The sequence below is a fragment of the Primulina tabacum genome, chromosome 6 (assembly GCF_025594145.1).
Source record: "Primulina tabacum isolate GXHZ01 chromosome 6, ASM2559414v2, whole genome shotgun sequence".
In the NCBI taxonomy this organism is placed as follows: domain Eukaryota; kingdom Viridiplantae; phylum Streptophyta; class Magnoliopsida; order Lamiales; family Gesneriaceae; genus Primulina; species Primulina tabacum.
This window is the reverse complement of record NC_134555.1, coordinates 43,208,114-43,348,935: the sequence shown is the minus strand read 5'-3', so window position 1 is coordinate 43,348,935 and position 140,822 is coordinate 43,208,114. Positions and strand designations below refer to the sequence as shown.

At 35.1% G+C, this 140,822-nt stretch overlaps 16 protein-coding genes, 1 long non-coding RNA gene and 1 pseudogene across 48 annotated transcripts; 10 read left to right on the top strand and 8 right to left on the bottom strand.

Moving 5' to 3' along the window:
* Positions 1–11,266: 11,266 nt before the first annotated feature.
* LOC142549792 (transcription factor MYB16-like) lies at positions 11,267–13,374 on the top strand. Of its 2 annotated transcripts, XM_075658948.1 has the most exons (5): positions 11,267–11,550; positions 11,627–11,756; positions 12,179–12,452; positions 12,688–12,769; positions 12,845–13,374. In XM_075658948.1, the coding sequence occupies exons 1-5, from the start codon at positions 11,418–11,420 to the stop codon at positions 13,276–13,278; spliced, it is 1,053 nt and encodes a 350-aa protein (XP_075515063.1). In that variant the 5' UTR covers positions 11,267–11,417; the 3' UTR covers positions 13,279–13,374. The 2 variants fall into 2 exon arrangements, with proteins under 2 accessions (XP_075515063.1, XP_075515062.1); XM_075658947.1 differs by having other exon boundaries at positions 11,270–11,550; positions 12,688–13,374.
* A 7,578-nt stretch (positions 13,375–20,952) lies between these two features.
* Positions 20,953–25,517, top strand: LOC142549791 (cystathionine gamma-synthase 1, chloroplastic-like). The gene is made up of 11 exons (XM_075658946.1): positions 20,953–21,494; positions 21,838–21,941; positions 22,619–22,692; positions 22,795–22,963; positions 23,319–23,378; positions 23,470–23,673; positions 23,778–23,864; positions 24,112–24,219; positions 24,678–24,773; positions 24,878–24,996; positions 25,193–25,517. Exons 1-11 carry the CDS (start codon positions 21,035–21,037, stop codon positions 25,314–25,316), a joined length of 1,605 nt encoding a protein of 534 aa, XP_075515061.1. The 5' UTR covers positions 20,953–21,034; the 3' UTR covers positions 25,317–25,517.
* Positions 25,518–26,605: 1,088 nt separating this feature from the next.
* LOC142549790 (SPX domain-containing protein 4-like) lies at positions 26,606–29,224 on the top strand (annotated as a pseudogene).
* Positions 29,225–30,114: 890 nt separating this feature from the next.
* LOC142549789 (phosphate transporter PHO1 homolog 3-like) lies at positions 30,115–33,974 on the bottom strand. The gene is given in 14 exon segments (XM_075658945.1): positions 30,115–30,211; positions 30,305–30,444; positions 30,521–30,799; positions 30,883–31,032; positions 31,112–31,156; positions 31,261–31,365; positions 31,472–31,730; positions 31,805–31,925; positions 32,022–32,151; positions 32,231–32,302; positions 32,386–32,434; positions 32,520–32,823; positions 33,084–33,585; positions 33,587–33,974. Coding segments are annotated over 14 exon segments (2,331 nt in total). The 5' UTR covers positions 33,668–33,974; the 3' UTR covers positions 30,115–30,117.
* A 2,482-nt stretch (positions 33,975–36,456) lies between these two features.
* Positions 36,457–36,662, top strand: LOC142549788 (uncharacterized). Its single transcript, XR_012821253.1, has 2 exons — positions 36,457–36,490; positions 36,533–36,662. It is a non-coding gene; the product is annotated as an uncharacterized LOC142549788 (long non-coding RNA).
* LOC142549787 (phosphate transporter PHO1 homolog 7-like) lies at positions 36,544–41,219 on the bottom strand. The gene is made up of 13 exons (XM_075658944.1): positions 40,327–41,219; positions 38,989–39,292; positions 38,854–38,902; positions 38,695–38,766; positions 38,479–38,608; positions 38,253–38,373; positions 37,926–38,184; positions 37,711–37,815; positions 37,570–37,614; positions 37,328–37,477; positions 36,966–37,244; positions 36,751–36,890; positions 36,544–36,659 (listed from the first exon to the last, which is right to left on the bottom strand). The coding sequence occupies exons 1-13, from the start codon at positions 41,027–41,029 to the stop codon at positions 36,566–36,568; spliced, it is 2,451 nt and encodes an 816-aa protein (XP_075515059.1). The 5' UTR covers positions 41,030–41,219; the 3' UTR covers positions 36,544–36,565.
* An 11,364-nt stretch (positions 41,220–52,583) lies between these two features.
* On the bottom strand, positions 52,584–53,892 carry LOC142549786 (uncharacterized). Of its 4 annotated transcripts, none has more exons than XM_075658940.1 (3): positions 53,067–53,892; positions 52,833–52,866; positions 52,584–52,802 (listed from the first exon to the last, which is right to left on the bottom strand). In XM_075658940.1, exons 1-3 carry the CDS (start codon positions 53,811–53,813, stop codon positions 52,765–52,767), a joined length of 819 nt encoding a protein of 272 aa, XP_075515055.1. In that variant the 5' UTR covers positions 53,814–53,892; the 3' UTR covers positions 52,584–52,764. The 4 variants fall into 4 exon arrangements, with proteins under 4 accessions (XP_075515055.1, XP_075515057.1, XP_075515058.1 ...); XM_075658942.1 differs by having other exon boundaries at positions 52,584–52,817; positions 52,851–52,866; XM_075658943.1 differs by having other exon boundaries at positions 52,584–52,798; positions 52,853–52,866.
* A 1,923-nt stretch (positions 53,893–55,815) lies between these two features.
* On the top strand, positions 55,816–58,748 carry LOC142549784 (pectinesterase 31). Its single transcript, XM_075658937.1, has 5 exons — positions 55,816–56,342; positions 56,857–56,934; positions 57,498–57,685; positions 57,762–57,935; positions 58,330–58,748. The coding sequence occupies exons 1-5, from the start codon at positions 55,995–55,997 to the stop codon at positions 58,490–58,492; spliced, it is 951 nt and encodes a 316-aa protein (XP_075515052.1). The 5' UTR covers positions 55,816–55,994; the 3' UTR covers positions 58,493–58,748.
* A 139-nt stretch (positions 58,749–58,887) lies between these two features.
* Positions 58,888–60,975, bottom strand: LOC142549785 (vesicle transport v-SNARE 11-like). Its single transcript, XM_075658938.1, has 5 exons — positions 60,714–60,975; positions 60,322–60,380; positions 60,053–60,241; positions 59,507–59,677; positions 58,888–59,209 (listed from the first exon to the last, which is right to left on the bottom strand). The coding sequence occupies exons 1-5, from the start codon at positions 60,805–60,807 to the stop codon at positions 59,057–59,059; spliced, it is 666 nt and encodes a 221-aa protein (XP_075515053.1). The 5' UTR covers positions 60,808–60,975; the 3' UTR covers positions 58,888–59,056.
* Positions 60,976–61,748: 773 nt separating this feature from the next.
* On the bottom strand, positions 61,749–67,610 carry LOC142549783 (ARF guanine-nucleotide exchange factor GNOM-like). 2 transcript variants are annotated; one of them, XM_075658936.1, is made up of 3 exons: positions 67,459–67,610; positions 66,156–67,119; positions 61,749–65,612 (listed from the first exon to the last, which is right to left on the bottom strand). In XM_075658936.1, exons 2-3 carry the CDS (start codon positions 66,879–66,881, stop codon positions 61,971–61,973), a joined length of 4,368 nt encoding a protein of 1,455 aa, XP_075515051.1. In that variant the 5' UTR covers positions 66,882–67,119; positions 67,459–67,610; the 3' UTR covers positions 61,749–61,970. The 2 variants fall into 2 exon arrangements, with proteins under 2 accessions (XP_075515051.1, XP_075515050.1); XM_075658935.1 differs by having other exon boundaries at positions 66,156–66,968.
* A 3,696-nt stretch (positions 67,611–71,306) lies between these two features.
* Positions 71,307–79,175, top strand: LOC142549782 (hyperosmolality-gated Ca2+ permeable channel 2.3-like). 8 transcript variants are annotated; one of them, XM_075658934.1, is made up of 12 exons: positions 71,307–71,421; positions 71,831–71,930; positions 72,023–72,389; positions 72,897–73,049; positions 74,180–74,243; positions 74,399–74,608; positions 74,889–75,074; positions 76,328–76,626; positions 76,865–77,141; positions 77,814–78,092; positions 78,220–78,453; positions 78,861–79,175. In XM_075658934.1, the coding sequence occupies exons 3-12, from the start codon at positions 72,109–72,111 to the stop codon at positions 79,011–79,013; spliced, it is 2,136 nt and encodes a 711-aa protein (XP_075515049.1). In that variant the 5' UTR covers positions 71,307–71,421; positions 71,831–71,930; positions 72,023–72,108; the 3' UTR covers positions 79,014–79,175. The 8 variants fall into 8 exon arrangements, with proteins under 8 accessions (XP_075515049.1, XP_075515043.1, XP_075515042.1 ...); XM_075658928.1 differs by having other exon boundaries at positions 71,308–71,421; positions 72,041–72,389; XM_075658927.1 differs by having other exon boundaries at positions 71,345–71,476; positions 72,041–72,389.
* Positions 79,176–81,784: 2,609 nt separating this feature from the next.
* On the top strand, positions 81,785–83,197 carry LOC142548286 (uncharacterized). The gene has a single exon (XM_075656600.1). The coding sequence runs from the start codon at positions 81,918–81,920 to the stop codon at positions 83,070–83,072; it is 1,155 nt and encodes a 384-aa protein (XP_075512715.1). The 5' UTR covers positions 81,785–81,917; the 3' UTR covers positions 83,073–83,197.
* Positions 83,198–83,395: 198 nt separating this feature from the next.
* On the bottom strand, positions 83,396–87,895 carry LOC142549781 (SNF1-related protein kinase catalytic subunit alpha KIN10-like). 5 transcript variants are annotated; one of them, XM_075658921.1, is made up of 11 exons: positions 87,706–87,895; positions 86,870–87,060; positions 86,479–86,663; positions 86,204–86,386; positions 85,941–86,072; positions 85,613–85,798; positions 85,208–85,297; positions 85,058–85,141; positions 84,687–84,824; positions 84,079–84,321; positions 83,396–83,850 (listed from the first exon to the last, which is right to left on the bottom strand). In XM_075658921.1, exons 2-11 carry the CDS (start codon positions 87,054–87,056, stop codon positions 83,737–83,739), a joined length of 1,542 nt encoding a protein of 513 aa, XP_075515036.1. In that variant the 5' UTR covers positions 87,057–87,060; positions 87,706–87,895; the 3' UTR covers positions 83,396–83,736. The 5 variants fall into 5 exon arrangements, 4 of the variants coding, with proteins under 4 accessions (XP_075515036.1, XP_075515040.1, XP_075515039.1 ...); XM_075658925.1 differs by lacking the exon at positions 87,706–87,895 and adding an exon at positions 87,452–87,590; XM_075658924.1 differs by lacking the exon at positions 87,706–87,895 and adding an exon at positions 87,438–87,456.
* Positions 87,896–90,534: 2,639 nt separating this feature from the next.
* Positions 90,535–94,992, bottom strand: LOC142549780 (uncharacterized). Its single transcript, XM_075658920.1, has 7 exons — positions 94,642–94,992; positions 93,466–93,560; positions 92,621–92,732; positions 92,397–92,515; positions 91,440–91,626; positions 91,226–91,360; positions 90,535–91,089 (listed from the first exon to the last, which is right to left on the bottom strand). The coding sequence occupies exons 1-7, from the start codon at positions 94,969–94,971 to the stop codon at positions 90,799–90,801; spliced, it is 1,269 nt and encodes a 422-aa protein (XP_075515035.1). The 5' UTR covers positions 94,972–94,992; the 3' UTR covers positions 90,535–90,798.
* A 1,620-nt stretch (positions 94,993–96,612) lies between these two features.
* LOC142549779 (uncharacterized) lies at positions 96,613–112,981 on the top strand. 7 transcript variants are annotated; one of them, XM_075658914.1, is made up of 17 exons: positions 96,613–96,856; positions 96,951–96,996; positions 98,166–98,370; positions 98,462–98,669; positions 99,076–99,155; positions 100,080–100,118; positions 101,875–101,893; positions 103,391–103,444; positions 105,493–105,620; positions 105,706–105,774; positions 107,062–107,147; positions 108,158–108,267; positions 108,554–108,604; positions 110,089–110,147; positions 111,466–111,510; positions 111,596–111,670; positions 112,377–112,981. In XM_075658914.1, the coding sequence occupies exons 3-17, from the start codon at positions 98,212–98,214 to the stop codon at positions 112,494–112,496; spliced, it is 1,302 nt and encodes a 433-aa protein (XP_075515029.1). In that variant the 5' UTR covers positions 96,613–96,856; positions 96,951–96,996; positions 98,166–98,211; the 3' UTR covers positions 112,497–112,981. The 7 variants fall into 7 exon arrangements, with proteins under 7 accessions (XP_075515029.1, XP_075515031.1, XP_075515030.1 ...); XM_075658916.1 differs by having other exon boundaries at positions 96,945–96,996; XM_075658915.1 differs by having other exon boundaries at positions 96,613–96,882; positions 96,931–96,996.
* A 2,475-nt stretch (positions 112,982–115,456) lies between these two features.
* LOC142549778 (chorismate mutase 1, chloroplastic-like) lies at positions 115,457–119,203 on the bottom strand. 4 transcript variants are annotated; one of them, XM_075658909.1, is made up of 6 exons: positions 118,757–119,199; positions 117,956–118,249; positions 117,799–117,885; positions 117,506–117,649; positions 116,974–117,066; positions 115,457–116,893 (listed from the first exon to the last, which is right to left on the bottom strand). In XM_075658909.1, the coding sequence occupies exons 1-6, from the start codon at positions 118,844–118,846 to the stop codon at positions 116,657–116,659; spliced, it is 945 nt and encodes a 314-aa protein (XP_075515024.1). In that variant the 5' UTR covers positions 118,847–119,199; the 3' UTR covers positions 115,457–116,656. The 4 variants fall into 4 exon arrangements, with proteins under 4 accessions (XP_075515024.1, XP_075515023.1, XP_075515025.1 ...); XM_075658908.1 differs by having other exon boundaries at positions 117,956–118,223; XM_075658910.1 differs by having other exon boundaries at positions 117,956–118,175; positions 118,757–119,195.
* A 4,872-nt stretch (positions 119,204–124,075) lies between these two features.
* On the top strand, positions 124,076–128,208 carry LOC142549776 (uncharacterized). 7 transcript variants are annotated; one of them, XM_075658902.1, is made up of 5 exons: positions 124,088–124,211; positions 124,418–124,608; positions 125,018–125,247; positions 125,353–125,941; positions 126,316–128,208. In XM_075658902.1, exons 2-5 carry the CDS (start codon positions 124,584–124,586, stop codon positions 128,025–128,027), a joined length of 2,556 nt encoding a protein of 851 aa, XP_075515017.1. In that variant the 5' UTR covers positions 124,088–124,211; positions 124,418–124,583; the 3' UTR covers positions 128,028–128,208. The 7 variants fall into 7 exon arrangements, with proteins under 7 accessions (XP_075515022.1, XP_075515017.1, XP_075515021.1 ...); XM_075658907.1 differs by lacking the exon at positions 124,418–124,608 and having other exon boundaries at positions 124,076–124,211; XM_075658906.1 differs by lacking the exon at positions 124,088–124,211 and having other exon boundaries at positions 124,218–124,425.
* Positions 128,209–128,767: 559 nt separating this feature from the next.
* On the top strand, positions 128,768–132,340 carry LOC142549775 (putative mitochondrial saccharopine dehydrogenase-like oxidoreductase At5g39410). Its single transcript, XM_075658900.1, is given in 3 exon segments — positions 128,768–129,294; positions 129,296–129,670; positions 131,510–132,340. Coding segments are annotated over 3 exon segments (1,356 nt in total). The 5' UTR covers positions 128,768–129,006; the 3' UTR covers positions 132,203–132,340.
* The last annotated feature ends 8,482 nt before the right edge of the window (positions 132,341–140,822 follow it).

The following is a 140,822-nucleotide window of genomic DNA, read 5'->3' as shown; positions in this document are numbered from 1 at the left end:
AATTTGGGATTATTGCAATACCTTCAGAACGGGTAGCGGGATGGACGGTTCGAGAAATTTCTAACTCGGCTTGTCTATTTTATGTTAGGTGGCCTGACGTATCGAGTCAATTTTGATAACTCTGTTAGATCAGGTGAGTATAAAAATTATCAACTCAACTCAGATATTTCATGTGTTGGGACTCACCTAAGATTTCTTACCCGCTTTAATATAAACTAATTAATATATAAGTGATAAATATATTGTTTACAGATTGAGTAAATTCTTGAATTGGCCAATAACAATAATCATGGTTTGTGTTTCCCAATGAAGTCCAAACATCTCCAATTAAGGTCATGTGCCAAATTTCTTTGTTGGGAAAATTAATTATTTTGGTTACCATGGAATGTAGGAAAGGAATAATCAAAGAAATTGGATTGCGTATGACTAATCCATTAATTAACAAATTAGTGATCTCATCTTGGAATATTAACACGAGAGTTGTACAAGGCATACTTTAAAAATTCGTGCGTCATCAAGAATGGAAAATTTGGACGAATTTGAGTAATGTGATGATTTTGTTTAGAGGCGACGTGTTATGGTGATCTAATTTTAGACGTAGTCAATTATTTTTAAAATTCTAAATTTTTTACACGAAAATTACTTGTGATCGAAATATATTATAAACAAAAAAAAAACCTTGTCCACGCAACATTGCAATGAGAACTGATAACAGGCCGGGTATTCATCTTGAGATTTAGTAAACTCACGCGCCATAATATATATTGTTAAGATTGGAACTTGAATCTAACTCAACCCCAACAGCTAGCTCAAGGGGGGAGGATTGTCCAAGACCATACATACAACTCCCAGGTATTTTATTCAACTGATGTGAAATAACTAACACATCCTCTCACGCCCAGGAATGAACATCTGGAGCGTGAAGTTTACAAATGAGCCAATTATGGACTAGAACGAGTGACCCAACTATGGGCAGTTCAACACATAACGGTAGAACCTGAGCTCTGATACCATGTTAAGATTGGAACTTAGACCTAACCCAATCCCAAAAGCTAGCTCAAGGGGGAGAGGATTGTCGAAGACTATATATACAACTCCCAGATATTTTATCCAACCGACAGTGGGAGCAACTAACATATACAACACCCTGAAATTTAATTAATGATTTAAGGAGTTCACTGAAGTAATTGGATCATTGTATGAATGTTAGATACTACCACATGGAAATTTTAAAATACAAATATAGTTTTATCAAATGAGTGCCAATATAATTGGAAAACACGAAACTTTGGTTGATGTCATGTTGTTCATTTTGTTCATCCGATAGATGAATGTATCTGGTCGACTTATTTGTTATTTGTTGACCAATTGATGATTTATCTGATACGACTTAATGATGTATTGATTAAAGATTTGGAAAGAGTTGTTTGACGTGGACGTGTTTTTAGTCTTGTTTATTGATTGGAAATATTTCTGATTATATATAGATCAACTTGATGAAAAAAGTTCAGAGGGGCGAAGAAATCTTGAAACTAGGGAAGATGGTTACGAATTTCTGATTCCAATAGTAACAATTTTTTGACGTTATTATATATTAAAATCCCACATCATAGTTTTTTCCCCATTGGATGCTTTTTAATGTGTAACAGAAACAAGGAGTCATGGGCATATAAAAAGTTGATGGCAAAAAGTTGTGTGAGACGGTTTCACGGGTTGTATTTTGTTAGATGGATCTCTTATTTGGGTCATCCATGAAAAAATATTATTTTTTATGATAATAGTATTATTTTTTATTGTGAATATCGGTAGGATTGGCCCGTTTCACAAATAAAGATTCGTGAGATCGTCTCGTAAGAGACATACTCAAGGTTGAGAAGGATTATTCAAATTTATAATAATTTTTTTTTATTTTTTTATTTTATGAAGTTTAGGAATTGGAGTTACCGGGTCTGGGCTGAAATACACGGTCATCTTCAATATAAGAATGATAATGGGCCAAACCCATTTTTTAAAATAATTGTTTTGTAGTGTTGTTGCATAATTCAAACTAGTTACTCTGCACACGCGATGCGTGTGTGTACAATCTTTTTTATCATTATCGATGAACTAAAGTGAAATTTGACAAATTATGGAGGGACTAAATTGATATTTGAATTGTTGAAATAAAATAAAAATAAAAATAAAAGTGTGTGTTGAAATTGAAAAAAAAATCAAAAAACAAAAGTGTAATATTAATATCATATAAGGGTAAAATTGAAAGAAAAAGTTGGTGTCCTCTCTAGGTAGTTATTATCATGTCCTCACACTTAATAATATAGTATAGATGTACTAGTGAGCTCGTGACGTACGTCGACGTATCGTTCGTATATGTTTTTAAAAAACAAATATATAAAATAACATTAATTTTTGAAAATTGATATGACAATAGAACAAATATGATAAAAAGAGAGATTAAGTATAGTAATAGATATGTCAAAACGGACTGACGAGGCAGGTCAACCCGTCGCCCACCGCAACCCGCCATTAGCCGGGGCGGGCGGGGCGGGGCGGGCCTCTAAATGACCAACCCAGTACAACCCACTTTGGGCTGCGGGTTAGAGGGGCCGACCTGCTTATTTTTTTTAAAGAAAATGCTAATAAATTTGTATATCATTACATTTAAATATATAAAAGAAGTATCTTTTATGAGAAGAAATACGTAAGTTCTGTTGAAATATCCAGAACATCTTAATAAATTATTTTTTAAATCTAAATTAATAATTATTATTATTATTATAACAAATTAAATTATATTTCATGAAACAACTTATTTATGTTTTAAAAAATTAATGTGCAATCGCAATTTGCAAAAAATTACTTGCAAAAATATATCATATTGATTTAGTTATTATTATTATAGAAAAATAAATCGTGTGTAAAGATGAACAGATACACATGAAACTAATAAATTAAGCAGTATTTATATGATTGATTATAAACATATTTAAATAAATTAATTCTTAAAAAAATATGGAATAGAGTACCGATGCATGTGTATTATAAAGGGAACATGACTGGTACTTAACTAGCATATAAATAATTTATAGACTGATTTAAATTCTTATAGAAAAACATTAAAAAAACTAGCATATAAATAGCGGAATTTTAAACTTAAAACTTAAAAATATAAAATTCTACCCTAATTTGACGGGTCAGCCCGCCCCATTTAGACCCGACCCGTCTTGGTCCGCAACCCAAACGGGCTCAGCCCATTTGGCCCGTCTCCAAACAGATTGCTATTTTATCAACTCAACCCGCTCATTTTTTATAGCGTGGCGGGCGGCCCGACGGGCTTGACCCAATTTGACAAGTCTAATTACGTACACTTTTTATAAATATATGAAGTTAAGTGTTTAAGGGTAATTTTGGATTATAAAAAAGATTAACCAACATATCAAACATTGATCGGGTTTAACTTTAATTAATAGTATAAATAGATAATAAATTTCGTTTCAACTTAAAAGAATGATAAAATTATTAAAAATGAAATGTATCTGAGATGAAACACTTATGTTTTAGAGTAGATCTCTTGTAAGACGGTCTCACGAATCTTTATCTGTGAGACGGGTCAACCATTTAGCTCGAGCCGTCCTAGTGTCTTGTGTGTGTGTGTGTGTATATATATATTTATGAATTTAAATGAGACGGCCTTACTAGTCGATTTTGTGAGACAAATATTCTATTTAAGTCACCAATAAAAAAATATTATTTTTATATTAAAAATATTACATTTTATTGTAAATATGAGCATGATTGACGCGTATCACAATTAGGGATGTCAATGGGTCCGGGTTTTATCCAGACCTGCAATGGACCGCGCCCGTATGGGGCAGGTTTGGGCATACTAAATGGGTCATGGAACAGGTCTCGGGTCTGATTTCTCAGATCCGTCCGGGTATGGAGCGGGTCATTGATATGCTCGTGAAGATGGTTATGAGGTGAGATGAAAGAAAAATAAATCACAATTTTATTTTGTTATTGTACTTTTATTTTAATTTTGTTACCGTACTTTTTCTATTTAAATTACATTTTTTTATATTTTTAAATTACAATTTTATTTTTTTCAATGTACTTTCTCTTTTTAATTTTTTAATTAATTCTTTAAATAGTTTACCAACTTGTCCCATCATTCTTAATGAATAGGAAGATGATCCCACAGATTGTATCTGAAATATTTCCTACTCACTGATTTTATATTGAAATGTTTAAGTTATGTTATGACTTATTTTTGAGGATGTCAAGATTTTTTTTGGAGAGCTAGTAACTCTTTTTATTATGTAATTCATTATGTCGTGAAAATAATTTGTTTGATATTATTAAGTGTGACGAAGACATGAATTAATTTTTTATTGTGTCATATTTAGATGCTTATCTGTTTCATAACTCAGTCATGTGAAAAGAAAGATGACTGTTTTTATCTTAAAAAAATTCAGGTCTCAAGGATCTCACGGGTCTACCCGACCCCGTTTCGTATTCTGGGTGAGGTGGGTCCGAAAAATATTTAACCTGAGTGGGGCGGATAATAAGTCAAAGTTTTCTTCATGAGACAGGTATGATTAAACATACCCGTCTCATTGACATCTCTCCTCACAATATATCTACTCATACACATATATCTATACGCTTGACTCCCAACAATATACTTCAAAATCTTATGAGAATCTCTGTATTTTAATTTTTTCACTACTTTTAATATTATGTTACTTACAATCTCGATTGGATTTTTATCAAATACAACAAATTTCATATGATTTTTAAAATATATATTTTAAACATGATTTACCCTTTAATATTTATAAAAGTGATTTTATGATATTTTAAAGGACTGGCTGAGACAATGATGAGATATGTAATAAAAAAAAATTGTATTGTGATTTGTGCATCAAACTCCAACAGGGAATAGTTTTCACGTGGTGTCAGTAATTTATTGAGTTTAAGTTGGACCATACGAATGAGTGTAAGCTGGCATCATAGCCAGGCAATTTATTAATGAGGGCCCATTTGTCGGATACTGTTAACCAATTTGGGCTTGAAGCCCAACTTTTCAGCCCCTCGATTTATTTAATTTTATTTACTTGTGGGCCTATTTTGTCTCATGTAACAACAAATCAATCATGGCGCGTATAAGTTAGGAGGCCCACAAAAAGAAATGGTCCTTTTGCCAGGACGAACTTCCGAAAATGCCCTCCGCTCAGGCATAGTCGTACCAAAACGAATGTGTAGCCAACTTTTAACTCAGTCCCAGTTGGTTCGGACTAATCTAAATTTACAATTTCTCAATTATTATTGTAAGAAATTATTTGAGGGTGAAAAAGGTAAAACTATGAAAAATAAAATAGAATAAGGTTTCTTTTAAGGTGAAAGTTCTCTATCTACTCAATCACAAAATTTTAGGAACATTCTAAAATGTCCTTTTTAGGAGAAGGAGACAGTCTCACGAATCTTTATCTGTGAGACGGTTCAATCCGACCGATATTCACAATAAAAAATAATACTCTTAGCATAAAAAGTAATACATTTTCATGGATGACCCAAATAAGATATCTGTCTCACAAAATATGACTCGTGAGACCGTCTCACACAAGTTTTTGCCTTCTAGGACAATATCAAAGATCCCATATAAAAAATTTTAAAAAAACAAATAACATTCAATTTTTAAATCATATTTTATTTTGACAATTAATTACTGATCCGTGAATGAAATTAACAATTCAGTAACTCACACCAACTCCGCAGCAAGATTAAAAGTGTATAAATACTTTACGCTCCGTACGAAAAAAAAATGAAGTAAATCATAATTATTCTTAATTGCTCGAACTATTTTCCATCAATACGACGTCGTCAAATAAAATATGGGTGCTTCATAATTCGGCGTTGGATTCCCCGGATAGTATAACACAGTGGGACCGTTAATCGAACCGGTCAAACCTTAAAAAATGGTTCAACAGGTTCAACCGGTTCAACCGAACGGTCGAACCGGATCAATAAAATTAATATTTTATTTATTTTATATAATAAATAAAATAGTAAAATATTGATTATTTATGTTTTTATGGTTTTTACTTAATTTTTAAGATGAAAATTACAACAAATATCCAAATAAACATCACTTTTCAAATTCAAAAATCCAAATTACACCTAACATGTAACCAAATAGTGATGACCAAGTTTAAGTGCCCAAGAAAACATCAAGTTTAATTATACAAAAAAGTAGCAAACATCAAGTTTCTTATACAAAAAAGTATCAAACATCCAGTTTCAACTTTCAAGTTGCATCCTTTGATGCCCACACCGCATCCAATTCTTGAAGTGTTCTTTCGTAGTCATTATCATCTTCATCCCCTACCATCCAATTTTTTTTTTATAATTTCACAGACCCGTGCGGTTCCTAAAGACCGGCCGGTTTCCGGTTTTTTCCGGTTTAACCGGGTTTTAACCGGTTTTTTCCGGTTAAACCTGTTTTCCGGGTTTTTACTTATCTTCGGACCGGTCTGGAGGCCGGTTCGCGGTTGAACCGGTCCGGTCCGGTTTGGAGAACATTGGTATAACATGATATATAAAAGCTTTTCCCTTTATAAAAAGAGATATGGTTCTGTGAATTTATTGTCTATTAGGGCTGAACTAAAATATAGTACGCATAAATCATTGATGGCGCTGTTGTTGCCCAACGTATCTCATTTCTACATAGATATGGTCATAACATCATTATAATCCAAAAATGAGAGAGGAAATGAACAAGTTGAGCCATCATTTAGCCGGAATTTCCTACTACGTCACGTAAAATAAGTGAATATGAAAGATTATATGGATGTAAACAATCCAAACCAAGTCAAACAGTATCATGTTTGAGTTTGGTTCGTTTAAATTTGATAGAGGAGCTCGAGCTCGATTAATTCGAGCTTTTATCACCAAGCTCGATCTCGGCTCGTTAAAAGATCGTTTATCATGTTAATCAAGTCGGGCTCGAGCTTGGTTCATTAATAGCTCGTTTATCTGTTAAACAAACCTGGCTTGAGCTCGGCTCATTTTCGATCACATAAAGAATACAATTATACATGTCAAAACGGGCTGGCTCGCCCGCCATTTTGGCAGGCCTCTAAATGGCCAACCCAGCACAACCTACCTTGGGCCGTGAGTTAAGCTGGCCGACCCGCTTGTTTTTTTAAGAAAAAAATACTAAACAGTAAACATAAAAGAAAAATATATTTGTCAAATAGTTTCATAAAAGCTTAAAAATAAAAACATTAAAATAAGAAATTAAAGAATCATACAACATAATCCATAAAAGTAAAGTGATTAAACAAAATATGAAGAAATTAAACAAATACTACAAAGTCCATTGTCATTCAATCTTCATCTTCTACAGCAGCTTCGTCCACTGTTTCTTCATCAAAAATTTCAAAGACATTGGAAGCTTCTCGAGATGAATTTGTTTTGATATTTGCACCATCCTCATCGTCTGCATCTAAAAGACACGAAGTAAGCCAACATCTAAATTTAAGAAAAGTTATATATATATATATATAACCACACAACCACTTATGTGTGCAAATAAGAGCTTGCACTTTTTCGGAAAGGATACGACTTCTATACTTTGTTAGCACATGAGCTCCAATAGAAAAAGTTGACTATGATACAACCGTAGTTATAGAGATAGACAAAACATCACATGCCATCAATAATGTGAAGGGTATCAATGCTTATGATTCTTCCAATGCTCCAAAACATCTAAATTTTGATAATATACAAATTCAAGCTTTGGCTCCTCCAAATAAATATCTAATTTAGATTTTCCTGCACTTATGATGGTTTGACTCTCATATGCCATTATTTTCTACATCAGTTAACTTATGTTAAAGCAATATATATATTTATAAACAAACCAAAGATTGAATATAAGAAACAAAAAAGAAATAAATCATTTTAATACTTATATCATAGATTCTTTTGCCTTTATTTTTAATTTATTCTCCACTTTGATTATGTGACATTGTAACAGAAGACGATCTTGGTTGTGAAAAACTTTTTTAAAAACTTGTTTGATTGGTGTAGAATAATGTTCAAAAAGCTTATATAACTTTGCCTTCACAATCAATATCTTGTCTTAGCGTTTGATAGGATCATCATCAAACTTCGAATAAAAAACTCTAACACATAAAGCTTTATTCGTAGGTCAAGAGTAGCTCCAAATGCAAGCACCACGCTATATTGATTCCAATACTTATCAAACTTCTCTTTCATCTTTTTATATATATCATCTATCACCTCATCTTCATTTGACAAGTCATTTAACAAAACCTCGATCTTCCAAACTTGCATAAAGTACAAATTTGATGTAGCATAAGAAAAACTTGGAGATCAAATTAGTAGTATCATAAATGGCTCAAGAAATTCACGTATTTTTTCTCCTATTTTCCACTCTTCAATTGTAGGACAATATTATAATTATTATCATTCAATTGAAGAGAAGAAAGTGCCTTTTTATATTTAATAGCACTATCCAACATCAAATATGTTAAATTCCAACGAGTAAACACATCCAATCTCAAGCCAATACCATTGTTATTTTACCAACTGCTCTCACACATTCTTCAAATTTTCTCATCCTACCCTCTAAGCCTTTTACATACTTGACAGATTCTTTAATTTTATTCAAAGCTACACTAGCTATTTTGAGACTTTCTTGGACAATGAGATTCAATATATGAGCATAACAACGAACATGAAAAAAATTCACCATCACACAAAAAGCTATCATGCAAAGAAAGTCGTTCTTTCAAAATTTCTTGCATATTATCATTACTTGATCATTATCCAATTTCAAAGAAAAAACTTTTTTCTCAATCCGCCATTCCTTAAAAAATCCAAACAATTTTGATGCCAATTCGACTTCTGAGTGTGGAGGAGGCATATGAGCAAAGCTAAGTATTTTACTATTCAATTTTCAATCATTATCAACAAAATGGACACTCAAGCAAATGTAGCCATCACTAGTGCATGCATGTCCAAACATATGAAGTTAAACAAATTCTATTTTTTATGTTAACAAAGTTTGCCTAAGTTTCTATTTCTCTCTCATGTAGATTATTGAAATGTCGCAAACAATAGTGTTTCTAGAAATACAATGCACATCAGGATTTATATATTTAACCCAAGCTCTAATACCATCATACTTGATAAAGAAAATGACAAATCATGCTTAATAACGGCATCGGTTAATAACTCACGTGAAAGTTTTTGATCTATTTTTTGACCTCATGTTCCCATCATTATCAATAATCATTTGTCTAACTTCATGAAATTTTACCATTTTGCAATTTTGAAGATGACGCCTTAATGTAGAAGTCCCGTATTATTTTCCCCCCACATTATAGTCTTTTTTGCATGCATTACTCTTTCCTGCAATAATGTAGAAGTCTCGTATTGTTTTCCCCCACATGTATACTCTTTCCTGTATGTATAACATTCGGCTCTTTGTATATCATCTTGACCAATCTCTTTTTTCGTAAAATAATTCAAGAATCAGAAAATTCTTTAGGCTTTTTTAATGTAGCTTCCTCTTTACCATGCTTGTTGTTTCCATTTCCTCATTATCATCTATGTTAGCACTTTGGTTTATGGTAGAATACATAATCTGCAAATACAATAGTGAAAAATATTAATAACTTCAATCATTTCAATCACAAAATTTTCCAAACTATCTGATCATTCACACCTTTTAAATTAGAAAAATATTTTCAGATACAATGGAAAAATATAAATAGTACAAAATCTTCAATCTCAAATACATTTCCATAATAATAATACAACATATGTGCTTTTTTGCTATTGAACTTGGCTGATTATTACGCACAGAAAAAGGAGGAGAGCATGGCATCTTCCAAAAAAAAAAGCACATAGTTTTTACCAGAGTGATGGAGGTGCGGGAGAAAAAATAAGGAAGAAATAAGATATGAGAGTGATGGAAGCGTTGGAAAATTATTTCAATTTCTATATAAAACTTAAAACTTAAAAATATAAAACTCACCCTAAGTTGGCGGGCCAGCCTGCCCCGTTTATGACACCCCGTCTTGGCCAGCATTCCAAACGGGCTCAGCCCTTCTGGCCCTTCTCCAAACGGGCTGCTATTTTATCATCCCAACCCGCTCGATTTTTATGGCGGGACGGCCCGCCCAAATTTGAGAAGTCTACATACAATTGAGCTCAAGTTTGAGCTTAATTTGAGTTTGTTATAAATTAAATATATCTATGAACTAATTTTAAATCAGACATAAAAGTTTAAATTCATTCATAAATAATCAGAACGATAAACATAACAACTAAAAATACATAAACGAGCCAATCTAGAGCTCGAGCCACCTAAACAAGCCAAGCTCGAGCTTGCGAGCATGTTAATAAATATTTTTTCGAGCTCACGAGTCGAATATCCATAGGACTTGAGCTTGGTCGATTAAATCTCGAGCTCGAGCTTGGTCTGATATTATTAACAAATGAAATCAAACGAGCTTCTTATCGAGGCGAATTTCGAATAGCTCGCGAACAGTTTGATTCGTTTATATCCCTATGAAAGAATGACGAACAAAGTGAAAACATTTCAATTTGAAACCAAGATTTAAGATAATCTCTTCACACTTTCACAACATAATAGTTTGTTTACATAGTTTGACTAATCATGTACACTTTCACAACATAATAGTTAGTTTACATAGTTTGAGTAATCATGTAGATAAAATATTTTTAAAAAACGTGTTCTATTAGATATTTTAATAAACGTGGAGTATAACCCAAAAAAAAATACAAACTCGACATCTCCCAAATAATAAACCCTAATTCAAATATAAAGATGACTTTCATGAGTATGAATATGTAAGAAAATGAGAAAACTAGCCGAACTACCACAAAGATGGAAAATTGTAATAAAAATAGTAGTAGCTAGGTCGAAGGGTATTTCGTGTATCCATTATTAACACATAAAGTACGCAAAATTAATAATTTAAAGAGGACCACCATAACATATACATAAATTGAGGCATTAAACCCTTAAAAAAAATCAGTATATTAAAAGTATGCATGTTCCATGAATGAAGTCGAAACTGGTTAAATTATTACACTATATGGCCGGTGCGTGTAAAACCCCTTCTTAAATTTTTCCTTAAAACTAAATTTAATTTTTTTCCCACAATATTTTTTATAATATGTTGTCATCATCAAACCATTAAATACCTTCATCCCATCTTTGTCGCTGACCCAACCTCATCTTCCTCCCTTATTACTCATCTTATGTATCCACTTCGCTTCAAGTATCATCAATTATAACTTTCAAAGATCAAGAAATTGCGCTACTGTTTCTTGATCGATTTTTTGTGCAGACTCCGGTAATGGGTCGTTCCCCGTGCTGTGATAAAATAGGGTTGAAGAAAGGGCCGTGGACTTCTGAAGAAGATCAGAAGCTCTTGGCTTATATCGAGCAACATGGCCATGGAAGCTGGCGGGCGTTGCCCACAAAAGCTGGTACAGTGTACTGCCTTTAATGTCATGTTTTTAAGCTGAATTTTCGGGTGCAGGAAATCAGGGTTTCTGTTAACAGGGTTGCAGAGATGCGGGAAGAGTTGCAGATTGAGGTGGACGAATTATTTAAGGCCGGATATTAAAAGAGGCAAGTTCAGTTTACAGGAAGAGCAAAGCATCATTCAGCTCCATGCCCTTTTAGGAAACAGGTAGAATTCAGTCTAGTTTCTACAGTTTCCAGGTTCAATTTTTTGAAAATGTTCTAGCTCCTGCGCTGTCAGTCAATTCATTAACCTTTCCAGAAGTTGAGATGTGGAATAAATTCGTGGTGTGAGGAATGTTTCCAAATTTATGGCAGTAAAAAAATTCACAACTTCGAATTTCTGACGAATTTTTGCCGGTTGTGATGGGTTTTATGTGCGCAGCATTTACTCTATTATGCCCATGCAAGAATGGGTTGCTGGACAGTGAATTTTCTAAATAAATCTATGTAGTTAATAGCTCAATTAACATGTTTGATATTTAGGTGAATTCGACATTTACAACGAAATTTTTCTATCATGTTCTGAGACTGATGATTGATTTCCCTGTGTCATTTTTGTGTCCCCTTTGATTGTCTTCTTCTGATCAGGTGGTCCGCCATAGCCACTCATTTGCCAAAGAGAACAGATAATGAGATTAAGAATTACTGGAACACTCATCTGAAGAAAAGATTGGTTAAAATGGGTATCGACCCGGTGACCCACAAGACCAAGAACGACGCTTGGTTATGCAGCGATGGACAGTCCAAGAATGCGGCCAATCTCAGCCACATGGCCCAGTGGGAGAGCGCCCGCCTCGAAGCCGAAACAAGATTGGCCCGGCAGTCCAAACTCCGATCAGGCACAGGCATTATTTCATTTCAGGTGCTGTTTTATGCTCACTAATTTTCACAAGCGTGGATAAAATAGTCAAATTCGTCCTATAAGCTGCTTATTTTAGGTTTTGATCCTCAAATAGTTACATTTCGTCTGAGTGATGATATGATGTTGATATCGCTGACATGTGCAATGATATGTTGGTTGGTTTTCAGAGGAAGTAGAAATTGAATATTTTCCAATGACTTGCAGCATGCTAATGGTTTTGATCCACTGAAAACAGGCCAGGAACTCGGAATTTGCCTCTACTACAAGCCAGAACCATAATCCGGTCGGCACGCTCGAATGTCTCGACGTGTTGAAAGCATGGAAAGGCGACTTTTGGGGTAAAGCAAGTGAAGTAAGAGGAGCCAGTGGCGGCGCTTCCACGACAGGGATAGGGAGAGACCTGGAATCCCCAACTTCAACGCTCAGCTCCTCCGCCGGGACTGGGCAGCACTCCACCGCCTTCATCGAGTCTCTACAAAACTGCTCGGAGTCGTATTACGCCGGAATCATGAAAGAAGAAACCGGAGAAGAGTGGAAACTTCTCACGGACCACACCAACGCAGCATCCGAGAACCCGGCTCAGTTCCCATCCGAGTTGCATGATCCGCCATTCCCAGGGACGGATAACTCCGCAGAGCAAGTTCCTCGTGTGAGTTTCATGGATAATTTCACGAAACTTTTGCTCGGTAATTCAGCTTCCGACAGACAATTCCCCGACGAAGGCGGAGAGTCCGGCGACGTTGATTACCATGAGGAGAATAAGAATTACTGGAACAGCATTCTCCATTTGGTGAATTCTTCGCCTTCTCTTCCGCCCATGTTTTGAGCTCTTACAGTAACTAATGAGTGGAACAAGTACTACGTACACATATTGCATTTCCTTCTTCTCCATCAATGTTCATTCAATTGCGCAATTTCTAAATGTTATTTTTTTTAATCGATGATAAAAATGATTAAATATACATAAAATATGAAATTTTTTAATCTCAAAGTAAATATAAGTGATGATGGACCATACCCATTAATGAGCTTCGTCTCTGTTCCAATTTAGTTATAAATAAATATCATCATCTTATTATATATACTGTCATATATCAGCCTAATTAACTCACATGTGCTGTCATATTATAATTGTATTCAAAATAATTTAGTTTATATGATGAATAATTTGTGATGTGCTAATATTATATTTTTATAATATATATATATATATATATGTTCAATGCATTTTTCAAATAATCCAAATTATTGTTGTTTACGCTTTATTTTATGTATAATAATGATTTTAAGTGTGCATTTGACGTAAATCTGGAGTTTAAATAATATTATTCGTACTATATAGCATCTTTAAAACAACCACTTACTAGAAAGATGAAGTTCTGATTAGAGTTCTCGGGGGACTTATTAGACGATTTTGTAAAGGTTGAAGTGATGTGGGTTGATGTTTCTCAAGGTAATATGATCGATTTTCGTGTGAATCATTTTACTTACTAAAATATTGTGAGGGGTATGTTTTAGAGATCGATGTTTGTTGTCCACCTTTTCGAGTCCCTATCTACTCGTGTACATCTCTCAACTTATTATTTCGTATGATTAAAAGGACATCTTACTCATATAAGAAGGTTACCACCATATCTAAACCTTGTATAGAGATAAATTTCAGATTAGAACTTTGAATACGCATAGGTGACATCGTGTATTATCTATACTATTCTATTAAGTGTGAGACCTTTAGAGTAACTACTTTAGAAAACACCAAAATATTTAATTCCATAATTACACTTCTTATCTTACTAAAAACTTTCTCAAGTCACTTCATAGTTAACATAGAAAAAAGTCTAAACAAAACTTCCCTTTTAAATCAAACAACTATTCTAAATTGAAAATAATCTCATGTTAATTTTATTTGATCAAATTAAAAATAATATAACATATGCAATGCTCGTACATCTTTTACTAATATATATAATGTCCCAACTCCTAAAATATCTTCATGTTTAATTATCCATATACATATCACGCACGAGTGTCGTTTTATTGATTCGTGATTAATATACAAAGTTTTGGCCACTACAAATAAATAAAATGTCACATCATGTCCATATTTGTCATTCATCCAGTTACCCTTTGGACGTCTTGATCGATTGATTAAGTTGGAATCAAATATTAATTGAATATCTTATTAAAATTATCTAAGAAGAATCTCTTGTAACACCTAATTACATGTGATTTATAGGAATTATATATATAAAACTAGCACCTAATTATATGTGGTTTATAGGAAGTATATATATACAAAAAACGACAAAATATAATCAAAATTTGCTCCTACGGAAATGGCATGCATAACGACAATACGTGAAGAGATTAATGTGAAGATGTGAGTTCGATTCCTACTAACATTTTGACATAATTATTGTTCGAGAGACATAATTATTATTCGAATTAAAGATCTAATAAAAAAGAAATCAATCCATCCCAATTCAAAAATAATTGGATTCAATTAAACAAAAAAATAAAATGTATTTATGCTAAAATATATTAATTCTCAATAAAGTGAGTATTTAGTACATGCATGTGTGATTGAATCACCCAAAAAAGTGAGATAACCCAAAAAACAAAAATCACCATTCTTTCTATATATATGTGTATAAACCGAACAAAACCATCTTATATATCAAGTATATTTAGCGATCATCAGGGTGCACAAGAGCTGACTCAACTATTCAAACTCAATTCGATTTAAATTTTGTAAGCTCGAGCTCCACTCGAATTCGATCGAGTATTCAGTTTCAAGCTCGAGTTCGACTTGTGGAAGTATCGAATTTCTCCACTCGAAAATTTTTGTAGCGTGATTTTAAGATTTAAATTATTTACTTACATTATATATATATATATATATATATATATATATATATATTCGAACAACTCGCGAACTAATCAACTAGAAATAATTAAAACTCGCCTCAAATTTCGTCAAATCGAGTTCTAGTCTCCATTGCACTTTTGATGCGCACATATATATACTAAATTTTAATATTTAAGTATAATTAATTTTTTGTAGAAATATTTTTATAAAATGTTTAATTATGATGCATTGAATTTCCTTGCCAATCTAAATGTGCTTGGAATAATTAAATCATGTTATCTTTTTTCTTATAAATTTAAGGTACTATCATATATGATATATCATATTGTATCGGAAATTATGATATTAAAAATATTCATGCTGATATCATTTCGAGAAATGCATAATTAGCTCCTTGATTCATGAGGGAAATTAAATAGAAGGATGATTATTCATATTATTTGAGTGTATAAAATATTTAACTGTCGATGAATATCAATCTACGTTATTTCAAGACTTATCAACTAGTTTATATCCGTGAAATCAATGACTACAATCTTTATATTTAAATAAATTGATTTTTTAGAGTGAAAGTTTAAAATGTGATAATTCATTGCACATGCCATCTTTTTCCCCTCACAAATTGCATTTAATATATATGCGACACTTTATTTTGTTTTAATAATTACATATTGAATTCTTATCATATGATTAGGTTGGTGCCTTTGAGGATTAAATGTCTTCAAACATAACACCATATTTTATTTAATTTCTTTGGTATACCTTTCTTTTGGTTTTGGTTGTTTCGGGATTTATGATGCCAGGCTGTGTGGAAAGTTAAGTAGAAATAACCGCACCACGTTTTTTTTCCACCAAAAACAGATGGCATGTTTGCAAAATGGTTAAAACATTGGAATTCTTTTAATTTTTATATTCACACACACACACACACATCTATAATATTGATAAATGATGTGTTTTTCAACTGTATTAAACGAACATGTTGGGTGTATAATTGTCTATGCTTGGTAGAGCGATCGAACCGTGGTGCTTGAGCTGCTGTGCGTTTTAAAAAGATTTGAGTTGCACCATTACCACTAGCTATAGCTTTGGTAAAGCGACAAGCACTCGATCCTACAATTATAGCTTTTGATAAAGCGGCAAGCGATCGGTCCTACAATTGGTATTAGAGCCAAGATCAAGGGTTCGATTCTCATTGATTGCAAGGAGTGCAATTATTGGGAGGGAGATTGTTGGGTGCAATAATTGTCCCTGCTTGGTAGAGCGATCGAACCGTGGTGCTTGAGCTGCTGTGCATTTTAAAAAGATTTGAGCTGCACCATTACCACTAGCTATAGCTTTTGGTAAAGCACTAAGCACTCGATCCTACAGAACAACAATAATTGTCTCTAGTTGCGCCCAAAAATCGAGATATTATACTTGAGTTGAGTTCGTATGTAATTTAAAATATTTAAGTTACATGTTAATTATTTTTTGTTTAAGTGATAATAGCTCGGTACTTTTAATTGATATCAGATTAAGTTTGTCGATATAAATAATTAATGAGATTTAGATTTTTATCGATTTTTTATAATATATTATATTATTTATCTAAATGCGTGTAAAATCATAATTAAACGTCAGTCACAAGTGAGGAGACCCGAAGATGAAGTAAAGGGCATTCACTTTGGTGGTAAATTGGGGCACATGGCTTTTTTAATTTTTCCCACTGAGCTTCTCATTTTTAAACTTCACCTGTTCCTATCCATTTAATATGTTTTCGTTAAAACATATTAACTATACATGAAAAACCTCAACTACATGATTATTAACATTCGTATATAACTAAAACGCATTTTAAATTACTTTATTAATTATAGTTTATAACGACAATAAAAATTTGTTAGTTGTATAGATTGACTTGTAGACAAGGTCTTTATCGACAGATTCTATGCTATACCGAGAGTTTTATTCTTGAGATAACGTTCATCGCTGGATCGAATGGACCCCGGGCTCATGTATTTTGAAGACATCCAACAGCTATCACCACACCCAATGGAGCATATGCATACAGTCCGAAGCGATGAATTTTTATGCTATTCTGGCGACATATATCAACTTCACGTTTCATTCGTTAAATTCATACATGCGATTCTAAAAATACACCGACTACCGAATATTTTGGAACTGTCATTGTAGCCACTCTTTTCCCGTTTTTCTTATATAGGGCTGTTTTTTGTTCTGCAAACATTTATTGTTATCAATAAAGTACGGTGAATTCTATGTAGTACTTGGTAAAGGTCAAAATCTGTGTGAGACGGTCTCACGTGTCGTATTTTGTGAGACGAATATTTTATTTGGCTCATCCATGAAAAAGTATTATTTTTTAAGTTAGAGTATTGCTTTTGAATATTGGTAGGGTTGACTCATCTCACAGATAAAGATTCGTGAGACCTACTCTTGAGTAAATTTCATCGGCTGCACGTGAGCTCTGACTTTTCCCATAAAATACGTCTTTTTTTAGGGGGCAAATAACAAATTTTGATCTGCCTTACAAATAAAAACTTGGATGCATATTGGAAAAAGAACTTGGGAGAAAAATTAGGAATATGGATAATTTTCTTCTACTTCATACATGTAAGATTTACGGGAAAAAAAATATTTTTATTAGATACACACTTGAGCTACATCGAAAATACTATGTTAATTACATGTCACTATTATTGCAGCAGGCAAACCCGTTGCCAGAAAAACGAGTTGATTATGCTTCTCACATATATAGGTACCTTGCAAATAGTACTGTTAATTCGAGTTGAGTTGTCCGGTTGGTCCAACCCAATATCCAAATTTAACGGGTTAGGTTTGGAAATCCCAACCTGTTAAAAGTCGGGTCGGTTGGTAACAGGCCGTGGGCCTATATGCAGGCTAACCCGTGGGGGGTCGGGTTAGCCCACGGGTTAGGCATTTTTATTTTATTATAAATATATATATATATATATATAAAGATTTTTTGTAGTGAAATTTTTCTGATAATTATTTGGTGTGTGAAATCAATAATTTAGAAGTTTATTGATTTTTTTTAATAAATTTAATTGTATATATATATTTAAAAAATTATAGTCGGCCCACAGGAGTACCCGTCTAACCCACAGCTTACCTTAAATTGGACTGGGTTGAAAAATTATGGACGAGTTTCGGACAGCTCGGACCGGCCCGAGTTGGAGCGACATGTTTGACAGCTCTAAAGACCCTTCACATGTCAATTTACAACTGGCAAGTGATGCTCTTTATTATTATTATTATTATCAATTTTTTCCTCCCAAATTGAATAAGAGATGGATATTTAAAAAATGTGAATTTTTTTGTGAAACATTTTCTTATTTGAATAACTCATGAAAAATCATTATTTTTTATATTAAAATATTATTTATTATTATAAATATAAAATCATCTCAAATACCTAATAAAAAATAACAAAAACTTGTGTGAGACGGTTTCAGAGTCGTATTTTGTGAGATAGATATCTTATTTAGATCATTCATGAAAATATTATTTTTATGCTAAGAGTATTACTTTTTATTGTAAATATCAGTATGGTTAACTAATTTCATAGATAAAAATTCGTGAGATCGTCTTAAAAAAAACTACTCTGGAAACAAAAAAAAGGACGAGTCACATGATCCTCTACTAATTTACGGGGGAGACGACAATATAATATGTGCAACGACACAGATTACCACGTGAAACTTTGTCTTATCAAGTTTGTTTGACAGAAATTTTGTCATTATTTTAATTACGCCTCAAGGAAATAAAATACTATTTCTTCATTTACAATAAATATCGTCGTCATAGTTACAAATTCAACATTGATAAATGACACTAGCTACAGAACAATAATTACTTTCATTATCATAAATATAATATGTATATATAAATAAATTACTCTACAAAACAATAATCACTTTCATTATCAATATATATATTTACTATTATTAAAAATATGAATAATAGAAACAGTTTTAGTGTCTTGGTAAGAGTTTTTTTTTTTTTTTTTTTTTTTTCCGGTTTATCATTTCAAATTACAGTAAGATCACTTATTTTACAATTATGATATTATCTTTATTTGAATATATCAAAAATTAATTTAAAAAATTATATAAACACACAATGCGTACACAATACAGTATATATAAATAATAATAATAATAATATTTTTATGAAATTTCTTGAACTTTATTCTTGCAATTTGATTTGCTTCATGTGGTCTACTTGTCAGCATTCGTAGAAATGGCTAGATTTTTGTAAGTGTTTAACAAGAGAATTGTTTTTTTTAGAACATGAGAAAAATATTTAAAAAAATAAGGTTAGTGTGGAAAATGATATAAAAAAAAGATACTTTTTTATGCCTGAAACTATTTTAGTATCTCTTATTTATTTATGTAAAACTAAAAATATATATTGAATTATACGTTTTAGAAGCTTTTGTAACGTTAAATCTGCATTTTATTTTAAAAAAGATAATGTGTGTACCAACATTATTCCAAAGTTAGGTTCTTCTTTAACATGATAGTTATATGTTTGGATTCTAACCCGTTTTGATACCTAGTATTTATTATCCCCCAAAATTATTTTGGTCTATTTTCAGTTACTTTTTAATGATGGATTATCGCTGGGAACATAAAAATTCAAAATTCAAAAATTAAATGACTTTTGACACAACAAATAAAATAAACTTGAATCAGTTTTTTTCATAAATAAGAAAAATGAAATTAACCATATTATGGATGTTCAAGTCTTAATCTTTGCAATTTTTTAATACATTATATTGAGTTTAGTATATACAATTTTTAAGATGTGTCCGAGTTAGTGGTGTACTACACAAAATTTGAGCCCACAGTCAAGATTTTGATTTCTCCTATCAACCACATTATCTGACGAGCTTGTCACACAAAATTTGTCTAGTATAAAGATTTACATAAGACACGTCATAAAAAAACGAGTTTAACATATACATGTAATAATCGTGGGCCATTAGGCTAATACACGTGCACTAATTAATTTTTTTATTTTTAAAATACCAGAATAACCTCACAGATTTCATTATATCTCAAATATATCAACTGAAAATTTAATGACATAACCCATCGTTTTCATATTGGCAAAAACTTGTGTGAGATGGTCTCACGGATCATATTTTGTGAGACGGATATCTTATTTGGGTCATCCATGAAAAATTATTACTTTTTATACTAAGAGTATTGTTTTTTATTTCTCTAATAAACATAATCGATTGTTAATTTATATCTCAACTCTTACTTTATGACAAAACCAAAGATTTGAAAAATATAACAGATCCAACTAAAAAATATATATATATAACAAATTATGATTAATTAAAATTTAGTTAAAAACTAGTAAAACAAATGTCATAATAATTTTTTGATTTATATACACGATGGCAGCAGCCCAAGGAAACCCAGTAATGGCAAAGGTATTTGTGATATCATTTAACGGATTTTTATTAGTAAGATATGTCAAATTTTTTTATATTTATAATAAAAAATAATTTTTTTTATAAAATTCTTGGATATTTATTTTCTCATACTTAAATATTAATATTTTATACAACTTGTGTTGCTGGTCGCTTGATATATATACATATAAAGAGGAGAGGCAAGATTCGCGACTCCTGTTCGATATTCAATAATCGGCTAAGCTTCCATTACGAGCCCTAATGGCCGTTTCCAGCTGCGCCATGGCGTTTCCGGCCTTCGAGTGCCGCTCTGATCCCGATTACCATCGGAATGATGCACCGTCCGCCAGGAAAATCAAGCCTCCGATGCTCCACGGCGCGGTGTCGGCCTACGAACTTTCCTCGATGATTTTGAAATTCCCACCAAATTTCGTCAGGCAGCTGAGCAACAAGGCGCGAAGGAACTGTAGCAACATTGGTGTGGCGCAGGTCGTGGCGGCTTCGTGGTCGAACGACCAAGGCGACTTGGGTTTCAAGCCGGCAGCTAAGGCTGTCGATGCTGGGGCTCTGGCCGCCTCCGCGACGGTTGAAACCGGCGTTGATGAGGTGGTTGTGGCTGAAAGTAATACTTTTGATCGGGAAAATGTACAGTTTGAGGTCTCGCCTCCTTTCAAATACGCTTCCTTTTTGAATTCGGATGGTAGCGTCGCGATTCATGCCGGTATGATTTTAATTAATTCAAAATATTCTTTGATTTCGCTATTTTCTTTACTCGATGTATCCGTTATGAAATCTCATTTATGTGTTTCTTCTAGCATTTTTTTATTTTCTTGATTATTGTGATACGTTTTTGTAAGAAAAACAGTTTTTTCGATGCCTAATAATTTACAAGAAATTCTCGGTATATCGATTATTCAGAAAAAAAGTGTACGTGGCATTGTAAGAAGTCTCTTGCATTATTTGTTTAACGTCCAAATCCATAATCCATGATGGATTTGGTAGAATCGATTTTGTTTATCGACGTGGATTGTACTTTCTTTTTATGTTTACATTAATTTGTCCAGGTGAAAGATTGGGTCGTGGTATTGTTACTGATGCAATTACTACCCCAGTAGTTAATACATCTGCCTATTTCTTCAAGAAAACAGCTGATCTCATCGATTTTAAGGTATGTTAAATTATTTTCTGGAGATTGGCCTAAGTTCCTAATTTCTCAGCTCTTTGAAAGGAATTGCTTGGAAAATTATTGACCCACCTAAGGTTAATTATTAAGCTAATAGTGATTAGTCAGACAACTGAACTAATATTATTCTCGAAGTCTAAAGTGTATTGAATTAGTTTGGAAGGAAAATGAATGGACCAGGTCTGCCAGGAGTTAGAATAAAATGAGATCGGCTTGCTCTAAATGTCTTTGTCTAATTTAGTTTGTTGAACATGATTAAAATAATTTACCTGTCTTTTATATGTGTTTATATACCTAAGGCAAGTACTGTTAGGTTACTAATCATTAGGATGTGTTTGGATTGATGCAATTGAAATGATGGGTTTCAAATCTATGGTTTCAAATTATTTGATTTGTTTGGATTGACAAAATTCAAGTGAATTCCAAATCTACATGTTTTAATAGTAATTTTGGTGGATGAGTGTTTTTGAGATACATCGTCAGATCTTTACCTAAATAAAAATTCTCCCTTCAAATAAAATCAATCATTTCAAGGGCAACCTTAGTTCATGCTCCTTTACAGAAACATCACCAAAAAATCTCTAGCGTACGGTGTACCAAATTTTGACCATAGAGATTGAGATGAATTTGACAAAATTAGGCTGTCTTTGTTCGGTTTGCAGGAAAAAAGACGTGCGAGTTTTGAATATGGACGATATGGAAATTACACTACTATTGTGGCTGAGGAGAAGATAAGGTGAACTTGATTCTCCTGTTTAATTCTCGTCTAGCATTCAGTTGGAAACAATGGTCTGGTGGATCACATCATCTGCATTCTTTCTATCAAAAATTGTAACAGTGCACTGGAAGGGGCTGAATCAACCCTTCTGATGGCATCTGGAATGTGTGCTAGCACTGTCCTGTTGATGACATTGGTTCCTGCTGGTGGACATCTGGTGACTACCACCGACTGCTACAGGAAGACTCGGATATTCATCGAGGCTATTCTTCCCAAAATGGGAATCACTGTATGTCTACTTAGCTCAATCATTTGATTATTTTTAATGGGAAAAAATGTGGGCAACTTTGAGTTTTAACTTTCCCTTGGCTTAAAAAAGTTGGAGCAAGGCATTCTTGCTTAATAATATTCGCGAACAAAAGTTGTAAAATTGTGATTATTATATGCTTGCATTAGCAATTAAACCAATTTTCGATTATTTTGAGATTAAAAAATAAAGAAAGGAAAAGGAAAAAAGAGAGGAAACATGAGGTTAATTATGTCAGTATCTTGATTATATTATTTTTTGAGTGCAGGGCAAGACTAATATTTTGGCTCTATTGGGACCTAAGAGATCTGACATTTTTTATGCTAATGAAATGCAGGCCACAGTGATTGATCCTGCAGATATTGGAGGTCTGAAATCTGCTTTAGAGAAGAACAATGTTAGTATCAGTAGATATTGTCTTCTACTTTTATGCGTATGTTTTCTTCTTAGAAAGGGTATTGAAAAGAGGCTATATTACCTTCTTGCAGGTGTCTCTCTTTTTCACAGAGTCTCCGACCAATCCATTTTTGAGATGCGTTGATATTGAACTGGTTTCAAAGCTTTGCCACGAGAGAGGAGCCTTGGTGTGCATAGATGGGACGTTTGCTACACCCCTTAACCAGAAGGCACTGGCTCTTGGTGCTGATATTGTTTTACACTCTGCAACCAAATTTATCGGGGGTCATAATGATGTATGTTGACTCTGGTATCTTGGCACTTTTATACTTATTGGTATCATTAACATTTTTAGAGTTACAGGCATGATGTTAAATTAAACTGGAATATTTGCGTATAGGTTCTTGCTGGATCCATCAGTGGTTCTGAGAAGTTGATTTCAGCTGTTCGCAACTTGCATCATATTCTTGGGGGTGTTCTCAATCCTGTGAGTTATCGAGATTAAACAAATTTGTTGGATCAATAATTTCGTCTTAGTCACTGTAATTTTCTTGCATTTTCTGTTTTCTGTGCTGATAAATCTTGATGCATTGAGCATGGTTACTGTTAGGTCGAGTACATTTGGCCTTTTTCAAAGTCATCTTTTGTCTTTCTGGCTCTGAGAAATGGTTATGGTTGTGGATCAGGCTTTTTTTTTATAATTAAGCGAACTCTATTGTGCCCCTTTTCATCAGAATGCTGCATATCTAATCATCAGAGGCATGAAGACGCTGCATCTTCGTGTACAGCAACAAAACTCAACAGCACAGAAGATGGCCGAGATTTTAGAGGCTCATCCTAAGGTAATGATGCATAATAAATGAGTTTGACTCCTGAAGAAGCTTATATAAACTTTTTGGTCACTTGGAGTAGGATCCCGCGGTTCTTTTTATTTGTGTTTTCTTTTATTCAGATTTCCTTTTACAGCAGAAGTCATATTCACTACAAGCGCTCTGTAGTATTAGTTTATGACCACAACTAGGCGATTATTTTTTCCTGTTTTCTTGTGTCTATTGCTGTAGGTTGTTAAGAATCTTTGATATCTTGTTAATGATCTAGTTGATTATTTACGTACTTAGATTTATCGAACTATTATCATCAATGATTCATACTTTGGAATGATTAGATTTTGAGCTGGATTCTCATATAAACTAACTGGTGGGGCATATTTCCGAGGAGATATTCATTGTCTTCATTGCATTGTCCACTGCTGTTTTGTGTGCACCTGCGCAGAACGAGTGATAAAAAAAATGAATTGCAGGTTAGGTGCGTCTATTATCCCGGCTTGGTTAGTCATCCAGAACATCAGATTGCTAAGAAACAAATGACTGGTTTCGGTGGCGTCGTTAGTTTTGAGGTGAGTAATTTTACAAACCCCAGCAAGCTGTTGCTCTTTAGAAGTCAATATATGTTTATGGATGAACAGTTCCTGTGATGATTCATCGTTGTGCTATTGGCTAGGTTGATGGAGACCTGCACAGCACTGAAAAATTTGTTGACACACTGCAAATCCCATACATAGCCCCATCCTTTGGAGGCTGTGAAAGCATCGTTGATCAACCTGCTATAATGTCTTACTGGTGCGTTTTTATAGCAATTTTACAACTTAGCTTGAAGAATGATAAATCCTTGGAGTCATTCGCATTTGCAACCGTGACTTCATAGTTTTATAATACAAGATTATTCATCACTGCGTGTATTTGTGATGAAAACTTGTATGCACAATTCAAATTACTAACGAGGCTACGATAATACTCTGAATTCGATGGATACCAGGGATCTTCCACAGTCCGAGAGGGCCAAGTATGGCATCTTGGACAACTTGGTTCGCTTCAGTTTTGGAGTTGAAGACTTTGAAGACTTGAAGGCTGACATTCTTCAGGCCCTGGAGACCATATAAAGGCGCATCTGACCCGCTGTTTAATTGTTTTTTCTTTTCTTTTCTTTTCTTTTCTAGCACGTCAGTATAATAATCTGAATCATTGGTATTTGTTTAATGTTGTCATCATGAAACGTGGTCGAGTTAATGCCTCAAGCAAGATCAGAGGTTTAAGGTGACGTTTAAAATGGTAGTTCAAAATCTGGTAAAACCATCACTTTGGATCCGATTTCATATTTTTCCCCGTTTTATTCCATGCACCCATATCATCTGCTCGTTAAAATTCATGCTCACCCAATCAAAATTTCGTATGGAGAAAAGGTATCGAGTTTAGTTCTGATACATTAATTTTTTAAATCAAATGTTAGTTTTTGGGTCTAACTCGACATCTCCGATGTTTATTACAATTGTTAGCTTTTGAATTATTAATATATATATGTCAATTTTAAAAAAATGAGAGATATTCATTTGATTTAATGATACTAGATCCGATGAGAAATATCCGATTATTTCTATGAAAAAAATTCACAAAGTGAAAAAATAATTCCATACAATATACAAATTTGTTATATATAAAGAATCAAATATATAAAATATTATCAAAAAATTTTCAAACGTGGCACAAATTCTCTTTTCTTTTCCACTCTTTTTAAGAAATTGTTTTGAAATAATATCTTGTAATTAAAGATTTATTCTACCTTATGATTCATGTCCAAATTAGGGGTGTTCATCGGTTGGTTCGGTTATGTTTTCGGTTTTTTATTTCGGTTTTTTCGGTTTTCGGTTTTAGAAATATATAATCCGATATCCAAACCATTTTCCTTCGGTTCGGTTTTCTACCAAAACGGTTCGATTATTTCGGTCGGTTAATTCGGTTTTAATATAATTATTTAAATTAATAATATAAATATATTATAAAATATAATATGTTAACTTTTTACATGTTTTCTTAGTGAAATATTTAAATATAATGTCTAAATTAATTAAACAAACAAAATATTGTCTAAATTAATTAAACAAACAACAATCACCTAAAAATTATTCAAAATAGTTATTCGTTTAGTAAATATCATATCAAAATATATAATATCAATAAAAATATAAAAAAATGTATTAATTTATTGAAATTTCGGTTTTTTCGGTTTTGACATATATAATCCGAAACCGAACCAAATAAACTTCGGTTTTAACATTTATATCCGAATTACTAAATTCGGCTTTCGGTTCGGTTCTATTTTCGGTTTTTTCGGTTTGGGTTTTTCGATTTTTTCGGTTTTATCCGAAGTTTGAACACCCCTAGATTTCAAATATTATACCAAATAATTTAATTTTATGGAATTTATTTTCAACGATTATACATAAAAATATTCGACAGGATTTATCACTGCTGCAACAAAGGAATCGGCGTCAATGTCTGGTTCTGCGTTTAACAATCGAACGTCGGATTTGTCGAAAACCTATGGAATTCGGGAAAGAATTTAGGATTCATTTGGAAGAAACACTACCGGAATGGAGCGACAAGTACCTATGCTACAAGTTGTCGAAGATGCTCCTCAAGAAAATTTCGGAACCCGCCGCCGTGACTCTGCCACTCCCTGGAGCTGATGCCGCCTCCGCCGCTACCGAAGCTTGAGGAGTGGTTTGTTGGGATTCTCAACGAGGAACTCGAAAAGTTCAACGATTTCTACGTCGATAAGGAGGAGGATTTCATCATAAGATTCCAGGTTTTTGTTTTTGATGCAGTTCGGTATTTGATCTTTGTGGTTGCGCTCTTATTTTGAAAATTTTCGATTTTTCACCAATAATTTTTGTGGAGAAAAAAGTTGGGAAGTTTACGTTTGTGGGAAGAATTTTGTGCTGCCCTTTTCCATGAGTGAAGTTTTAGTTCGCATGCTTGAATCTGATCCAGTTTAAGACAATTTAATATGAATTGATCATGACCTGTGAATTTCGTGGGTGGAATCAAAATAGAAAATTTATGTTGGGAAAAAAAAATTCCCGTTTTACATACTCGGACATCGTTTCTCTGATTCTGAAACTCAGATGGCTCTATCTTGCTTATCAACATAGAAATCGTCGAACTTTTCGTACCAAGAGCTTTTAATTCCCAACATAAACTCTATGAGAAATGCTGTCTTAGGTTCATGAATTGGAAAACAAAAAAAAAAAGGCTAATTGACAATGGAGATAAAGATGGGGTGTGATCTATTCAGATTAAATGCAAAAAATCCAGATTTTTCGAGGTTGATGATATTGCTTCGGTGAGTGAGTCGATATTAATATCTATGAAGTTGAATGGTTTAAAAGAATCTATTCGGTATATTCCAATTTCATTGGATTTGTTTAATCTATCTGAGTGGTATGCTTTTGAGAATATATATTATATCAATGGAAAGAGAACTGTTTTCTTGAAATTTGTTTCGCGCCAACTGGGAAGACTTTTATTAACTCTTTGTTAAGCGACTATATGGCGGCTTGAATTAGACCAGAGAGAGACTCGCAGTTAGCTAATTGGTCAGAGAGACTCGCAGTTAGCTAATTGGTCAAGGAACTTTTTGAGTGCATCGGATTAGAAGGCAATGTGTACCATTCTGATAGCATATGAGATTTTGTTGGTACAAAGTTGAAATTGGTAATGACCGTTTCCAATTGTCAGAATCGAATGAAAGCAGCATCATGGTGACGTGCAATTGCTTGAAAGCTGCATGGTGTTTTATACTATAAGCATAAATCTGCTGCTTGTTTGCGGAAATCTATTGGTTTAAACTCTCAGATGGTCTTTTCAAATTTATGGCCTTGTTTAACTTCATTGGGATCACTTGTGTTAAGGCTGAAGCATGGAATTTGCGCAATTTTTCAAAAATTCAAGCTTTGTGGCCCAAATTCTGTTGAGATCCCCCCTGCTTACTCCAGAATGGTACATTGAAGCGTGTGATTGTTGTCTGATGCTGTTATCTCAGGCGCTTGAGGAAATTATTGAACGAGTGAAAGAGAAGGGAACTAGAGATGGAGTCCCTTAGAGACTGAGTTTAGTGAAGAGATGATGGAGATACGCCGGGATTCTGTCGCTATTCATGGAGAAATGGTTCTTCTCAAGAACTTCAGTTCCCTTAATTTTGCAGGTAAGGGAGCCAATTCTTGTTTGGTTTTTTTATTATCGGGTTTCAAGTCCTTTTGTTCCTAGTAACAAAGGTATAGCTACTTCCATGGAAATGTCTTGCACATCAGGTTTAATTAAAATCTTGAAGAAATATGATAAAAGAACTGGGGAGTCGCTGAGTCTCCCCTTCACGCAGATTGCTGTTCATCAGCACTTCTTCACTACAGATCCTTTGACAAGATTAGTATATGAATGTGACGAAAATCTCGAGGTCCTGTTCCCACGGGAGGCGGAGGTTGTCGAATCCACCGATATAGCACAAGAACAGATGCTAGGTGACATTTCGAAACCTCAATTGGAAACAACATTGCCACTTGGGGAAGAAATGGTAGATATATCTCGAAGCATCTCTGCTGCTAGGAGAGCGCTACAGGGGCTTAAGAAGGAGAGCTCTACGCCTCTACCTATAATCCTCTGTCATTGTCATATCTATTCGGACCAGGATCTCGATAGTATGGGTGCCGTAGCGGCAGAAAGCTCGCCTTGTGAATCTTTAGTAACGTTACATGATGGAGAAGACGAAAATAAAGAGTTGGTTCCCCTAAATGAACGTGGACCTTATGAATTTTGTTGCTACTTTGTGTCAATGTAAACTTTACTTTTCTTGCAGCTAAATGACACAATGTAGCCTGGGTAATAATCTGTCAACTGAAGGTAACTCGTTGACTACGCTTGATTGCACTTTTCATTTGTATAGAGTGAGACTACATGTCTTGCACTATTTTCTTCTGCCACGATTGAAATATAAATCTTTGATAAAACTATTGTTGCTATATATATTATATATATATATATATAGTTGTTACATATGGTAAGTTTCGGTAAAAAATTTCATGCCAAAGAAAAGAAATAAATGTGAATTAACGTTATATTTAATAATGCTCCAATTTTCAATATCATTAATGAATTTATTTTTTTAAAAAAATAATATTCCTATTTTTTCTTATACATTTATTTAAATATATTGTTTTTTGAAATTATATTAAACAAAAATATATTATTAATAATTAAAGTAATGAATTATATTAAAATATAAGATTAAAAATATTTATTATTTTATTAAAGGGAAATTTATTTGAGAAATTTTAATCTACAATGACACACGATAATTATGAACTATATAAGTATTTACATTTTTTTTTGTGATTCATTAAATTAAATAATATTATATAAAATTAAAATAATTATTTGAAAAAAAAATCTTAAAATTTGCTACAATATATTTTTGAAAGAAAAAATACTGATATATTTAAGAAAAATTACTCAAGATAGAAATATAATTAAATTGCTTGTAAATAATTAAAATGTTTGTGTTACAATACATTAAAAAATTATAAATCAATAATCTAATTAAATTATTTGTCAACATATTTACAAAAAAATTACTCAAGAAACGGTCTTACACATATATATTTATAAAATGAGTTGACTCTAGTCCGTATCTTGAGTGAAAAATAGTACTTGACATAAAAAATATTTTATATCGAGTCGGGTTGGATAAAGAGATTGGATACAGATATGAAACATTGCAATCTGTTTTTCTATCTATATCTGCACACTGTTTGCTGATTTAGATGCCAAAGAAGTAAGGAATCATCCAGTGTTTTGGATAAATGAATATACAAAAGAAATTCTATATCTGAGGTTCTGTGTTGTCTATTGTCACATAATTTTGTCATCTGCATAGTGAAATGGCAATGGAACATGTTTGAAGGCTCGATACTTTCCGACGTTGTTCAAATGCTCATTCTCCAATCTGCCACGATCATACGACAATTTGACATTTATACTCAGATCAAAACAACATTGAATTAAGGATTGCAGGATGTTAATGTAAGCATCATCAAACCTGAAAAAGTTCCAAATTCCACGACGAAGTATCTCCAAGCAAGCAACAAGAGCAACCATGGCTTTCCTGTGCAGAAATGGAGCTTCTTGGATATCGAGAACTAACTGCATCCACACCAGTCTCAGGAGGATGTTCAAAACCTGCAAGCACTCGTTAAGGTAAGTTTTTTTTACTGACTGTAGAAATATGAAATAATTAACTATTACCGAGACTCACTATCGCAATGAAGTACACAGCCTTGTTTGACACCAAAAGCTTGTCTCTCAACCATGGATTCTTGGAGTTTCTTTGCATTAGACCCCAATCGATGAAAATATCCCAATACGTGTTATATATCGTGGTAAAACCGGAGCTTGAAGCAGCCAAAATTCTCCAAAATGATCCTCGTCTGAGATCATAGATTGTCCTTAAAATGAGGGCAGCGACTGTGGAAAAGTATTTGAGGCTATTGAAGCCCTGTGATATATTTTTTTCCTCAAATAAACGCCGTAGGCACTGAGTTTATTCATGAAACCAGAAGTTAGATTATTGTTATTAAAAAGGGCAAGATTAAACAGAAGATTCGGGTAAAATCTTACCTGAAGAACACGCGACCAGAAAGGAACTATTGCAACACAAATGTAGAAAATCTCAAAGGTTTTGCTCTGAACAAATGTAGTTGATCTTGCAGTGAAGTCTCCCCATATATAATAGCAAATGTAGAATTGAATACACCGAATCGCCTGAATCTGACATACATGAATGCTAGTTTATTCAATAGTGTTTCGTATCAATTGATATTTGGTTATAACCAGGAAAAATTAGAACCTGGCTTGTTAGCTGATCTGCCAAGAAGAAATCGGGCATAGTAACCTGCGAAAGGCGTTCAAGAGGAGACAGTCATCATCATCTTTCATCATAAAGTAATTATGTCTTTTTTTTACATGTACTTTCTGATCTTTTATCTGCATATATACCTTATAGAGTGGAGCAAGCATGCAGTGCCATGCACATCGAATGAGAAAGAAACGACTCGAAAGGTATATGATGTTGAAGGGACAGAAGGTGATAAGAAGCACAACCTATTACATTCATCAAAAGTACGACATCAGAGATTATGGCATTTAATCAATGAAATCATGCTGAAAAATTCGTGTGAAGAAGAAAACAAGGCTATTCTGAACTCACAGCAACAAGGCCTAGTGGAACCAACTCGGTTAGCATCTGGAACCTTGCCGTTCTTTGATCCATTTCCATGTCCAGATTTGCGAGTGTAGCAGCCAATGCCAGTACTGAAAGCCCTGAAGCAACAAGAAAGATTTCTCGAAATCCCAATTCAGTTCCAGGTTTGAATCCAAAGATGAAAGGATAATTAACTGAGAATCGCTTCCAGAAGTACGTATTTGCTCCATACATGAGCATGTGTAGAAAAATGTATCCAAACAAACTGCATCAACAATAATTATTAGCTATTTTGAACTCTTGATATGGATAAGTGAAGAATTTTCTTTCCAAAGGTACCTGTACAGTGGGAATATAGTGTCCATATATTGTCCTCGTCCCGGATGATTTAGAATATTCCGGGCATGTATGGAGACAATTATACCAGCAACAAGTGCTATCGAGCAACCAGTGAATACACCTAATCAAAGTGACTTACATACGCATTCAGAATGAATAATTTGGAATAACGGTACAAATGACAGGCTCCTTAGTCCTTATGAACAAGCTAGCTTACCGAGGAAAAAAGTCGTTCTATGCCTTTCTTTTTTATGTTTAGGCTTCAAAGATTTCATCCCTTTTCTATGATTTCCATTAGTGAAGTGCTTAATGAATGCGGCCTCTAGTCTTTCTATGAGTTTGTTAACCTGAACAACAGAGTGAAATTAAGAATCAAAACGCGACGATATACACCATGAAGCCTAGAGCCACGCAATGGATTATAACCTCTTCGGAGCTGCCTAGATACGACTTATCAACCATCTCCAAGTAAGATTTTGAAGCATTTCTTGAAGTAATCTGCAAGAAAAAACCGAAGATGAGGATCCAGAGCATAAAAAAACATCCTTTGAAATGGGCAGTGGGAACTACAGTGGGTGCACCTTGTCATATTTCTTCATAATCTTGGAAAATGCCAGCATATTCAAGAAACTGTCGTATAACGTAAGACCATGTTAACCATAGTTCTGTTGCAGTAAAGTGCCCGAAAATTTACTGAGTGGAAAAGAATTGTTACCAATAACTTTTCAAGAGTCGAAGCTGCTGATAAAATTCGACAAAAGCCTGTCTTAATTTTTCTTCTACTTTTCTAAGCTCCTCCTCGCTGAATGATAAGTTTGATTTTGAACTCATTATAACATTTCTCAAAGTCGAGACTGGAGTTTCGGGATCAACGTTTATCATCACCTGTCCCAGGACATCTAATGAAGCTGGCCTAAATCGGCTTGCGTTCTTGTTTTGACTCTCGGTCCTTGTCTGTTCGTCTCCTGAAATTCCGCCACTGCTCATCTCAACTTCTTGAATCGCATCCATACCTTGCCCTTCATTTGTGAAACAAATAAATGTAAGGCTAAAGTGGAAAACTTTCCTAAGAACACTCAGGCCAGATGTTCCTTTCCTTAGCAGGGAAAATCAGAAAATGATATCTTTTTCTTTATTTTCCCCAAAAAACAGAAGGATTTGTATCGGAAACAGAAGTTGGCTTGCTGCCCCCATTAAACCATTATAATTTTTTGATTTCCAAATGTTATACCAGCAAACATTAGAATGAACAAAGTAAAAGAAAATCACAGTCCCTTACCTGGCTTCACTCCATTTACGGATGCAACAACTGTTGCGGGCCCTGAATAACCAGAACTGGATCCAGTATTAAGTTCAGAAGCAAATTTCTGCACCACACCGGGCTTATCCACCTTGATCCTCAAAGCAATAAGCACATCCATCTGTTTGCTCAGCTCCTCAGCCTCCCCCTTCACTTCTTGAACCTTCTCCTTGTAAAATTTCAACACTTTATTAAATTCATCATCCAATGCTTTGAAGAACTCGAGCTCGTACTCGCCGCCAGCATCGGACAACTTCAAGAACATTGTCTGGTAATTTTCAGAGCCCTCTTGCTGCACTGAACCGACTAAGATAACTTCTTCTTCATTCTTACGAGGAGAACCACCTTTAAGGTTGTTGTATCTGCTTGTTAGCCCGCTGAATGCTCTAGACATAGTTAGCCTCCTTCTCAGGGAGCCTGTTCGGGCCATAGGGTCCGATAATGAGTTCTGCTGTCTGAATTTCAGGATCTCTTTGAGCAAGTTTCTTGAGATTGTTGTAATCCATGTATGCTCCCTGCCATTCTGGCACCATCTGGGAAGCTAATTCCCTCCCAAATTTCATCTTCACCAATCTGAAAATGAAACAATTTTTTTTTGTTTTGTTTCTTTAAATTTGTATTCGTTTTGGAAATCCCTTTTTGCCAACCGTTTTCTTCCTCTGATTTTGGTGGTGATTATGTGTTTTTCAAACTTGTATATATACTTGGAAAAACAAAATAAAAAAGAACACAATTGCAAGAAGACGACACAACCGTGTTCAGTATACACAGATTAAAGAAGACTTTGAAGAGAGTTTACAAATCTGTACCATTTCTGTACTCGTTTTCCAATCAAAGTTGGCTGCTGCCAGGTCTCAACCAGTTTACAATGGAACATTTATACAGCTACGATTTTCAACCCTTTTAATAATAATAATCAAATATATATATACATATATATATATATATCACTTTTTTTTTAATGGCGGCAGGTGACAATTTCAATCAACTTACTTACTCCACTGCTGCACTCATTGCTTGAAGTTATCAAAGAGGATATTAGTCCAATGCCATGCAATTTTGACTTCTTCCCATTTAAATGTTGGACTAGACTACTTCCACAAGTTCAGCAAATGTTAAGGATATTAGATAATAAAATTCTAAGTATTTTCCACTTTTTTTATTCACATTACATTGAGATGGGGACGGTGGCGCCCCAAACCTCGCCACGTAATCATACAACATGTGACGTCATATGCATAAAATTTTTTCTTTTCGACGACGTAATATTATAATGCATATACGACAAAATAGTGCAATCACACCACTATCTACGTCAGTGTAGCAGAAACAGTATAATAAATACACACATACAACTCAAATAAGACAATAAGCTATACTGTCTCTATCTACTATCAACTACAAGACTGTTTGACTAGACACATCTAGTCCTTCACCACTATCCTGTTTCGTGCATAGTCCTGTAACCTGCCCAACAGAAACAGCCCTCAAAGGGTGAGCATATACAACAATCATCATCGTAATACATAACAGTTATATTAACAACATAAAATATAACTGAAATCATAATAGAAATACCCCCTTTGCCGTTTCTGGACAATCAGCCAACAACAACCTCAACAACATCACAATGCAACAACATCGACGATACGTCGCACCCCAACACCGGCGACAGCAATATCGTCGAACGAACAACAACATCGACGATACGTCGCACCCCAACACCGGCGACAGCAATATCGTCGAACGAATAACAACATTAACGATACGTCGCACCCCAACACCGACGACAGCAATATCGTTGAACGAACAACATCAACGAGACGTCTCCCAACAACGATAACCAACAACATCAACAATAATAAACAACAAATATAATACCAAATCACCCAAATCCAGTGATTTATCGTCGTTCAACACAATAGTATTCATCAATACTAAACAATAACAACATATGCTCGTACGTCAACACGTACCTGATAATCGAGTGTATATACAATCTGACTATTTCTTTGATCCTGAGGCTTGTGATGTATCTAAATAATTCAACAATAATTATCAGATCATTGTCACCGTATCAACACAGTTATAATAGCCTCAATATATAACATCAAATAGTCCAACAACAATTAATTCAACAAAATATAAAACTCGATTATTAATTCGTATTGTTCAACAATTTAATAATCTGGTGTATTTAATTTACAATACTACCATCAAATACACCCTAATTAATTAACTTCAAATAATAGGCTATTTTACAACATTCGTCAAATTACGAAAACTTTATATCAACGTGTAGCCTATACTTCGTAGATTTCGAATATATAATCAGAATTAATAACAACTGACAAACAACTCTCCAATCTCAATCCAACGATTAAAAATTTCTAATTATAATAAATTGAGAATAATTCAAAATAATATCACTATAATCTTCTCTGCTTCGTTAAATCATACACTACTCAACAATCTTCAATTTCAGTATGATTTAACAATTTATCAGATTTAACAATTTCGTAAAATATTTAATTTTTAACAATTTATTGGAAGTTATTTGTGATGCTTGAACATTTTTTGTTGCTATCGATCTCATAGATTTTTATCGTATGATATTTATTTTGTAAAATATTTGAATTTTCAAAATAATTGTTCCCTTTACATAATGGTTAATAGTTTAGACAAACTCTTAAATATTAAATATTTAAATCCGTGAAACATAATTGTCATATTTAGACGATATTTTGTTACTATGTGTTTAAATTAAAATATTTATTACGTGTTTTGATTTTTTTAATTATTTTGTTAAATAATAAAATAATAATGTTTAATAGTAAAAACTCATCTAACTAAAAAATAAAATTTTAAAAATAAATATATTTTCGGTTTGGTCAGGTCGATCGGGTTAGTTCGTATTCAAGTTCATAATTTTCGGATTGGTTTGGACTGGGTTGAAATTTTTTATATAATTCCTTAGTCTTGAACCTACCATCCAAATGGGAAAGGCAATTCCATCAAGCCACGAGGCTTTCTTTCAAGAAATGGATAAATGCCAAACGGGAAAATTTAAAAAAACACAATAATAAAAGAAGTGGACCAAATATGGAATATCGCGAACTGTTTTTATTATAAATATGCAAAACATTGACAACCATCTCTTGTTTGTCAATAAATACAAACATATATATATTCTTATTAAAACAAATCAGAGTTTTTACACGCTATGCTCTGCGTACGAATGTGGTTTCGATCCTTCCGGTGATGCCAGAAGTCGTTTTGATATACGATTTATCTTTTACTCCAGGTGCATCGTAGCCTTTGGATCATACGAGCTCCACAGGAATTTATGTTGAAGGAGATCAAAACTTAGAGTAACGATGCACCAGGTGCAGCATAGTGTGTACCTGTGGAGCTCGTATGATCCAAAGGCTACGATGCACCTGGTTCTGAGTTGTGTTTTGTCACATAATCTTTTCATCTGCATAGTGAAATGGCAGAGGAACATGTTTGAAAGCTCGATACTTCCCGACGTTGTTCAAATGCTCATTCTCCAATCTGCCACAATGGACATTTATTTTAGGATCAAAACAATCCAAAAACATTAAATTAAAGATAATGCAGGATGTTAATGTAAGCATCATCAAACCTGAAAAAGTTCCAAATTCCACGACGAAGTATCTCCAAGCATGCAACAAGCGCAACCATGGCTCTCTTGTGCAGAAATGGCGCATCTTCGATGTCGAGAACTAACTGCATCCACACAAGTCTCAGTAGGATGTTCACAACCTGCAAGTACTCGTTACGGTAAATATCCTCTTACTGACTTAAAAACATGAAAATGCAACTATTACTGAGACTCACTATGGCAACGAAGTACACAGCCTTGTTTGACACCAAAAGCTTATCTCTCAACCATGGATTCTTGGAATTTCTTTGCAAAAGACCCCAGTCGATAACGACATCCCAGTATGTGTTAAATATTGTGGTAACACCTGAGCTTGAAGTAGCCAAGATTCTCCAAAACGGTATGCGTCTGATATCATATATTGATCTGAAAACGAGTGCAACGACTGTGGAAAAGTATTTGAGGCTATTAGCGCCCTGTGATTTATCTTTTTCCTCAAAGAAACGGCGTAAGCACTGAGTTTATTCATGAAACCAAAAGTTAGAATTTTATTATTTAAGAAAGGGAAGACTAAACAGAAGATTCGGATCAATCTTACCTGAAGAACACGCGATAAGTAAGGAATAACTGCAACAATAATGATGAAAATCTCATAGGTACGGTTCTCGAGAAATGTAACTGATCTCTTTGTGAAATCACCCAATGTATAATAGCAAACGTAGAATTGAATGCACCGGATAGCCTGAACCTGAGATAAATGAAAATTATATCTTCATGCTAGTTCTTTATAAGGTCTGTCGTTTTCATTGACATTTGATTATAACGAGGAAAATTACGAACCTCGCTTGTCAGCTGATCCGCCAAGAAGAAATCAGGTAGAGAAACCTGCAAAAGGCATCAAAGAAGAGCTGATCCTCATCATCGGTGACCAAATTGATTATTTCTTTTTCATACATATTTTCTGATCTTTTATCTGCATACCTTATAGAGTGGGGCAAAGAGGCAGTGCCATGAGCATCGAATGAGAAAGTAACGACTTGAGCGGTATATTATGTTGAAGGGACAGAAGGTAATAAGAAGCACAAGCTATCACATTCATCAAAAGTACAGCATCAAAGATTTTGGTAATTTATCAATCAATGAAATCATGCTAAAAAATTAGTGTGAAGTACAAAACAAGGATCTTCTAAACTTACAGCAACAAGGCCTAGTGGAACCAACTCGGTTAGCATCTGGAACCTTGCCGTTCTTTCATCCATTTCCATGTCCAGATTCGAGAGTGCAGCAGCCAATGCAAGTACTGAAAGCCCGGAAGTAACAAGAAATATTTCTCGAAATCCCAATTCGGTTCCAGGTTTGAATCCGAAGATGAAGGGATAATTCACCGAGTATCGCTTCCAGAAGTACGTGTTTGCTCCATACATTAGCATGTGTAGAAAAATGTACCCAAACAAACTGCATTGATGAGAATTTTTATGTATTTCATGATATGAAATATTATGAAGAAAAAGTTCCTAAGGTACCTGTACAGTGGGAATATAGCCTCCATATACTGTTCTCGTCCCTGATGATCTAGAAGTTTCCGCGCATGTATGGTGACAATAATAGCAATAACAAGTGCTATTGAGCAACCAGTGAACAGACCTTAAGGCAGAGGTATATTCAAAGTGACTTAAAAATTCAAGAAAATGTCATCTTTTGGTATGGAAGACTTTGAGATTGAATCCTCAGTCCGTACAAATAGCTTACCGAGGAGAAATGTTGTTCTATGCCTTTCCTTTTTACGTTTAGGTCTCAAAGATTTCATCCCATTTCTACGGTTTCCGTTGGCGAAGTGCTTAATGAATGTGGCCTCTAGTCTTTCTATGAGCTTGTTAAGCTGTACTAAAAAAAGGGAAAATGTAAGGACCAAAATGCCAAGATATACACAACGAAGCCTTCTAAAGCCATACAACAGATTCAAACCTCTTCGGAGCTGCCTAGATACGACTTCTCAACCATATCTAAGTAAGATCTCGAAGCATTTCTTGAAGTGATCTGCAAGGGGGGGAAAGTCGAAAACCCGGATCCAAAGTCGTAGAAAATAACATTCTTAGATTGAATGGGCAGTGGCAACTACAGTACCTTGTCATATTTCTTCATGATCTTGGAAAATGCAAGCATATTCAAGAAACTGCATCGATAATGTAAGATCATGTTAACCATAGTTTGGTCGTGGATAAACTGCCCGAAAATTTACAACACACAAAAAATTGTTACCAGTAGCTTTTCAAGAATCGAAGCTGCTGATAAAATTGGGCAAAGGCCTGTCTTAATTGTTCTTCTACTTTTCTGAGCTCCTCCCTGCTGAATGATAGTTCTGATTTTGAACTCGTGATAATATTTCTCAAAGTCGAGACCGGAGTTTCGGGATCAACGTTTAGCGTCACACGTCCTAAGACATCTAAAGAAGTGGGCTTAAATCCGCCTGTATTTATTTTCCGATTCTCGGTTCTTATCGGTTCGTCTCCTGAAGTTCCCTCACTGCTCATCTCAACTTCGTGAATCACCTCCATACGTGAACCTTCATTTAAATAAACAATAATCTAAGGCTAAATGGAAATATTTTCCAAGAACCAAGACTTGGTATGCCCTTTTCTTAGCCGGGGATGAGATTAAGCATAATTTCAATCTTTGAACTTGAAATATAAGACTTTATGTTTGAAAAAGTAATGATAATCACGTATTGGATAGTCATTTTTAAGTAAATTCATTAACATAATCGCGTTTATCTTGTTTTCTTCATCCAAATTTTGTGATTGTTGATGATTATCTTGTATAGTTTTGTTGACTAGGAGCTTGAAAATGAAAGTAAAATCAACAATTTGGATCTCAGTGCATGCGAACCGATGAACGTGCCGAAAGAACCTCGAAAAAAAGCAGAAGTGTTGAGAAGTTTGATACAAGGAGGCACGGAACCATTATTAAGCTAAGATAAATAAATTTTATCCAAATCAATGTGGGACAAGTAGCACACCCTCATGAATGAACATCTGAAACATAAAATTTATAAATGATCCAATTATGAGCAGTCCAACGCATAACCGTGGAACTTGAGCGTTAAAAATTGAGATTAGGATCTAATTCAACTCCAAAAGCTAGCTCAAAGGGCATGACTGTCCAAGTCCATATATGCCATTCCTAGAAATTTTATACAACTAACATAATGAATCCTTGGCAAGTTTCTATTAACCACTGGCCACCAACACCGAGCCCCACACACAGAGACACAAGTCGCACAGATAGCCATAGTGAGCAGAAGGAAATTTTCAAGAAAAGACTTTGATGGATCCATAGGAGCTATTGGCCACACAACATGAGCACGTAGTGGCCACTATTTGGGGGATAATTCAAGATTTAACCATGAAAGCAAAGACAACAGCAGGTCTCTAGATGACTGACCACACGAATAGACACGAACCTTAGGCTCTTTTAGTTTTAAACATAATAAGACAATGTCCACTCACCAAAGGGATCAGTTGGCTTGATACAATTTTCTCATTCCCAAATGCTGTACCAGAAAACATAAATTGAATAAACAAACAAAATATCTCTTACCTGGCTTCGGGGCAACAACTGTCGCTGGCCTTGAATACCCAGAACTCGATTCAGAAGTAAATTTCTGCTCCACACCGGGCTCATCCACCTTGATCCTTAAAGCAATAAGCGCCTCCATCTGTTTGCTCAGCTCCTCGGCCTCCCCCTTCACTTCTCGAACCTTTTCCTTGTAAAATTTCAGCACTTTATTGAATTCATCATCCAATGCTTTGAAGAACACGAGCTCGTGTTCGCCGCCCGCATCGGACGACCTTAAAAACATTGTCTGGTAACAATTTTCAGAGTCCTCTTGCTGCACTGATCCGACTAAGATAACTTCATCATCATTCTTACGCGGAGAGCCGGCTCTAAAGTTGTTGTATCTGTTGGTTAGCCCGCTGAATGCTCTGTACATAGTTACCCTCCTCTTCGGGGATGCCCTATGGCCCGATGATGTCACTCCATTCTGCTGTCTGAATCTAAGTATGTGCTTGAGCAGTTTCTTGAGATTGTTGTAATCCATATATGCTCCCTGCCATTCTGGCACAATTTGGGAAGCTAATTCCTTCCCAAATTTCATCTTCACCAATCTGGCAAAAAAAAAAAACAAGTCTGTCTTTTTTGTTCCTGAAATCCGGAATCTTTTTTGAAATCCCTTTTTGACAGTCGTTCTTTTTTCCCTTGTTCTGATGCTCCTTTTGTGAATGTCAACCTTGTTCATCATATATAATACATTTGGCAAAAAAACAAGTACAGAGAGCACACAGCCTTGTTCAATATTCACAGATTAAAAAAGACTTTCAAGACGGTTTAGTTTACTAATCGGCAAAACTTCCGCACTTGTTTTTTTAATCATAGTTGGCTTCTGGCAAGTTTCAACAAAGTTGACAATGGAACAAAATATTATTGTTGACGGCTACGAATTTTTCAGTGTTTTTTATATAAACACGTGGCTCTTTTTCCATCAACTTAATTCTACTCCAGTATTGCAATACTTGCATGAAATTATCAAGCTTCGTCCCATTTAAATATTGCATTGGACAACTTCCACACTGATTATGTCTGGGTAAATTGAGAGAGATGGGTGAGCAATTCACCGGGATGAGTCGTGCTCCTCCCCCGTGAATGTTAGTTATTGGGAAGAGGAAGTCCGGATTGGATGATCCGTGTTAGGACCAATGGAATTCGGTATGATATTGTCTACTTTGGGTTTTAACCTTCGTGGTTTTGCTTTTGGAACCACCCAAAAGACCTCATACCAATGGAGATATCAAACGAAGTTCCACTATTATTCTCATGGTCCGAGCCTCCCCTCAAGCCTTATTCGTCCTCCAATCGAGGTTACTCCACTTCACTGCATTGGAGCGCACGCCTTAGATGAATACTGGGAGCATAAACCACCTCGAGAGTTTAATCAAGGATTTTTACCGGGAGCCCTCACCTCCTTCGTTTAGGTATCGAGGATTCTACCCACACGGCTTGATCTAGACCATGGTTCTGATACAAGTGATACTCACGGGAAATTTAGGGTCCGATCCACGCAAGCGTCACTAATCCAGACACGGGCTCCAAAATTGCCCTGGGCCTGAAATCACAAATAAGACCGTTAGGAGGGGGCCAGGAGGGTATCCTGGCGTAGCCCCTCCGACGCTCAAGTCAGAGACTGAGGATATATGGGGGGAGCAGCTAAGGGCGCTGCTGAAAACAATATAGTGAATCCAATAATCATACGCTCCAACCTGGTATTTATAGAAGAATACCTGGGCTTGTCATGGGCCATTCACCTGTGGGCCTTAATGATGGGCCGGGAATTTGGGCCGGATCTTGATGGGTTCATCCCTGGGTATCAGCAGTCTCCCCCTCTCGAGTCGAACTGAATCGTAGGTTCAAAGTTCAATTGATTGCGTTGTTCTCGGTTTACAACACGTGAGTTGTGCATTTTCTTCCAGCCCTCCGTCAGTCTCCAAAAAGTTGGAAACAAATCAAATATCAATCCTAGCACCGCTTCATCATCACCTCGCCGCCTGCACGCCAGCCCCAACAGCGTGCGTCCGCCCTTGCGCGCCTCGCCCCCTCGCGCGCTCGCCCGGCGCCCTAGCCCCGCGCGGCCGCACAGCTCCCGCGCGCCACGCCCTCACCGAGCTCGTCCGGCGCCCTGCCGAAGCACTCGCACCCTCGCGCACCACGCTCGCCTGGGCGCCGGCTCGCCCTCAAGCCCTCGGCCATGCATTCGCCCTAGCGCCTGCTCGCCAGCGCCACGCCACGCCAGCTCGCCCGCACCCCGCAGCTCGCCCGCCACTCCAGCTCACCCGAGCACCAGCTCGCCCCTAGCCCCTCGCCTGCCGCTCTCGCCCTCGCCCGCCGAGCGTCTGCTTGCCGCGCGCCCGAGCGCCACACGCCAGCTCGCCCGCGCCCGACAGCTCGCCCGCCACTCCGGCTCGCCCGAGCGCCTGCTCGCCCCCGCCACGCCACGCCAGCTCGCCGAGAGCCTGCCCGCCCGCCACTCGCTTGCCCTCGCGCCACAGGCCACGCCTTCGGCCATGCCTTCGCCCCGTAAACATCTTTTGTTATCGACTAACCAAATAAATTTTTCTCTTCCCAAACTTTGCTCCTTTGCTAGGCGATGCCTTAGCAGGAAAATAAAAACTCAACATCTCCACCATCTAACTCCTCTGCTAGGTGACACCTTAGCAGGAAAAATAAATTTAATTCTCCTCATCCACTCTTCTCCTCTGCTAGGCGATGCCTTAGCAGGAAAATAACATTTTTCTCCTCCCAAACTCTGCTCATCTGCTAGGTGATGCCTTAGCAGGAAAATAAAAATTCACTACCCCCACCCTCTAGCTCCTCTGCTAAGCCGAGTCTTAGCAGGAAAATAAAATTCAACTCCTCCATCTAACTCCTCTGCTGGGTGATACCTTAGCAGAAAAATTTAAATTCAACACCTCCACCCTCTAACTCATCTGCTAGGCCGGGCCCTAGCAGGAAAATAAAATTCAACTCCTCCATCTAACTCCTCTGCTAGGTGATACCTTAGCAGGAAAATAAAATCAACACTTCCATCCTCTAACTCCTCTGCTAAGCCAGCTAAGCCGGGCCTTAGCAGAAAAATAAAATCAACACCTCCATCCTCTAACTCATCTGCTAGGCGATGCCTTAGCAGGAAAATAAAATTCAACGCGCCCACTCTCTAACTCATCTGCTAGGCGATGCCTTAGCAGGAAAACAAAATCAACACCTCCATCCGCTAACTCCTCTGCTAAGCCGGGCCTTAGCAGGAAAAATCAAACTCTCACCTCATCATCTCATAACTCCTCTGCTAAGCCGGGCCTTAGCAGGAAAATAAAATCAACACCTCAACCCTCTAACTCCTCTGCTAGGCGATGCCTTAGCAGGAAAATAAAATCAACATCTCCACCATCTAACTCTTCTGCTAAGCCGGGCCTTAGCAGGAAAAATCAAACTCTCACCTCATCATCTCCTAACTCCTCTGCTAAGCCGGGCCTTAGCAGGAAAATAAAATCAACACCTCCACCCTCTAACTCCTCTGCTAGGCGATGCCTTAGCAGGAAAATAAAATCAACATCTCCACCATCTAACTCCTCTGCTAAGCCGGGCCTTAGCAGGAAAAATCAAACTCTCACCTCATCATCTCCTAACTCCTCTGCTAAGCCGGGCCTTAGCAGGAAAATAAAATCAACACCTCCACCCTTTAACTCCTCTGCTAAGCCGGGCCTTAGCAGGAAAATAAAATTCAACACCTCCACCCTAACTCCTCTGCTAAGCCGGGCCTTAGCAGGAAAATAAAATTCAACGCCCCCACCCTCTAACTCCTCTGCTAGGAGATACCTTAGCAGGAAAATAAAAATTCTTCTCCTCCACTCTGCTCCTCTCATCGCCGACTCTGCTCCTCTGCTAGGCGATGCCTTAGCAGGAAAATAAATATTCTCAACCTCACCCTCTACTCTTCTGCTCTACTAGGCGCAGCCTAAGTAGGTAAAATAAAATTCATATAATCCTCATAATACAAGAACAACCACGAACTTAATATAAGAACTTGGCTTTATTAAATATCAACTGATAACGTAAGACAAATTCAGGAACGAAATACATCAAAAATGAAGTAAAGATATTCTCTAAGGTGGTAAGCGTTCCCATGCCTCTTTAGAGCCTTACCCAGCGCATTCTCCAACTTTCCTCTCAGCTCCTCTTGTACCTCCACAGGACAAATTTACCCATTTTGAAGCTTCTCCGAATGACTCTACAACTGCAAGACTGAGCTCAAGCTTCCATGCGAATGCTCGTGACTTCTCTTTTCTTCTTCCTTCACGATTCTTTCATAACAACGACGTGCGACTTTTTGGTCCCCGCACAGGACTCCAACTCCTCTTCCCACAGGAAACTTAAGCTTCTGATGATAACTAGAAGCTACTGCTCTAAAATCCTTCAGGGCTGGTCGTCCTAGAATTCCACTATACGCTGACTGGGTATCTACTACAGTGAAGCCTATCATCTTTGTTACCCGCCGAGGATCAGTCCCCAAGGATAGGGGAAGAACAATCTGACCGAAAGGCAAGATGACGTGTTCTGCAAACCCATACAGCGGGGTGGATACCGGCTCAAACTCAAATCCTCTCATCTTCATTTGATCCAACGTGCTCTTGAACAAGACGTTCACGGAGCTTCCATTATCAATAAATATCCTTGCCACATCATAATTGGCAATGGTAGCCGTCACCACCAAGGCATCGTTATGTGGAGTCACAACGCCCCGGAGGTCTTCCGGCCCAAAGCTGATGACGGGGTCTTGTGGTAAGTCTGCACCACTATATATCTCAAAGTTCTCCAATTTTCTCCCATGTGCTTTCCGAGCTCGCCCATAACCTCCATCGGTAGCACAGCCCGAGATCATATGAATCATTCCTCTCGTAGGGTGATTATCCTCATTCGTTCTCCTCCTCGGTTCGACGGGCTCCTGAAGGACATGTTGACCTCGACCTTCCCCTCTCTGCTCCCCAACCCCCTGATTTATCCATGGAGGGCCTTGACCACGTCTAGGGGACGGGTGAGACCTCGGTCGACTCCCGGATGCAGATCCTTCTCGTCTGTCCCGCGAAGGAAATCTAGCACTGCACTTAACCCTTCGTGACTTCTCCCACCTCCTCGCGGGCTCCCTCACCTCCATCACCTCGTCACGACTCCTATCCAGGGGAACATGTGATGAGAATTGTCCTCTACTTCTAGTTCTGTCTTCCTCTCTCTCCCCCGCACCCCTCTTCCTTCCTCCTTTCTCCACTCCCTCAACTCTACTTCCTCCGTGCCGGTTCTCCATCCTTCTGTACCGTTGGGCATCTTCCAAGTTTACATATTTCTCAGCTCGAGCCAACAGTTCATCAAAGCTTGACGGGGGCTTCTTGACCAGCGACTTGAAAAACTCCCCTCCCCTCAATCCTTGTGTGAAGGCACTCATCATGATGTCAGGAGTAGCCGCTGGTATTTGCAGCACTGCACTGTTGAAACGCTGGACAAATTCTCGTAAAGTTTCATTCTCTTGCTGCTTCATCACGAACAGGCTCAAATAATTTTTCTGGTGCCTCTTGCTGCTAGCAAATCGGTGCAAGAAGGCAGCTGAGAAGTCCTCAAAAGAACGTATAGAGTTGGGCTGCAAAGTGTTAAACCACTGCTGGGCTGACCTCACTAACGTGCCCAGAAAAACCTTACACCTGACTCCATCTGAATATTGGTGCAACAGAGCCGCATTCTCAAATCTCCCCAAATGCTCTTCGGGGTCGGTATGTCCATCATATTCTCCAACATTCGGTTGTCAGAAACTTGGGGGAAGTACTTCTTTCAGAATGGCAAGCGAAAAAGGACTTCCTTTCTTGGGGGCCGGCGCTCTACTTCCCACCTGTTGTCTCAACATCCGTATTTCCTTCCACATCTCTCCAATCTCTGCATTCCCTTCGCTTGGGAGGGGATGGGTCTCTTCAATTCTGCTCTGCTGGCCCTCAACATTTTTCTCTCGCTCCTGGCGAGTGACCTGCTCTTCAATGAACAAAGCTTCTTGGTTCCTCTTCATAGCCTCATCCACTGTCCGAGTGATAAATTGACCCAACTGCTCCAGGGTCAAGTTCCCCACATTTTCATTAGGACGGGGGTGCTCGACCCTGGTCTCTTGACGAGGTTGTTCAGTTCTTGTCTCCTGATGGGGTTGTTCCTGCCTCGCCTCAGCATGAAACTGTTCGGGTCCCCTCTGAGGACGCGATGACGCTGAGTTAACTCTTCTACTCCCTCGCCTCCCTACCATCTCTACGTCTCAACTCAGATATTCCCACAGACGGCGCCAAGTGATACTCACGGAAAATTTAGGGTCCGATCCACGCAAGCGTCACTAATCCAGACACGGGCTCCAAAATTACCCTGGGCCTGAAATCACAAATAAGACCGTTAGGAGGGGGCCAGGAGGGTATCCTGGCGTAGCCCCTCCGACGCTCAAGTCAGAGACTGAGGATATATGGGGAGAGCAGCTAAGGGCGCTGCTGAAAACAATATAGTGAATCCAATAATCATACGTTCCAACCTGGTATTTATAGAAGAATACCTGGGCTTGTCATGGGCCACTCACCTGTGGGCCTTAATGATGGGCCGGGAATTTGGGCCGGATCTTGATGGGTTCATCCCTGGGTATCACACGTGTTAGGACCAATGGAATCCGGATATCTCCACACTGGTATGATATTGTCCACTTTGGGTTTTAACCCTCATGGTTTTGCTTAAATTGTTAAATTGACTTGAAATGTTTGGGCCTAATAAATCGATTGTCAAGATGGGGGCCCAATAAGGAAGTCAAGGCCAACGGGTATATCAGTGGAGACGTCAATACAGTTGGGAATTAATTCTTTTTTTCTTCTTGATTCACGGTTACGTTCAAATAGAGAAAGAAGAAGAGAGAGTTTCGAAACCTCCAGCTGAGATTGAGTCCAGGCTAGCTGAAATACTCCATTGATCCACCTACACAAGCTGCAAGGGAGAACAGTTACTGGGAAAACTCAGGGCTCTAAATTTCTTGGGATTCTCGGATATTGGGTTTGTGATAGAGAGAAAAGAATAGAAAGAGTTGAGTTGTAACCTGTGAATATTCTCTGATTTATCAATAAAATTGTTTTCTTCTTCCCGTGGACGTAGATCACTTGTGATCGAACCACGTAATTGCTCTGTTCTTCTTTTATTTCTTGTGCTTGGTTACTGGAGTTGTGAAATCGTTGCTGTTTGTGATCTTGGATTGGTTTCTTTGTAATATCAAACTTGTTAGACATTTCATAACAAGTGGCGCCGTCTGTGTGAAAATAAACCATATCGATGGGGTCTACAAGATTTGATATTGAACGATTCACAGGGCTAAATGATTTTGGATTATGGAGGGTAAAGATGAGGGCCATGTTGGTTCAACAAGGAGTTGTCGAAGCATTAAAGGGAGAAGCAGCTCTTTCAAAATCTCTAAATGAAAAGGAGAAAGCAGAAATCCTTGATAAAGCGCACAGCTCCATAATCTTGAGCCTAGGGGATAAAGTCCTTAGGGAAGTGGCAAGGGAAGAATCTGCCAGTGCAATATGGACAAAGCTTGAGTCTCTCTACATGACAAGATCTCTAGCCAACAGACTCTATCTAAAACATAGGCTCTATTTTTTCAAGATGACAGAAGATAAGACCATCTCAGAGCAGATTGATGAGTTTAACAAGATCATTGATGATCTTGTGAATATTGATGTAAAACTGGAAGATGAAGATAAATCCCTGCTATTGCTGAATTCGATTCCAAAGAGCTATGATCATTTTAATGATGCTATGCTCTATGGAAGGGAACAAACCATATCCCTTGATGAAGTTCAATCTGCAGTGAAGTCTAAAGAACTGCAGAAGAAAATTGAAGGAAAAGAATCAAATGGTGCTGATGTCCTATTTGTGCGAGGTAGGCCAGAAAAGCGTGAAAAAAAATGGCACAAGAAGGCTAAGTCCAGATCAAGATCAAACTCATCAAGAACAAGCAGTAATAAGAATTCCAAGACACCTTTTAAATGCTATCATTGCCACAAGCAAGGTCATTTTAAAAGGGACAGCCCTGATAGGAAGAAAGATCATGATAGAAAGGAGGATGGTGAAAGTGATGCTGTAATCTCAGATGGTTATGAATCAGCAGACGCACTAGTGGTTCATCAAACTGCAACACACAAGGAATGGATTCTTGATTCGGGTTGTAGTTTTCACATGTGTCCCAACAAGGACTGGTTTGAAGTTTTGGAACCAGGGGATGGTGGATTAGTACTGCTAGGAAATAACAAAGGTTGTAAAATAATTGGAACATGTAACATCCGATTGAAACTGCATGATGGCACTGAAAAATTGCTTCAACAAGTCAGGTACATTCCTGAACTCAAGAGAAATCTCATCTCACTTGGCATATTAAAAATGAATGGTCATACATTTAAAGCAGAAAATGGTCTGTTAAAGGTCATGAAAGGATCCCTGACCATCATGAAAGGAATAAGGAAAAATGGGTTGTACTCATTATTGGGAAGTACAGTGGTAGGAAATGCAGCCACCATACAAAATTCAGAAACTGGAATGGCAAGACTTTGGCACATGAGGCTTGGCCATGTTAGTGAAAGAGGATTAGTTGAATTGTCAAAACAAAACCTCTTGTGTGGTGACAAAGTGAATGGTTTAGAATTTTGTGAATTATGTGTCTTGGGAAAAGCCAAAAGAGTCAAGTTCACAACAGGAACTCACAAAACAACCAAACCATTTGAATATGTTCATGTTGATCTATGGGGGCCTGCTCAAACACAAACTCATGGTGGAGGGAAATATTTTATGAGCATTGTAGATGATTTCTCAAGAAGAGTGTGGGTCATTATCTTGAAAAATAAGACAGAAACCTTTGAAAAATTTAAGGAGTGGCACAAAATGAATGAAAACAAACTTGGATCTAAGCTAAAACACCTAAGGACGGATAATGGCTTAGAGTTTGTCTCGGATGAGTTCAATGAGTTCTGCAGAAAATTAGGTATAACCAGACATAAAACAGTCCCCTACACACCCCAACAAAATGGCCTAGCTGAGAGGATGAATAGAACTCTATTGGAAAGGGTGAAGTGCATGCTATTGAATGCTGGATTACCAAAATCCTTTTGGTGTGAAGCTGCTGTAACAGCAGGTTACCTGCTGAATCGATGCCCCTCTGTAGCTATAAATTGTAAGACACCAATGGAGCTGTGGTGTGGTAAACCAGTAGACTACATCCACTTAAAAGTGTTGGGATGCAGGGCATACTCTCATACAAGACAGGGAAAACTTGATGTTAGGGCAAAGAGGTGTATTTTTATTGGTTATCCTCAAGGTGTCAAGGGTTATAAACTATGGTGTTTAGAACCAAGTGAACAAAAATGTTTCATAAGTAGAGATGTGATATTTGATGAAACTAAGATGGGATATCCAACACATAACCAGAAGCAAAATCCCATAAATGACACAGATTCAAGGGAATCTCAAATTGAGGTGGAGCTTCAAGATTTAAATCCACAGGAAAATAATCACAATAGTGGAACAGAAACTGAAGCTCAAGAAGAGGAATTACAAGAACATGAGGCTGATGTGCGAACTGATGAAATCAAGATTTATGCTCTTGCAAGAGACAGGAAAAGAAGAGTTATTAATCCACCATTGAGATATGGACATGCTGATCTTATTTCCTACGCATTCAATGTGGCAGAGGACATTGTGTATGAGGAACATCTGTGTTAATGGAGCCATTTGCAAGTCAAGGTGGAGAATTGTTAAATTGACTTGAAATGTTTGGGCCTAATAAATCGATTGTCAAGATGGGGGCCCAATAAGGAAGTCAAGGCCAACGGGTATATCAGTGGAGACGTCAATAGAGTAGGGAATTAATTCTGTTTTTCTTCTTGATTCACGGTTACGTTCAAGTAGAGAAAGAAGAAGAGAGAGTTTCGAAACCTCCAGCTGAGATTGAGTCCAGGCGAGCTGAAATACTCCATTGATCCACCTACACAAGCTGCAAGGGAGAACAGTTACTGGAAAAACTCAGGGCTCTAAATTTCTTGGGATTCTCGGATATTGGGTTTGTGATAGAGAGAAAAGAATAGAAAGAGTTGAGTTGTAACCCGTGAATATTCTCTGATTCATCAATAAAATGGTTTTATTCTTCCCGTGGACGTAGATCACTTGTGATCGAACCACGTAATTGCTCTGTTCTTCTTTTATTTCATGTGCTTGGTTACTGGAGTTGTGAAATCGTTGCTGTTTGTGATCTTGAATTGGTTTCTTTGTAATATCAAACTTGTTAGACATTTCATAACAATCCGCATACTTGAAAAACAAATAACATTATGGAGCGCATGAAAGATATCTGACGTAGCCACACCGACGCTCAATTCAGTCAAGTATTTATGTTAAGGAAAGAAAGTGGTATTTAGTGTTTATATAGTAGGTGTTTGTGACAATGTTAAGTGAATCTCTCTCAATGATCGAGCAAAACTGGGTATTTATAAAGAAAATGTTAATTATGACCTTGTTTTCAACTCGGGGTCACTTCTCATGATCAGACGGTTGTCTATGCCTTGTCCTCGGACACTGTTACGACTGACAACACATATTGCTTCCAGTCTAATCACATCGCCCCGCGTCCGCTGATTGACATACTGATGATTTCGTGGCAAGGCGACCCATACATGTGGGATCAGGTACAAGCTCTGGGCTCCCGGTATCTCTCTCTCTACCCGAGTTCAAGGTTGACCCTAACCTTTTCCAAGATATCACTATTTCCTCATAAAATAGTCGGGCTAGAGTCCCACTAACTGTCCCGAGTGGCCAGACTTTTACTTTGGGCGGGAAAATAATTCCATTTTAAATTTAACCGAGCTAGCACTGATGGAAGAGTCACATGAGCCCTAATACTCGAAAAGACAAGTGTCTGAAAGATGTCATTTCGTATACCTGGGCTGATATAAATATGTAGCGATTTGATCACCTTTCCGAGTTGATGAAAATCAGGGGATGGTTTAAGTAAAATATTCTTTCTTTAGCCAAGCTAGCTCTCACTCATTGACTTCTCGAGATCAGCTCTGAACTCACGATATCTCTTTCTTTCCGCCCGAGTAATACCCAAGTCCAAGGATGACCCGGGCTCCTTCCAAGATATCACACACCTTTGGCCACTGCTAATGAGGTTTTTTTATCAATATTTGATACATGAGTAGGTATCTTGTGAGACGGTGTCACGAATCTTTATCTGTGAGACGGATCTACTCTACCGATCTTCACAATGAAAAGTAATACTCTTAGCATAAAACGTAATACTTTTTCATGGATGACCCAAATAAGAGATCTGTCTCACAAAATACGACATGTGAGATCGTCTCACACAAATTTTTGTCTTAATAAATAGATATTGAAGATTTTTGCATATTAAAAAAAAGCGTCGGTCGACAGTTTAAATATGAATATTATATTCGATATGGTAACCTATCATAGTTTCACTGTATTTTATTAAGGTCAACAGTCGTGTATCTCGATCTTACCGAATATCATATGATTTTTTTTTTTTATTGATTTAATTTTGAATTGCTCCATTAGTATTAGCTGTGTTTATTTTGTTTCTTTATTATATTTTTATAGCGATACAATTGGGAGAATGTGAAACGTAGAACTTGGAGAGGTAACCTTCAAAGTCGATCCGAATTTAATGCTTTTTTATGATTATAATATTTTCAGAGCAACTTGATGAACAAAAAATAAAGTTTAGTTCTTCTCAGTCATTTCGTGCTTATATTGGTCATTCATTTTGCTCGCACTTCCAAACTATCCAATCTTAATAAATCAACTTTTGATGTAAATTTTTGTATTTTGTTTAGTATTAAATAATCTTATGCGAGATTAGTTGACTCTCCTCTCCGAGTTCGATCTCTGTTGTAATAAAAAAAATCTTATATGAAAGAAAGAAAATCGAGTTGGTAAGAAGATTCATTGCTGATGGCTTGTTGCTTTCAAATTTGGTACTTATCTCCTCCTCGATTTAAAAAAAAAAAAAAAAAACCAATGGTAAGATTATGAACGATCGAATTTGAATATTTTCTGTATGTTTACAGGACATGCTAATTTTTTTTACTAATAGTAATAGTAATTACAAATTTAATTTATTTAAATTGCAATGATCAACAATCATTATATTTAATAATACGATAATATAATTATAAACAAAATGAAAAAGAGGCTGCATTTTATTATTTATTAAGAAATATAACTCAAAATAAAAATTTAGCCAACACAAATTGAAGATTATGAATTATCAAAGTTACAATGACAAGTATTTATTCAGACTTATAAAGCAAGCGTGACAACTTAGCTAAAATATGCTTCGATCGATATAATGCCGCAGTGGTGCTAGTGGCCGCGGCCATGGCGGTGCGAATGGTCGTGGTGCGAATGGTCGTGGTGCGAATGGTCGTGGTTTCTCCGGTCGTAGTCGTCGGAATGATCATGTTCCTGAAACATCGATATCGAATCATCTACTTAACATTCAGTTTATCATGATAAGTGGTGGGAGCATCACAAATTTCACAATAATATCAAATTTTGGAAAAAATATACAATATTTATAATATATATATATATAAAAAAAGGTGTGTTAAAAAAACAAAACATGGGATTTAAATGAAAATAATGAATAGTGTTAGGAAACTTACATATTTCTGGAGGGCATAGTCGGGTGCTGGATAACTTGGCTCCGGATAGCTGGGCATCGGATAATTCGGCTCCGGATAGCTGGGCATCGGGTAGCTGGGCCCCGGATAGGGTCTAGGGTAACTAGGCTCCGGATAGCTGGGTTTCGGGAAAGTGGGTTTCTCAGGCCAGCCAACGTAGCCAGAGCCACCGGACTCGTATCTGGATCCACGAAAATCTGATGCAGGCTTCCTCACACCAGGACCATATCCCGATTCACCGTAATCGGGTTCCCTCCCGGGTATCAAGCTGGAGTTCTCGAATTCAAAGCTCCTTCCATGCGAAGATCCGAAATTCGAACTGGCCGGCTTCATGCTATACCCAGGTCCATACCCAGGCTCCGGTCTCGCGTACTCGTTCCTCCCTCCATGCTCGCAAACTCCGCCACCAGGTTGAAACCCGTAGTTGGGCTTTGGTCCACCGAAGCCACGCCCAGGCGCAGACGCTGGTGGTCCTGGTCGCGATTTCTGCCCGGAAAAGCTATTGTATTCGTTTCCCGGAGCTTCAAAAGCATAATCGGAGGGCTTGTAGTGGGAGGCAAACTGCGGGTGGTCGGAAGCTGAGGATCTGTAAGGGTAACAGGTTTCATATGATGGAGGGAGGCTGCGGCCGTAGATCAAGTCGATATCGTATCCTCCAACGTAATGGGTGGGATCGCAGTGGTCGAAGTCGTCGTTCTCGCCGCGGTGGCCGACGGGGAAGTAAGACATGGTGGACTTATGGGTAGATTTCTTTCTTCGTTTGGGTAAATGTAAATAATAATTCGACACGTATAAGATTTTTCATTAGTTTGAATAATTAAAAATTATTATTATTTGGTGGCGTGGTGCAGCAGCTATTACGTAACTTAACTAGGGATAATTTCAGTTTTGAAATTTAAATTTTCAATTGATTTCTCAACTATATAATTTTTTTTTGTTCTGATAAATTTTGTATAAATTCTTTCAGTAAAACAATTTCTTTTCTTGAAATATATATTTATCTATTCATTTTTTTATTTACGCTCTAAGTTTTTTCTTTTTACTATCATACACACAAAATACGATATAAAATGAATAAATGAACAAATACATTACCATAATGATGACTTCAGTCGTAGAACCGAAAGTCTGCTACGACGAGACAATGTTCGCATTGGGAAAATTTGCTTGAGTTGGTCTGACGGATCATATTTTGTGAAACAGATATTTTATTTGGGTCATTCATAAAAAATTATTACTTTTTATTGTGAATATCGGTAGAATTGATCTGTCTCACAGATGAAGATTCGTGAGAACGTCTCACAAGATACTTGTTCGCGTGCATTAAATGCTCCAGTAAATACCACATTAATACAACATTAAAGGCTATATTCAATGCAACGGCCTGGAGGATATGTCATAATCCCTAGTTTCACAAGGTCAACTTCAACTCATTCTCACTGTGATTCAGGATATTGATTAAAAAGATGATGTTAAAAAAAACAGTTGATAGTAGTGAAATATAATAATAGACAATGGACGGTGGTGATTGAGTCAATGGATCTTATACATCATCATCGTCATAAATAAAGAAACAATTTTTCGAGATATATATATATATATTATTAAGAGATAATGGAAAATAATTTTTTTAAATTAGTACAAATGAAGGTGTTATAAAAAAATGATTTAATATTATTATATGCATGCAATCTGGACAACTTTGTGATGGAGAAGTGATATTTCTGAAATATACACAGAAAACACTTGTGCAAAATGGCTTTTAAACACGTACACTCTAATTCAATGACCCATAATTTCATTCTGACAACTTCATAATTAGATAGTGAGACTTTCTTTAATTTATTTTACATATACATAATTACCAATTTTTTATACCTTCACTTTTTTTTATAGCGAAGTTTCTCCATTTAGGCAACTTTTGATTTGAATGATTAGTTTGGTTTATATATTTTAAATTCACTTAATCTTATGTTTGGTATGTTTTTTATTTAATCAAGTCAGTCTTTCTTATAAATGATTATGTTATATTAGGTGGGTTAAAATAATCACTCCTCACCCCCTAAGATTATTTATTCAACTCTTAATCCTTCCTATTTTTCCAATTTTACTCTTCTCTTATATCCAAACTCACCATCACTACTCATTATAACCGCTGTCGCCGACCACCGACCGCCGCCACAGGCCGCCGCCGCTGCCGTCGACACCGCCGGCCCCTCCGCCGCCGAGAACCAGCCGACGCCGGCGTACCGCAGTCGCCACCGGCCGATAACTTCCGGCCGACCGCACCGACGTTGCCGGACCGTTGTCGCCGTCTCCGCTGCCGGATCGGCCGCCGGACCACCACCGCCGTCGGAGTGGAAGAAGAAAAATAAAGAAGAAAGGGCAATTTTGTCCTTTCATTAAAAAATTCAAAATTATTCTACACTTAAAAATCTTACCAAACATAATATTATTTTACACCATATATTATATTTTTACGATAATCATTTTCTTTATCATTTATTTACTAATCATTAATTTATTTTATCTTCCAACCAAACGCAAGCTGTAGGTTAAAAAAAGTTAAAAATAATAACTTATTTCAAATAATACAATTGTAAATTAAATTTTTTGTAAAATATTTACTATTTATGATATTATCGTTTTATTAATTATATTTCATTAAAAAGTAATATTATTTTAATATTTACGTGATATTAATGTAATGTGTCAAATAATCAGTGCAAAAGTTCCTTGATACCCCCCATCATCTTCTCTACTTTACTAGATCTCACTGTATCTATATCCCAACACTCGAAACAGCGGAAACACAAACTTCTATCTTTCTTGTTTTCCCACAGATTCTTGAGTTAACTTCATTCTTCGCAAAGTTTGCCGGGAAAAATTCGAAAATATCTGCCGCCGCACATGGGTTCCAGGATAATTACTGTGTCCCAAGATGGCTCCGCCGATTACCGTACTGTGCAGGAAGCCATAGACGTTGTGCCACTGAGCAACACGTGTCGGACGGTGATTCATGTGGCTCCCGGCGTTTACAATCAGCCCATTTACGTGCCCAAGACGAAGAACTTTATCACGCTGGCCGGGATTCGTCCGGAGGAGACGGTGCTGAATTGGAACAACACGGCCTCGAGAATCGACCACCATCAGGCGCCGCGTGTGATTGGTACCGGGACTTTCGGGTGTGGGAGCACGATTGTTGAGGGGGAGGATTTTATTGCTGAGAACATCACTTTTGAAAATTCAGCTCCCGAGGTGAGATTTCCCTTTTCCTGTTTTGCGATTTGTTCTCTGAATTCTGCGTAAACCCAACATTTCAATGATTTGGACCTTGATTGTAATAATGCCCTTTGTGTTCAAAGATTTTATTTTTAATCATTCAATTGCTGTAATGATTCTTACCAATATGTGCTGCATCCATGAAATGTTTATGTTTTCTATCTTATTTCATAAGATCAAGATAGTGTTCATGAGTTTTTTGACTTGCAAATTTATAGCTCCTTGTCCGAGGACTGAATATTACCCAAATTCGAATAGGTTTATTAAGCTTTGTTATTGGAGTTTTTTAGCACTTTATTAATAGTTTGTTTTCGACAATCTAGTTGTTGGCAAGGCCTAGTCTTTCTTAAGCAAGCACCCATGACAAGGGCTCAGGGGTGACAAATTTGTTGACAAGTCATAAACTGGTAGATCATACGTGTTCTTATATTGTTATTTAGCAACGATCTGAAATCTTACGTTCTATTAATCTGTTGTATTATTTGTCAAGGGTTCAGGGCAGGCCGTGGCCATTCGAGTGACAGCAGATCGATGTGTCTTTTACAATTGCAGATTTCTAGGCTGGCAGGTGTGTGTCGCTTCTCTTATTTGATGATAAAGTGAGATTGAAAATGTTTTGCTATAACTATCAGGACCGCCCTTCAAATTGCCGCCTGCTCCCCTTCAAAATCCTCTTTCCATCATGGTTACGATCTTTTTAAAATGGTTTATTGGCGAAAGTATAGATTTTTTCACAGAATCTCTCATTTAACAACTTTAAAATTTTGTTGATAATAAGCTAAGGAAGTTGGACAAGAAGTAGAATAGGTTACTCTAAATTAACTTTGGAATGTGATTAATACTGAATTGAGATCTTTACTTGTTGTCATATTGCATCCACTAATATTACTGATTAATAATGAACTGAGATCTTTAATTGTTTTCATGTTTGCGCTAATCTTTATGTTGAGTGAGAGTGACAGTTCTCTAAAATGACTGCTCCACCTCAAATTTTTCAATGATCATTACACAACTAAATTTAGTATTATTATTACATAGAGTAACAAATAAAGAAGTATAGAGGAAAATATTATATTTGAATTGATGAGATTATAGCTTTTTTAAATTTGACAAGCTTTCAAATGTATGCAGGATACTCTGTATTTGCATTATGGTAAGCAGTATTTGAGTAATTGCTATATAGAAGGAAGTGTGGACTTTATTTTTGGTAATAGCACTGCTCTTTTGGAGCACTGTCACATCCACTGTAAGTCTCCTGGTTATATAACTGCTCAAAGCAGAAAATCGTCCCAAGAGACGACTGGCTACATATTTTTAAGGTTTGTAGCCTCTTAACATTGAGTCTAATTTGACGTAAAATGCACGAAAATTGCTATTTTTTCTTCATAACTGCAGATGTGTGATTACTAGTAATGGAGGAGCGCAGTACACCTATCTTGGACGGCCTTGGGGACCGTTTGGTAGGGTGGTCTTTGCTTATACTTACATGGATGATTGTGTTAAACATGTCGGCTGGAATAATTGGGGGAAGATTGAGAATGAAAGAAGTGCTTGCTTCTATGAGTACAAGTAAGTTTCCCAGAATTTAACCTACCACAAAGGACTGTGTAAGAAAGTTGAAAAATCGATCTCTTGTAGAATACATACAGGACCAAACCAGTGGTCGAGCTAGAGGGATGCTGGCCAGGGCCGTGCCCATTAATTCAAAATTCTTTAATGATATATTTTTTGCTATGCGGAAAACAAGAACAAAAGTTATTTCAGTTGTCTCAAATTGTAGTTCCTTCTGTAGTTTACGAAAAGCCTTTCTCCGTAAGATCTGACCAAATGGGATGCGGGGGTTTTTTTAGTTTTATGTTTTACTGTCGAATTGCCTTGAAATTTCTAAGAGCGGCCTTTTCGAGCTATGTTATCTTTTTGGTGTCATTTACACAGCTATGGTGTAAGATTGGTTCTGTTTCAGGTGCTTTGGGCCGGGTAGTTGTCCCTCCAAGCGTGTAACTTGGGCGAGAGAATTGATAGATGAGGAAGCTGTGCAGTTTCTTGCGCATAATTTTATCGACCCTGATCCACAGAGGCCTTGGCTAGCCCAGAGGATGGCTGTAAGGATACCATATTCAGCTTAGGGCGAGTGAGATAAGATTAAAGCATCTTATACATCTGTACTTAGCATTTCATGGATTGAGGGTTTCCTACATTTCTTGTATATGTGAATTTCATGGTTTTAGTTTGGCATGTTGAATTTATGCATCCTACACCAGAGATTGTAACCGAGCTCTTTTCTGTACTAATCTTTCCGTAGGGTATTCACTCGAGTGCACTGGACATGACCCTGAAATTTCAACCGTGTAAATTATTATTGAAAATTGAACGTTTAAGTTATATACTAGTGTTCAACTCCCAAAAGTTTGTGAATGACTCGATTTTCCTTGCATTTGGTTCGTGGGAACTACTTATTTAAAATTGATAAAACTTGTAACTTCACGAAGCTCCGTCATAAAACCTCAAGTTTACCATGGACTACACGATGCAATTGGTCGTGAAAATTTAATAGCAACCGCACAACAATGATCCAAGTACACTCGTATTTATCCATCAAACAAACCTCGATTACTCGAATCATGCATGACAAGATACAAAACAGGAAACTCGTATATAAACTTCCCAACCTTGAAAATAACCGGTCTTGGTTACTTGAAAAGTTTGAAATACAAAATCACAGCGATAGCAATGACAAGTACTGTGACTAGTGAACCGATGATCCACTTGTTTCGATCCATCCTCTTGTATATGGAAGCCATAATTTTCTTGCTCCTGCTTATGTTGTCATCGACGCCATACAACTGGAACAGAAAAGGTGCATTATCAGTACTGCTTAAAACAAATCCAACACTGTATTTAACTCTCAACAGTTGCATCACTCCGATTTTACTACCATAGTTTATTAGGTAACGTTTTAAAGAACAAAAAATACAGAGTGAGAAGCCTTAATCATAGAAACATAACTTGGTTATACTTTGGTATTTTTAAAATTTCTCAAAGTTAGAGCATTTTTCTCCCATTTAAAAAAACGTGGTTTCTTTTCTGAATACATAAAAAAACTGCAATGCAGCATTTGATGATGAATTTCGTCATAATACCGTGTCATTGGCACGAAGGAGAGACTGTCGCTGCTGGTGTAAATCTTGAAGGAGTGAGACACCAAGCTCCTCTGTCTCCAGCATGACCTTTCTACTTTCTCTGATCCTGTTGCTAGAGGTGTTCAATCTTTCAGTCGACATTAACAATCTCTCCCTTTGATTCGCCGATGCCTGAAAGAGAACAGCTTGAACCTGTTAAAACTTGTTAAAATCTGAGGGCGGTGTAGTTAGGGCCAGAGTCAGACCATGTATGGCAATTAAACAAAGAGCTCCAATATGGGAAAAATAATGTGTTGGTTATCACAGTTTCCAAAACCCATAGAAATGGTAATGTAAAGGTCGAGTAGCTTAGTTGGGCGCAAGCTCGAAAAATTCTACAGACATCACTGACCAAGGTGAGGTAAGGATTGGCTTTTCTGACATGTTTCGGTTATAATAAATGATGCAGAGAAAGACAGAGAACCAAAACAACAACGAAAAAAGAACCGTGATGAGAAAATAAACAGAATAATGGAACTTTCATCTTCCTATAATGTATATACATACTGTCAACGTATCTGCCATTCCTGCCTCCAGCAACCCATCTCGGGCATCCTGGTTTAAGTTAGTCGATTCAATTCGCTTTACTGTAGTTTTCAAATTGTTTAGGTCAGATTTAAATTCTCTCAGCTTGGCAAGAAGCACTGCCTTCACGTTTGGTTGTAAACCACGGGCCTCAAGATCCATCTTCCGAATCTGTAAGATTATTAGCCAACTTGAGAGAAAACTCCAAGAGACAAGAAAGTAAATAATTTGGGCAATTAATCGATTCATACCAAAGAATCTGCATCGTCCAGTCCCGCTTTTATTTCAGAAAACTTTTGCTTCTTTCGTTCTGCAAATATATCATATTTTGATAGCTTAGCAATCAGTTTCCGCAGCTAACATAAGCAAACTTAAAAATACAAACGATCAGGCCTAATCCCCAATTAATCTACCGTCTTTCATTGATGACATATACTTTCAACCTAAATAAAAAATCGATAGTGTCGATTCCATCCCCTCTCCACTCTACTTCTAAGGAGGAAAATTGAGAAAAATAACTTCTCACCGTGCAAAAAATTATGGATTTAGCAGTCCGTACCGGACATTGAATCGCGATTACATGAATTCAATTGAACAAAAACAATTAACATGATTCCAAAATCGACAAATGACTTGAGCTTACCTCCATCGAGTACGCTGGCCGACGAGCATTTCTTCGCTAAATTCGCAGAGAGCTCGCAGTATTGGCGCTCGTAACCGTCGAACACATCGCTCATCGTTGTCGTTCCGATTAAACTGAGAGAAAATGAATTTTTAACCTCCGATCAAAAGGTCCGACGATTATGAATTAATTCAATAGAGAGAGGGAACCAACGGACAGCGAGAGATCCGTTCTACAATTTCTAATGGTTAAATTTATCACTGAGAAAAATGTGCTTAGAATTTTCAAAACGACATCGAATGGTATCTTTGAAAATTCTTTTTATAGGAAATTAGCTGGTATGTGGAGGGAGTATTTTAAATTCATGAATTTCAATTATATAATTTTTAATAATAATATAATAGATTAAATTTTAAATCTGTAACACAAAATAGAACGAGTTTCAATACTTTTCAGTAAAATTGAAATTTATCATATTTAACATGAAACATTGTATAAACATGAAAAAATAAATTTTATGTTTATTACGTACTTGTTTATCTAAAACTAAAAAAAAATTGGCTATATTTGAAATCTATATATTTGAAATTCATCGATCCAAACATAATTTTATATAATTGCAACAAAAGTATATTTTTCTCTAAGGTGGAGATTGATCTGTTAAAATTGGTTGTGTAACTTGAAACTTAAGTCACACCTTTGAGATTTCGGTACCACATAAAAATCATTTTCAGAAACGAAGAATATAAATTTTTTTATAAAAAAATGAAATGAACATGCCACGTGTCATTTGTTGAAATTATACATGAGTGATGATGATGACATCATTGATGGTAAGAGTGATTTTTTTTTTTTGTATAAATTTAAATTAGTAAATTTTTAATAGAAATGATAAAACTTTGCGAGGCCCGCGAAAGAGGTAGAAATAAATTTTCCAAAATTGCAATCATGGACATTAGAATCGGCACGAAATTTTCCAAACTGTTCAAAGAAAGCAGTAATAAATGGAAACAAGAAAAGAATGAAGATGATAATTAAGCTTCGAAAAATATGATATTAATCGAGAAAATCAACTCCCAACTACGATGTTATGTTATACTCAACACTTGAAAATTGTTATTATACAAAGGACGTATGATGACGAACAAACTATATTGTGCAAAGCTATAAAATCCTATATCAGCATCGATGCTGTAAATGAAGCAAAAAAAGACGCAGGAATCTTAGACCTCCCCTTCAACAGAAAGACCTTACCTTCGGATGGAAAAATAACTATCCTCAGGCTATGGTTTCATTTGGTGAAACGACCATGTTTCCATCGGGGAGCGGACTGCATCCACCTTCGGGTTGTTTTTCTTGCAACTTTTCCATTTCTTCTCTGGGGAAAATTTCAGATTGCAAATCAGGGGTGATATTTTTAACGTGCAGCCAAGTAAGCTGCCAAAAGCTGTCTCCCCCCACAGGATCACTCGGCACAAGAATCCCACTTGTCTTCATGACTAGGAGTATGTTCTTGAGGAGTTCGGGAACTAATTCATGAATCCTCTCGCTTCGTTTTCCTCTGAATCTCATCTTCACGTGTCTTTCCATGCAGCTAAGAACCTTCAACCAGAGTTGGCAGAAAGATGTTGATTGTGAGATATCTTGCAGGGATTGTAGAAATGCTTTGGCTAAGACCTTGAGGGATAGAATAATCGATCCTTCTATGCTTCGATAGTCCTTTGGAGAACTTTGTTGGGCCGTTTCCAGTAGTTCGTCGAGCAACGTGAAGATCACTGGATCAAAACATTGTAGCCACATATCAGTCGTTACACGGATACCATCTGGGGCCAAGCATCTTTGTAACAGCATAATAGCATGATTCCTGACCTCTTCTCTCGGATCCAAACATACTTTTCTCAGCCCCTGAACAAGCCTCATCCACATCTCAAGTATATCCTGAGATATCTTTATAGCCGTCTCCTCATTCACAGTTTCCTTGGTTTGGTTAAACCACCTCACCAGACAAACAACTGAACCAGCCATCAGGTCTAAAGACCTCACTGAGCGATCAACTTGACCTACGCGGGACTCAGCAAACTGCCTGGCAGCATTCAAGCAAAGCATGTAATTTGTAGGCAACAAGTGAGCCCCCTCAGACATGACATATGATAGGGTCTCAAACCCAGCTTCGGACGCTTCTGGATGTCGAGCTGTGATGGAAAGTAAAGATATGATTGTCCGCCAACCAGTATGAGATCTTATCTGCATAGCATTTGCTTTCACGAGCTGCATCACTTCCTGTGTGATTTGTTCACAGTAAGCATCAGCAACCCGGGCATCAAGTTTCAACACTAGTTGCAGAGACTTGAGAAGCTCATCAGTGAGGTTTTCTTTGTAAGGAAGCAATCGCTGGCAGATACGAAGGAGCCCAAAGACAGCCTTCTCTACAAGAGTACCAGGCATTACAGATGACTGAACAACATTGGCTATGTGCTCATGCACGTTTTGCCATAAAAGCGTGATTCTGTCCCGGTTGTTTAGAGTGATTGCAATCAGCAAATCCAGACAAAAAACAGCTGTCTCTTCATCTTCCAATGAGCTATTACCTTTGAGAGGACGTCCTGCTGCCACAAGGGCGCAAACAAGCTGTGATAAAGAATCTGCTTGCAGGAACTTGCTCTCAGCAAAAATGTTATCAATGTGACAATTTTTTACTGTCTGTAGGGCAACATGACGAGCAGCAAGTTGTTCTTCCGAGGGCTGAGGTGCAGGTTCTTCTGCATCAAGAGATAGGAGTAGGCTAAATCTGCCTATAATGCCAGATGATTTTCTTGAAGGAATAATTGCTGGCACCTGAGATGCAGGTGATTCTGAAGGTTTCACGTGATCATTATCAGGATAAGACTCCAACTCATCAGTAGCATCCCTGGCAAGACGAGCAGGAAGAAGGCCCATCTTCTGCAAACTCAAAATGCAATCCAACATGTTTCTCCAGCCTGAGCGAATATGGTCACCGTAACAGTTAGCGATGGTAAAAACTCCCACAGCTGCCATCCTAGCTTTTACATCATTCCCAAAAATTAGAATTGATTTTTCATTAAAGAAGGGATTCAACAAGGTTGTAAATTTGCAAAGAGACACAACCAAATCATCCAATACTTTACCAAAACTGTAAGCGGCAGAAAGTTTAGCTATGGCCAAAAACCCTTCAACACACGACTGCAAAACACTTTCCTGCTCTGCGTGATCAAATACCACAGATATAGCAGCAACTGATGGGCCAGACAAAATAGCAAACATGTCATGGTCAAGGTAAGATCCACGATCACAGACAATAAAAGGTGTTGCGTGCTTTGCTCTGTGCAATAAACCAATCCAATGACTTCTTGTGAAAACTGCAACACCTCCTTGATCTGGAAACATACGGATTTCGTTTTCACAGATAGAGTGATAAAGATCAGATAAAAAATCTCGAGGAAGATCATCTCCCCCGTTGATTTTCCGGTTGTTACGAATAAAATCATCTTCACTCATTTTCTTCTTGACCTGTGCGTTGTGTTGATCCGTATTAAGCATTATTAAAGAATATGACAACAGGAGAGCAGCATCTCTGTTGGCCAAAATATATGGTGATTGCTCATAATAGCTCTCGGAAAATGCTTCTAGCACTCTTTGTATCTTCTGAGACTCGCCAGGTAATTTGAAAGCTTCCAAGAAAATGCGCAACGCAGTGTCCAAATTCATGTCATGAAATTCAAATGTTCTTGCGAATTGATGCAGCACTTGTACGCAAAATTCATCATGACTCCCCAGAAAATCACCAATGAGATTTTTATCCAATCCAGTTGTATATCTGAAGAAATATGCTACACTGACGGGGTCTAGCTTGCTAGGCAACAAATGTAATTCTTGAAGATATTCCAGGCCTTTTTTGGGATCCCTGTTAAAGTGATCAACACCAATCATTAATTTCCTCTTTATGTGCTTCCTGCTATGTACAAATGGAACCCAGTGATGAGGTCGAACATAGTCGTTACATTTAGCTGTCCAAAATGGCTCATAGTCCTGAAGTTCTAGTGAGGGGGAGGCCTCCCCAAAACCCGATGAATCTTGACCTATTCTTTCAGCCATACCCTGAACCAAGGCAATCAGACCATCTAGCGCAAGGGTGTTCATTGCCGATAAAGGACTGTTCACCGGAAAGGCACTCTTTGATAACAGGTTGGCAAGGTCTTCGAACACGTTACTGCAAGATATGTCACAATCATAGTTGACATACAATTCAGTGACAAACATAGGTTGCCTACAAAAGTCGACAAGAGCCTCCATAGCAACCTCCTGTTGTTGGTAAGAAGCTCCATACTTGCTTTGTGAAATTCTCAACAACACACCAGAAATAAATTCTGCAAGCTGTAGTCTTAACTTAGTTCTAAGATGATGATAAAGATTGAGAACAATGCTACATACTGTTGAAAGAATTAACGGACTCATTGACAAACCAAAATGCATCAGGTTGTATAGTAATTCCTCCTGTATCAACGTCAATAATTTAGGATGAATTCCAAAAGAAGCCCCACCTAACTCTATAGCGGAATTAATCAAACCTAGAGCAAACAGAGGAACATCTTCATCATATGCAATAGGATTTGATCTGGGACCAATATCTATATTCTCCATCACGTTTAAAAGAGAGCACAAGAAATGGAATATTTCAATCATCGCTGGAATCCCATAAGGATCTGTCATAGAAGAATCAGCACTCAAAGAGCTAATTTTTCCATGAACAACCTCTGTTGTTTTCTCGTTCGTTTGTACTGCTACTGTATCCATTGGAACATCTGAAGAGACTGCAAGAGGCTCATTGCCTGATTCGGAACTAGGGTAACCATTGACATGTTTATTACCCTGCAGAGACTGAGTATGTGCAGCCACAGCATCCTGCAAGTTAAGTAGAATTGCAAATCAACGGAGAAATAAGAAAGTGGACGGATATCACATTTTTTCAAGAAATTGCAAAATTGAGCAGCACTGCAGTAACACGATCACAAGTGAATGGACGAATGAGAAAGTGGATCACGGTCACAAATTTAGAAGAATACAGTAGAACTAATAATGTGAATCATACAGACAATAATTGACATTCTTGAATAATTATTTTTAGGCAAGAAAAGTTTCATAAAACATGAAGAGTATCACATAACTTTAAAAATAAATTTGATTTTAACTACTAAAACTACCTTTGAAAAGTCAAAATTCCTGCACCTATACGGGTATCCAAGCAAAAAAGCATATTCTATTCATAATTTAATTTAACCCAAGATTTCTCTCTTCATATCCTATATGGAAAAGCAGCATTCCACTTTAAGATACAATTAACAAAATATAATTTGACCTGGGACCAATTTTAACAGACTGGCAGACATCCACAAGATGTAGATCTAATAAAAATGTCTAATAAAATGACAAGAGCTCTTCTGTTACCTCTGTGTTAGACAGGCTTCCAGGTGCCAATCTGTGACTCTTGCCATCTATATAAGGCAGGTGTGAAAAAATACATCTGATGAGTTCATGCATCGTGTGACGAGATATCCTTTGCAGTAGTTCACTTTTCGAGCTTGCCTGATGAACTATCCGAAAGCAAGTAGTCAAAATCCCACAAACATGATTGTTGTTCAAGCTAACTGATGCTTTAGTTTTCATGCATGCCAAAAGAACTTGAAGAATCTTCATCAGTGCAACTTCCTCAGAAGCAGGATCAGTCACCTCAAAACGGCAGCTTGTCACAGCATCAACAATTAGATGTAAAGCATTATCTATATTAACAGTTTGTGAATCAATTATATCTAAATTTAAGATTTTGTAAACAGATGATAATGCAACACCAGTAATTGGTGCACCAGTTTCATCTGATTTAATGACATCCAAAAACGGCTGAAGGTACAGAACTGGATCAACACGATGCCAATGGTTTTGCCAAGAGAATATCTTTTTCCTGAGTTCCTTGAAAGATATAATGAGAGAATGCTCCATCTGCTCCTCAACAGCTGCATAATGAACGCCCCATCTCACATTTCTCCTCATCACAGCCAGAACAGCACCAATTTCTGAATTCAACATACATGCTAAGGTACCACCAGATGGATTGGAAAAACTGTTCAGTTTCTCAATCAACTCATCAACTTCCTGCTGCCCATTAAGAGCATTCATGCTGATCCTGCTTATTTAAACTCTCAGATACTTCTGAGTACCGCGCACATGAAGAAAGCCCTCCAGCCCGGCTAAATAATTCCCTCCCTAATTTTACAGAGAGATCAGTTCGATTGACTTACAATGAGATATGACAAGTAGACCACCAAAAACAGGTTCGACAAGATTCCATGTAATATTGAGCATTCTACCGAATGGATTATGTAACGAGTACAACAACGACTTTGCGCTGATCAGCCTGTAAATGAAATATTAAAAACAAATTTTACAAAAACTCAGGAAATCAGCTAGCAAGAGCCCAAACCAAATTTCAAAATGAAACTCAGTCACACTTGACTGCATTTTTGGAACGAAAATCAAACAAAACAGAAACAAGACCCGTATAGCATCGACTGGAAGATCTACATCAATCGGAACCTAAATCCAACATTCAAATGAACTCGCATCAAGATCTATTGCATCACAAATCCACAAAGCGAGATGCAAAATAATGCAATAAGATTAATCAAGCGTGAGCTTATAGATGAATGATTCATCACCCGTAGGAACAGATCAAGGAGAAAGGAGATACAAGTACCAGATCAATTGAAGATCACAGCGAGGAGCTTGTAGGTGTTTGATTTTCTTTCCCCGCAGGAGTCATCTCCAATTCTCCATCGCCGCTACTGCCTGCGGACTCAGCGGGGGACAATTTTGGCAATTTAAAATTTTCTCTTGGTCAAATTAATCTTTTAACACCCGTCTAGTTTCGTTAATCATTTTGAGCAAAAAGATGTGTACGACTATATATCTCGTATTTTGTTAGATGAATATTTTATTTTTTAAATAAGATATTCATGAAAAAATATTATTTTTATGCTAATAATGTTGTTTTTTATTGTGGATATCAATAGGATTGATCCATCTCACAGATAAATATTCGTAACACCGTCTCACAAAAAATATACTCATCATTTAACTACGTTTTATACCATCATGCACCGTAATCTTTGCTTTCAATCTCTAGTTTTAGTCTATGCTACTTTGGCAGATGTTTTAAGAGATGGTTTTATGTGTAACGCTCTCATTTATAAAATTTTGTCAATAAATACAGTGAAAATATATATTTTGACACAAAATTTAATATAAAAATTTATGTGAGATCGTTTTTCGGATCAATTTTGTGCTACATATATCTAACTCGACCCGACATATGAAAATTATTATTTTTTATGTAAAAAATATTATTTTTCATTGCATGTATGATCTGAATCGATTCATCTAACATATTTAGATTCATGAGACATACTCAAACAATAATATTTTTCAGTCAAATCAACATATATTACACAATATATTTTTGAGATATGAATTATTAATTTTCAATTAAATCAACATATATTACACAATATTTTTTTTATAACATAACTAACAAAAAAATAATACTTTTGACATAAAAATTCATGACTCATTAAAAATGTATCTTATAAAATTGATATGTGATATGATCTAACATGATTTTTGTGACGTTTTAATACAACGTGTACAATTAATCATTTGATAGGCTTCACATTTTTATACTCATATGCAAATATGCATTTGGGTCATTGAAATGATTATAAACAAATTAAAAAATATTTTGAGATATACTTTATTTGTCTCAATTATATAATCGATTTTTTTCACAGAAATTAAGAATGTTATCAGAAAAATAAATTATACAAGCAAATTTCATATACATCTTTATTTAATGATATTGGAAAAAGAAATTGAAAACAATTATATATATTAAATAGGGATATATTGGTAAAAGAGTTTATTAAATACGGAAAGTGAATTATATATTTAGGACGAGCGAAAAATAAAACGTAGATTATATAAGTTGAACAAAAATAATATAATGTAAATTTTTTCTTAAAAATATATTATAAAACAAGGTATGAGACATCGCCTCCTCTTCAACCAGGGGCGGAGCTACATAGGTACCCGGGTAGCCCAATTTTTTTTAAAAAAAAATTATATGTAAATTTTGTATAATTTTGAAATAATATAATATCAGCCCGGATAGATCAATTTAAAATATTTAAAGATTTTATAGTTTAAAATTCTAACTCGGACATAGACATATTTCTAGCTCCACCACTGTCTTCAACCTAAGAGAACAAGGCTCCTCTTTTAGGTTTAAAAGATGATCCAATTTTTTTCTTTTTTATAGTCCATCTCTTTAAATAAATTTGTTATAAAATTTGAAGAGCATAAATAAATGGTTATTAATGTAATTTTTTTATTATTATAAGATTACTCAAAAATGGAAACATTTTTTATCTAACCAATAAAAATTGTATAACAAAAAACATATTAAAAATTTTAATTCAATATTTTAATATATAAATATTATATGTAATGGATTACAATTGCAAAAGAATATACATATAATATATATTTTTTATATTAACATAAGAAAATTATCAATATTTTTCATATAATATACACATATAAATGTAGTTTGTTTAAATAATAACACAATACTATTAAAATTTTCAAGTTCATATAAATGTAAAAACACATGTTATTATCGTTGAAAGTGTTTACGTGGATGAATAAATACATCGCAATTTTTTTGTTAAACATGGATTGCAGTTATCTCAATTGGTTTTAACATCTGAAATCGAATCTCAATTTTCAAAGTTCAGTATACAACTAAAAGATAGCCGAACTTTGTTTGTATTATTTGAACATTATATGATTATCATATTTGCTGATATAATGTCTTCATCAGTTAAAACACAAATCTGATAATGTAAGTTGCCGAAAATATAATTTAGAAGACAGTAAAATTATCTGATCAATCAGTTAATACAATTTTTCCAATTCCAATAGACCTTGATCAGTTCTTATACAAACACGTGAGTAGTTCGCGATCACAAACTACTGAAATTGTTTGTTTGCTGAATTTCATTGGTTATGAATCATTAATGGTCTTAAATCACATCACCAAAAATTATAATTATTTAACAATTTATTCTTTTGTGGTGACACTAAAATTCAGCACAATAAGTAATTCAAATGCATTACTTTTATGAATCATCAGAACTCTAATAGGTACAATTCAATCTTAAAAGTAATTATGAGGTTTTGGATTCTGATAAATATCATTAGTATATCATACATTGTAACTTTCAAGTATCTCCTTTTTTCTTTTTCTTTTTTTCATCAACCTTCTTAATATACGCAAATAACTTTGAAATCTAAGCAGCGAAGAAGGTCTGCACATTATCAATCTTTTGGGACAGCTCCTGATGGCTCCGCTGTTGACTGTCAACTAACTTGTTCTGTTTTAAAAAAACAGTAGCATATGATTCTAGCAAACTTCCTTTGAACCGAACAAATGATTTTTTTAGGAAGATCAACTCAACTTGCAATTCGTTCCATTTGACTGAAAATTATTGTCTTGAAAACTTCAAGACCAGCTTGAGTGTCAGAAATCGAACAAGGTGTTTTTTATCCGTAATTCTAAAGTCCTCACTAAAGCTTCAATATCATATGATTTGGCTTCCACTTGAGGGATATAATCTGATTTTGGAGATAGCAACCTTGGCTTCTTCAATCTCATCTGGATGAATGAATGAGTCACCTGGATCCACAGAAGGGCTAGCACTAGTAACAAACAACACACGGTCTGTGTTGGGTTGAGGAACACTCGAATAAATAGTCAAAGTTTAAATGAGAGCAGTGCTTGAGATGTCTTCCTCCATGGCAATATCATAAGTCAGCATTTCTTCAAAAGCAGGACGTGAAGAGACTGAAACAACCGGCACGTCAATCTTCTACGATAGAGATGCTTCTGAAGAAATCAAAACGCTATAGTGATGAGTCTCAGAAGGAGGTGTTGAAACTTGTTCTGCAGTGGCTTGATCCTACCGAGGATCAAACTTGACATCATCGGTAGAGAGGATCACTTGAAAAATCGAGTTAACATCATCATCCACAATGAATAATGCTAGATCTCTAGTGAGAACGTGAAAGGTGGCTTGAACGATCGGTTGAGCTTGTGCCTTGTCAGCAACTCTTGCTGCAAAATCAACTTCTATGATTGGAATCCCCATCACCATGGTTGAAAGATCGTTGCTAAGTTGTTGGATAACTGCAACATCATGATCACAATTAGCCTTCAAAGCTGCGAGAGTTTTTTGACATAAAAAATAATATTTTTTTATAAGTCGAGTCGGTTCGATCTGATCCATATTTACAGTAAAAGTAATACTTTTGACATAAAAAATAATATTTTTTATGAGTCGATTCGGAGATCTGTCTTATCAAGTTTTTGTATATTTTTATGCAAAAATTATATTTTCATTCTAAATATGGATCATTAAATTATATTGTGATTCGATATCTGATATCAAAATTTCAAATTTAATAGGAAAGTTTGAAATTTTAAAGCAAGATTTGACATTTGATATCCAATGCAAGTTACCAGGCGTCAACTAAAAACAGGAAAATAATAATGCAACAAAATTATTTCCGGGGACAGAAATCCGACTGTTCTCCCACTTCAAAGGTTAGGGAACCAAAACTTATCTTCTTTCAACTTCCAATCAATTTTACTGGAAAATGTTTGATTTTTGCATTATTTTTCAGCCCAAGACTCTACTTTTATCAACTGTGTGCAGTTTCCAGTTAGGGTTTTTCTTTTCCTGCACTTCCCATTTGATCAGTAATTCAGTATCGATGACCACGTTCACATTTATCGAGACGCGTGCTATACGTCTTTTATTTAATAATTTTTTCTTAATTTTCAAAGAACCGAGATTGGCGTGTATTATATGCTTATTCTACTGGAACTTGAGGTTTATTTTACAACTTTATTGATAATGAACCTGCCACCTTAGTCTGTAGAACATCGAAGAAGATAATAAATTAATTCGCTATATTTATACGTGTTTTCTTGATTGATGGACCTTGTGTAGTTGGGTGGTGATTGAATAAAATCTTGGACTATTTATCACAAGTTCAAAGCTCTCTGTCTCAGCCGAGGAGCTAGAGAAATCGTATATATGGCCTTCTAATGTAAGCATAAACTATTCGCCTTTATTTTTCCTTTATTTTTGCTAAATTCTGTTTAATTTTATTACTGATTGATTCTATGCTTGTTTTAATAGATTTTTGCAATCTTGCAGCTTGATGTTGACTGAGTTAGTTTGTGGAAGTGAAAAAGTTGAGCAAGTGAATCTGAGAGTTTGAAGGGATGATTCTTTCAGCGCTTTTGACTTCAGTTGGAATAAACGTTGCACTTTGTTTACTTTTCTTCATCCTCTACTCTATTCTGAGAAACCAGCCAAGAAATGCTGACATTTACATGCCGCGCTTGGTTGCTGAAGAGAAAGTTGAACATGAAGAGGAATTCAGAGTAGGAAGGTTGCTGCCTTCTTTCAAATGGGTGAAAAAGGCTTGGAAGCCCTCAGAAGAAGAGCTTTTGTCAAATTCGGGGCTGGATGCTGTAGTATTCATGCGCATTTTTACTTTCGGGTGAGTGCGAAGAAAATATGTTTTAAGTTATTTAATTTACAGAAGATCTGTTTTTCGGTTTTTTTATTGGCCTTAGACTATGTATTCTTAGTGTCATATTTTGCATTGTTGACAAAAGGTGTTGAAGCTCATCAATATAGATGAAGGGGATTAAATTGTTCCACTTGCAAGGACATAGAGGCTTGCTCTGAATACACGGTCTTGTATAATAAAAATGAAGATGTATCACTGTTTTTGTAACATAATGAAAATGCTTTAAACTTTGGATATTGCTTGTGTGGGATGATGATTTACCACATATGTGGCTTGCAACCTTCTGACAATATGTGTGGATAGCTAGAAAAGAGCAAGTTGATTTTGTGATATAGTTTTTTATGGTTGAACCCTCTGGTGAGTGTAGATTACTGCCCATGGGGCTTGATCGAGAGCTTCAGTTAGTTCATGAGATATCCAATTTTATCTTCTTCATCTGCCTGATGTTATGCATTTCACTTTCTTGATTTGCAGTTTGAGAGTGTTCAGATTTGCTGGGATTGTTGGGATTTTGATTCTTCTTCCATTCAATTATGCGGGGAATCAACTAAATATTGACTTCACTGACCTACCTAACAAATCTCTGGATTCATTCAGCATTTCAAATGTTGATGATGGATCAAACAGGTGACTCAATTTGGTTTTGCAAATTCTTCTAGAGGTGTTATGAACACTTGCAATGAGTTGGGTTTTGAGGTGGAGATAAGATTTTCTTCTATTTTTTCAAGTCAATAGACTTTACTATGCACAATGGGCTGGTGGACCACGAACCAAAATTTTGCAAGGCGATTTGTCATCATTTGCAATGCAATATTAATGAGCCTTTCTTCCGACTATCCTTTCTCGGTTTCTCAATTGTTGGTTCTCCAATATTGTCTTGCAGTTTTCTGGTACAAAATTGAGAGTCAAGTGCTGCACAGAGAGATACTCTGTGTGCATGCTCAATTTATGTATTTTAGACTAATATGATGCACAAATTACCCATGTCATTTAAAGGCGTGCCTCGAGCCATGGGTGCAATAACTTGCACCTGAAGAAACCCCAGGCACACGGAAAAGATGCACATCTACACGACGAGGCACGCTTCTCAGCTGAGGCGCAACGCCTTGCTTTTCCTCCTAAAACTTTTTTCCTCCACAAAATTTAAATTTCTTTATTTTTAGGGTTTGAAAGAGTCCCATAGCACCCGGGCTGTAAATTTCCGCCATCCATTCAGAACCTATTCTCCTGCAACAATGGCAGGCGAGGGGTAGGTTCCATCAAGTTTTATTTTGCATTTTCTTTGCCATTTTTAGGGTGTTTTTTCCTCTTTCCTTTTATTCTTATGTTTTTGGATAAATCTTTAAATCTGGATCTCTTATTGTTATATTAGATTAAATTTATTAGTTTTTTATTTTCTTATATTTTTAAAAATTAGTTTGGTTGTATCGGCTGAAATTATTTGTATAAATTGAGTCTTTTAGTGGTTGTCTTGAATTTGATTGAGAATTGTTTAATGTATATCAATTTTCCTCTGAGTGCACTACACCTTTGAAAGGAGCACACCTCGTTTGGCGCCTTGCACTCAAGCTATAAGACCTCACAGTCTGTTGGTGCTCCTTGTGCCCTTAATAACTGCGCAAGCTACCGACTTGAGTTGCTCAACCATTTTGCTGTAATTTTATGTATAAGAATTGTTTCAAAATTTGTTTGAATTTAGTAAATATTAACTTTATATTTAGCTTTAAAGTAACATAATTCCTTTTGGTTTCTCAAAGGTTGTGGATACACTTCTGTGCTATTTATATTTTCACAGCCGTTGTCTGCTATCTTCTGTACATTGTAAGTATTTCAAGTGCCAGATTCCAAACACCCCCCCCCCCCCCCCCCACTCCTACCCCCCCTAAAAAAAACTGTAAGAATCAGAGTTCTGTCCTAGTAAATTTGCATCTAAGATGCTCGTAGATAGAAAATTTAACGAAGTATATCTTCTACAGGAATTTGACTATATTGCATCAAAGAGGATTGCTTTTTTCTACTCATCAGAACCTCAGCCTAACCAGTTTACTGTTTTAGTACGAAGTATTCCTGTCACTCCTGGAAGAAGCTTCAGTGAAAGTGTTGAGAGCTATTTCAGTGAATATTATCCCTCTTCCTATCTTTCCCATTCTATGGTTCGCCGAGCAAGCAAACTCAGAAGGCTTGTTGTAAGCATTTCTCAAAACTATAATTTTAATCAACTCTGACTCAATTTTTTGACACATTATTCATTGTATCAAGTTTTTGCTACTTATGTCTTAGATGAACAAATCAAAATATGATATGTTGAAAGGTAGGATAATTGCACCATCTAAACTTCTGATGAAGAAGTTGCTTCGGATTTTATGCTTGAGCAGATGCTAGTGTGGTTCTTAGATGCATAATACTACAACTTTTGTTTGCCTTCTTTTTGGTTTCATGACTGTTCCAATTTTTTCATTATTCTAGAATAAGGCAGACAAGGCATATAAAAAACTTGTGCACTTGAAATCAACAAATGACGCACAACGAAGATACACACGATCAGGTTGTCTGGGGCTTTGTGGTCGAAGAGTTGACCTAGATGAATATGAAAAGTCATTAGATGATATGGAACATAGTGTGATGACAGAACGATCTGCTATTGTTGGAAAGGTAACAAGCTCTGCTTATAAATGATAGTTATGCGTAACATATTTTGAAACTAAATGGATATAGCTAAAAGTAAATATGCCACTTGGTTGTATTTTTGTCATTATACATGAATTGATGATGTTTCTAGTACAAATCACTAGTATTCCATAGTCCATGTGTGTCAAAACTTTGATACGTGCTTTCTCTATTTCGAGAATTTTATGTTCCTCTAAAAAGGCGGTATTTCGTGAATACGCATTCACGTCATGACACACTAGTCATCTTATTATGGACATTCAAGTTTTCTCTAGTCATCTTATTATGGACAATCAAGTTTTCTCTGGAATGATATAGCTCATGTGTTCCATCTGAGACCAATTTATTTTTAGTGTAGTTACTCAATGAAAATTATGTGGTTGGTCGGAGTTTTTTATTAGCTGATGTGGGTTATGGCATCTCGATTACTCTCACTTATGGTACAATATAATTGAAGCTAGTGCCACAAAACATATCAGAAGGAAGAATCAACTTGACTTGGTATGTGACTTTGTGTAACATAACATGATTAGCGTGCACGATGATAGAACACAATAGATCAAGAACGAGCATGACATGCGGTTGAACCTGTTATGGAACATAATTTGGGGATGAACGGCATCATGCTGTATGGATTTGGATCAAGTGTTGAGACCCTAGCATTGACACTGTAGAAATGCATCGTAAACCTATTTGTATCAATCAAAGCAGCCCAATATCAATTTATATTTTATCAGATCTTATTAATGACATTGCAGGTCAACCTTGCAATATACCTCTTATGAAATCGAAGAATATATTCTACCATCAGATTTAATATTATTAAAATTACGAAGATATAAATTGATGTAAATTATTGTCAAGATCTCTTGCCATGATTTCACAAGATAATTTCACCTACTTGAAGGGGTTCTGATTGTATTCTATATTAGAAGAGTTTTATAGAGTTTTAAGCCTTCGAATATTTTGTTACGGATGTAGTTATTTATGGCTGAACCATTTAAATCATATTATGTATTGCATATTCTATTCTTTATATTTCTACTATTCGAAATTCATCGGGATGAATTGTCTGTGGATTAAAGTTTCTGAAAGAGGTTATTGAGGTGTATATTTTAACTAAATTGAAAAATGCGTAAATCTGTGTTATCATGTGATACCATGTAGTCTTATGTGCTCCCTCAGCTTACGATTTCGGATACCGTATGATGCTCCACTTTTCAATTGTCCCTTATTAGGAAGTTGCGGCAGCTTTTGTGTCGTTCAAGTCTCGGCTTACTGCTGCAACAGTTTTACATGTTCAACAACGGATGAAACCTACAGAATGGGTTACTGAGCAAGCTCCAGATCCGCAGGATGTTTATTGGCCCTTCTTCTCTGCATCATTTTTCAAGAAATGGATTTGCAACATGGCTGTTATCGTGGCGTGGATTTGTATAACTATTCTGTTTGTTCTACCTGTTTTCTTCGTGCAAGGTCTTGCTAATTTGGATCAGCTGGAGAAATGGTTCCCCTTTTTGAAAGGTCTGTTAGAAAAGTAAGTGGGATTTCTCCCAATTTTATTTCTTATTTAAATGTTTATGTTTAGGTACGTGATCTCTGAATGAAAGAACATGCAATAAATTGGATTCATACTGCCTAAAAATCTTATCTGAATCCTAACGTTGACCTGCCAGACATGATGACGATGTAATCTCTTTGTACATTGTTGTCCCGAAATGACAATTATAAGTTATCCTTAAGGTATATAATGAAGCTATTTCTTGCCCATGCAGAAAAGTTGTCAGCCAAGTGGTTACCGGATACCTTCCAAGTCTTATTCTTGTGATGTTTCAATCTTTAGTGCCTCCGGTGATGATAATGCTTTCCTCCATACAAGGATACATCGCCTTTAGCAAAATTGAGAAAAGTGCTTGCATTAAAGTATTATGGTTCACCATATGGAACGTCTTCTTTGCAAATGTACTGTCAGGGTCAGCACTCTACAAGGCCGACATCTTCTTTGAGCCCAAAAACATTCCTGAGACATTGGCTGTGGCAGTTCCTGGACAGGTATGCTAATTTTAAATGTTAATTTCTCACACTACTCTTGAAGTGGTGATACCTATTACTTTGATTCGAGTGCCTCTCTGTGTTGAGAGATAGCCACATAATTATCTAATTGAGTTTATATACATGGGGGACTGTGAGTCTTTGGAATAGGGCCTCCATGCCCCATGGCTTGACAAACTTATTCATAGCTTTTCTCGAAATTTTGCCCCTGATTCCAATGGCTCATGTTCTTTTTGTCTTTTATCTTTACATTAATGGCTTTTCTTAGATTGATTAGATTTGTAGGTAAGATTTGATCACTCTGTGTACCTGTGTTTCAATAGATATATAGGTCGGGGTCCATCTTAACCTCCATTGATCGATTGTTTTATTTAATGTGTGTGTGCACATATGTGTGTATAGAAACCAATGAATTCCAGAATTGAAAATTTAATATTGTATATGCATTTAAAATGTGATAAAAAAATGTATGGACTAGAAGATTCTTTCCGTTTCACAAATTTCAGTTGCACTATGTATGGTGAAATTAAGGCCCTTTTTTTGGATCCAAAAAAAAAAAAAAAGAAAGGGCCTTAATACATCTTATGTGACTGTCAAATACTGTCTCGGTCAGATACATTTGTAGACACCTTGAAATAATGCAATAATCAATTTGAGATTTCTTTTTTGCAGGCTTCATTCTTCATTTCATATGTCGTAACATCTGGATGGACCAAAATGTTTTCTGCAAAACTTTTTAGGCTGAAGCCCCTCATTTGGAGTTACGTCAAGGGAATTCTTTGTTGTAATTCTGATGAGGAGCATGAGGTCCCTTCCAATCCTTATCACAGTGAAATTCCCAGGATTCTGTTTTTCATCCTTCTTGGTGTCACATACTTCTTCCTTGCGCCACTAATTTTACCGTTCGTCTTGGGCTACTTTTGCTTTGGATATATCATATATCGTAACCAGGTCAGTCTATGATGCTCATGCTTGTTCCTTGGAATTTAAACTATTTGCTGAATCTTTTGATCTCTTCCTTTTCTGTTGAGGACAACCGGTAAGGTTTGTAACTATTCATTTAATTTGGTTGGAACAGCTTTTCAATGTTTATAAACCCAAGTTTGAAACTGGAGGAAACTTTTGGACTGTGGTACACGACGCCACGATATTTGCCTTGATATTGATGCATATTATTGCCATTGGGATATTTGGTCTGAAAAATGTTCCAATAGCATCCAGCGCAACTATTCCTCTTCCAATCCTCACTCTCATGTTCAATAGTTACTGCCGAAGACGATTCTTGCCTTGTTTCAGGGGTTATCCTGCTGAGGTAAATATATGTCTTACCTCAACACCTATTGCTGTATTGTTAAGCATCAATCATTTTTTGCATCTCCTCAAAAGATGGTACTAATCCCACTCTTAAGGGTATAAGCACTGGTGGTTAAATTCACGTAATTGCAATTAATGCTGCCTGCCAAAGTTGAGGGAGGTGGTAAAGACACGATGAACTAAATATACACTAGCACCATGTTTTCATGCATCGAATAGCTTTGTGTTTCTTCTTTTGGTTAAGCTTTTCAATGCACTTGCTAAGGGTTCAGCAGTGACGATTACAACACCCCCCCCCCCCCCCCCCCCCCTCCTCCACATTAAATTCTCTGTATACATGTACAAATTTTCGCATAGTATGCAAAGCCAAAAAATGAGATAAAATTATTTGTTGTTATGATGCAGTGCTTGATAAATAAGGATAGAATGGATGAGAATGATCCAGGGACGTCTTCTTTCTTCGACGAACTTGCTACTGCATACCGAGATCCTGCAATGAAGTCCAGAAGAGAATTTAGAAGGAGTGAGAGCTCTGGTAACTCTCCCCTACTCTTCTAATGTTTGAAGTTGAATTTGATTGGTTGTTGTTGTTGTTGTTGTTGTGATGTTATAAATTGGAGGTGATTGCTATAATCAGATATAGAACAAGTGCAAAGTGAGAAATGTTCATTGTGTGAGATGTTTCCATATGTAGCATAAATACATGTTTAACTTGCTGTTTCCCATGTGTAGTCGAATCTTTGTTGTGTGAAATTTGTGGATATAATTGCGAAAGGGCCTGAGAAACTAGATGCAGTAACTCATAGACTAATATGAAAATAAAGATGAAAGTGAAAATTATAATTTTCCGAAATTTCAATAATATCTCTTTTGTCTGTGTAACTAAAAAGCGTTGCTTGAAATTAAAATGATTCGACAAAGGCTAAAAAAGAAAAATTTTAAAATATTTTAATCGTCTAATATATCCTCCGTTTCTAATAAATCAATCACCCTTTAGTCATTATGTTAAAAATACTCGAGTACGTTTACCTCATTTGTAAAGGATTTATTGTTGGATTCAAATGAAATATTTCTAAATTGATATGTTATGTCTTAAAAAAGAGTAGGTCTCTTGTGAGGCGGTCTCACGAATCTTTATATGTGAGACGAGTCAATTCTACCGATATTCACAATAAACAATAATATTTTTAGTTTAAAAAGTAATATTTTTTTCATGGATGACCCAAATAAGTATCTGTTTCACAAAACTCACACAAAGTTTTTGTTCTTAAAAAAATATTAGTTTTTAAAAATAACTTGGACTGCGTAGATTTCTTGCTGATCTGCTGTCAATATAATAATCAGAGACTCAAGCAAACGGTGTGAATTTTCAAGTGTTGGAACCCCATTAAAACGCCATTTTGAGAGAAGACCTGACCCCAAGTTTCTTTGTTAAGTCTCCACCTGGAGCCTTACCATTACATTCCAGACAACTTCCTATAATAATAATAATAATAATAATAATAATATATATATATATATATATTATATTTTTTTAAATTGTATTATATAATCTAACATATAAGTCACCTCCTACTTGGAATACTACCAAATTTAACTTCAAAAATATAATATCACAATCCGTGAATTCATGTCTTTGTTCGACGCTGACATATACTTGATTCAAAATATAAAATTTTAATTTGTGATTTTTTTTCTTCTTCATGTCTTCTTCGATATTATAATGCTATGATTTATGAAACACACATTGCGTGCAATATGGTAAGATCTCTACGGGAAATAAAATCCAATTCCGGGTTTGAGATTTTTGTTTTTAGGTAAAAAAAAGGTATTTATTTATTGTTTGTGTCAAATTTTTTTTATTGACTTTTTGCTTGATACACCATAAGGAAATTATGGTAAATCAATTTTAATAGTTTCTCAAGATTATTTAATTTAAAAATTGTTTTAAATCGGTTTTGAATAAATTTTACATAGAATAATTCGTTGATAATTTCAAGAAAAAAAATTAAACAATCCAACATAAGAAACAAAAGGTGGTGTGTGTTTGATCACATTGTAGCTCTTGCATGTCTTTTCTTTTGTTAACCCAATTCGCCTCTCAATACTAAGTATTTTCATTAATTTTTTAGATAAAGTTTATATATTTGATCGTCCTTCACATGATTTTAATATAAATTGTCTCCTTTTATTAATATATGTATATATATATACACAAAATAAATATACATTTAGACATATGGAATTGTTTTATTATAATTTTGAGTAGGTCTCTTGTGAGACGGTCTCACGAATCTTTATCTGTGAGACAAGTCAATCATGCCTATATTCACAATAAAAAATAATATTCTTAGCATAAAAAGTAATATTTTTTCATGGATAACCCAAATAAGATATCCCGTCTCATAAAATACGATCCGTGAGTTTTTGTCAATAATTTTTAACGACGACTTAAATTATATGCCACCCGACAGTGCAAAAAATGTCAACATCTACACTTTAGGGTGTGACGTAACGAGAAAAGTGAAGGCATCCAATTGCCTTAATAAAACTGCTCTGTCCGTTAACATCAACTTTGTATAAATGCTTATTGTCTCTATATCCTACATGAAATTTGACTCAAGAAATAATGTGTAATAAAAATTAACGGTTCAATTAATCAATACTCCGATGAATTTTGAGTCATTTATATCAGTAAGCGTTGTATTACGTAATTTAAATAAATGAAACTCGATAAATTTCCAAAAAAAAAAAATCAGACGTCGATTATAATAATCGTCTTGTGGGTAATAATGATAATTTGATAGTTTCTTCATTTTATTATGCTTAGTAATTTCTTGTGGTTAATAGTTAACCAACTTATACATATTATTATAACTTTAACACTAGAAGTCTTTTTCAATTAGCTGATGGTTTCTTGTTTGTTAGCTTTTTATTTCTTTGGTTATATAATATGAATAGAACAAATCAAGAAAGCAAGTGTAATAAACATCTCAGCGTCACTTTTCACACCAAGAATTGTGACCTTGGGATTCACTCTTTGGCCAAGTCAAACCACACGCATTACTATATTTTTATCATATTGCATAAAGACATATATTACATAATAATTTCATTTTATATTTGTAACTTCCCTTGATATAAATATAATCTAGATGATTATTTTTTTGATATATGTTGCATATGATAAAGTCGTTTTGCTAAACATCCATTGATTTTCCATTTGTCTTAATGAGTTGAAAAATAGTTGGAAACGAAATAGTATGAAAAAAGAGGACCATTTCAGCCTTATTTTCTCCTCTGACAAAATCTTCCCATTTCAGAGATACATACATATATATATAAATACTTCAACCATTCTCCACACCAACTAACATATTAACAAACATCAAATTGGTTCAAGAAACACTCATTAACCAATTTCAAGTGACCCCTTGAGTTCCAAAACCAATACCAAGAGAAATGACAAGAAAAAGAAAGGCTTGTGCAATGGTGGATGATCAAGAAAAGATCAACTACGACGAGGCGAATGTTGCCTCGTGGGACAATATGGTGCAGGAGGCAGGAGCAGTGGCTGCGCTAGGTGGAGTCAAACATGGGAAGAAGCGGTTTGTGGGTGTTCGGCAGCGGCCATCAGGGCGGTGGGTGGCGGAGATAAAGGACACTATACAAAAGATTAGAGTATGGTTAGGAACATTTGACACCGCAGAGGAGGCCGCCAGGGCCTACGATGAGGCGGCATGTTTGCTTCGTGGGGCTAATACAAGAACAAATTTCTGGCCACGCTCGCCGAATTCTTCCTCCACTCCTGCTTTGCCTTCAAAAATCACAAATCTTCTTCTTAGCAGGCTTAAAGCAAGAAGCAATAATGTCTCAAATCCAGGCTCGAATTCGAATTCTTCGTCTTCATCATCTTCTTCTTCCATGGCTTTTGTCGATCATCAAAAACAAATATTAGAATACACGGATGAAGCAGGACCTGATATCTTAGAATCCCATTTCATGGATTTCCTTAACGATTCTGATGAAGATTATGCCCTGGAACGCAGCAACTTGATTACTACTGACGGATACAATTGCTTGAGTTTCGAGTCAAACATGACACAAACTGAAAGCACCCATCATCGAATCAGTGAGAATGAATCCGATGATTTCCTGCAAGAACTGGAAATGGAAAATGAAATTCAAGAAAACGGCACTGCCAGTCTTGAACCTATGGACTTCAAATTTGTGGATGAAATAGGATCCATCGAATACTCGCCTTTCGAAATTACTGAGGAGATTTCAAGACCAATGGATCAAGAAGACGAGCCCTTGATGCTGACTGAGGCTATGAGGAGAATGAATTATGAGAGGAAATTTTCTGCTTCACTCTATGCGTTTAATGGGATAACAGAGTGCTTGAAGCTGAAGATGAAACATTCTTTGGACAGGTCTGATCAGCTCACCAGGCTTCGAAATGCCTGTAAACTGAGCCAAGAAGAGATTAAAAAGAGCACAATTGAGCAAGAAAAAGTGGATGGTGAAGATGAGATTTCCGGGGATTTGTTGAATCAAGATGGGGAACTGTTGCTGTGGAACTCGATTGAACTCGCTCCTATTTGCTTTGTTAATTAACTTTGATTCAATTATACATTTTAATTCTGCTGATATTTGTTTGTTGCTATTTTCTCGAAACATTTGTATCGGAAAGTTAAAAGAAGTATATCATTAGCTACGACAATGTTGCAGAAGATTTTTTTACCAACGATATTAATGACAAGTATTTGGATTCGAAAAAAATCCAATTGTATTAACCATGAAACAATATGTAAGAATACTAATAGTAGATGACTATTGAGAAAAATCTTTCATAATTTTGAAATACTAAAGATGATCCATTCTTATTTGGCAATCTGTGTTTGAATGAAAATTAGACTTATTTTATTCAACAGATAAAATTTAGGAACAATAAAATCTATATCACAATTCACAACCTACATCAGATACTCCGTGAATGATTATTTGCACATTTCATACCACATCTGACTTATTTTAACTGTAAGAACACAAAGATTCAAGAAAATCCTGATTCGTTCTAGGAACTTAGAAATTGCGAAAAGAGAAGTTAACAAGTCTAAGCGTTGTAGAATCCAACTCCTTATGAGGGACCAATCAAACTGGTTGGCACCAACGGCATTCATCTGCGAGCAAGAGAGTCGGCACTTATCTGACCATATATACAGCATCAACTTCTGATTGCCCACAGATTAACAGTGTATGAGGTGGAAACGTAACAACTTCACAGGACACGAAGCTGGGCAAGAAAGGCAGCACAGAGATCAAGAAACAGGAACTGTGGCCCTTGAACTCTCTGCAGATCAAGCAAGTATTTGTCTTCACGAGTTTTATAAAGCTGTAGATATGAAATCAGATGAGTCAGTTCTATGTATTTATTCTTCTTATTCGCCTTTACTTTTGTGTTCTGCGATAAAATTTCTGGGGCACCACTCAACATTTATATCAGCAAATCTTGCTTCTGGTTTCGTTATTTCATAAATGTTATTTCTACTTTTGCAGAAGGCAATTCTCTTAAATCCACGATAACAAAATTAAAAATGAACAACGAAATAAAGAACATTGCCTGCATTTCAAACTTGACCACATTTGGTGGCCTAAAATTTCCATCATGCCTGATGGTAACAGACTCGTCTCCATTCTGAGGATAGTCTTGTGTCGGATTCTCAGTGTTTCCTTCATCTTCACCAGGAATGCCATGAATCCATCTGCATTTCATGTTATATTGCCCAATCTTTTTCCAGAAAACATTTAACTCTTGCAGAGCTTTGAGAACTTCGGACATTATCTCACGAGGATGTGCTCGCGACTATCAAAAAAGGTAGAAGATATCACGATCATCCATGACAAACTTACTGGAATTGGGGGAAACCGTAAAAAACAATATAAGAGCATGCCAAATTCGAACGAACTTTGATCTTTAAATATGAAACAAGTAGACTAGAAAACTCTCATACGAGATTCCAGAGAAAAATAGAGATAAAATTTTAACTTAAAAAAATAACAGCATAAGTTTCATCAATTGCTATTTCCAAGTAAGCACGCTCAAAGAATTTGAGCCAGCCCCTTGAATCGGAACCACCTGAGATCATACTTTTTTGCAGGCTAGAATGTTTCACACCAATTTCAACTCCATTGGGAATAAACTGAGAACAAAGAAAAGAAAGAACTAACCTGGAGTCCAAGTGCCCATTTTCTATCGATCGCTAACTGCCTTGCTCCAAAATGTTGATAATCAATGGCACCAGGAAGCCGGTGCCCAACAGAAGGGGCAGCAATATCACTTACGTTCATGGTATTATATCCAGTTTCCTGAAGAAACAGGAATTCTTTCAGATATCTGAAATCAGGAGAAGAAAATATTTATGTGCAAATATTAGAAGACGAAACAATGAGAGTAGTTCAGAAAACGGATATGGCAAAACAGAACTCGGAGTGGCTAAAAAATAGGATGAGAGAATATAATATTAAATCAAACCTGCCCTTGTTTACAAATATGCAGGGAAAGCGCAATTACTGCACTAACATGATATTAAAAACCTTACCATGGTCTCTTTGAATTCATCTCCAAGGTAGCCATTGGCAACACGGAACCGATTGTCCAGCAACAAAAAGTATGTAACAGTGCCCTAAAATACATCAAAGAGATGAGAAAATCCCAAATAAATATGTAAGATGACGGTCACAAAAGTCACCTCATTTTGAACCCTGTTCTGAAGCGAATCAACTAGAAAATTTCTCTCAAATCCCATCTTAACCACTTCCTGAATAATATCTTCTTCAATCTGCATGTGACAATTTTTGAATTGATTAAAAGCTGTTCTACTCATCAATTTAAATGCGTGAAACAATAGTGTGAATTATCGTGTGCATCATAAGAATCAGATCAAGTAATATGCATATTGCCACCAAATTAATATCGAGAGCCTCACACAAGAAAAAAAAATCAACATTCGTAGGTAAATATGCATCCATAAAGAACTGTAATAGATGTTCCGTTTTTGTAATTATTTTCTAATTTTCCCATGATTGATCACATGAAATGGCGATTTCGCATGAAAAAAGTAACGCGTGCATATGCTAGTGCGATTTCGAGAAACCTTTTTTGCTTGCTGCATGGAATCTGGTGGTGGCACAGCCAAATAGCGTGGTAGACGTGCTAGGAACCAGGGGTGTGCACGAATTTCAGGAATAGTAATTCGCTTCATGGGATCAACAATAAGCATCTTTGGAATCAGATCTCTTGCGCCAGCAGATAAATGGCTCGGAAGAGTATATATCCCTCCCTGTGGATTAATATTGCAAGAAATAGAAATGAAGTATTTCAAAGTACAATCTGAACGTTACCATTTATCCCTGAACTCTGAAAAGAATATGAAGTGAACAGAAAAATGACAAACATGAGGACATAAGTAAACCTGAACATACCTTGATTTTTTTGAAAAGATTGGGAATGTTTTCATCATCAAAGGGAAGGGTTCCACAGAGAAGTGCATAAAGAATAACACCACAGCTCCACACATCGATTTCAGGCCCAGCATATAATTTACCAGAGATAACCTATGACAAAATGCAGACCAAACCCTTTAAAATCCAATTTTCAAAATTTAAAGAGCCTAAATCCAAGTTTCTCGTAAAGCACTGAGTTATTGCATGGCTTATATTTCACTGTTGCTACTTTTATATGGTACCTCTGGAGCAGCATAGTTCGGGCTTCCACAGCTTGTCTTCAGAAAATGACCGTCACGCATGATATTGCTCAATCCAAAATCAGCAATCTTCACATTGAACTTGGAATCTAAAAGCAAGTTCTCGGGTTTCAGATCTCTATGAACAACCATATTCCTGTGGCAGTACTCAACTCCAGAGATTATCTGTAATATCAGCACATTCTCACAGTTTCCGGATACATATGTATACCCATCTTAAATAAACTAAGAAGTTAAGCTCAAATCAGGCATCACACCTGCTGAAAGAAGTTGCGAGCTTCCTCTTCATGTAACCTTCCTTTCTCGACAATATAATCAAACAACTCACCAGACTTCACATACTCCATCACCACGAATATATCAGTGTGAGTCTCTACAACCTCATAGAGACGTATAATATGGGGATGCATAAACAGTCTCAAAATTTTGATTTCTCTTCTAACTGCAAGAAGAAAATCAAGTCTTCCAAAAAATCATAAAAGTTAAACAGCTAAGCTTGACTCTCCCTAAAAATAAAAGTGATCAGAATACCATGTACAGAAAATCAGCCCTCTTTGAATAATTTTCACACGGTAATACTAATCAATATCATGCCACTGCATGATTCGTATGTGGCATTTGCAAAATATTTCAAATGAGTTGACCAACCTTTTTCTTCCATATCCATATTCTTTATTTTCTTACGGTTAAGGATCTTGATCGCAACTTTATGCCCTGTCAATGCATGGTCAGCAATTTTAACTTTGCCAAATGACCCGATCCCGAGAGTCTTCCCAAGCTTATAGTTCCGCAAGAATGAATCCACACTCCTGCTATCTGGAACTGACCCATCCATATTCCTGAACAAAATTCAATTATAGAGGGATATAACAGTATGTAAATATCTAACATACATATCATTACAGATATAGCATCGACATAAATTTGCTCAGGGGAAACATCTGTTCAATTTGGCAAGTCAAAACATAAGAAAAGCATTTGATGGAAAGTACTAAATCTCCTTCCAAAAAAGAAATATAAAACTTCAATTATATTGTCCACAATCCACATGACTAATTTCCTATTCCCAAAATCGATGCACTTCCCAGTTTTTCTCAGGAAGGTAGCACTATATATGAATATTTAAAAATAAACAGGTCATTATGAAGTGAAAAAACGCAATACGTGCCAAAGGAAAACTAAAAAATCTTAAAAGAAGGACACAAATTCATCACACCTAATGGTACATACACATAAAAAAGAACCCTGCACTCAATATCCCAAAGCTCAAATCTTGACAATCAAAAAAAAATTCCCAAAAACAAAATTGTAATCCATCAACTCGAATCAATTTTCCCGTAACAAAATCAGGAAAAATCATTTAAAGATTAAAAAAAAAAACCCATTCGGAATACCATAGGTTATATTTGTAGAATAAGATTATTTTACGTAATATATCACAAGAAAGACCTCTAATACGATATATTATTGATGAAGAAACTTACAGATAAACAGAACGACGTGCAGCGCAGGAAAATTATCGCAAATTTGCAGGTGGGTCTTCGAAAGAATGAGAAAGTACCATTAAAAAAATTGAAATTATACCATTCAAGAAATTTGATTCGGAGTGATCCACATGCATGCGATAGATTGCTTTTCTCAAATTGATGCAGATGGGAAGCGCGTGAAACTTTTAATTAACTTGCGTGATAACAATTACAAAATTATATTTTTAAATTTAAAATTATAAATTTATATATTTATAATATCTAATTACTTCACATTCTTCCATTGGATAAAAAAGTTATAGTTGTTTTTTTTGTGAAAGATGCATTTTACATGGGTTTGACTTGGTATCGCGTTCGTACCTTTGTATGAAATGATCTAGACGGTTTGTTTTTCGTTCACATAATACAACTCTGGTTGCAAATAGGGTGGTGTTTGGGTTAAGCGTACACGAGTGAGAATAGTAATCAGATTAATAACATCTTTGGAAATTCTCGTATATTAGGCTGCTGAAGTTACGTCGCTTGATCTGGTTAATTAGGTGGACCATAAAGTGAGACTACAGATCTTAAGGGATAATACTGTTTATGTTGGGCATAGGGCCGACGGTAGAAAAATAGTAAGACTGATCTTTAAAAATATGAGACAATACTAGCAGACTCATGGGCCTAACAGTCTGACCTATTATCATACAAGTAGGTGTACTATGTGTTGCTTCACGTATATAAAAATAAAGTCATGTCTGGGCTAACAACTATATTTTTTTGGTCTAGTGGTAAGCGCTTAAGCCTAACAGATAGACTTGTAGACTTTTACAACTATTTTTTTTATCAATCTGACATTGTTCTTGATCCAATATGAGGACATGGTATGTTCATTGTACTCTTTATGATTTGTTTAGGAATAACCAATTCATTTAGCTTGGAACAATATTTTCATTATCGGTATGATGATCGAATCGATCTATCTAAAAATCAGACGGACAAAAAAACTGCTATATTATCAATATATATATATATATATATATATATATATATATATATATATTTATATATATTAAATTCATTATCTATTAATTTTTTTATAATATATCATATATTTAATTTGAAATCTATGATTGAAACGTTCTTGAATAAGGTATCTCATACAAATTTAAATCTATGCATCCAGAATCTAACCATAACAAAGAAAAAGTGCCAATTTGATTGTGTTATATAAAAAAACCTTGTATGGTGAAAACTCGGTTCAAACGACAAAAACAAAAGAATAACTCAATTTTAATCCAGTATTTGTCTGACTTATCAGTTGAATATATTTTATTAAAAAAATCAAAATTTTTATTTTAATTTATAGAAATAATTATTATCAGATAAAATAAAAAAAAATATCGAAAATTTTAATATAACTTATTATACTTGGATCTCAAACTTTTTTTAAAATAAAAATTATTTTCAAACTTAAAACTTTAACATTAGATGCGATTTTTACTAGGAGGTGTACAATTTATCCGAACTGAACGGAACCTGAAAACACTGAAATCGAACAAATTGATATTTTTTCAACCAACCAAATCGATCGATTTTAGCCATTAAAATCGATTAAACCGAACCGATAAAATATCATTTATTTAGATCGGTAACTGAGATAACCTATATTTTTAAAAAAAATTGTTTTTTTTTAACCTTTTTAACTCGTCATATAATTTTATTAAATTCAAACACTCAACAAAATAAATAATAAGTTAGGAATAATTATAATAATAAGTTTGGATTTTTGTTTAAAGCCCAAAACCTTTTTTTGAGATACGTTTAGCGTCTGATACAAAAAAATAAAAATAGTAAAAGATATGACTCTATAATTATCGTACATATAAGATATTGATTTAATCGATTTACATTCTGAAACCGAACCGATTAAGCAAATTTGACCGATATATTTTTAAAAAACGGATTTGATCAAACCATGAAAAAATGGGGGCAATCCCGGGAATTTACAAAGGTACTAAGCCCTAAGGTTTCCCAAAATGCGTATATATTTGCACTTACCTCGGAGAGCAAGAAGACAACGCCGTAGGCCGAGCGCTTCCCCCGCGAGAGAAGGGGTGGCGTGGTATTCCACGGGAGAGGTTTTAATCGTGGCGCACGTTAGTGTGATCGGCGCACATTAATTTATTGGGGACTCCATGGCCGCTTTGCTGCTTCAGTATTGCAGCCAACAGCGAGGGGATTGCCCTATATTTTTCCTTCCGTTTTTCTTTTATTTTTTTTCCTTTGGATGGCTTTTACTCTCTTTTCTGCTTAGATTCAAAGCCCAATCTTTTAGATCGTCCGATTACTTTTAGATCGTCTTAATTTGGGACACCCGTGTTGCTTGTGTGAAAAGATCAAATTTTTATGAGGTAGAAAAAATGGTGGAGAGGTCAGCATTGATCTTGTTTGGGAAGATTTGATTGTTATTCCGTTGAGCGTGTAATCTTGAATAAAGCATAATTTCGCGTTTAGCTCAGAGCCCCTTAGAAGGCAGTTGAGAGAAGAAGGATTAGAATCCTTGGAGGGCAAAAAAATAACTCATTCATGTACATTTCCGTGCTGAGCTATTCATCTGCCACATTTAGCTTGATTGCTTTGTGTATTAAAACATTTCTTCTCTTGGCAGTACGCAGCCAACGAGTTCGAAAAGCACAACGAGTCTAAGATTAAAGTCTAAAAAACTAGATAAAAAAAAAATAGAGTTGTCCAGTTTTTAATCTTTGTGAACTGAGCTTATCTAGAGATTAGTACATGGTCATTGCTACGAGGACAGCACTTTCTTTGAAGTGGCTACGCACATTCTATAGAAATGGTAACAAATTTTCCTTCAACGTGTTTCCTCATAATCAAGAAGACAATAAGTTCAATCTTTCAGGATAATATGAACAGACTGCTGGACCCTCCAAAAATCATTAGACAAATTGAATTTTGTATTGAAAAACTTCTCTAGTTCTAAAGCCTGACCGACTTGCCTTCAAGAACTTGAATTCACCATTTGGCTTAACTTTTCTGCAATTGACAATACGTGCGCGTCCAGCCGCAGTACATGGACCGAATCTATTATTATTGTCTGGTTTCAAGAATATGTGTTGAGGAGACGGCTAAGCCTTCCATGTCATAAGTTCGAACCAATCTCTGTCTCGTTCCAGGCGACTCGAGCCAACATAATTCCAGATGGAAAGACTTGGATTCTTGCACACTCTTTGACACATCAATGGGGAATCCCATGTACATTCCTCCTGGCAATAAAGTCATCTGGTACCCACCATCAAAAGTGATCAAGTTGCCAGAGATGGAACCCTTCCAGTTTACGGTACTGGTAGCATCTTTGTTATCTGATTTAGATTTAATGTCCTGCATCCATTTATAAAATCAAGGATATTTACATCAATAATAAAATCCTCCTACAACTCTCGATTTTGTACAGAAAATCAGGCACACGGGATCCCGCAAATTTGTCGAGTAAAAGACAGCAAGGAACTGGAAAAACCTGAATGAGCTGACCATCATCGTTCATTTCAAGAGTTGCAATTGTATCGGCTTCAGCAATTGTAAATCCATAAACACCACTTCGTTTAGTTACAGAATGACCTCTCCATGTCCCTAAATGTGGAGAAATCTTATCCTAGAACCAAAAGTTAACTATCATGTAACACATATCTCATGAGTGGGAAGGAAATTTTGTTGATATAACGACAAGGTACCTTGGAATCGCCCAAGGTAGGATGAAGAGGCACTTTGCTGCCTCTTTCTTCCAGGAAGACAATGAGCATATCCAATATCCCTTTTGGATCCATGATATGGAAAGCTCTAACTCTTGCATCTCGTTCCAATGAAAAAAGGCAGTTCTCACATACAATTGCGGGTCGTCGAGAAGGAAGTTTTAAGTTTCTGCCAGAAAAATACAAGACCGAGAAAGAAGAGTTTGCCTTGAGAAATTGAGCAGGATATTAACAATATAGGCACAATAAAGTATTTACAGTATCAAGCGACATCAAAGCAAAACAACTTTAACTCTTGATGTTGTGCTATATGTCAAAAATCAAAATGTTATCCACCTTCTTTTTTTGTGGAAAGCGAGAAGAACATTTAGTGCTTCTGATAAAACAATACGCATAGGTTCTATTATTTGAAATAGAAGTCAGAAATCAAAGATCTTGTCAATTACTCCTATCATGATATACATGATGAAGAATTAATGATTTCTGATTTGAAAGATCATCACTAGTTCATAGAATATCAGACAGAAAACTGAAGGATGTACACGTTATTTATCCCATGGAATTTATATTGGACTCAAGGAGCAAGGAGTGATTTCTAATTGATAATAGATGCCCAATGTCTTTATAGAATCAAATCAAATACTTTTGAGTCCATCTGGTCCTGGATCCTATTAAAATTTAAAGTTGTAAATAATTGATAGCAAGAAAAAAGAACACATGTATCTGTTTACCCAAAATGGATTCTTATAGCAGTTAAGGCACACTTATGCTTGTCATAATTGGAGTTAAAGCTTACAGCAGCCCAAAACATATGCTTAGACATAAAGGGGAACCAAAATGATTAGATGCCACACCTCCAAAATCAAAAATCCGCTCTCATTTTTTCGGAATTATCAACTCCTCATAAAAGAATTATTCATCAACAAAAGAGAAACGAACCTAGGGGATTCTTCTCCAGTATCATCTTCACCTAGCACCCCCTGTCGTATAACTGTTTCCAACATTCCAGCTGTCTGGTATCTCAAAGCAAATGCCTTTTGTTTTGGGAAAAAGCCAATCTGCACACTAAAGTCAATGGATGAAAAACTAAAACCACCAAAAAGACAACTGTAAAAACTGCCAATAGTTTGCAACTGCTAAGCTTTCAGCTAGCTCAGACTCACCTGCTGATATTTGTCCACCGTGAACATGTTGGTTTCCTTAATTTTGTACTCAAACCATTCCGACTCATCTTGAGAGCCTGATGGGCTTAATGAAGGTTGTTTGATGTACAACCTAATTTTGAAAACCGAAAAAAAAACATCAATAGACTAGCTCCAGAGGGAAATAAGCTGCATTAAGTGCACCAGTAAAACATCAACCAACAAAGATTAGAGGGAAAAAAACATGGCAATGAGTACAAAAAACACAAGAATAGTATTCGACCCTAGGTCAATTTGAAAAATATATATATATTCCCTTTTGATTTGGGGAAGATACAAAAGCGACAGACCAAGAAGTATTACCAGATATTTACAATTCTAGGATATAGATAACAAACATGATGGTCTGAGAACAGTGAGAAAGAAAAATATTGTTAGAAGTTGTGAATGGAACATGACATCACGCACCATGAAAGAATTGTATAAATTTAAATACTGTTAAATAATAAGTGCTAAATTTCAAGCTAACGAGATCGTCAAATATTTTTATGTTCAACATTGGGAAGTAGATGCAAAATGGGGAAATATAAAGGCTAGAAAGCAAAAGAATATGATCCTACAGAATACAAAAACTGCAGCAAACTAAAATGTACTGACTATTTGAATTTGTTGCACATCCAACTATCAGTTTTTCTTAGAAGGTTGATTTTGGTTCAACAACCAACTCAATATAAAAACACGATTTTACATAATTAAATTCTTGAATAATGCAAAATCTATTCACCAATACCCAACATGTATCAATGATTCCACAAATTATATTGTGATAAATCAGTCCACAAGTCTTCTAGTTTGAAAGCACTTACGATTGGATCAAACTGCGGAGCTCATCTTCACCGTAAGAACTCACAGCAAGCCTTGTACTAATTTCATGCAGTAAATTCCCATTATAATCAAATTGCTGCAAGAAATCAATAAGAGACTTAATACCAGCATCCTTGGTGCAATCTTTAGTACAACTAAAAATCTATTCATTTTATTTAAATTATCGTCCATTCAAAAAAATAATAATAATTATCATCATCATTTAGGATGAACATATTGAACTTGAATGCTCTTCCAAACAGAATTTCAAATTCAGGAGTCACAACTTCAAGAATCAACAAGGGTATGCTTGTTCCCAAAATTATCATTTTTTAGAGTTGCGGTGATTTAGCATTGACAAACATACCAATCTATAAATAACTAAAAAACAACGCGAATGATACTTGAGCCAAAAATATGATGGAAAATTACTAGCCAAAAATATGATTTGAGCACTAGGTGCTTGTCAATCATTTGACACATTTAGATTGGATCAACTACATTAAAATCAAAGAATCTACTTCCACCCAAATCAGAAAATCGTTAATATCAGCACAGAAGCAATTCATATATCGAAAAATTCAGAAAAATATTTGCTTTTCTGTCCCAAAATCTGTAACAAGCCAACACCAGATCCAAAATCAGCGGACATAAAACACGAATGATTCACATCTGCGATCAACATAACCATGGAGTAGGCTTGTGGAAAATTCAAGCTCGAGGAAGGATTGCTAAGTGATTCTGATTCACATAAGCCTGTTTCAACTAACAGCAAGGACCCAGAAATTGAGAAGCAAGAAGTTGACATTGAGGAAGAATAATTGAATATGATAGATCAGCTCAATGAAGGCTATAATTAGAAAAGCCCCAACATGCTCTCCTCCTTTTAATGCTGGAGCCGGCACTCACTCGAAAAGTGTAATAATTAGGTGTATCAGATTCAATCCAGTTCAAAATTCTGATGAATTCAAGCACAATTTCAAGCTTTTTGCGAGTGGAGCTACAGCATAATGATACCGACTCAACAAGTTCCCAAACAGCTCGATTAACACACTGAAACTATAAAGAGAACACAAAATATTAATGGAACAACAGATAAAACCTAATCGAAACCTCCCTAATTAATCACCGAGACTAGAAAAAGAAATTAAACATTAGCAGGAAGAATCAGTAGTTACATGAAAAGAGCCAATCCAATTGCCCAAGTTGAGCTCAATGAAGCGATGAAGGACGTCGATGCTAATCGAAAACTCGTCGCTCAGCTGTCCGTCTTCAACCGCCGCGCCGGAGGCGGAGCACAGCCGTGGCTTAGTTGATAATTGTAACTGAGCTTGAAGAGAGTTCCTGAAAGGCCGAAGAAATAGCTTGCGGACCCAGTATGCGGCAGGATGCTTGCGGGCTTTGGTCGGGCCGAACGAATATTGCGCCGGGGGTGATGATACGGAAGAGAGACCCGTTGCCATAGGAGGGAACAAATGGTTCCGGAGAAGGTGAACCATCTTATCCATAACTTGGCTAAAAACGTGTCGTTACATTTGAAACGCGATTCTTTGGATACTTCTATAAGAATTAAATAAAATGAATTCCAAAACAATTGTTAATCATTATTCCTTAAAACTAAGAGGTAACTTTAGAGTAATGAGGTTATTTTAAGCAAAACAAAAAAAACTTAATCAAAACAAATTAAAATTAATTTCTCCAAGGTCTATTATTTAATTAATAGTGATAGAATTTAATTATTAAAATTATTTAAATATAATAACATTTGATAAATTGAGAGGATCAATCGATTATACTATATTATAATAGAAGAGGATCTCATTCAAACTATTTTGATATTTTAAGAGCATATCCTAAAATGCCAATGGTTTTATTAATTAATTTAAAAAAAACCGATATAAGAAGAGCAAAAAATTAATATTCAATTTTTTACTGTTCCTTTTTTTTTTCAGCTTTCTACCCACTTTCTTAACCTCCCTCCACGTTTTTATAATATTGTCTCTATAATTATGAAATTTTTTTTCGTTTTCTCTTTTAAATACTTCGTTTAAAACATCTAAAAAACATAAAACAACAATTGTGTGAAAGTAAGTTAAATAGCTAATCATGTTTTTAGATTTTTTTTCCTCAAATATGTCTTCTGCAATGTGTTTCATATAGTTTTCACACACAACTTATATGTCTTATTGGTAGTTCTTATGATAAATGTCTCCAAGCATAAAACCATCAAAATGAGTTATGTTCGTCGGACTAGCATGTTTTGCCATAAAAAATAGGCAGGTTAGATTACGACTTTAGTTGCGTGTTATGGTGAGAGTGGTCATTTGACCTACAATGGTTATAGTTGTTACGTCTTGGTCTCAGGATCATGCTCGTGTTTGCGCAAATGTACAAAAAATATCTATAAAAACTATTTCGTATCCATCATCATTTGACGAAATGATTACCATAAGTTGTCATAGAAATTTATTGAAGTCCTTATAAAACATTTTTAAACTTTCATTTTTTAAAAATATGAGACAAATATATCACAATCACCAAACAACGTCCTCGTCGAGGCCCGTCCCTCTATCCAAAAGCGCGAGAGGTTCAAGAGACAGCTCCTATGATGTAACACTTTGTCCCGTAGGTTCAAAAAGTGACTCCCACCCATATAGTAATTTGCTCTGCATAACAGTTATTTCCCAAAGTTTTTGCTGTGACCGTCTATAATATCATTTTGTTACGACTCGTGCCTAAGCCTGCACATGTGCGATTACACAATATGGCCAGGTAAAAACTACTATGTATCAATTTTCACTTTGCAAAAATAATGAACCCAAATTATTATACTAGTTTATTATAAAACCTTATATATTATTTTTAAACTTTCATTTCATCTCAAGTTGCATTATGAGTTTATTTGTTTTAGGGTATTATATTTTTGTATTATATTTTTTTCTTTAGATAATCATCTAAAAAATATATGTTTAATTAATTAAAAATATACATTGTCTATTTTCGTGAACAATTGTTTATTTTATTATACATTAACTAAAAATCAACTAAAAATAAAAATGTAAATTACTATTTTAATATCCTCTTTGTAACAAGTGATATATATATATATATATATATATATATATAATAGACATATGTATTTTATTTTTCATTTGGAATAGAATCCCTAATTTCCTAACCGGCTAAAGCTCCCTCCCTCTCGCGGTCTTACCTCTCGGCCCTCGCTAAGTCACTCCACTACGATTTGCAGCAGACCTCTCGTGGTAGGGTTTTCTCGGCGCCTCTAGCTCTCGGTCCACTCATCACTTTGGCACTGGGAAGTAGCCGATTCCATGAAGTGATATGCCGTCTGTACAGTGTGCTGAAGGCTGAAGCATTGCGGCTCTCGCTCTCAATCTCGCTCTCGCCCTTTCTTTTTTCTTTTTTGATAGTAAACCAATGCTCTCGCCCTTTCTTTTTTCTTTTTTGATAGTAAACCAATGCTCTCGCCCTTTCTCATTCTACGGCGCCGTTCTTTCCGTCAAGGACTCAAGGTCTTTTCCCTGCCGCCTCATTCTATTTTTTATGTGTTTCTTTGATTACAGAATCGGCTGTAATTGGGTAGGTTATAGCTTTTTGTTGGAAAATTATATTTGAATTTATTATTCTGCTTTTATATATATGTTGTTTGCGAAGATAGGTTGAAAAACATTGTTTTTTACGCATGGAGAAAGCCAAAATTTTGCACTAATTTCGGGTACCGAACAGTAACATATGAAATGATACAGATAATATAGATATATGTATTACATTTTTATTGGGGAATAGAATCTCTAATTTCCTAACCGGCTAACCCTCCCTCCTCCTCGCGGTCTCACCTCTCGGCCCTCGCTAGGCCACTCCATTACGACTTGCAGCATCCCTCTCTCCTTCTTGTTTAAACTCAACAATTTTGCAGGTGTATTATTTTTTTCACACACACGCTTAAGTTAACCCTAATGCTCTTAGCTACTTTGAAGGGTTGGGTATTTGTTTTGCGCTATTCGTAAATGCTACCGTCCTTGTGATCCTTGTGTGCCAATGATTCACCGTTGTTCGTAAACTGATATGCAAACAATCTGGGGAGGAATGTTTCACTTCACTCGGGAATTGGATTGTTTTTTAATTAGAGTCTGTGAATCGAATTAATACGCTGCAATTTTATGTTCATTTTGAACCTGGTATTTTTGAATGGCGTCAATCGTGGTTATTCGGATTCATGTGGTAGATGGGCCGAGAAATGGAAGGTTACCTTCCAGTATCCATGTGCAATGAGGAGAGGATTGAGTGAGGGTGGGCTGGATGAATAAAGGTGGAATGACCGATGATTAAGTGTAGATAAAGGATGACTGCATCATCGAATGTAAATGTATGCAAGGACTGTGGTGATGGCGTTTAATTATTATATGACATTTGCTAATTTTCAGATAATGTCGTGTCAATATTTATTTTACCGAGTTCATATGATTGATGTGACATATTTTGGCATCAGCGATATAGAACTAAAACAATAACAAATATGACGGCCGTCAAGCTGTTCCTCCAGTCAATGGCACAAATCTGAAAGAAAATTTTGATGAGTTCCATCTAGCGTTCAATTTTTAAGATAACAAGTGACAAATGTTGAATTTCTGGTCATTTTGCATATTTTTTTTGGATACTAATTATTCTTTGTTTGTTATAGAAAGCTGAAATCTGTAATATAGAGAGGAAAAACTTGGCATGATTTCATGGCATGCTATCGGTTTCCATTCCAAGTTCATCCAGTTTGGAAAACATTTTATGGGTGTGGGAAGAGGAAGAGTTCACCGTGTCAAAGGGTTTGTAAGAATTTGTTTACTTTGAGATACCCTAGAAGATATTGCTCTTCCGTTATTCTGTTTAAAAAGGTAAAAGTCTCATTACTGGTATTGCGAAGCACATGTTGATCCATTACTTTTAGTCTCTATAGCTTTGACTGTCATTTTGTTTGTGGATCAGGATTTGACTAAAGGTTTTCGTTGTCCAAATCAAGTTTTTTCCAGTAATATCAGTTCATCTGTTGAAAATGCACAAACTCTTGGCCAAGGTGCAATTTTTGATTCTGCCATACGTGAAGATGAATCAGCAAGCATCAGTGCATCAAATGGCAGGGTGATGCTTATTGACGGGACATCAATAATTTATAGAGCATATTACAAGCTTATTGGTGGGTTAGACCATTTTGAATATATGCAACTTATAAATGCCTTATTTGAATTGTATTCTTGTTATTCTGTCACATCATGGTATTTGGGCAAATTTGTTTCTTGATAACTTGAGTTTGCATATATGGGCTGAATATATACATATGCATTGGAGTATACCTTGTGCTCAGAGCAAGGTGTCTACATTCTTTTATAGTGTTTGTTTGCTGGCTTTCATTTTCAGTGTCTGAGAAATCTATTAATTTTTAGACATAAATAGCGGCTTTCCTCCATCGGTTCAAGATATCTATGGTAAAATATACGGGTTTCTTTGCAGTGCTCATTCATGTTAAAAGTTGCATGTATTTTCTTTGTGCCCGAATAAAATTCTTCTGCAATAATTGACTCATCTTCTCGATTCATTGGCAGCAAGGTTGCACCATGGTCATCTTTCGCATGCTGATGGTAATGGAGATTGGGTCCTAACTATTTTCAGTGCCTTATCTCTTGTAAGTTTTATATCTCTTGGAAGTTTTTTTTTTTTTTTTTTTTGATATTATGGTTTTTCTCTTTTCTCGTGTACATTAGATTTATATTATTAGACGTACATTCGCACTTCGTAGTGAGTTAAATATCATTGCGTCTATTTTTCCTTTTGTCATTTGATTACCTCCACATCTTATGTTAGGTGAGGGTGTGAGATGCCTATCAAAGATAACAGGTTCTTCCTGCAAACTGATGTTTGAATTTTGCTCAAGTCAACACACTATGCATTTATATTTTTTTGAATATAAAATTATTGCTGAAAAAAGAAGATATAATTATACTCTGTTATTTGCAGTTCCCTTTTTTCAAGACTTGCATCCAAGTGTTTAGTTAAATTTCTTTCAGGGTATATATTACATGAAAGCTTGTTGACTTTTTGTCCACATACTTTCTACTGCATTATCTCATGTGTATGTGTGTTGGCTCATGCTTAAACAATAGTAACAAGCTATCTAATTTTTTACTTGCTAAGTGTGAGCATGCATTGTCCACCCCTGTAGTATTCCCCTGACTGCTGCAGCAGTACACAGTTTACGTTTGAAGTTCTTACTGGATGGACAATGCCATCCATTAATTACATCCGCCAATACTTCCTTTTTTTCTCTGATTTAAATGCTGATGCTATGCATGTTTCATGTTGAAAAAAATATCTATGATTGTCTATGTGGATTTTTTTCTCTGCACGCTACTCTATGTCCATGCCAAAATTGAGTTTAATTGTCATGTTTAACATTGTATTGAAACCGATACCTATGATGATTTCTTGAACAATCAATTTTAGTCTCGTTAGAATCAGGCTTCTTATACTTCTTTATATCCTTCTACTTCTGCGTCTTATACTTTTTTGATCTTCACATGATTATAATTACTTCATTTTCTTGTTGCAGATATTTGATGTCCTAGAGTTCATCCCTTCACATGTGGCGGTATATCTTTTCTTCCTTCTTGATGGGGACTATTTTTGTCAAATAGATCAAATTCTTGAGCATAATCTTTCGGTTTTAACTTGTTAATTTTGATAATGCATTTGAAGCTCTGTGTATTACCATCCTTAGCACTAATTGTATTTCCTTTCACGTGATTCGAAGGTGATCCATGGGTTATCTAAGAGACGCATATTATTGATCTGCTTAGTCTGATAAGATTACCGTTTCCATCCATCATCTTAGTTTAATGATGGAAAAAAAATATGTCTGCATTATTGTTTCCGATGGAGCACATTATCTTGAGAGTTGAGACATCATTTTTTAATAAAAAATATTGGTGGAAATAAATTTGGATGCGACTCTAGACAGTATTTGTTAAGGTAGAATCCGTGAAGAACTTGCTATATCTAAAGAAAGAATGTTATTATGTCTTATGGTATGCACTATAATATCACGTGAGGAGAAGGCTTTAAATTACTGGAATGCACAAAATAAGCAACTTGTCAAGCGGTTTAGTATTCATCTTAAAATGTACACAAGCAGATTCAGTATCAAACATGACATTCAACAAAAATTTTGCACCCGAACTCATTGAGTATATGCTTGACACAATATAATGAACCTCATTGATAGACTGAGTTTTGCTCCAAGTTTTTTTCTAGGTGCGTATTTTCTTGTCCAAAATGCTACGAATCTTCTGAATGAATTCATCATTGAAGGCTCGTTGGTTTAGTCAGTGCTGTTAATTTCATGGATAATTGAGTTAAATTTGAATTGAACGAAGATCCGAATTCACCCCATGAGTGAAAGGCTGAAGAGGGTAGATCAGTGTTTATCAATTGGTGTCCACAGAACATTGATTGCAATTTTGGATTCAGTAACTGGTTATGCCCCCAAATTAGAATTCATAATGTCTCCATTTGTGGAGGAAACCAATAAACTGATTTTACATTAAATTGGTGATACCAATTGCAGTTTTGTGGCATGTAGAGAAAAGGGACATTAAATGATTTTCATCCATAAATCGTCGCTTCTATGTAAGAAGGTATATATGCAGAGGGATTGATTGCCATTGATTATGTCCATCTATAATGCACGTTTGGACTGATAAATTATGGACTTGGGTTTTTAGCATTCAGCTTATAAGATGCAAGTATCTAAGATATTTCACAATTGTGTGAATGTTTGCTGACTGATGGATTGAAATAACTGCGTATGCATATGCATTTCAATATGATGGGCAAGTATAATTTACTTTGATGTTTCATTTAATGGTACCAATAATTTGACAAGGGGATACACCAAACTAACATTTGATGTCGAGAGGAAACCATTTTTGACTTGTTGTCCTCATACTTTCTATTGGTACTTGTATCCTATTTAGACTTTGAAGTTTAGCTGATACTTATATTTTTTTAAAAAATTTTCTGTGAGATTCTATTTCTGATCCTAAAATAATTTCGAGGATAAACCTTTTCAATTGTACAATATACTAGATTTTTTTTTGCTGCACACGTTACTAAAATGCTCATTAAGATTCATATTAACAGATGCCTTAAAAAGTATACCAACTGATATATTGTCTTTGTGCACGAAATATATCGTGGCCTATTTTTTATTTGAATGATATTAACTAAATGTTTATTTTTTAATTCCTTATGCTGCCTCCATATATTTCCTTCACATGCTTAACATTCTATATCGTGCTAATATGAGTTCTTTTTCTTTGTTTTGCTTTTGCCACTTTTCTGTGCAGGTGGTGTTTGACCATGATGGTAAGATTTATCATTTTCCTATGTTTTTTTCTTTATTGAGTGGGGTTTCTTTGATTTGGTTCATACCTTTTGTACTTGCATTTTATTCAGGGTTGAATGTGTTATATTCCTATTCGTGTTGCAGAAATCAAATTTGAAATACTTAGTTGAGGCTTGTTTGTCTTCTCCGTGTATTGTCAGTTCTTACTCAAATCATTCTTCAAGCATTTCTTTTCTTATCTAAACCAGGGGTATGAAGCTTTAGTTAACGACCTTAACTATACACTAGGATTTGTTACCTTTTCAAGATTTTGGAAAGGTGGGTAGGTAGTCTGAACAAATTTAAATGAGAAGGCCCCTCTTTATGAGCCAAAAAAGGCAACTATCCATATTGATTCTCACTTTTCTTCTGATTGTTAAAAAGATGAAGCTTGATATTTAAATCAGTATGAAAGATTCTATTGATCCATATGTGAAGGTGATGGTTTGGCTTATAGCTAAGTTAAGTTTGTTTGTTTGTTAGTTTTATTTATAGAAGTTGGAAAGAGGATTGAAGACGTTCTATGTTCATTAGATGCAATGTTGAAAACTTTATCTTCTGTGAAATTCCAAGTCTATATTGGTTGAGTGATCTACTTATCTCGATTAATTGTTTTATAGTGGATTTGCAGCTTAAATTTTATTGTTTTGTAGTCCAAACTTATAGCTAAGTTTGTGTGTTAGGTTGTTTTTTTTTTACGGAAGTCGGGAAGATGATTGAAGATGTTCATTAGTTGCAATGGTGAAAACTTTACCTTCGGTGAAATTCCAAGTCTATATTGGTTGAGTGACCTACTTTTCTCGATGAATTGTTTTATTGTTGATAATTTTTATTGTTTTGGACACCTAATAGGTTGCTAAAGTTGAAATACTCTCGCCCTTGTAAAAATTATATTGCATGTGAGTTTAATTTGTTCCAATTGGGGTGTCAATCACGTCGTGAACTTGTGCATGTGGATTGTTTCAGTAGTTTGAGCAAACTTCTGTGTATTGTTTTAACTAGCTTTATGTGTAGTATGTAGTTAGTCTGCTGGGAAGATGTGTTAGGTTTTCCCTTTTTAATCATATCTTGTAGTGAAATTGTGCATAAAATGAGATCGGACACCTTTTACATGGTTAAGACATTTGTTTGCTTCATAGTTAATACAGAAGAATTTACAAGGATAGGAATTAGCTTCTTATCTGATGTATAGCTTGACTGTTTATTTGCTGTATGACTCAAATTGGTTTAATTCGTTCTGTTTAAGCTTCCGTTTTTGAAAATCTTGGATTGAGTTTTCTATTGCATATTTGCCCTTGGATTCTCATTTTAATTGGACTCAGGGTGGCAGTGGTGGTGTTGGTTGTGGTTGGGAACTGATTCTATTTAGATAGATTTAGGAAAATACTTTTAAAATTTGTTGGAATACTCTTAAGATTTGATGACCATGGATATGAACATTAAAAAATATTTTGATTAGACAAATTTTTTCTTTACAGGAGTTCCATATGGTCATGCTTCTGCTTCATCAAAACAAAGTTTATTTGCCAAAGGTATTCCATTTGAATTTTGTGTTCAACTCATGTATGTTTCATCTTAAATTTGAGGGATCACATTTAAGATTTCACTAGTAGTGGTCATATATCATATTATTTTTCAATGGCATAAGAATTAGGTTGAAAGTAATTTCTTATTGAACTCTTAAAATATTAGAAGGTTATGCAATCAAACGAGTGCATTTTGTGAACCCTCAACCAAATAAATACAAACAAGTACATTTTCTAATGGTTCTTCTTTTCTTACCAATCCACGGGCTAATGATATTTTCAGTATCTAAGGACTTTGTTATGGCCCAGGGATATTGATCGGGTTATGGGACGATTAATGGGTTTATCGTTTAGGTCCTTGATCCCTTTAGAGGATCTGTCACCCTTTTTCCCTATCATGATGATTGTGGTAAGGGCTCGTTAAAGAGAGAACCCTTCTATCTCTTAATTTACTTTTGCAGGAACTTTGTTGATATTTTTATTCACCATAATTTACTTGCATTTATACAGAAATCCCGACCAACAACAATAGAAAGTTTTCCCTAGACTTAAGACCCAAAATTATTCTATAATAATGTAAGATTTCCTAGAATCAAGAATCCTTAAACTCCTACCTGATTTATACCTGAATTATATTTAATTATCCTTATTGAAAGCAGAGAAACAAATAAAAGCTTATCAAGGGAAATTAATTACGGATTTCCTAATTTCCACCTGCTGATGAATATCTTTGAGGTGTCTGGGAATTGCATTCCTAATTTTGTTGAACTAACCTTTGTTTTTATCTTGTCAGAGTGGATACAATCGTGATCAATGTCAACCTAGAACATTTTATGATATATGGTTCCACGCTCCACTAAAATCAACTTGTAGTTTCGTAGCCTTCTCAAGTTGATGTGAAGTGATGAATGTTATTTTCTTCTGTTTAAAAGTGCGACTTGTATGTGTCATTCAATGTGATGATTTGTATGTGTCACTTAGTGTGGTGGCTCACGCTAGTTATTTTATTGCTGAATGTTGCACCTCATACTTGGCTTGTATGCGAAGTCTCTTCTGCGAGGTTGGATGGTTTGTTTGTGCTCTTATGGGATACGAAATGATCTATATTCTCTTGCTTTTGCGTGTAGTTTAGGGTTGGGTAAGTGAGGTAGAACAGTCTGGCTGTTAAATTTTTCATGCAATGGTTTAAAACTGCAAACTATTCTTGAGTAATTGGCTGTTTTGGTTCCCCAGGATGTGAAGTACTGGTGGACTTTATATTATAAATCTATTGTGAGAAAGCACATTCAAAAGGCTTATTCTTGGTATGAATTTTGTAGCCTTTGGGCAATGTTTCTTAAATATGTTATGCATCTAACATAAAAGTGAGAAGCCATAGAGCTCAGGGTGAGAGCTGCGCCTTGGCCATGAAACACATGTCTTGGCAAACCTTAAAAGCTCAGGAGATGTTTTAAGTGTGCCTCTAATGAAAGGATTTTCTATTTCTAGGGAAATCAAATGTAACGATTATTAACGTAAGCTTGTATATAATGAATCGTGTTATTGTTGTTGTTCTATGTTATGTAAACTATACATTAGTTGTTATATAACACAAACATAACAAGAAAAATACCCTTGGTATTGTCACTGAGATGTTGCCAATATCATCGAACAGATTTCATTGCTTTTGGGCCTTAAATCTCTTAATCAGTTTGTTTGTATTTTCCTTATTTTCGGTCACCATTTTCTTACTGTTAGGCAGGGCCTGGGTTGATGCCACATTTTGGTGATTCAAACCAAATTAATATCCTAGAGGCTTATGTGTTAGGATGGGCAGCTGCATTCTCCTTTTTTGTAGGTTTCTTAATTAATGTGGTATGTTGAGATTGCAATTTGGGCTTCTTTTCCTTCTGCCCAGTGTGTTTAATGCACGCGTTGATATAATCTTCTGGTGGTTCAGTTCCAAGTTAATTTTCTTCCTTGTGAGAGCGTATGCAACCATCTTTAAGTTCAATATCACTATTTTTTTTAAAAAAATTTCAATGGTATTTAGTATTTGATCATACTTTTTGCAGGCATGAATTTTCGTCACACCCTATACCCCGCTTACAAAAATAATAGGCCTCCCACCCCAGATACTATAGTTCAAGGACTTCAGTACTTCAAAGCATCCATCAAGTCTATGTCCGTTAAAGTGATCGAGGTAAGACTTGTAAGCCTATGATATTGCCCGTTTGTCTTAATCATTTGGGTTGTTGAGTATTAGATCAATTTTACCCTCTAAGCAGGTACCTGGCGTTGAAGCAGATGATGTAATTGGGACCCTTGCTGTGAGAAGCATCGAAGCTGGGTTCAAGGTATTTTAGTAACCTTGATATTTGTACAACCTTCGATCAGATAAATGTTAATTTAAAACTGAAATTTTGTCCTAATTATCACTCTTCAAAAATATGACCAACGCTTGTGTTTAGTTTACCAGTTCCAGCGTATAATGTGAAATCGAGTTTTGGTGATGTTTTGGGAAGCTTCATTATGATTTCTTGTGCAGATATATATTGGATATGGATTGTTTCGAATAATGGGCGAAACTATTCTGTGGCGAGGGAGTTTATTAGAGCCCCTCAATATTGGAGAATTTTACTTTGTTGCCCAAAAATTTAGGTACTGTGGGGTTCTTTGGTACTTCACATTCTAATTAAGAAGCCAGGCGATTAATTCTAATTACAAAAGTGCAAACATATTTTAATAAACGCCGCGAGTTGATAACCAATAAAATATTTATTGCAATCACATCCCCCTAAATAACATTTTTGTAAAAGACTATAAGCTCTATGGTAAGCCAATGCCAACAAAATTTCTATTTTAATTGTTTTCATAAATTTGTGGAACATATGGTTTCATCCATCTAAAACAAATGCTCACATACGTGTTATCAAGAAATTTAACAGCAAAGCCTTTTACACCTTAGCCTTGTTCACTAATACAGTCAAAAACACCTAATTACCAATGATTCCACGACTAGGTGAACATAAACACATGTAATCCAAAAGTACTCATTTTCTGTCATTTAGAAACCAGGTTAGCCCTTATACCCAAGCTTTCCGAAGTAGATTCAATTCTAACGCTTTTCTTGCTTTGAACTTGATATTCCTCAAGCTGCCTTCGACCTGAGAAGCTAGAATATTTGATTAGTTTGATGATTGACTCTATATCTTGAAAATTGTTAAAAGTTATTTAATTGAGAATTTATGGCAGCTGCCTTGATTGTTTGATTCTTGCTGCTAGACAGTATTTACAAGGTGATAGGTTACCAGGCTTGTTTTGTTGTGCTTTAGTCTCTTAATTGCTATGCCTTGAATGACGACATCTGGCATTATGTGGTCCAGGATTCACATAGGATAATTATTTTCTTCTTGGCTTATCTTCTTAAGGATTATTCATTACAATATTAAGTTAACAGTGTTCCTCTTTGGGTTTTTGAGTGTGACATCTCTAATGTTTGGGAGGGCTTTGTTCGATCTTATTTCCAATTATATTAAGTCGTGAATGTCTAAATGTTTCAAAGAACCATTGGATTCATTGTTTTTCTTGCATTCTCTTATCATTATTGATTCATGGGTCTAGTTTTTGCTGCATTTCTACAGGTACGAGTTGTCTCCCCTGATAAAGATTTTTTTCAGATTCTATCTCCTTCACTGCGTCTGTTGCGGATTGCTCCTCGTGGATTGGAGTTAGTATTAGCTTTGGCAACAAGCTTCTCGATTTCCATTTGTAACTTTTCTCTTTATTTATGCGTGATTAGAGTACAATGGCCTTCAGTTTCTGTTGGAAACTGTTATGGTTTAGCATCTCTAACTACTCTACAGCTATGAGTGCTACCTTTCAGAGTGTACTAGATGACTACTATCTTTGATTGACTCTTATCTTTAATGTTTTGATTGTTGTGGTTGAATGAATTTTATGTTATTTAACTTAATGTCTTCTTTCAAGTATCTTTTTCTGTCGATTTGATGTATATTCCACAGTGCTTAAGCATGAAGAAAGAATAATATTTGGTAACTGTGGAAAATAAGTTGTTTTTTATGTGGTCATTAACTAAATGTGCGTATGTGATGCGTAGAAAATAGCGGTGAACTGAAAGAAAGCTTTTTCATAGATAGTTGGGCAACATAGGAGAACTATGGCATCTGATTTTACATGGTTCTTACAAGGTTTTGTCTAAGTGAAGGGTGGAGTCCAACCTAGGCACGCAAACATCAAGGACTCCATGCTTGTCATAAGAAAAATAGCGAGCTCATATCCAGACCTGTTTAAGCTGACACGGTGATATCCTTGGTTTTAATGAAATATAATCCATTATTATTAGGTGGATGGAACATAAACTGGACAGTAATGCACTAGGTGTAACAAAAGAAGCAAGCTTTTACTGAAAAATGTCACTTAAGCTGGAGGCACTGCAAGTCATAAATAAACTAAAGTGATGGATTCTACCACCTACTTTTTGTAAATTTGCAAAATATTTTTTACAGGGGTAAATTTGGGGTAGAAGTCCTTTACCTTATAGGTTAGTGCAGTTTTATGTGAAGCACTCCATCTTTTCAGTTTTCACTATGTTAATATTTCACTCCAGTTACTGGATTTTTATGGTTATATGTTTTCTGTTTTGTTTCTTATGCAACTTACTGTCCTTCACGGTCTATAAATTGTTTTAGATTTTGACTTCATCTAAATACTTTCTAGGATGTCCTCGTTTGGGATGGAAGATTTTGCTAGAAAATATGGGGGTTTGAAGCCATCGCAATTTGTTGATGTAATCTCACTTGTAGGAGACAAATCTGACAATGTACCAGGTAAATATACTCTAAAAGAATTCTGAAACTCTTTGGTAGGCAATATAAGATGAGAAGGAAAGATTAAGTTTTGGACCACAAATGCTGTTTTTTCTTTGGTTTAAGGAAAAACATATTAACAAATTTATCAACATGATAATGGAGATTGAGAAATGCACTTTTTCAGTTGTCTTGTGTTTCTTGATCCACATGTTGGCTTTAAACTTGTTTTTCTTTTTTGTGTTGCAACATTTTAAGTTGCAATTTGAGATGACAAGGCATAATTTTCTGATTTTGCGATATGCAGGAGTTCAAGGAATTGGAAATGTTCATGCTGTTCAATTAATCACGAAATTTGGTATGTCAACATGATACTTACCCTGATATTTGAAACCATAAAAAGTTCAATTTGAAGTAAGATTTTGTTTCTTGTTATCTTTGAAATTTTAGTTTTTTTTGTTTGTGGTGTCATTCAAGCCTCGGTATTCAAGTGCTAATTGTGCATAGCTTTATAATCATAGATGATAATTCTCTAGTGGTGGCACCATTCATAGATGGAATTTAACCATAAACAAAATTAGAATGGATTTTCAAATAATTGCTATTTCTTAGCCATGTCTCACTTGTTCCGAAGGCATTAGCTACTACCCTTGATATGTGCAATCATAGGGGTATTGGTCATATAATTGTAAGAGAGTAAAGCTGCTTCTGGAAATACCATAATTCCTTCTCAGCTTGATGGACACTTAACCAAATTCCATCATATCAATTAAAAAATGACAACGAGCGTCTTCTTCCATTACATCTGAATGAATACTATAGAAGATAATGACATATTCCCCTTCTATCTCTCCGAATCAACAAAAACAGAAATAGGACTTAAAATAAGAAAATAATCATCGTCATGGAGAAATTTGAAACCTAACATACAAATAAAAAGTAAAATGATTAATGACCCACCTATTTCTCATTCAAAAACGTTTATCCGATTCCGACAGTTGTTAAATGTTTTTATGATATGGCTGGTAGATATATAAGATCACACCAATCAATCAAAGGGTGCCAGCAATTTATATTACATTGTGTACTGTTGAAGTGAACATGTGTGTGGCAGGGATGTAGTTTTGCTGGGAATTTGTACGACAAGAAGTGCCTCACTCACAAATGTTAAGAAAACTTTATTCTTACTGTTTTAACAACTTCAGTTTGTTCTCGATGTTAACGGGCTAGATCTGAGTTGCATGATATACTTCAAGGTAAGTTTGACAGAGTTTTTTCCGGAAATGGAGTGTTTTTTGTGTCAATCAGAAAGAAAATGAAGTAGATTATGTGATCCATGGAGTCTGCACTTTTTAACTTTCAGACCGAAGATATTTGTTGAGAGAGAAATTGACTAGGTTCCGTATCTCTATCATTTGAATGTTTTGCCCTCTAATTCTTTATTTTTTTCCCATCTTAAAACTTTAATTGCTTTACCCTCTTATAACTGTTACTATTGTGTTTTCATTTTATTTAGTGCCTGTGCATTTGTTGTTAGTTGATACCGTTTTTCACCAATATAAAAATTATCACGCTGATTATATCTTATAATGTGTTTTGAGGAAAAGAATACTGTGAAAAAATGTGCTGCCTAACAATACCTCTACCCAAATGATGAGACTAGGTTTTTGTTTTATAGTCTTTTTTTCTGAATTTTAATCTACGCTTTTCATATTAATACCAAGATGACTTGCAATTTCTTTCTTCTCGTTACTTTGAGAGCTATTATTTCAATTTTGTTTTCATTTTCCATTGGTGTCGATTTGATTGTTTCTAGGTTGACTTTGTCCCTTTCTACGTTAGGTACTTTGGAAAACTTATTGCAGTGTGTCGAGCAAGTTGACGAGGAGCGTATCAAGAAGGTACTTTGTTATCGTGAATTATCATGATATACTGGTTCGCACTTAGTTTTCTTAATTAACACTTTTGAGTTGTCAAATAAAAATTTCTAAAGTATTTTGAAAACTATTGTATTACAATCAATCATTGTCATTTCATCTGTGTTCCATTGTGGTTTGATCATTTGGTCTTGTAGCAAAATGATTCTCTGTATTTCTATCATTTCTAACCCTTCGCTATCTGGATTGCTGAATTTAGACATATTCTTGCTACCATCCACTTGTTCTTTTGCTATAGCTGGGTTATGAAGTTGAGGCTGTCATTTGAATTGAATAACTGTCCATTGTTATCCAAGTAATTTTCTTAAAATTGTTACTAAAAAGGTGTATTATGTAGTAGTGCTGAATGAAGTAAATATTGTTTAAAAGTTGCATCAGATCTTTGATTTTATGAGTTCGCATTATAACAATCTAGCTTTTACCTGGGCAAATTCTGGTCTCGTTTGTTGGTTTTTTCCTTTTTTAGCATTTTCTAGAAAATAATTCCTGAAAATATATCAGAGAATATTGTGTTCGCTGTATATTTTTTTGGAGGAGAGATTCTCTTGCAGCTATCATGTCATTTAGGAATGTGCCGGAGCAAATCATGTCTCATCATAGATTAATAATCTTTTAATTCTGTATGGGGCATTTTTATAGTTAAGTTTATTGTTTTAGAATATAATATAAAAATAAATATTTTAATGGAGTTGTGAGTATTAAATTTAAAACAATGATTAGGTTGATATATTAGAAAAGAAAAAATGTCTTCGGAGAAGGAATAATCCCAAGTTTGGTTTTATTTTCTGGAAATTGAATCCAGAAAATGAGTGCGAACATACCCTCTGTGATTGTCATAAGCTACTGCTGCATTGTCCTGCTCACAGGCATGCATGTATATACTCATGGAGGCAGTTTTATCCATGATGTCCTCGGAGCATACATAGTTTGAATCCCCTTTTTCTTTCTCAGCGGAACCATGTTTTAACATATTTTAAGTTTATGTTGGCAAAGTTTCTTTACAGTTCACATATCTGGATAGAAGATTGAACTTCAAGTTACATCGAACCCAAGATTTTTACAGTTGCTTTTCTTGTAGGAAATTTGTTCACCCTCCTCTAGCTGACATCAGTATAAAATGAAACCGTAAACAAAAAGAAAATTTGAGTGGGACTGATAATTAACTAGATAGTCTACTTTTTTGTTGACTGTTCAGTCTGTTTTTATTTTCCTGTTTCTTTTCTTTAGATCTCCGAGTGATTTCTTTACCTAGTGGTCTTTCAGACTATTTTCCTATTTGCAGGCATTGATTTCAAATGCTGAGCAAGCTATTCTGAGCAAGAATCTTGTAAGATCGCATGGATTTGTTAGTTGCTCTCTTTGTGAGCCGTGTTTCTCTCAAATAAGCACTTCACATTATGTCAATCATGTAGGTTATGTTACGTTCTGATCTTCCATTCTACATGGTTCCATTTACAACCAAAGATCTGACTTTTACTAAACCAGAGGTTAGTATGAATTACATTTGTTTCAAAAGAGAAAAAGAAAACTACATTTCTACTTTAGCATATGCATTTGAAGCTCCTGTAATTATTAACTATGTTCCCGTGCTTGAAAACTTGAAATTACCTTCGCCCCGATATTCTGTTTTAAATCTCAAAGCACTGTGGTAGCCGGGTTAGGGAGACAAAGGAAATCTGCCCTGGTATCCTGTGTTCTTGGTGAAGGATTACTTTCATTGTCTAACTGATTGTATTAGTGCAGCGTACAACTTTCTTATTCATTAAGCTGCAGTCCAGACATTTTTGTCCATTGTGGTAGCATAATGCAACTCATTACTGAAAGAAGATCCAAGTTTCCTTCATAAAAGTTTTTTTGTTGATTTTTCAAGGGAATTTCCAGTTGGCCATGAACTGAGAAGCTCTTTAGTTTAACAAATTTCTTATAAAAAGGCGACATGAATATTTGTTTCCTGTATATACAATACTGATCTCAAGATGACTGGGAGGGCGGGATGTAATATCAAGATTCTAAGACCATGGTTTATCATATTTATTTTGTTGAGCACTGACAAGATTTGATATCAATTAAAAGTGTTTGTATTTAGCTGTTTATTGTACGGTATGAGCGTCAAGATTTCTACATCTGAGTTGGATGCTAGTAAGTAGCATGTATACGATATTTGAATCTTTACTTTGGATGATGTTGGAACAGGATGATGGGGAGAAATTCACCAGCCTCTTAAAAGCGATTGGTGCTTATGCAGAAGGATTTTCTGCGGACTCGATTATTAGAAGGGCCTTTTATTTGTGGAAGAAACTTGGAAGCCAATGAACGAATCAGGTGGTGAACAACTTTTGAACGGATGCTGGCCTGTTCCCACCAGTTGAAAATTCCAGAAATATTTTGATCTTTCTGTTGTAGCACATTTGTGCAGAGACACAATGGAAGAAACTTGTGGCTAAATTCGAATGCATTACGCCCTAATCCCAAATGGTACTGTCAAGAAGACACTTGAAGAAGCTTGGAAGCCAAACTGTCTTAGTTTTTTGTGGAAGTACACGCAAGGAAGCTCGTTTTCCCTTGATGAGGCAACACAACATTTGTTAATTTCTTGGCTTATCTAAAATTACAGAGCATATAATATCGTAGTTTAAATTACTGTAACTATACTTGGGTGTATCACTTCAATCTTTTTCAGTATAAAGATGTGCTGTGTCAACTCTGCGCAAGTGTAGTGTGAATTTATTATTAGGGCACTTAACTCGGGACTTAAATGCATTTAACAAGTTAATCAAATATCGCCATCCCTTTGTTTTTCTCTATTTTTCCCCCCAAATAATTGGTATTTGATTTCTCAGGTTTCATTTCATCATTGATGCATACCACAATTGTGAGGAAGAACACCGTCCGTACTTTTTTTTGTCTTTTTCCTAAAATGCCTTTGTATGAGTATTGACCTTAACTTAATTTATTTTTTTCTTTGATTTTCTTAACCCTATGCAGTCTATTTAACAATACGCTATATTAGTTTGCAGTATTATTTATATAATTGTATTATTATAGTATTACTAGAAAAAAAAATCTATCTAGTAAGAAATCAAATAAAAATTTAGATAAATACGGAGTACATTTTAGACGAGTTTGTTTTATAGAGAATTAAATTAGATGCTGATATCGCATGTCAATCATTGTTAGTTATAATTGTTGTTGTAAAGTGAAAAAATAATTTAAGATAAAACGTGGAAAAAATGATCATATTCAATGTGTTCTTCTGAAAAGTGTCTCATGAAGAAATTTAATTTAATTTAAATTTTTTTTAATATAGAAAATGGAACCAACATTTCTAAGATAGCATAGCTTTTCTAATCAAAATCATACCATACTATTGAAAATTTGAAACACGAATTCAAATGCTTGTTTGATCAAATACTTTTGAGTTGTCAAGTAAAATATTCTAAACTTGTGTTCCTTGAAACATTTCAATTCCATGTATCAAGATTAAGCTAATACATTGAAATCTACTGTATTACCTTCAGTCATGGTCATTTCATCTGTGTTCCATTGTGGTTTTGATCATTTGGTCTCATAACAAAATAATACTGTATTTCTACCATTTTTAAATTTCTAAGCCTTTGCAATCTGGATTACTGAATTTAGACATATTCTTGCTATCATCCACCTATTCTTTTGCTATAGCTGCTGGGTTATGAAGTTTAGGCTGCCATTTGAATTGAATAGCTGTCCAATGATATCCTAGTAATTTTTTCAATTGTTATTTAAAAACAAAAGGTGTATTAGGTAGTGCTGAGTGAAGTAAATATTGGTTAAAAGTTGCAGTCAGGTCTTTGATCTTATCAGTTCGCATTATAACAATCTAGCTTTAGCATGGAATTTCCAGTTGGCCATGAACTGAGAAGCTCTTTAGTTTAACAAATTTCTTACTAAAGCTAGAATTTGTGCTGCTTCAAAGTTCAAATAGAACATCAATATTAAATCTCAATATTATGCTACTTCAAGAAAATTAATTTTCTAGAAGTGTTAACATAAAATTAAAATTTGCGTCATTTCGGGAGCATCAATATAGATCTAAATATTATGCTTTTTCGAGAGAATTCATACGAAAACTAAAAATAAAATATTTATTAATTTTACATCGATAAAATATTTATTAACTAACAGAAAAAAATTTATGTTTAGAAATGCGAACGAAATTTAGATTGACAAAAAAGATTAAAAAATATTTATTTAGAAATGCGAACGAAATTTACATATCAAACCGCTGGCATTATGTTTGATACATGTGAGAATCTTATATTTTAATCCGAGTAACCAACAATAAAATTTAATAAATTTTCTGAAATTTTTGTTAACATAAACACATCAATAAAATTTCAACATATTTATTTTAGTTTTAACAATGATTTATAAGTTTGTCAATTTAAATTTAAATTTGCATTTCAAATTAATTTTACCTATGATTTTGTCAATTTAAATTAGGTTTTTTAATTCCAATTCCAAAAATAAAAACCTTGCAATCCACGTGACATCATGTCTGCTGTTGTAATAAACAGATCAAATCGCTTGCAAGCTACTCAAAGATCAGGTTAGGAAAAAGATCGTTCGAGATCTTCTGTTAATCTTATCGAGCTGAGCTCGAGCTCAACAATTTTATCGAACCGAACTTGAGGATATTCGGTTTGTGAGCTCGCGAGCCACGTAAACGAGCCGTGCTAGCTCTCTCAGCTCATTTGTTGATTTAACAAATAAAAATTTAGTATTAGTCTGCTTAACGAGCTCGAAAACAAACCCATTTAACGAGTTAAGTTTGAGTCAGATTCAATAAACATGATATATGAGCTATTAATGAACTGAGCTCAAGTTATCCGCGAGCTTAGCAATTTCAAAATGAGTCGAATTCGAACCCAATGATAAAAGCTCGAATCGAGCTCGAGCTTATATATACCTCAAACAAGCTAATTTCAACATTCAGATTGGCTCGTTTACAATGTTGGTCGCAAAAAATCATACAACAAAATTCCCAAAAAATTATACATTTCTTTAAAAATTTGTATAAAGCAAAAATATGGACCAGTAGTCATTTATGAGCTACAGACTATTCCATTTTAAGTATGTTTATCCTGAAACTGCCTTTAAGTGCTTTTCTCTAGCTTCTAACTAATACTTTTTTCTCACCTAACCTTTGAGCTACAGACCTTGCTGCTTCGCCCCTCTGCAGTATTTCATTCCTGAAGCTTTCAAACTGGATAGAGACTTGCATATTTTTCTTCTTCCCAATAAACTGAATAATCAATTACTTTTTATAGGCATATTACCGATCAAATATAGGCAGATTATTTGGTCGAGTACCAACAAGTTTTGAGTACTTGAAAGAGCTTACTAATTTAGATTTGAGTTTTAATGAGCTTAGTGGTGAGCTTTCTTCATTTGGAGACATTCTAGCTAGAACCAAAAGAAAGACTAACTGGAGATTCAAATGTCAAACCTGCTAAAGTAAAGGCAGCTTTCGACGAACACAAGCTCTCGGGACTTGATACTTGGACCTCGGGAAGCTTACCACCCCTTGAGATTTGGTCCTTCGTTTGGAACTACTCTTTTCCTTTTTTCCACTTTGGAATTCCTTGTTGCTTTCCCCTTTGACCTGTGCCAAACTCTACTTTTGTTGTTGCCTGATAGAATGAATGCTCTTATCTTTCGTTGCCAGTTGACTTTCTCTCAAGTGACAGGGACGGACTGGAGAACACTTCACAAAATGCGCTTTTGACAGCGAGTGAGATCTTTGAAATTCAATCAGAATAGCACTGGATGAGTGAGAAATATGATTCTTCTCTGAATTGCGTGGATCACAAAATGAATCTATGATTTCATGTACACTCTATGATTTCGAGAAAACCAAATCAATTATAGCCCGACGATGCCTCCAACTCAAGATTTTTATTCATAGAATTGGCCAACAAATGGATATTCATCCATTTATCAGATGTGTCTTCTTTAGTGAATGAAAGACTCCTTTCATAGGTAGCAAGAATAGCAAAATGAGGGTCAATGAACGTTGTGGGTGAGGTATTAATTCGCGAAAATGCCTCGTTTTGGTCATGTAAAATGAATATGCAAAGCATAATCCTAATAATCGTGTGATTCAGATACAAGACGAAATGAGCAGATAAAAGATCGGGATAGTGGGACAACCGTTTCAAGATCAGATGATCCACTAGGCATGTTGGAACTACCTCTCCAGGTCTCCTCTAACGGTAAGACAATTAAGATTCTTGAATGTTGAGAAAATTTCGCAACCAAATTAGGGCTTAGTGCCTCAACATTTAATCAAAAGGATGGAATATACAACTATTTAATCACCACGCATTAATAATCAGCACTTTCTTGCTGACAAACCAAAGACAATCTCAATATTGGTCTCATTAAGAGATGGGTATTGAAAACCATATTCTATAATTAGCATCTTTAGTTTTTATCTAATCAAGCCTTCTCAGTAGATACTCAACCTGGACTTGCTTTGTTAGCGGCATGATCCAATTATCATATAGCTCAGCAACTAAACATGGATTTATCTTGTAAACAGGGTTGGTGGCATCTTCGCCTCCATCAACAGTCAACTCTTGTCCGAACCTTCTGGTTTTTTGTTCTACCCTTCTTTTCACAGCCTCTTCCACTGCAGGATGCGTCAGCAAATCCATCAATTGGGCTCGATCCTACAATACAAAGTGAACCAATATCATCAATTTTAACGATGCATGGATATTCTTTATGTTTAATTTTATTGTCAACTAACTTGTGCTCTAATGGCAGACTTGTAAGCATCTTGGGAGGTTCGAAATTTCGCTTCTGCTACAAACTTGCCATAATGAATTCTCTTTGAAAGAGCCTGCAAATAGTGTTTATTAATAAAAAGAAAGAAACACCATCCAACATTAAATCTTTCAACATTGATATGCCACCAAGCATATGTGCAGATTTAACTAGTTTCACATAAAATGGAATTTAAGGGTCAATTGGTATCCAACATTAAACTTAAAGTGACTGCCAGTCTAGATATCGACCGACAGAACTCTAATTTTTGGGAAAAAAACTCGTAAGTGGTTTTTGAAATGCAAGCAAAAGTAAATGAAAAATATTCAAACTTTGACCATTAAACACAATTCCCCCAAGAAAATGGACTGAAAATGTAATAAAAGAGGCCGATTCTCGAATTTATTTTTTTGTGCTAGCTGGTTCGAACGGCCATGTTAGAAGCATGTCATCTACATATATTTGGGGATTTGATTTTAGGTCGTTATCTCCTACAGACTTGACAAATTGCATACCTGCAGGCAAATTATGTCACAAGTCGCTGCCGATCCATAATTACCATCATCACCTTCTTTAACCAATCTTGGGAGAAAACTTCTGAAGTACATCTCCCATATTTGGACATTAATGTTGATTGCATCGGCTGCTGGTTGTAAAACCTGTAACGTTAAGAGAAATATCTTTTCAATATCTGATGCAGAAGAGGTGGAGGCAAGAAAGAAAAGCCCCTCGTAATTGGTCCACGAATTCAAAAGATGAACTTCATGTCAATCAACTCCTAGAAAAGACGCAAGATTCTATAGCTTACCTTTGGATACTCCAACGGCGGTAATATTGGCTCTGGTAGATCATCGGGAAAGAAAGGGTGTTCATCAGGGCTCTTGTATCTTCCAACCTATATCAAAATATGTTCAGAAACTACACAAATTTTTACGGGTGAAAGGTTAAAAAAAGATCCAATATACCTTTGCATGAAGTTTTTCAGTTTCTCGGACAATATACTCGACTAGAGAACCCTGGAACCCATCCAAGGAACCATTGGAATCATATGTCTCTGCGTTGTAACAGAATTGAGCTCTCTCAACAAGACTGAATATGATGCTATCCTCTTGCTGGATTAAGGAGTTTCTGATACCTTCGAGCGTATAGCTCTGAGTCTCATCTACCCTGGTTTTTGCTGCCAATCTGAAAGGAAATGAAACTGGGCCTCTAAGCAGGTTCGATTGAATAGGACTTGAATGCGCACAGGAGAGTGAAATCTATCACAATCATCGAAAGGAACCAAAGCATATGTTTAACAAAGAAAGTACATAAAGGTCCTTCAACATTCAAAACATGATGATCAATTGTTCAAATCCATCACTTCATCTGATTAACAAAACCAGCCAACTAAAACATATCATTTCTGGAAAAATGGGAAAAATTGCAACAAATACAAAGTCATGAACAATATCATCAACCGAGTGTAAATCCTTATTTTGGAGCCTATATTAAACTGTATAAAGCACCAATTATCATAACTCCTGGGAAAATAACAAGCTTTTCTACACAAATTGCAAATTTGAATAGCTATCCTCCCTAAACCGCAAATAAATAAACAAATTCAACAAGTGAAACTGGCACTGAAAGCGAAATGGCAATATACATTAAATGAATATCTAACCAAGAAAAACAAATTATTGCATAAGCAGGTAAAACTCTGGCAACACAATCATGGAAATGGCGTTAAAAAAAAGAAAAAAAAGAAAAGGGAATTCGTTTGGTACCCAACCGGGGCCGCAGAAACTTGTATTGCCAGAATGCCACGCTTCTGAAGTCCGGAATTGGGTACTCGAAAGTTGCAATTTTTGCGCCATGCTCGAGGGGCGAACAGAGTGTCGGGCAATGAAACCTTCGAATTGACGGTCCTCAAGAGCTTCACCTCCATTTTTCAAGGAAAACGAAGACGATATTCAGGGGAACTCTGTGCCGAACAATTATTTTAAAGGCAAAGAAACAATGATGAGGAGGAGTAGATTTTCGGTAAAACAAACAATGAAAACGGAAGTCTTTGGAGACCCCAAGAGATATCAGTGCTTGGGTGGCAGAGGTGGGTGTGGGTGAGTAGGTGAGATGTGATGAGAGTCTTCGTTAGGTGGAAATTTACCCAACCAAACATCAAATTCATGTGCCAATGGCAATGCTTTCAGATTTCCAATGCTTTGTGGAAAAGATTTCACCTTCGTCTCGTGTATTTCATTTACTTTTGAAATGATTGATGTTCAGCGTGATACTTTAGCGTACACGCAACGTGTGTCATTAGATAGAGAGAGAGATTCAATCAACGACGGAGAATTTTACTTTAATTATGATAAAAATTTGTGTAAGACGATTTCACGAGTCGTATTTTATTAGACGTGTATCTTATTTGGGTCATCTATGAAAAGTTATTACTTTTATGCTAATATTATTACTTTTTATTGTGAATATAGGTATGATTGATTCATCTCATAGATAAAGATTCATGAGACCGTCTCATAAAAAACCTACTCAAAATTAACTAATTCTTCGTAGTTGAGTGTAATATCGAATGTTGTATGGGTTCATTAATATTGTCCATCCAGAGACAGAGTGTTGTTGTTTTTTTTTTTTTTTTAAACGATATAATTTCATAATTTCAGTTCTCAGATTTAGAAAAAAAAATTAAAAATGACAAAAATTTATGTGAGACGGTATAACCGGTAGTATTTTGTGAGACGGATCTCTTATTTGGGTCATCCATGAAAAAGTATTACTTTTTATGCTAAAGATATTACTTTTTATTGCAAATATCGGTAGGGATTGACCTGTCTCACAGATAAAGATTCTTGAGATCGTCTCACAAGAGACATACTCATTTAAAATTGAGCTTGTTATACTCACGTATATATAACTTTGAAGATAATAAAGATACGTGTGTGTCTATGTATAAGTAATAATTTACTTTTGGATTGATAGATTTGAAAATTGTGTTTTGTTTTTTGATTTGATTGAATTGACGATATTTAATTCAAATTGAGATGAGTTTTATATCAATTAAGTAATTTTAATAACAATCATGATGGATTTAAAATATATTCAAAATTAATATAATTTGAAATCACTATTCAAATCAGTTCCTAAATTAAGTTCATTTATTCCAAATCAAATCATAATCTAAGTTTTTTCGACACAAAACGCTCACAGCTGCATTCAGCGACACTAATTTTTTGGTGACGAGTACATGTATAATGGTAATGGACTTGTTGCCGCTTGTAAGTCCATGTTAATGGGTTGAGTTGAAAATTATTGGGCTTGTCGGCCCAATATGGTTTGCCGAAAATTACTCATTGATGTTACATTATTTTTATTATTTTATTTATTACATTACATGTTGTCAATATCCAATAATGATAATCGGATAAGCTAGTTACACTGAATTTTCTCAATCTATTTTATTTGACTAATATGATTTACAAATTATCGCGTTAATTTAGATATTTACTTTGTGTATACCGAATGATTACGACTGAGAGTTCTCACTTGATTGAAAAACTTATCAATCAATCAATATATTGGGATATATGACACCAAATTAACAAATTCATAATCCCAATATTTTGAAAATCTCTTGTAAATTCTCTAACTTTAACTAAAAAATATATAAGCATGTAAAGGAGTGAGTAATAAAATGAATTATAAATAATCTTTTCGTAATAGTCATTGGTATATCATAAATGCATTTGTGTGTCAAATGACTATTTATTAAGAACGATTGTCGCCACTATAAAGAACCCATTGTGGTGGTTTTTTTAACATAATGTATATTCATACATAATTTGTGTAACATTTTCTTGGTGAAAATCTCATAACCTCTCTTTTTGTTCTTGTAACCAAGATATGTTGATGTGGATAATTTTAAAACCATGCAAAACATCATTAGATTATAGAAAATACATATTCATGAATAAAACAAAACAAGAAAATAAAAAGGGATGGATGGAATCACGACACTTTGACAGATAAATATATGTGAGATTGTTAAAATAATTTTAAAACCGTGCAAAACATTATCGTTATCGGCCTCCCTCAATGCAAGTGATATTGGCTCAATATGACCATAAGATAAAACCCAAAGGTCACGGTCAGAGATATAGTTAATATGTTTCACAAATAAATATATGTGAGACCGTTTCACAACAAACCTAACGACCAATGCAAAGTTAAGGTTGTGACCAAAATTAAATGTAACTGAGAATAATTTGTAAGTTACAAAACAAACATTAATATTTGTAACGTCAATAATTAGAATTTAATTGGTAATGTGACAGGATCGATTAGGGGGTAATCGTTGAGCTACAATAGCTCGGTTCTTGAAATATTGAACACCGATGAATTAAATCGAGTTTGATGTTCAAACCAAGCGAAAAATACTCGAAATAATCCTTCGTAGAGACCGATTAAATATTTTGTAAATCATTTAAAATATATGCAAGTTGAATGAGTAAAAATATTTTGGTTGAAGCATTTTATCAAACAGTTGGTCAGCTGCTGGTTCGGTTCAGTTCAGCTGGTTCAGTTGGTCTGGTTCACTTCAACTGGTTCGGTTCAGTTTCAGCTGGTCTGGTTCAGTTCAACTAGTTCAGTTTCAGTTGGTCAGCAGCTGGTTCAGTTCAACTGGTCAGCAGCTGGTTCAGTTCAGTTGGTCTGGTTCAACTGGTCTTCAGCTGGTTCAGTTTCAGCTGGTGTGCTGAAATTAGCCTAGCTGATTTCAGTTTGTGCAGAACCAGTAGCTTTATCGTCATTTATCAGCATCTTAAGCTTCGATTCAGACAGTGACTTCTGAAGATGATTTGTAGATCTTCGTCTTATCTTTCCAACGCATACTGAATCGCTTCATTTCGATAACCGAGCTGAGAGATATGACCAAAATACCGCAGCTGCTCAAACCCAACTGATTGTTGTTTTCGTGCAATCAGTTCGGAGATTCATCGATCAGTTAGACCTTGATAACATCCGATTTTGCCCAACTGACGTGAAATACAACTTGTTCCAAATTGAGTTTTCTGATCAGTCCAATTGACGGATTGTCATTTGGATCATCCAGCTGAGATATATCTTCAAAACACCGAAACTCGCCAGAAATTCAGTTTGTGCATAATTCGGTTTCAGTTTGCTTCTTGTGTTAACAACTTCACACTTGAGTAAATATGTTAAAAACACAATAACAAGTTTTGTTAACATCAAAATCAAGATTGCAAATTTGAAAAGTTCCAACATAATGATATGTAGGTTACAAAACATAAAACTGAAATCAAAACTTATTTATTTCAAGTTTTAATTTTCAAGCTTAAAACTTCGACACCTCGTAGATGAATAATGGATAAATTGGGTAACAACTCCTAAAAAAGAATCGTTCCTCGAATTTGGATGTTTGGCAAAACAAAGAAAAAGAAACCACACCCCCTTTATTTCCAACTCGAAAACAATTTAACTTGATAAGGTTACCTTATCCTTGCATTGTTTAATTTAAGCATATGAAATGTTGAAGCAATGTTTGTCCAAGAAAATCTTTAGGAGTGACAAGTGAGGGACCATTTACGCATTAACAAATTGATGTGTACAAGAAGCCAACCGATTTCTTGCAATTTATGACTCTCATATAACTCTCCGGACCCCAACAACGTTGTTTGTACAATCATATTTAACATAAAAAAAATATTAATGTTAGGACAAAAAATTGGGTGAGACGATTTTATAGGTCGTATTTTGTGAGACAAATATCTTATTTGGGTCATCAATGAAAAAATATTACTTTTTATTATGAATATCGTATGGTTGACATAGTCACATAGATAAAGATTTGTGAGATCATCTCACAAGTGACATACTTTAATGCTAGAGTACTTATAGGGTCAATTAAGACATTGTTTTGCTGATATTCAACATCTTTGTATCATCTTGTTTTTTGCTCAAGTTATATCGTACTCGGAGTTTAAAAAAACAATTATATTATCCTTATATTTAATTTTATTATTTCATTCTTCATTATCTCATCTCACGAATCAAACAATGCCTAAATATACACGAGATCAGATTAAACTTGCCCAATATAATATGGATTTAGACTATTTTTATATTGTTAGGGACCTCACTAAAATTTATTTAACCACTTAAAAAAATAGTATTTAAAAATAAATGCCAATATTCAAAGAATTAATTGATCATAAAAATCAGATAACGGGGATTTGAACGAATTGTATATATTCTATTTTATTAAGAGTGACGACATGATAGTAACCACCTAAGGGACACCAACTTTTTCTTTTAAAATTACCCTTATATGATACTAATATTACACTTTTGTTTTTTATTTTTTTTAAAATTTCAACATACACTTTTATTTATTTATTTTATTTTAAAAATTTAAATATCAATTTAATCCCTCCATAATTTGTCAAATTTTATTTTAGCTCATATAATGATAAAAAAAAGTACATACATCACCTATGCAAAATAACTAATTAATTATTATCTTTGCCCACCCTGTGAGGCGGTTGTAATTCTCCCATGTAACATCTTAGGCGACATGCCTTGGACACGCGCCACCACCACACGTGAACATAGATCTTTTTGAACTCTTTGTTGTACTTTAATGCAGCAAACAGGTAGATTATAGTCGCTACCATTGCACGTGGGCCACGCGGCAGGTGCATGAAGGTCAGTTACATGCTTTTAGGAAACTGGTGAGAATTGCGTTTGTTGTTGCAAGATAGGAGCTTCACTTGTCCGTTTCTTGGAAATATTTCAGAAAATCGAATAAAAAAAAGAAAAAAAACTAATATTTGGCTGAAACATCAAAATCCCACCTCAAAAATGCAAAAAAGTTCCAATTTTTTCAAAAATTTGAGTGTAAAAATCTGATCTTGAATTCAAGGTAAACTATATATATTTATATTATATTTTTTATTATATACTATATTTGTAAAAAGATGTGATTCTTGAAATGAAAGGAAGACGAGAGAATCTTAAAACTTTAATAAATGTCAATCAGATACACGTATGCCTTTTACTTCCTCAGAACCAAGAATATCTTTATGAATATAATAATAATTAATTTTTTTTCATTATAAACATGTTTTGAAACTGTACTATCAATGGGTTAAATGGGAAAGAAATGATTGATTCTAGAGGCAGATTTGGAAGAAAAGTATATAGAACAAGGTGAGGAGACCTTTGTGTTGACAAATTCGGAGTCGTCATTATTTTGTAAAGCATTCTATTTTCTTTCATTTCTCGAATCTGTGCATAGAAAGAGAAGCAAAGATCTTACCTTGGATCCCTCTTCCATGTAATTGATCGAGAAAATGGCCCAACATATTTCTATCTCCTCTTTAATTGTGGGATTGCTTCTTCCTTCTTCTTTGAAGGTTCGCAGGTGACGGTATATGGAAAGATATCGGATTTGTTATTGGGTCTTGAATTATTGTCCTTACCGTGCACAGATTCTTACAGTTTGAACTGAATTTGTGGGATTGTCTTTGACAACATGGATGAGTAGAATTTGGGTTTGAGGTATTCCACTTTAAACCTCTCATGCGCACATTTCTTTCACCTTTGGGTAGCTTGAATCCCTTTTTTTTTTTGTTGATTTCGAGTCTTTGATTTTTGGGTTTTTATGATTCAAATTTTGGAGTGTTTGCGTTGATTCTACTTGTGGCTCTGTCTTGTTTATCTGTGATTTATGAAGTTTCTATCAGATCGATTTTTCAGGTAATTGTAGATTCTTGTCGCCTTCTGAGGTCAAATGCAGATTTTTGTGTAGCTTTCTTCGTTCATTTATGTCTTGTTGAATCCCACCTCAATCACTGTTGAAGAAGTTTGTAAAGGGTTTATAAGTGGATATAACTGATTTTTTCTAGTAATTAAGTTTGATTTGCGGTTCCAAATTTATCTGCCTAAATTTAAATGTTAATGATAGGGTCCATCATTATTTGTGTCATCGGTTCTGCTTCATGTTTTTATTCCAGAAATGAGAACTGAAATACAAGTAAATGGAATTTTGCGCGAGTACTGTTCCGCGACCGGCCGTGATGGTAATGCCAATACGGATACGAGATCCTTATATCACCAAGAGAAATGTGTGAAAAATGGCCATAATCACGACTTGTCCCGGATAACAGAAGATGGTATTGTTGGATATGGCAAGGAGGAAATAAGCAAGACAATTCTCAAGCATGAAACAATATTTAGAAATCAGGTATGATTTCACTGTTACTCAGAATATGTCACAAATGGCAAGTAATATGTGCTTTAGGCTTAATGAACCTGATTTTGTCAAATTTGCGTGTTCATAATTTGTCAGGTTCGAGAACTCCACCGGCTTTACAACAGGCAGAGAGAGCTGATGAACGAAATGAAAAGGGTAAAGTTAAACAAAGACGAACATAAGATACCCTTTATTTCCCTGATTCAAGACACACAAGATTTGACAAGCAGAAAAATTCCATTGTATAAGAGCATAAAGTTTGAGAAAAGAACGGGATCCCTCGAAGTTCCAGCTAATGTACTCGGAATTAATGTAGATAATCAGATGCAGAAAAGTTTTTACGAATTTCCTGTTGTGGAAACCACCAGTCGAAACGGGAACCATCAGGCATCGCGTGCTAATTCTGCTTTTACTGGTGCTTGGAGACCAGAATGTAAAGTTTATTCTTCAAGGCCACATTATCAAACTGACTTAAATTTAACCTGCTCAGTGGACATAAATCTTAGTAGTCCCTCGTGCCCTGCCAGGCCTGATGTTTCTGCAAATTCAGGTTCAACCTTTCACCTTGCATCAACAAATTTCTATGAAAATCCTCAGGCTGGAAAAAAAGGTGGAATTTGTTTCAGTATTATGAATTCGAGGAATGGAATATGCGGAAAAGAGCATTTGTCTGATCACTATACAGGTTAGCCAGTAATAAGACGTCCCTTGGCACATTTCATTGAGTTTCAACTTTCAAGATTCTATCACTTGACTTATTTCAGTGATGTTGTGTGGTATTATACTGTCGTTCTGATTTTAATATTTTGGCCTACGCAATCTTGTTGAATGATCCAGTTTATTTTTGTGATGTTTTCGGTGTTGCCATTTTACGTTCAAAACTTGAAAGGGGAAACACAACCTCGGCTTCTGTTATTCGACTTTCTTTACCTAGATTCATTTACTACTTTCATACCGTATGTATTTAGTTTCTTGGTTGAAAAAGGTGCTTGGATGTAAGACATAGGAAGTTGGGCTTAATGTTGAACAAAACTCATTTCTCTATCCATATATTTACAGAGGAAAAGAGATTTGAAAAGCATTCTTTTACTGGAAACTCTAGTTTTGGCAAGTCACAGGCATGTTCTAAGGGGACACAGGCTGAGCCAAGAAACGGATTTTCGGATAATCATTTGAGTACATGTAAATCAGCATCTCGAAGGAAGCAGACGCTTTTTGGCGTCGAAATTTCTGAAGAAATTGATGATTCATTGGGTACAGTATCTCACACATCAAGTATAATAATTAAGAATGATTTGGTCAACTGTGAAAGTGTTGGATACGGAGCTCCAGGAAAATGTTTCAAGAACGTGGATGAAACAAATGCAAAGCCTGTAGAAAATTCGAAAAGTGATTCAGAAAACTCCCACAAGTTTCAAATGGCGATTCCTCAACAAAGTTTCGTGTTTACAGGTTGTCAAAGCAACCAGGAAAATCTGAAGGAACGGTTGCCATGGTTTCTAAAAACTCCACAACAAAGGGGCGAACACAAAAAAAAAGGGGCGAATAATTCTTACTTCATGAATCTGGACTCCTTGCAGAATTATTCAAACGATTTTTTCAAGAAAACCGAAAGAACTGGTGGTTCCTGGCCAACTTTGAAAGCGAAACAGGAAACCTCAGAATCAATGGTTGCAGAAATTGCCGATAATGGGATTCCTAGAACGATTCTTAGTTTTCCAATCTGTAATGCACTCCACACGGTCAAGAATCCAAATTCTGGAGGCAATATATCCAAGATTAACTGTTCTGGCATAGATAGTGGTGGTGGTCGAAAAGAGCAGCTCGAAATCAAGGATTTTGTTTTGCAGAAAGGATTTAACAACTACATTTCTGGTTTGAGGCATCACATTGACTTGAACTTATCTTTTGAAGAGGAGGATGCTCCACCAGCTCCATCTATCCCCACAACTATAGTAAAAATTGCAACCACTGAGATAGACTTGCAGGCTCCAGCATTGATTGAATCAGAAGCAGAGGTGTCATTTACAGAAGCCGACTTGATAGAAGTGGAAGTGCCACCTAGAAAATCTGAACATTCTGATGAAGACTGTGACAGGCTAGCAGCTCAGACCATAATTTCCTTCTCGATGTCTGGCAAAAGGAATTCAAATGAAGAAGTTGCACGGGAGCCTCTGGAGGCCACATCTAGCGATTGTCTCAAATGGTTTGCAGAAAAGATCTTGTCAAATTGCGATGATGCAATGAGAACAGTTTCTTTGGTTCAGAACGGTGTGGTTGATGCAGCCGAGTTGATTCCTTATGGTATGGACTGCTTCGAATTCATGACTTTAAAGTTGGAAGACACAAAGGAGGAACACTATAGCTATAAGCCCATGGAATTGAATAATCCAAGCGATGAAGAAGCTAAAAGATCTCGAAAAGGGATGCCAGGTCGAGGGAAACAACTAAAAGACTTCCAAAAGGACATTCTTCCTGGTCTGGTCACGTTGTCGAGGCAAGAAGTGACCGAGGATCTGAAAACGTTTGAAGGGCTACTATTCAAAGTTGAAGGTAGAAACTCCCTAAGAAGTGGCAGGGGAAGGAAGCGTTTTCGAGTCTTACCTACATCTCCAGTTTCAAAATCAGTTTACTCAACCATAACACAACAGTCCACTTGTCAAAAACTAGGACTTGAAGGTAGAAACATACTCGGATGGGGAAAAAGGACGAGGCGTTTGCCGAGGCAGAGATGTCCTAATGCTCATCTTTCATCGCCTTTAAAATGCTGAATAGGCGGGGAAAATTATTCGGAACGATTACTGTAAATAGTCAATAATTTCTAGTTTCTATGTCTTTCTTTGGTGCTTTTCATAAGCAAATACAATTAGTAGACAAACTAGCCATTCAAATCAAAACACAACTACAGCGTGATCATTTTCATTTCATTTATGCGAGAGCTGGTATCCAAAATTTCATTTTCATGAAGCTTTTTCGCTGTTATGAATTTTAGAGTTCTCAAATTTAGCCAGATTCTTCAATAGTTAAAATGACAACATAGAATACGTCCAAATTTGCAAATTTGGAAAACATAAGATGACACATGCAATCAAATAAAAACTCTTGAATTAACCGATAAACGCAGCAAAAATTCAAGAAAAAGGATAAAGTAATGCAAATGGTTGTGAAACGTAAATAATTGGAAGAAGATAAATCATAAAAAAAAGATTGTGGATGGAACAAAATTTGGTTTTACAATCAAGCAACCAGAAGAAAACATAAAAAAAAACAAAAAACAAAAATAAACAAACTACAAAAGAAAAGGTCCTACCGGGAGTCGAACACAGGACGCTAGACTCAAAGTCCAGAGTGCTAACCACCACACCCTGTGCTCATTTAAAATTCATGTTTTATATACAGTAAATATTTGGTGCATACATTTAGTTAAAACAACATCATAATTATAAAATTCGACTAGAGTCTTCCTGCAATTTGTGAACTTGGGACCAAAATACTCTTACTGCTGTTTGTGTCCAAGATATTTTCATAGGCATTGAGCAACAAGCTATTTTTTAAAATTATAAATAAATTTGCATTGCTACGTCGAATGGGCTACCTGCCTGCGTGCCTTTGGGCGGACTTTCCAAAGCAGATTGACATGCAAGATCGAATCTTTAACTGAGCCTATCAGCTTCTTCACGCATTTCTAACCCCCAACGACTTCTAGATGAATTCACCTCCATCATTCCACTGAAATCTCTGCAGAAAAATATGGCGGAAAATAATCCCAAGATCTTCGATGTCATAATCCTCGGCGCCTCTGGATTCACCGGGAAGTACGTAGTCCGAGAAGCGCTCAAATTTCTCAATGTTCCCAACTCACCCCTCAAGTCCCTCGCTTTGGCCGGGCGCAGCCCGTCAAGGCTATCCGAAGCCCTCAATTGGGCAGCCTCGCCGCATCTCCCACCGAAGATCCCTCTTCTCACCGCAGATACTTCCGACCCGAGTTCCCTCACAAGGCTAGCGGCCCAGGCGAAGATCGTTTTGAATTGCGTTGGTCCCGTTTCGGCTTTACGGGCATCCCGTTGTTGAGGCCTGTGTGGAGTCGGGCTGCGATTACTTGGACATCTCCGGGGAGCCCGATTTTATGGAGAGGATGGAGGCTTTGTACCACGAGAAGGCGGTGGAGAAGGGGTCTTTGGTTATCTCTGCTTGCGGGTTTGATTCCATTCCAGCGGAGATTGGGCTGATGTTTCACTCGAAACAGTGGGCCGAGCCCTCGTGCCCGAACTCCGTCGATGCGTACTTGAGCTTGGAGTCGGACAAGGAGATTGTTGGGAATTTCGGGACGTACGAATCTGCTGTTCTTGGAGTGGCTAATGCTGATACGTTGATGGAGTTGAGAAGGTCAAGGCCAAAAAGAGCCCGGCCCGCGGTATGCTCTCTCTTTCTTGTTATAGAATCCAGTATCTTGTTTGCTTGCTCATTTGCTCTTAATTTACTCTCATTAGCTTACTTGCGTTTGGCCAGAGTAATGAAGTTAAGAATTGAAGGTAGTGTTTGTATAAATACTAATCAAGAAAATTGCAATAGTTTACATTTTAAGAATCGTAACTAGCATTTATGTAAAAATTGATCAAGAAAGGGAATTTTTCATTTGAGTGGCATAGCTCTCAATGGCTTGATTAAACCTCCTGGTTGCGATATCTAAAACTGTTGAAGAAGATTAACTGTTGATAGACGTAGAGCATCTTTATGAGTCCTGGTCTTATTAGTGACTCAATCTTTCCGATTGCATTTGTCACCCAAGTCCCTTAGCTTAATCCGGTACAAGGCTACACATGACGATTGTAAATATTAGAATGAATAAATGTATTTTCCTTAGCCATTGAAGAAAATTAGAATCGCGAAACTCCTCTAGCTCTCTGATACCATACTAGAAGCAAAATGATCCCATATTGAATGAAGAAACCATATCTATTGAATACGAGAGAGAACGGTTTACAACTCTAAAAATGATCTGATTGCAAAAATGTGCGTGGAAATAAGCCTATATAGTGTTCTATGTACACGTGTGATATGGACACATCATCTACATGTTCACACAGGAAAATACATTTATTCATTTTCTAATTGTAAACTTTGGTTGTTGTTTTCTTTCAAGTCTTGATTCTATATCCTTAGAGCTTCAACTCCATGGGGCGTATCCGGGATTACTCTATTTCCTTGCCAACAAATATGTGTTATTTTTTCAAAGATTTAGTGAAACTGATGATTTATGATGTCCATTTGATGATACTATTAGTTATCGAGCCCCATCGATTTTTTTTTCTGTGAACTGTATCATAAACTCGAGCCCGGAAATTGTGGGATTGACAGGGGATGGTAGGAAAAATTTCATGTTTCTTTAAGAAAATATAAAGCTTCATGGTCCTAAACCATTTGTTGTTTGCTATTACGCACTCTTTCAAGGATGGCTGCTTCTAGACAAACTTCCTGGCTGTCTCTGCACCCCTACCTCCTTTATTGTTGAGCGATCATTTAGGGGCTTTAGCTGGTGATCCGGGCTGTTTCGCTCTCGACGATGAAGCTTATCCCCCATCGTCTCACTGGCCGACCTTGACCCTTGTTATTTTGAGGTCATATCTAGCATTCAGAGTTTGCCTCGATTTGGTACCGCTCTCGCGGGCCCGCACCAAAACAGTGTTTTACCCCTAGATATCAAGTCAATTGGTACGCCTCAACGCATTTCGGAGAGAACCAGCTAGCTCTGGTTTCGAGTGACATTTCACCCCTAACCACAACTCATCCGCTGATTCTTCAACATCAGTCGGTTCGGACCTCCACTTAGTTTCACTCAAGCTTCATCCTGGTCATGGATAGATCACCCAGGTATCTCGCCATTGGTTGAAACCAAAAACGAAATGATTGTCCTCAAGTGAAATCTTCATTTGGTCTCTTATACCAATTTGGACAGATGCTGTGGTACAGTTCGATCAAGGCTTTGGACTTTACCTCGTGTTGTTTGCAGCGCGATGCCGTCATCTTAGGTAGGAACATTGTTCAGGTTATATTAACCAAGCATCTAAGTTGTTGAAAAATATTGATGTGTGATAATCAAACTGTATTAGCATTTGAGGCGTGGAATAATCCTCGTGTCTTCTTTCTTCATATCATATTTCTCATGTCATAATTTTGATGTCACCTTCAGTGGACTTATACAATCAGTATGCTTTCAGAAAAATTGCTCATCAAGTTTGCATGTATGATTCAGATTCTAGGACCTGGACCTGCAAAAGGTTCTATCATCAAGCATCAGAAGCACCTTGGGCTCTGGGCCTTAAAGCTACCATCAGCAGATTCTGTCGTGGTTCGAAGAACCCTAAGCACCCTGACTGAAAATCCCCATGGTTTACCTGGTGTGAATGAGACTCCAGAGCACCACAAAAAGAGGGAGGCCTTCTGGTCATCAGTGAAGCCAGCCCATTTTGGAGTAAAACTAGGAACAAAATCACTCCTTGGTTTGTTTCCTGTCATCATGCTTGGGATATTCATCGGGCTGTTGAGCAAAACTTCACAAGGAAGATGGCTTCTCTTAAAATTCCCTGCGTTTTTCAGCTGCGGGTGGTTCAAGAAGAAAGGGCCTTCTGAGGATCAAGTGGCGAGTGCTACCTTCAAGATGTGGTTCGTTGGACACGGGTACAGTGACAGCAGTCTGGCATCACAAGGGAGCAAGAAAGTGGATACTGAGGTAATAACAAGAGTAATGGGACCTGAAATCGGCTATCTAACGACTCCGATTATCCTAGTTCAGTGTGCTCTTATTCTACTCAACGACCGAGAAAATCTACCTAAGGGAGGAGTCTTCACTCCAGGCATCGTATTTGGCCCGACCGATCTCCAAGAACGGCTCCAAGAGAATGGAATATCTTTCGATTTCATTTCGAAGAAAGCTCTTTCGGCCTAAGTTGTGTTATTTGTCACTGCGTTTGAACCTCGAACACTAACCTAATAACGAACAAGAATGCTTTGTCTGGGCATTTCTTTGAATGAAATTTCTTGGCCACACTTGAATTATAATTAATCTTTCGTGCTCTTTGGTTTATTTAGTGCATTTTTACTCCGATTCGATAAAATATTTAATGTAAACGAATGAAAAAAATGACACTTGAAATTGAGGCATTTCCCGATCAGTTACTCTATTATATGTTAATATCATGATATTTAGAATGATAGAATTCTGTTATTTATATTCTCTTTAATATTGTATATGTCTGACTGTATAAACTATTATATATATAAGCTTAATAATTACTACAATGCTTTTAAAAATTGTTTTCCGAGTGGTAGTGTTATTTATATCGCTAACAAATTTTATGAGATCGTCGAACGGTTCAATTTTATGAAAGATATCCAATTATGAAAAAATATTATGTTTATGTCAAATTTATTATTTTTAATGGTTAATATAGATCAAGTCGCTCATATATATATATATATATATATGAGTTGAATTGTGAATTTACATTTATGTCCTTATTTTCATTAAATAATAATCATTAATACATGTTTCTTTGGTTATTTTATTTTCATTTATCAATTAATGAAATCTAAACTAAATTGAAGAAAAACAAAATTTCGCATCAATTTTTTGTGATAAAATTTGCAATCTATTTTTTTTAAAAAAAAAACTTAAATATATAAGGAATTTCAAAATGATAAAAATAATAAATATATGTTTTTGTTTGTTTTTCATAGCTATTAATGACTTTTAAAATAAATTGAAGAAAAATGAAATTTAGCTACATTTTTTAGAATGAAAAATTTAGCTACTATTTTTTAGAGTGATTTAAATTTATCTTTCTTCTATTTTTTGGAACGGATATTTGCACTCTATTTTTAAATAATAGTAATAATCAATTTTTTTTTAAAAAAACTTATATCTTTAAAGAAATTCAAAATAATAATAATAATAAATATATATTTTTGGTATGTTTTTTCTAGCTACTATTATTATTATTATTACGACTATAATATATGACTTTAAATTATGAATTTACATTTATGTTCTTATGTTCATGAAATAATATATTCATTAATACATGTCACTTTATTTGTTTTTCATCTATTAATTAATAAAATCTAAATTATTAAATTGAAGAAAAATAAATCTAGCTTCCATTTTTTGTGATGAAATTTTCACTCTATTTTTTAAAAAAATTATATCTTTAATAAAATTTTCAAAGATAACAATAATAAATATATGTTTTTTGTTTGTTTTTTCTAGTCATTAATGATTTCTAAAATAAACTGAAAAAAAATGAATTTTAACTATCTTTTTCAGGAATGAAAAATTTAGCTACCATTTTTTACAATGAAATTTAAATTTACCTTTCATTTTTTGGAATGAAATTTGCCATCAAAATTTATATATATATATATATATATATATATATATATATCTTTAATAAAATTTAAAATAATAGTAATAATAAATACATTTTTTGGTTTGTTCTCACATCTATTAGTGAATTCCTGAATTAAATTGAAGAAATTCAGTTACCACGTGTTAGAATGAAATTTACATTCTATATTTTTTTTTAAAAAAACAATATCATTAATGAAATTTAAAGTAAATAGAAGAATAATGAAATTTAGTTCCGTTTTTTTTTAAAAATGAACTATATTCTTATTTTAAAAATATTTATTTTTGTTTTATTTATCTCTATTTTTTTTTTTTATTTGTGAACTCTATCTTTATTTTTTAGAATGTAGTTTTGTTTGATTTAAATTTTTTCATTATTTAATAAATTTTAAAATAAATCGAATAAAGATGAAGTTTACACTATTTTTCAAAATTTTATAGTACTCCAATTTTTGAGTAGGTCTTCTGTGAGACGGTTTCATTTATATTTATCCTAATACAGGTCGACCCAATCATTTTCAGGGTGAAAAACAATATTTTTTTCATGATTCAGGTCGGATTGGAGATATGTTTCTCAAAATTGACTCACGAAACACCTTCATATGAGTTTCTGTGACAATTTTATTTTTAACTTGAGTAAATTAACATCCATGAATAACGTAAATTGTGTGAATTTACATGTATGTCCTTATTTTCGTTAAATAGTATTAATAAATACATGTTTTTTTTTTTTGTTTTTCAGGTACCGATGAATTTTTCAATAAATTAAAGAAAACTGAATTTTATTTTGGAATAAGATTTACAGTTAATTTTTTCTAAAAAATATCTTTAATAAAATTTAAAATAAGCGACACAATTTCAGCAGTACGCACAAGAACTTCTTAAGACTTTATCCATCTCAGTACATGTAATACCCGAAAATTAATCACTGTAACTAACGATGATTTATTTACAATTTTATGTGATTATGAAAGGATTAACCGAGACTCGATTTAAGATAACGCGTAAAAAGATGTATGTACGAGGATGAGCTCTCGCGCATATGCGCGACCAGCCGGGCGCATATGCGCGAAATGTCCAGAGGACCTCGCGCATATGCGCGACCTGAACCCGCGCATGTGCGCGAGGGTGGCAGAGAGTTGGGCAGAAATTTGAGTACCTCGCGCATATGAACCGAATGAGGGCGCGCATATGCGCGAGGCACTGTGCAGATCACGCGCCGAGACATATGGTCTCGCGCATATGCGCCGGTAGATGTCGCGCATATGCGCGAGACGTGTTGCATGTAGGATCGGCCATTTGCTTTACATGCGTGAATGCAATATATATATATGTAACAAAGCTTCGTTCCTCCTTCATTATTTCCGAGAAAAGAGTCAAGAAAAGTCTCTGTGAAGTTATAGAAAATCCTTACGCCTTTTGTGCAAAATCCGTCCGTCTGATTTTGAATCCGACTTCGGCACCGAGTTCCTAGCAACGTAGGCTACAACTGGACGTAAGTTTTACTACGTTTTGACATGTTTTGAAATTATGATGTTGTTGGAATTGAATACACGTCATATATGATGTTCTTGACATGTTAAACGTCATAGAATCGAAGTCAGATTGAGAAACGGACTGATTATGGAATTGTTATGAATTTTTTTAGGGTATATTGATTTATACCGGACAGATTTGAATTGGAACTAGATTATAGATTATATTGGATATTGGTTATGGATTGTAACTGTTATCTGGTGATGTTGTATTGACGGGAATATTGAGATTGTACCGTTATACCGTTGATTTTGAATTAAATCCAGATTAACCAGATTCAGTATTGAATTGAGAATGGAATATTGATATTAGTATTCCCGGTATGTCATTTCAGATTTACAAAGACAGTCTTGAGTTCAGAACTGAGATTGCTTCAGACAGTGACTACAAACGAAATGTATAAGTCAATGTGGTATTGGGAGATCGACTTGAGTCGGTTTAGACTTGAGTTTCCCTAAATCACATACTTTACTTTATTGCATTGATATTTGCATTGATTTGATTGAGGTACTTGTTCTCTTGATTTATAGATAGCGGGTATTAGACGAGTAATCTTGTGACAGAAGTGCCTGATAGTGGCGGGATCGCCACGGGCACATTGCACGATGCCACAAGATAGGGTATTGGCGATAGTGCCAAAGTCTGTCACCGGATGATTGGCTATCGATGTGGATAGAAATGTGGCTTCTTCTATTACTGGTGATCGGTACTGTATCGATGTGGATAGAATCGTAACTCTTCTATTACTGATGATCGATATCATATCGATGTGGATAGAATCGGAGTTTCTTCTATTACTGGTGATTGATACTATATTGATGTGGATAGAATCAGAGCTTCTTCTATTACTGGTGATCGATACCCTATCGACGTGGATAGAACTGGAGTCTTTTCTATTACTGTTGGTCGATATGGGAATGCCAACTTCTGGAAACCGGGATCCCTAGACTAGGATTGAGTCTAGTCTGAATTGTAGAGTTACGAGTATTGTCGATAGTCCGATATTGATTATGTTTCAGATTTTGATACATATTGCTGTTATCTATTACATGCTTTATATTTGTTTATATGATTGCATGTTTCGTTGATTTATACTGGGATTATATTCTCACCGGAATTATCCGGCTGTTGTCTTGTTTGTATGTATACATGACAACAGGTGGGACAGGATCAGGGTCCAGGAGATGAGGAGAGATCGTGATAGAGTGGAGACTTTGGACTTTGATGTATATAGGGTTTTGACACTTGATAATTAGATGTTGAACCTTAGTTTTTACTGATTTGTAGACGGTACAGGACTTGTACTTTATTTTATACTGAGTTGTATATTAGTTTGATTTCACTACATTCCGCATTAAAAAGAAAAAAAAATTTATGACCCTAATTACTTGATTAGTAAATTGATCCTGATGACGATTAAGAACTGATTAGCGTCCGGGTCCCCACAGTACAACTCTCACTTGTGCATGCTTAACCCAACAAAACTAAATAACAATGAAAGGTTAATATTTTAGTTTAAACATTTCTTGATCTTCAGGTCAAATGTTATATTTTTTACTCAAGACGAGACTTTTATTTCTTATAATTGTGATGTACCGTGCAAAGCCACATACAAAGCTAATTGCGAACATAATGAGAATTGCACTGACGTGAGTGTCAAGGGGCCAAACCGTAAAACTATATTCATGACAAACCCAAATAATTATTTGGTGCCATGAGAGAACACTTCAAAATAATTGAATTGAGCTTAAATTGATTTTATGTGTAATAATTACTTTTATATACATCAAAGTGATAGAAAATGAGGAATAAGAATGAATTCAAATCTTTTTTATGCGAAACAAATTATTCTTACATCTATAATTACTTAAAATGATTTATAAGATTTTACTATATTTTTTAAATATTTTTTTTGCTCGAAAAATAATTTTTTTTAAAAAAATATTACAATTATCTTCATTTTTATGCGCTGTCAAATTTCTTTCGATGAATACTTGTAGAACTTATAGTTAATTTTTCAATGACGTGATTTATATATAGATTTTTATAATTTCAAAATATATCATGAGAAATTCAGAAATTACGGTTGTTGTATGTTCCACACGTGCAACGCACGTACAGGTCTTCTAGTATCTATTACTATTATAAATATATGAGTTTGAATTGTGAGCTTACCTTTTTACCCTTTTATTTATTTTATAATTTGTCATGTTCATTTGGTTCTTTAAATAATTTTCTATGTTAGTTTAATATGTTAATTAATAGTGTACTTAACTTTCATTTGTGATTTTCTTTTTTACCCTTTCATTTGTTTTATATTTTGTCATGTTCATGGGGTTTTTAAGTCATTTTTCATGTTAATTTAATATGATAATTAATAGTTTACTTAACTTAATCAAATTAATTATTATTTTGATTTTACTTATAAATTTATCTTAATGTTATATATTTAAAAAAATTACTAATATTACTAACATCTATTTTATTTTATTATTATAAATATGTGACTTTTATTTGTAAATTTACTATTTTACCGTTTTGTTTATTGTCATTTTTCATATTAGTTTAATTTGATAATTAATAGTGTACTTAACTCAATCAAATTAATTATTATTTTGACTTTACTTTGTAAACTTACTATTTTAACTTTTTTTGTTTTATAATTTGTACAATATTCATGATGTTCTTTAAGTAATTTTCTACGTTAGTTTAATAGGATTATTAATAGAGCACTTAACTCAGTCAAGCTATTTATTATTTTAATTTTACTTTTATTTTTAATTTAAATTTTACTTTTAAATTTAAATTTAATTACTTTAGTTTATACAATGACATCAAATTAATAGAAAATCACTCTCATAATGTTATACATTAAAAAAATTATTAATATTACGAACATTAAAGTAATAATAGGAAGACGAATGGAGATGAGTGACATTGAAAAAAATTAAATAATTAAAAAATATTAAGGTCATATAAATATCTTCTTCTCATTTACAATAGAGATATTTTAAGACTACTTACGTATCAACAAATATATGTGATTGAGAGAATATATTTGTATGTAGGTGATTTCAATATAAACATTTAAGCTATTTAGTAAATTTTCGATATATGATGTTAAATAAATATTATTATCTATTAAATATATGATTTTTATTTGCAACCTTACCATTTTACCATTTTTTGTTTTACAATTTGTCATATTCATGATGTTATTTAAGCCATTTTTATGTTTGTTTAATGAGATCATTAATAGTGTACTTAACTCAATCAAACTAATTATTATTTTAATTTACTTTTATATTTAATTTTAATTACTAAATTTATACATTTCCGTCAAATTCATGTAAAATATCTACCATATTGATGATAGGTAATAATTGGCAGATGAAGAGAGATGAGTCATATTGAATAAAAATAAATTATTAATAAATATTAAGGTTATATAAAACTTGTTTATCCCATTTAGAATAAAGATATTTTCAAACTCTTTATGTGTCAATAGAGATACATGATTGAGAGAAATGTTTGTATGTAAGTTATTCCAAACATTTTTTTTAAGCTATTTAGTCAATTTTTTATATATGCTGCTAAATAAATATTACTAAATAATATGCTTCATTTGATCATTTTGTGTTCTTGCAATGAAATTAGTTTTCTAACATAGCATTACATGTTTTGGTGTTATATGTCGTTTGTATTGATCATGTTGTGTTTGGATTCCTTATGTGATTTGTTTGTTCACCAAAAAAAATATAAAACAAAACCATATATCCCACAAAAATAATTATTTGTAATTTTTTCCCTTGAGATATTTTGTTAATTCTTAAACACATAATGCATGTTTTCAGTTTGCTTAGATTACTTAATTTGAAGTGACTTAAAAAATATTAAAAATGATGAAATGTTTCTTCGCTTTTAGCTTATATATCAGAATATAAAGAGATAATATTTTTTTATTTATTGGGACAAATGTATTTCCAGACTTCTGTCTATAAATCAATATTCAAAATTTTTACAACATTATTATATTCTCTATTCAAATTTTTTTATTTAAATTGATTGAAGGTATTTGAATTTGAGTTTTTATGTGCTTGATTATATTATTTTTGTAGTATTATTTATTGTAAAATTAATAGGTGGACTAAAAAAATTAGTGGATCTATGAGTCCTCTGGATGGACGACAAACATGGATAAATTGTTAAAAAATATAATATCAAGTAGATTTTTGGCATACGATTTTATTCTAATTAAATGATTATGCATGATTCTAAATTTGAATTGTATCACAAGTTAACGTATGTTTTATCGTCGCCAGATATATTTTGTCAACAGTCTAATATTTTTCTTTGATTTAAGGAAAATTGTGTGACTTCGTATTATATTTTTATTTCTTAAGGTTTTATTAAAGGATTTTTCATGATGATTTTGAGGCACCATTTTTTCCTTTGTGTGTTTTTTAAAAAGTAAAATATTTATGAAACCATGACGTTAATAAGGCGCATTCTCTTTATTTAAAAAAAATATTGAAAAATTTATAAAAATTTTGAATAATATGAGTTAGTATTTAATTTGAGAGTGATTTATGTTTTTTGTTGTTCGTATATACTTCAATTTCTTTGTTATTGTACTAAATAAGTTATTTTTGAACTTTGAGTTATCATTTTTTTATGGAGGTTGTTTGTGTCATGAATTTTTTAAATTCATTTTGTTTAGTATTGTTGGCGGCAATTGATTTTCCTAATATTCTATTATTTGTCTTGTTGTTTATATGAAAATATGTATGAGAGTACACCAATCAAAACCACATATTTTGGGTCTTATGTTCTACGAAGAGGGTAATATATGATTTCTGTGAATTATATAATTTATTGGTTCTTCATACGTGTAGTTAAGAAATGAATCAAATTTTGAACAAAAAATTTATGACAAACATAGTGCATGAAAAAAACATGTTAAAAAAATAATGTTGGGTATTAATATGTCCCTATTTCTGTATCATATATTCAAACACGTTTTTTTAGATATTTGAAACTAGGTCTAACTAAGTGACATGAAACATATACATATATATTTGAAGGTGTATTTAAAGCAAAATATTAATATCAAGAATGATTCGTATTTAAATTTCAACGCAGCACAATGAAGAATAAATTGGAAAATTTTATGTGTAAACCTTTAAGGGTTATATAGTGATTATATTGCTACTTCATGGTTTGCAACATATTGATGTCATATAAAATATCAATATTTCTCAAAGAATAAACAAAAAGAAAAAATTCTTCATTCAAAAAAAGAAATACATGAAAAAAAATTGTGCATAATTCTCATTCTTTTTTTAATGGTATGAGAACAATTCTAAAGCTTAGTGGACAAAATAGATCAATTTTGTGCATTTTTAGTAAATTGGGACATTGAGCCGGTTGCACTTTATTTCTTCCAATATTATCTCGATAGATTTCGAGGTGGCTAAGAGGTTATTTTTGTCTATTTTTTTAGTTAAAGTGGCTAAAAAAATTAATTCATGATATATATAATGATAACATAGAGAACTACTCGGCAAATATATTCACATAGCCGAATAGTGAAATTTAAATTGAATTATACAATATTTCATCAAAT

Bases quoted from the DNA above. Each gene is read 5' to 3' on its own strand.
- LOC142549792 (XM_075658947.1), top strand. From the start codon at position 11,418: ATGGGTCGTTCCCCGTGCTGTGATAAAATAGGGTTGAAGAAAGGGCCG. The intron at 11,757-12,178 runs GTAGAATTCAGT...TCTTCTGATCAG, and splicing joins CATGCCCTTTTAGGAAACAG to GTGGTCCGCCATAGCCACTC. The intron at 12,453-12,687 runs GTGCTGTTTTAT...CACTGAAAACAG, and splicing joins CAGGCATTATTTCATTTCAG to GCCAGGAACTCGGAATTTGC.
- LOC142549791 (XM_075658946.1), top strand. From the start codon at position 21,035: ATGGCCGTTTCCAGCTGCGCCATGGCGTTTCCGGCCTTCGAGTGCCGC. The intron at 21,495-21,837 runs GTATGATTTTAA...TAATTTGTCCAG, and splicing joins TAGCGTCGCGATTCATGCCG to GTGAAAGATTGGGTCGTGGT. The intron at 21,942-22,618 runs GTATGTTAAATT...TTCGGTTTGCAG, and splicing joins CTGATCTCATCGATTTTAAG to GAAAAAAGACGTGCGAGTTT.
- LOC142549787 (XM_075658944.1), bottom strand. From the start codon at position 41,029: ATGATGAACAAGGTTGACATTCACAAAAGGAGCATCAGAACAAGGGAA. The intron at 39,293-40,326 runs GTAAGAGATATT...ATTTAAATGAAG, and splicing joins AGTTGTTGCCCCGAAGCCAG to GTTCACGTATGGAGGTGATT. The intron at 38,767-38,853 runs GTACTGTAGTTG...CCCCCCTTGCAG, and splicing joins TCATGAAGAAATATGACAAG to ATCACTTCAAGAAATGCTTC.
- LOC142549786 (XM_075658939.1), bottom strand. From the start codon at position 53,813: ATGTCTTACTTCCCCGTCGGCCACCGCGGCGAGAACGACGACTTCGAC. The intron at 52,867-53,066 runs GTAAGTTTCCTA...TCGATGTTTCAG, and splicing joins ACTATGCCCTCCAGAAATAT to GAACATGATCATTCCGACGA.
- LOC142549784 (XM_075658937.1), top strand. From the start codon at position 55,995: ATGGGTTCCAGGATAATTACTGTGTCCCAAGATGGCTCCGCCGATTAC. The intron at 56,343-56,856 runs GTGAGATTTCCC...TTATTTGTCAAG, and splicing joins TTGAAAATTCAGCTCCCGAG to GGTTCAGGGCAGGCCGTGGC. The intron at 57,686-57,761 runs GTTTGTAGCCTC...TCATAACTGCAG, and splicing joins ACTGGCTACATATTTTTAAG to ATGTGTGATTACTAGTAATG.
- LOC142549785 (XM_075658938.1), bottom strand. From the start codon at position 60,807: ATGAGCGATGTGTTCGACGGTTACGAGCGCCAATACTGCGAGCTCTCT. The intron at 60,242-60,321 runs GTATGAATCGAT...ATAATCTTACAG, and splicing joins TGGACGATGCAGATTCTTTG to ATTCGGAAGATGGATCTTGA. The intron at 59,678-60,052 runs GTATGTATATAC...GTTCTCTTTCAG, and splicing joins GAATGGCAGATACGTTGACA to GCATCGGCGAATCAAAGGGA.
- LOC142549783 (XM_075658936.1), bottom strand. From the start codon at position 66,881: ATGAATGCTCTTAATGGGCAGCAGGAAGTTGATGAGTTGATTGAGAAA. The intron at 65,613-66,155 runs GTAACAGAAGAG...CTTAACTTGCAG, and splicing joins GAAGCCTGTCTAACACAGAG to GATGCTGTGGCTGCACATAC.
- LOC142549782 (XM_075658934.1), top strand. From the start codon at position 72,109: ATGATTCTTTCAGCGCTTTTGACTTCAGTTGGAATAAACGTTGCACTT. The intron at 74,609-74,888 runs GTAAGCATTTCT...TCATTATTCTAG, and splicing joins GCAAACTCAGAAGGCTTGTT to AATAAGGCAGACAAGGCATA. The intron at 77,142-77,813 runs GTATGCTAATTT...TCTTTTTTGCAG, and splicing joins CTGTGGCAGTTCCTGGACAG to GCTTCATTCTTCATTTCATA.
- LOC142548286 (XM_075656600.1), top strand. From the start codon at position 81,918: ATGACAAGAAAAAGAAAGGCTTGTGCAATGGTGGATGATCAAGAAAAG.
- LOC142549781 (XM_075658921.1), bottom strand. From the start codon at position 87,056: ATGGATGGGTCAGTTCCAGATAGCAGGAGTGTGGATTCATTCTTGCGG. The intron at 86,073-86,203 runs GTACCATATAAA...ATTTTGTCATAG, and splicing joins CGAACTATGCTGCTCCAGAG to GTTATCTCTGGTAAATTATA. The intron at 85,298-85,612 runs GTTTCTCGAAAT...TGTCACATGCAG, and splicing joins CCATGCAGCAAGCAAAAAAG to ATTGAAGAAGATATTATTCA.
- LOC142549780 (XM_075658920.1), bottom strand. From the start codon at position 94,971: ATGGATAAGATGGTTCACCTTCTCCGGAACCATTTGTTCCCTCCTATG. The intron at 93,561-94,641 runs GTAACTACTGAT...GATTTCTTGCAG, and splicing joins ATTGGATTGGCTCTTTTCAT to CAATTTGATTATAATGGGAA. The intron at 91,090-91,225 runs GTTTTTCCAGTT...AAATGGATGCAG, and splicing joins ATGATGGTCAGCTCATTCAG to GACATTAAATCTAAATCAGA.
- LOC142549779 (XM_075658914.1), top strand. From the start codon at position 98,212: ATGGCATGCTATCGGTTTCCATTCCAAGTTCATCCAGTTTGGAAAACA. The intron at 105,621-105,705 runs GTAAGACTTGTA...CCCTCTAAGCAG, and splicing joins TGTCCGTTAAAGTGATCGAG to GTACCTGGCGTTGAAGCAGA. The intron at 111,671-112,376 runs GTTAGTATGAAT...ATGTTGGAACAG, and splicing joins TGACTTTTACTAAACCAGAG to GATGATGGGGAGAAATTCAC.
- LOC142549778 (XM_075658908.1), bottom strand. From the start codon at position 118,917: ATGGAGGTGAAGCTCTTGAGGACCGTCAATTCGAAGGTTTCATTGCCC. The intron at 117,650-117,798 runs GTAAGCTATAGA...TTAACGTTACAG, and splicing joins CGCCGTTGGAGTATCCAAAG to GTTTTACAACCAGCAGCCGA. The intron at 116,894-116,973 runs GTTAGTTGACAA...TTTGTATTGTAG, and splicing joins AGTCTGCCATTAGAGCACAA to GATCGAGCCCAATTGATGGA.
- LOC142549776 (XM_075658902.1), top strand. From the start codon at position 124,584: ATGCGCACATTTCTTTCACCTTTGG. The intron at 124,609-125,017 runs GTAGCTTGAATC...TTTTTATTCCAG, and splicing joins CACATTTCTTTCACCTTTGG to AAATGAGAACTGAAATACAA. The intron at 125,248-125,352 runs GTATGATTTCAC...ATAATTTGTCAG, and splicing joins AAACAATATTTAGAAATCAG to GTTCGAGAACTCCACCGGCT.